The 123,019-nt window shown below is 35.8% G+C and overlaps 16 protein-coding genes, 1 long non-coding RNA gene and 1 pseudogene across 25 annotated transcripts; 3 read left to right on the forward strand and 15 right to left on the reverse strand.

The window, feature by feature from the left end:
• Positions 1–7,446: 7,446 nt before the first annotated feature.
• On the reverse strand, positions 7,447–10,021 carry LOC125190559 (EEF1A lysine methyltransferase 4). Its single transcript, XM_048087886.1, has 7 exons — positions 9,649–10,021; positions 9,464–9,560; positions 9,223–9,361; positions 8,482–8,564; positions 8,024–8,158; positions 7,827–7,931; positions 7,447–7,713 (listed from the first exon to the last, which is right to left on the reverse strand). The coding sequence occupies exons 1-7, from the start codon at positions 9,720–9,722 to the stop codon at positions 7,591–7,593; spliced, it is 756 nt and encodes a 251-aa protein (XP_047943843.1). The 5' UTR covers positions 9,723–10,021; the 3' UTR covers positions 7,447–7,590.
• A 122-nt stretch (positions 10,022–10,143) lies between these two features.
• On the reverse strand, positions 10,144–14,074 carry LOC125190557 (protein TIC 62, chloroplastic). The gene is made up of 13 exons (XM_048087884.1): positions 13,807–14,074; positions 13,298–13,415; positions 13,137–13,209; positions 13,008–13,053; positions 12,705–12,881; positions 12,295–12,376; positions 12,101–12,173; positions 11,897–12,007; positions 11,566–11,715; positions 11,290–11,444; positions 11,017–11,214; positions 10,600–10,827; positions 10,144–10,484 (listed from the first exon to the last, which is right to left on the reverse strand). Exons 1-13 carry the CDS (start codon positions 13,973–13,975, stop codon positions 10,436–10,438), a joined length of 1,629 nt encoding a protein of 542 aa, XP_047943841.1. The 5' UTR covers positions 13,976–14,074; the 3' UTR covers positions 10,144–10,435.
• A 214-nt stretch (positions 14,075–14,288) lies between these two features.
• Positions 14,289–17,785, reverse strand: LOC125190558 (4-hydroxy-3-methylbut-2-enyl diphosphate reductase, chloroplastic-like). Its single transcript, XM_048087885.1, has 10 exons — positions 17,450–17,785; positions 16,980–17,176; positions 16,366–16,545; positions 16,154–16,285; positions 16,002–16,076; positions 15,828–15,933; positions 15,649–15,743; positions 15,156–15,341; positions 14,987–15,073; positions 14,289–14,786 (listed from the first exon to the last, which is right to left on the reverse strand). Exons 1-10 carry the CDS (start codon positions 17,715–17,717, stop codon positions 14,721–14,723), a joined length of 1,392 nt encoding a protein of 463 aa, XP_047943842.1. The 5' UTR covers positions 17,718–17,785; the 3' UTR covers positions 14,289–14,720.
• Positions 17,786–21,139: 3,354 nt separating this feature from the next.
• Positions 21,140–23,899, reverse strand: LOC125188750 (4-hydroxy-3-methylbut-2-enyl diphosphate reductase, chloroplastic-like). The gene is made up of 10 exons (XM_048085784.1): positions 23,580–23,899; positions 23,138–23,334; positions 22,667–22,846; positions 22,458–22,589; positions 22,302–22,376; positions 22,117–22,222; positions 21,941–22,035; positions 21,622–21,807; positions 21,459–21,545; positions 21,140–21,345 (listed from the first exon to the last, which is right to left on the reverse strand). Exons 1-10 carry the CDS (start codon positions 23,842–23,844, stop codon positions 21,280–21,282), a joined length of 1,389 nt encoding a protein of 462 aa, XP_047941741.1. The 5' UTR covers positions 23,845–23,899; the 3' UTR covers positions 21,140–21,279.
• A 1,394-nt stretch (positions 23,900–25,293) lies between these two features.
• LOC125187814 (protein DETOXIFICATION 33-like) lies at positions 25,294–28,106 on the reverse strand. Of its 2 annotated transcripts, none has more exons than XM_048084457.1 (7): positions 27,774–28,106; positions 27,165–27,706; positions 27,006–27,092; positions 26,356–26,412; positions 26,023–26,261; positions 25,738–25,943; positions 25,294–25,625 (listed from the first exon to the last, which is right to left on the reverse strand). In XM_048084457.1, exons 1-7 carry the CDS (start codon positions 28,077–28,079, stop codon positions 25,518–25,520), a joined length of 1,545 nt encoding a protein of 514 aa, XP_047940414.1. In that variant the 5' UTR covers positions 28,080–28,106; the 3' UTR covers positions 25,294–25,517. The 2 variants fall into 2 exon arrangements, with proteins under 2 accessions (XP_047940414.1, XP_047940415.1); XM_048084458.1 differs by having other exon boundaries at positions 27,165–27,702; positions 27,774–28,105.
• A 3,803-nt stretch (positions 28,107–31,909) lies between these two features.
• On the reverse strand, positions 31,910–33,937 carry LOC125186478 (E3 ubiquitin-protein ligase RMA3-like). Of its 2 annotated transcripts, none has more exons than XM_048082849.1 (2): positions 33,831–33,937; positions 31,910–32,976 (listed from the first exon to the last, which is right to left on the reverse strand). In XM_048082849.1, the coding sequence occupies exon 2, from the start codon at positions 32,951–32,953 to the stop codon at positions 32,285–32,287; it is 669 nt and encodes a 222-aa protein (XP_047938806.1). In that variant the 5' UTR covers positions 32,954–32,976; positions 33,831–33,937; the 3' UTR covers positions 31,910–32,284. The 2 variants fall into 2 exon arrangements, with proteins under 2 accessions (XP_047938806.1, XP_047938805.1); XM_048082848.1 differs by lacking the exon at positions 33,831–33,937 and adding an exon at positions 33,708–33,813.
• Positions 33,938–35,341: 1,404 nt separating this feature from the next.
• On the reverse strand, positions 35,342–47,289 carry LOC125188727 (phospholipase A-2-activating protein). Of its 3 annotated transcripts, XM_048085747.1 has the most exons (24): positions 47,134–47,289; positions 46,917–47,040; positions 46,137–46,468; positions 45,138–45,241; positions 44,713–44,781; positions 43,507–43,567; positions 43,066–43,205; positions 41,124–41,313; positions 40,601–40,662; positions 40,371–40,459; positions 40,102–40,174; positions 39,949–40,008; positions 39,574–39,720; positions 39,446–39,484; positions 39,317–39,357; positions 38,403–38,489; positions 38,020–38,185; positions 37,472–37,549; positions 37,055–37,191; positions 36,539–36,615; positions 36,252–36,321; positions 36,015–36,080; positions 35,635–35,783; positions 35,342–35,503 (listed from the first exon to the last, which is right to left on the reverse strand). In XM_048085747.1, exons 2-23 carry the CDS (start codon positions 46,989–46,991, stop codon positions 35,649–35,651), a joined length of 2,298 nt encoding a protein of 765 aa, XP_047941704.1. In that variant the 5' UTR covers positions 46,992–47,040; positions 47,134–47,289; the 3' UTR covers positions 35,342–35,503; positions 35,635–35,648. The 3 variants fall into 3 exon arrangements, with proteins under 3 accessions (XP_047941704.1, XP_047941705.1, XP_047941703.1); XM_048085748.1 differs by having other exon boundaries at positions 35,342–35,783; positions 37,166–37,191; XM_048085746.1 differs by having other exon boundaries at positions 35,342–35,783.
• A 1,949-nt stretch (positions 47,290–49,238) lies between these two features.
• Positions 49,239–49,958, forward strand: LOC125189354 (UPF0496 protein 1-like). Its single transcript, XM_048086638.1, has one exon. The coding sequence runs from the start codon at positions 49,239–49,241 to the stop codon at positions 49,956–49,958; it is 720 nt and encodes a 239-aa protein (XP_047942595.1).
• A 5,209-nt stretch (positions 49,959–55,167) lies between these two features.
• On the reverse strand, positions 55,168–57,147 carry LOC125186929 (UPF0496 protein At4g34320-like). The gene is made up of 2 exons (XM_048083417.1): positions 56,757–57,147; positions 55,168–56,645 (listed from the first exon to the last, which is right to left on the reverse strand). The coding sequence occupies exon 2, from the start codon at positions 56,426–56,428 to the stop codon at positions 55,316–55,318; it is 1,113 nt and encodes a 370-aa protein (XP_047939374.1). The 5' UTR covers positions 56,429–56,645; positions 56,757–57,147; the 3' UTR covers positions 55,168–55,315.
• A 419-nt stretch (positions 57,148–57,566) lies between these two features.
• LOC125188583 lies at positions 57,567–61,221 on the reverse strand (annotated as a pseudogene).
• Positions 61,222–62,345: 1,124 nt separating this feature from the next.
• LOC125188582 (dolichyl-diphosphooligosaccharide--protein glycosyltransferase 48 kDa subunit-like) lies at positions 62,346–64,038 on the reverse strand. Of its 2 annotated transcripts, XR_007170761.1 has the most exons (4): positions 63,659–64,038; positions 63,324–63,460; positions 63,047–63,172; positions 62,346–62,977 (listed from the first exon to the last, which is right to left on the reverse strand). XR_007170761.1 is itself a non-coding variant. In XM_048085521.1 (3 exons), exons 1-3 carry the CDS (start codon positions 63,930–63,932, stop codon positions 63,119–63,121), a joined length of 465 nt encoding a protein of 154 aa, XP_047941478.1. In that variant the 5' UTR covers positions 63,933–64,038; the 3' UTR covers positions 62,346–63,118. The 2 variants fall into 2 exon arrangements, 1 of the variants encoding a protein (XP_047941478.1); XM_048085521.1 differs by having other exon boundaries at positions 62,346–63,172.
• Positions 64,039–64,618: 580 nt separating this feature from the next.
• LOC125191205 lies at positions 64,619–66,398 on the reverse strand. Its single transcript, XR_007171064.1, has 2 exons — positions 66,218–66,398; positions 64,619–64,841 (listed from the first exon to the last, which is right to left on the reverse strand). It is a non-coding gene; the product is annotated as an uncharacterized LOC125191205 (long non-coding RNA).
• A 3,036-nt stretch (positions 66,399–69,434) lies between these two features.
• On the forward strand, positions 69,435–84,586 carry LOC125187334 (mediator of RNA polymerase II transcription subunit 13). Of its 2 annotated transcripts, none has more exons than XM_048083900.1 (23): positions 69,435–69,603; positions 69,953–70,081; positions 71,196–71,269; positions 72,084–72,223; positions 72,299–72,385; positions 72,523–72,610; positions 72,685–72,768; positions 73,632–73,709; positions 73,843–73,922; positions 74,654–74,732; positions 74,877–75,200; positions 75,820–75,879; positions 75,963–76,221; positions 76,517–76,768; positions 77,201–78,553; positions 79,257–79,530; positions 79,604–79,718; positions 79,870–79,957; positions 80,123–80,201; positions 80,750–81,042; positions 81,521–82,619; positions 82,844–83,212; positions 83,578–84,586. In XM_048083900.1, the coding sequence occupies exons 2-23, from the start codon at positions 70,058–70,060 to the stop codon at positions 84,186–84,188; spliced, it is 5,910 nt and encodes a 1,969-aa protein (XP_047939857.1). In that variant the 5' UTR covers positions 69,435–69,603; positions 69,953–70,057; the 3' UTR covers positions 84,189–84,586. The 2 variants fall into 2 exon arrangements, with proteins under 2 accessions (XP_047939857.1, XP_047939858.1); XM_048083901.1 differs by having other exon boundaries at positions 75,978–76,221.
• Positions 84,587–85,702: 1,116 nt separating this feature from the next.
• On the reverse strand, positions 85,703–89,191 carry LOC125186569 (deSI-like protein At4g17486). Of its 2 annotated transcripts, none has more exons than XM_048082951.1 (4): positions 89,053–89,191; positions 86,770–87,023; positions 86,350–86,637; positions 85,703–86,172 (listed from the first exon to the last, which is right to left on the reverse strand). In XM_048082951.1, exons 2-4 carry the CDS (start codon positions 86,978–86,980, stop codon positions 85,919–85,921), a joined length of 753 nt encoding a protein of 250 aa, XP_047938908.1. In that variant the 5' UTR covers positions 86,981–87,023; positions 89,053–89,191; the 3' UTR covers positions 85,703–85,918. The 2 variants fall into 2 exon arrangements, with proteins under 2 accessions (XP_047938908.1, XP_047938907.1); XM_048082950.1 differs by having other exon boundaries at positions 88,968–89,186.
• A 2,243-nt stretch (positions 89,192–91,434) lies between these two features.
• Positions 91,435–93,914, reverse strand: LOC125190222 (arabinosyltransferase RRA3-like). Its single transcript, XM_048087460.1, has 2 exons — positions 93,580–93,914; positions 91,435–92,809 (listed from the first exon to the last, which is right to left on the reverse strand). The coding sequence occupies exons 1-2, from the start codon at positions 93,760–93,762 to the stop codon at positions 91,685–91,687; spliced, it is 1,308 nt and encodes a 435-aa protein (XP_047943417.1). The 5' UTR covers positions 93,763–93,914; the 3' UTR covers positions 91,435–91,684.
• A 694-nt stretch (positions 93,915–94,608) lies between these two features.
• LOC125187139 (HVA22-like protein k) lies at positions 94,609–97,545 on the reverse strand. The gene is made up of 8 exons (XM_048083670.1): positions 97,301–97,545; positions 96,844–96,902; positions 96,485–96,582; positions 96,138–96,189; positions 95,934–95,997; positions 95,225–95,320; positions 95,069–95,141; positions 94,609–94,928 (listed from the first exon to the last, which is right to left on the reverse strand). The coding sequence occupies exons 1-8, from the start codon at positions 97,331–97,333 to the stop codon at positions 94,801–94,803; spliced, it is 603 nt and encodes a 200-aa protein (XP_047939627.1). The 5' UTR covers positions 97,334–97,545; the 3' UTR covers positions 94,609–94,800.
• Positions 97,546–98,046: 501 nt separating this feature from the next.
• LOC125190257 lies at positions 98,047–105,001 on the reverse strand. 2 transcript variants are annotated; one of them, XM_048087511.1, is made up of 17 exons: positions 104,771–105,001; positions 104,349–104,524; positions 103,250–103,647; positions 102,910–103,135; positions 102,593–102,838; positions 102,391–102,509; positions 101,894–101,992; positions 101,704–101,791; positions 101,217–101,446; positions 100,909–101,093; positions 100,586–100,785; positions 99,830–100,162; positions 99,649–99,750; positions 99,233–99,530; positions 98,945–99,093; positions 98,585–98,869; positions 98,047–98,505 (listed from the first exon to the last, which is right to left on the reverse strand). In XM_048087511.1, the coding sequence occupies exons 3-17, from the start codon at positions 103,546–103,548 to the stop codon at positions 98,293–98,295; spliced, it is 3,072 nt and encodes a 1,023-aa protein (XP_047943468.1). In that variant the 5' UTR covers positions 103,549–103,647; positions 104,349–104,524; positions 104,771–105,001; the 3' UTR covers positions 98,047–98,292. The 2 variants fall into 2 exon arrangements, with proteins under 2 accessions (XP_047943468.1, XP_047943467.1); XM_048087510.1 differs by having other exon boundaries at positions 104,349–105,001.
• Positions 105,002–118,074: 13,073 nt separating this feature from the next.
• LOC125188739 (polyol transporter 5-like) lies at positions 118,075–121,502 on the forward strand. Its single transcript, XM_048085765.1, has 3 exons — positions 118,075–118,294; positions 118,413–118,775; positions 120,192–121,502. The coding sequence occupies exons 1-3, from the start codon at positions 118,156–118,158 to the stop codon at positions 121,247–121,249; spliced, it is 1,560 nt and encodes a 519-aa protein (XP_047941722.1). The 5' UTR covers positions 118,075–118,155; the 3' UTR covers positions 121,250–121,502.
• Positions 121,503–123,019: the final 1,517 nt, after the last annotated feature.

Consider the following 123,019-nt stretch of genomic DNA (forward strand, 5'->3'; position numbering starts at 1 on the left):
TCTGATTAGTGAAATAGTGAATAAACTGATGAATTAGCTGCTCATTTATGATTTAACGGATCAGATATCAAGCTCAATTATTGTAGTAAATGTATATATGTGGTCGCTTTAAAATGAAATCATCTCCTTCTATGCTAACTAAAAGGTGAATCTGGGTCGCTAGAGCTACGACATAGTTGGAAGTCATTAATTTTCAGATGTTAGCGAGAATCAATATGTTGATTCAATTGGAAGGCTATTATTATTACTTATTAGACACAGAATTTTATTCTCTCCCCTAAATCTAGTAAAATCAACTGGTAAAATCTAACATGCTATAGGGATACGTTAAAATGACAGTACCTCTTCAAATAATACCATACCACCAATCAGTGGCGGAGCCAGAACTTTAATGGTGGGAGGCCCAAACTACTACTAAAATTTATTTAGTTTGTTCAGTGCTAACGACGCGGAAACATCAGCCATAACAAAACCGCGCGTGAGAAACGAATGGTGAAAAATTAATTAGTGAATAGATTTTGTAGAGCATAACATATTTTACTAATATTATAATGATATATTTTGATATTCATTAGATCAAAAGGTATTTTCTATTATAAATTTTTTATAGTAAAGAGCGTCACATTAAATTTATTTTTATAATCATATAATATTATTAATTATTTATGAAATCAAAGAATTATTTATTTTCTTAAATTATAAAAATCATTTTTTTTTATAAATTAAAAGTGATATATATACAAAATCACTAGTGAAAGTCAATAAAAGTTACTAATGTGAGAGAATCCATAAAATATAAATGAATATGAAAAAACTAATAAAAATTACAAGAAAAAGCCACACACAATATACATGCATAGCATCAAAATCAAATTTATTATACTTATAATCATAAGTTAAAATTATTTATACAAAATTACTAATATTATTAATAAATAAAGAACAAATGAACCAAACTAGAAGAAACCAACTCAAAAAAATAGAATGTTCTAAGAAGGGATCGAACTCCATAGATCCAATCCAACTGTGCTAGCATTTTCATACAAAATTTTTTGCATACATATATTATATGTAGATATCCAAATGGATGAGGGGCCCAGGGCCCCCCCTGGCCCCACCGTGCCTCCGCCCCTGCCACCAATTCACCATTCCTAGTCAATCATTTGTACACTTGGACAAATAATAAGCTGGCATGTGGTAATAAAAAGAAATACTCAAGTGTAAAAATCTCGGCCAACAATATCCAACACGCTATACAGCAATCTATAGATTGCTGTGTAGCGTTTATAATATTGCTGGATATGTGGTATCACGGTGTCACTTTAAGAGGTGTTGTCATTTTAACACAAATCTAAGTCCTATATGCTGATCCATACTAATTTATATATAAACTATAAAAATACAATTAGCATATTTAGTATTATAAGATCAATCATATATTATAAGCTGAAATCAGTATTTAACACAAACTAAATCAGTATAAAACAAAATAATCGGGAAAGACAATGAACAATGATTTCAATCTAGTCTGTTTCGCAAACATAGTGAAAATTACAAATCATTCTGAGATCGTTGTATATTTTCACGTTTTTGGCGTGATTGTTATATAGATTCATTGTATCCCGATTGACATTGTTAAATGTACAGATTTTGTTCAATACATATATTGATTTTCGTTATTATATAACACAGATTTTGTCTATAAAGATCCAGATCATATTAGTATCATTAGCAAAAGACTATAAATAAATAAAATAAGTAGAGTTCAAGCTACCAAACCCAAATTATGACGTAATCTGTCCAACCCAACTCTAAGTTAGTAGTACTTGTGAAATATCAAGGGTAACTAATAGCAGAGTAGCAGTCTAGCACAAACAAATTTGTTAAAGCTAGTTTATAACCGTAACTAGACTTATAGTTCTACTACTATTTCCCTTTTAACGACCTGACTCTATCTATCAACGAAAAATAATTTCATCTTATCCATTTTGAGATGTCCACGGAAAAGTATTCTCATCCAAAATGGAAAGTTTTTCACAAATTGTTAGCACTATTTTATTCACTTTTCTCATTTAGTCTCATATCTTAATTATTTACTCCTTATCTTTAGTGTTTTACCAATTTTTATTCTCTACTTTTACTTTATCAGTTTTCATTAAAATTTGTGTCTATCATATAAAACTTTGTTCGAAGTATGAGTATGAAGCTGGAGCATTTTCTATAATTCAAAAAGCTCAAACCACCAGAAGTAGCGAGGTAGAATACAACACGATCAAAAGTACACATACTGATAAAATAGAAGCTAAAAACTCAGCAAAGCTAACAACACAACAAATGTAAAACTGACGAAACTAGAAAGACAAAGCGGCCGTAAAAAATATGGCAAGCCACGGACTAACAAAGAAGGTACTCCCTCCGTCCCATTAAATATGAAATATTTGAAAATCGGCGCCAAATTTTATGTAGTATTGTTTTGTGAGTTAATGAAGAGAGAGTAAAGTAAGAGAGATGAAAAAGTAGAGATAGAGTTGTTCTATTTTAGGAAACGTTTCAGTTTTAATGGGACAATCTAAAAAGAAAAAATATTTTATTTTTAATGGGAAAATCCAAGGAGGCTGCAAGCCTGGAACACGTATCTCTGCAAAACTGTTTCTAAGACTTGATTATGTGATATGGCATTATCAAGGAAAAAGTTTCACTTTTTATCTAAAACAGTAACAGAAAAAGAAATAAATAAGACTGAAGATTAAGAGTTATGCGTGTCAATTTAAGGAGGAGGCTGCTGTCATTTTCCTTTCATTAAATCCGACTTCTGACTAATGAAATTTACTTATAAATTACTCCCTAAAACTATATTTAAATCGCAACCAATTCCTAATTAACCTCACAAATTTTATACAGTAAGTACTAAAGTATTAAATAATAGTGGCTTAACTTGATAACTTAATATAACTTAATGGATTATATAAATATAGTTAAAATTATAATTTTAGTAAGATTGAGGTGAATCATTGTCTTACACTAGACTTTAAGTTAAGTTTAAATATGATATCGAATATCCAAATATAATTCACTATTTTAATATAATGATACCAATATCGTACATATAATATCAGTTTACTCATGGCAGTCTCACCAACACACCAATGTCTTGGAACTATAAGAATACAATTATAACACATAGTGAGTGAATCAAAATTTTGTTAAAATTGCAATCAATCCCTAATTAATAACGCAAATTTCACCATTAAATTGTACTGTATTTGATTAGATTAAAGTTGTCAATCATTATTAGTAGTTTTCAGTTGTATATACGTCAATCTATAACATGTAGTGAGTGAGTCAAATTTAAATAATAAATAAAACAATTAAACTATATATATAGGGGGTGTTCGGTTTGCAAGATTATCCGGGATTAAATTTGTAGTGTGTTTGGTTCATTAGATTCAATCTTACAACTCAATCCTAAATAAATAATTATAAAATAATTAGTCTTACTAACCCCTATAACTAAAATAATTTCACGGTTCAATTCTAAATTATATCTTGGTATTATTTTATCTTGGCAACCGAATACCACCGTAATGTATTTTCTTGAAATATTAAAACTTACACGGTTAATCTGATAACAATTCATGTTACGTCACCTTAGTGGGACTAATCAAGTTGGTAATTACACTCAAAATGTTGGTTACATTGTATTTATATTGGCAGGTAAAAGTAAAAGTAATTTAATGTTGAATAAAACTCTTTATTCAAGTAGGGCGGCTTAATTATATTACGTGATTCTTTCAAAGGTACTCTACGTGTATATTTAAGCTCCATGCTTTTTTTTCATGAAAATTCAAACCATTGTAGTGATCTTCACTCAGAGACGGACCCAGGTGGGGTCGGGTGGGGTCGGTCAACCCCATCGCGGGTCCATGAATGCCACTGGAATATACTAGAATTCGTCGGCCGATCCCGCAACAGCGCGCCTCCGATCCCACGGCAAACGCCTCCACGAAAGATAAAACAAAAAAAGTGTTGAAAACTGGGTTTTAGAGTATAGAGAGTAGAGATATACAACTAAATTATTGATATGGATTAAAATTGAGAGGAGAGATCGAAGAAATTTTTTGAGAAAAAGAGAGCTGAACCAAGATAACTCTGCATAGAAATGTGGTGATGAAGATGCATCGTAGTTTGTGTAATATTATTGTGTGGTGAATTAAAATTTTGGTCTTCAAAATGAGATGGGACTTTATTAGCTACTTATTTTAGTAGATACTAGAAGAATTGTAATGCATTTTTTCAAAAATATTAGTAGTATTTAAATATTATCATATTTTTAAAATTATTATTTAAATATTATACTCCTCCATACATTAAGAGCTCACTTGATAAAAAGATGTAATTTAAGAAGATTTGCAAAGTAAGATAAAAAGTGTGGGCTTCGTGTCAAGATAAGTTCATATGAGGCAGAAATGTTATCCGCCTAAATTTGTGAGATACATATTCTTGTATTTTGAGGGAAAAAAAATTGTGGGCTTGGATGAGCCATAGATAATAACACAAGCTCGCATGATATGTTAACTATGATATCAAACACTTGAAAATAGTCATATAAATATCTATATCTAGGCATTACCAACTTATCAAACAGGTCCTAAGTATTCAGTATATTCGACCCCACGAGTTATATATCCTGGGTCCGTCATTGTCTTCACTATACACATGATTGTCCACATTTCATATGATATATTTGTCTTTTATTAGTTTATCTAGTTTGATAGCTACATTATTGAATGATATGAAAATATTCAAGATAGTTACATTATTGAATGATACGAAAATTTAGGAGGAATTATAAATATATTAATATAAAGAAAAATGAAACTCGATATTTAATGAGAAGAAATAAGAGATACTATATGTTATATCAAAATTGATATGAACATCTTAATTGAAACAACTTAAAAAGAAATTCGAGACGATCATAATATATTACTTTCAAAAGATTGGTTAGTATTTGTACTAACAAGATAAAGCAATTAAATATTGAATAAAACATTTACTTTTTTTAAAACATGCTTTAAAATTTTTCAAAATATGTTTATGTTTTATTTTATTTATACAAATCTTAATTATGGTTGGGTGAATATACCGAAAAAACGGTATATCGATCGTATCGAATTGAAAAATATCGAAAAATATCGAATTTTCGGTATACCGAAATTTTCGATACGGTACAATACCGTATCGAAAGTTTTCGGTATGATAACGATATGAATTTTCTTATACCGCGATATACCGTTTTGTATCGAATATACGATATATATCGATATTATCGGTATACCGAAATATATCGAAAATCAATACGTATCGAATTATCGATACATATCGAGAAGATGATGATGATGATGATGATGATGATGATGATGATGATGATGATGATGATGATGATAATAATAATAATAATAATATAATTTATTTTTTTAAGATTAAAAGTTTAAATCATAAATATATCTATTTTAATTATGAAGATGTGGACAATGTTTATTTTATTATGTCAAAATTATATTAATTTTGGTTTTATTTTTCAGTTTTGAAATTATATTTTTTGGTATACAAGTATTCGAAATGGTATAAAATTTCGGTATATCGTACGAAATATCGATATACCGTTCAGAACGGTATACCGAAGTTCGGTACGATATACCGAAATTTTGAAACGGTAACGGTATAGTTTTTTTCCATACCGAAATTCGGTATAATACCGAAACTTTCGAAACAATAAAGATATGAAATTCTTTCATATCGATATTTTCAGTATGATAACGAAACAAAATTTTTGATACGGTATATCGTATCGACCCAGCCCTAATCTTAATCTAGTAGTAGTATTTAATTATGTTCATGTTTAAGCATACACATCCCAAAATTGCAGTAGTTAAATATTTTACATCCTAAAATATGATCAATTTTCATCCTAACATGTATAGGATTGGTCACATGTTAATTTTATCAATAGAAGCCTTATTAGGTATTAGCTCGTTAGGCTAGCCCAAAACCCAAACCTTTAGGGTTAAGGTTAATTATTTATAACCTAATAAAAATCACAACCTGATTAACAATATACATCTAATTAACCCACAATCCGAGTAAGGTTGGCCAAAACCCATTGGACTGACCCAATTTACATCCATATTCCTGGAGGGCTGCCTAATTAGTAATTATACCACGTAATGTTTTCAAAAAAATTATTCTACCTTAAGCTTCACCATTTTTTCATTTAATTGAAACCAGTATAATCCGTAGTAGTCTCTTTAGATTAAATACGTAGATGCAAATATCCATTTATGTACATTAAGGGCATGTTTGATAGACCGGGTAGGATATAACAAGATACGTAACTTGTGATAAGAAACGTGGGCCGGAGTCCAGATTAGGAACAAGATGGATATTTTATATTATTGTTTGATATATAAAATAGAGTAGCTAACAACATTAAGTCATATATAGAAGTGAAAAGACACATTTACCCTTCTTCTCAATTTGTAGATGTTTTAATTAATTCAACCCCTTTGCATTCTAAGGTATCAGTAATAATTTGCTAAACTCTCATCCTAATTAGCAGCATTCTAAGGTAATGATGATTTGTTAAAGATCATCAATAGTGTTAATACGCGACAACCTTATTGATTATAGAGTATTAATTCAAAGCGTGGAGTTTATCATTCTTCATAAAAAAATGCGGCATAATCTTGGAATTCAGATGAACATAGAGCTTAGATATAGAACAGAAATTTATGGATAAGTAGAGGGAGATAGGCGAAGTTGCAGCCGCGCACCCACACCATCGCACAGATTAAAAGAGAGGGACGAAGTTGCAGGGACAGAGAGCGAGCCGGCAGCGGAGCACCGTCGGAAGGCATCCCCTTCTGCGAGAGAGTCACCATGAGTGACAGAGTGAGGGGCGGTGGTAGAAGTACTCAGCAGCGGAGGGGAGGGTGAATTGGTGAGAGGAAGAAGAGGGTATATTGTGGAAAACGAGATTGAACAGTGGCATATCTTATCATTTTGTTAAGATACTAAACTGGATGAAATAGTGGTTTTTTGTCGGGCCTAGATGGGCCAAAGGCATTAATACGGGCCATGAGGTAGAGATAGCTCAGGTACCAAACAGCTGGAAATATATAGATACAGATCATTTTCTTGGCATTTCTATGGTATCAAACGAGCCCTAACCCCAAATTTCTACTGAAATACCTTTATGGCATTTACCAAAAGAATATTTATATATTGCACGAGTAACGTTGGATAGTAGAGTAAAAGAAAGAGAGTATGTAATACTATGTATAACCCCAAATTTCTACGGAAATACAGCCCCTCACATTTTCTACCAAAAAAACAAAACAGAGAGAGCTTTGAAGGTTTCCAGTACTGCTGATAATGGAGATGGAGTGAACTACAAGATTGGAAGTTTCATTTGATGCATGAACTATAAATAATCTGAAGATTCGGAAAATAGAAGGCAATAACAGCAGCAGTCACTATACTTTTATCAATTGTAAGAAGCAAGGTTACGAGGAGTCCAGAATTCTGATTTTACAACTCATCCAGATTCGTACGAAATAGATAGTCTTCACTCTCCAATTCTTCATGGTAAAGAGAGAGGGATGGCACATCAGTCTTTTCAGTACACTCGGTGCCGTCTGATGATCTCTCGCCCTGCAAAATTCTAGCTGTTAGTATCCGCAGCCTCATTTGGCATCACATGAAGAAGTACAAGATGGAATGGCTCTGCATCTAGCTATAAAATGATCCTTCTTAATAGTGCGAACCTTCTTTAATATATAGAAGAAATAATGAAACCCATCGCCAAACGTTTTCCATTCAGTTGACCAAGTAAATGCGGGAGCACTGAAGAAAGGTCGCCTGAAATGCGGCTGAAGAAAAACAACCAAAAATCATACTATTACACAATCACCTCCAGAATTTAGAGAGAAAAGATCATTATTTTTTTTGCTTTTTGTTGTACCTGGCCAAAGGTGATGGAGATGAAGATACCATTGGGTTTCAAAACTCTATGAACACCTTCAAGCATTGCCATAACTTTGCTAACTGTCACAGGTTCTGGATTCCAGGGGTCTCCAGAGTCCACGAATAATACATCCTTCATATTCCAAATTACGATTGTGTAAAAGTCTACCCAGAAAAAAAAAGGTACTCGAAACTTAAAGTGTGCTGGTGACTAGAAACTGCAGACTGCTACAGACCTATATTTGATATATGGATTAACAGAAAAACAAAGATGGGCAGTGAGCAGAAAACTCTGTAGAGATATGAGATAGAAAAGAACGTAGAGGCCAGAGAGATATTGAATCCATTTACTAACTTTAGCATTCAACCCCTCCAGCATATGTGAAAAGTACACCGGCCCACTTTGTGCTAACCCAAAATTACAATATGTTACAAGTTTATGCATCACAATTTTACCATGGTTCCTTTCTCTATGACCACATCAAAACATTCATCTTCAAAAGGCAGCTGTAACATATCAGCTTCCAGCACTTTTATTTCTGATAGCAACAGACACAGAAAATGAAAAATGAGAATAGTCACATCTTAAGTGTTGCATTGCAAATTGCAGGCATAAAAAAGTCCCAAGTAATTGCAATCAATAAACTTAGGCTTCCTTTTCCTCCAGCTGGCTAATGGACATAATATTAGCAGAAGCAGACATAAAATAAACAATTAGAAGCATGCCAATACAGAGGGAAGTGACAAGACAAAGTTAAACTCAGGAGTCCTTGATTTCTACCCAATAACACTTTTCTAGCTAGTGAGTTTTATCATAAACAGAATTGGCTTCTTATGAAGCGGAGGAAGACGTTCTTAAGTACCATATTGGAAGTTTGCTTAACAATGTTCGCACATGAAATTCAAAAGTTAACCCCTGGTTCATGAACACCAACAGTGAGCGCTCCACAAAACATATTAAAGCGTTTAAACAGAAACGGGAATTTATAGTGTCTTTAACAGTATAATTGATCCATAAACTTCAAATATCAAACATAGCATCAAGCCATCAAAAGGTTGGATGACGGGCAGAGGAGGTATGAGAAACTGAAATTTAGCTATTAGGTTCAGCACCATCACACCATTAGGTTCAGCAAACAGCATACACTGCATAAACATGAGCTGACATAATTAAACATAAATTAACAAGTTACCAACCTTTATAGCCCTTGGTTGATAATCGTTGCTTCATCTTCTCAACAGCAACCGATGACAAATCAATGCAGGTAAGATGAGTAATTCCATCTCTATAGAGCTCTTCACACAGCTGAGAATTCCCACATCCTACCTCTAATACCTGTTTGCACACAAAGCCACATACTGAGATGGAGAAAATTCGACACACAGAAAGCAATAAAAGCAGCAAAAGAAGTGATTAACAAAATAAGCAGGGATGTACAGCGGACTTGGGATTAATGTATTCGAGAGTTAGGTGACGAAAGTGAGAGTAGTCTTTGAACCACTCGTAATGCTCTTCTCCATCAAACCTCTTATCCCTGATTCAACAAAGCTCATTAAACAAAAATAAGCATACATTTCTAGATAAACATATGCATGTTACGCAAACGCAGATGCGCAGCTGACCAGTAGTTTGGGTCGAGGTATGCGGTAGCAGTGGCAGGAGCAACATCGCATTTCTGCGCCTCAGATGAGTCCATGATTCGCAGTTTTAGGGATTTATGCCTAAATTTGAGAGATAAACCCTAAATTAAACCCGTCGAACATTCAGGGGTCGTTATTCTTCGTTCTTTTCTTTTTTCTTTTTTTTTTTTTGGACATTTTTGCATTGGGATTTACTTTAATTTAGTGAATAGTGATACTAGTCGAAATAGAATATTTGCAAATTGCAAGTAATTGTATGGTGGTTTTTTCATACATATTGTGGTTAGAATTGGATATCAAATTAATATGGAGAAAAATATTGAATGTATGAAAACCACTATCAATCTTACTATTTGATTTCCTTGGGTATGTTGAGGATTGTTTGGGTGTAGAAAAATAGGCTCGACCTATCGAAATTTTTATGAGAATTGGAAGTTACTAGTACTATTTTTTACTCGGTCATAAACGATGAGATCATAAAGACAATTATAGGCAACAGTTATCATAGTCATAATAAACAAATGTCATCACAATGCGAATTACAGACAATGGCTCGAAATCATTCATGAAGAAAGTGAGAATTACAGATGGCATAATTCACCCCAAAACATAGCCGATGCATCCTCAACTTGCTCAGAATAACATAAATAACTATTTATACAAAGAATGATCCCTCATTCAAATAGTCATAGAGGAGAGAGTGAGTGTGCTGAAAAAAGAATGCAAAACCTGCACCTCTTTACCGAAGCTTTTCACTCACACTCAGAGCTTAGTTTGAATAAGGTGTCGGGGTACTCGGTGGTTTCATCTCCTCATACCTGCTCATCAAGACAAAACGCAAACTATTACGCTGCATTCCTCTATATACTGATTTCCTTAATCACATTTTCTTTTTTCGCTGGGGAATTTTAGTAACAATAGGAATGTGCTTACATTGTGTAGGGTGAAAGGGGTTTGGCCTTTGGTTCAGTATGGCTTTCTGGTTTCTCATCAACTGGCTTTTCAGGTTCGCTGTTTGAAGACAGTGTTGGCAAACTAGGAGAAGGTGAAGTCGGGACATCATTCCCCCCAGTGAGCTGCGGTTCCACTTCTACAGGAGTCTCCTTTTTCGAACTACTAAAAGTTGGAGTTGGCGAGCTGGGTGGTTTTAAGTCTTCGTAACTGCCAAATAAATCAAATGGTTCACAAACACATACTCTTTCTAAGGGACATGAGCGATTAATGTAAAGGGTCAAGTTCCAAGAACTGAAGGTAATTAAGATAAATATGGTGCATTATATCAAGAAAATGCTAATGCAATATTTATGATATATGAAAATTCATCCTACAGCTATGGCCAAATGGACTTACTTTATGTACGGCGAGTAGGCATGTGCTTTCTTTGGTACAGTCTGAGGAATTGCATCTTCTATTGATGTCTCTGAAGAACTGGCTTCAACTGATAAAGGCGGGGAACTTGCTGGAGCTGGCACGATCTCTGGCTTGGTGGCACCAGCACCAGTGCTCGCAATAGGAGTGGGAGATGATGGTGGCTTTAGATCTTCATAGCTATAAGAAGGGATTTTCGATGAAAAATCGCACAAACAAAAAAACAAAATTTGATAGACATTAGTGCAAACTCACGCAGCATAGGGAGACAGAGGTGTTGCTTTAGTTGCCTTAATTTGCTCAGGTTCTTCCTCAGCCGGCTTAGGTTCTTCCACAGCGGGCTTAGGCTCTTCCACAGGGGGGGTGCTGTCTGATATAACAGGCGGCGATTGATCCGATTCATCTTGTTCCTAGCAGCCAGATAAAGTTTCTAAACGTTAATCATTTTCAAAAAAAAATTGAATATGCTAAGTCCTATACAACTAAAATCGTTCAAATACAAGCAGACAAAGGAGCATTGAATAAAGTTACCTTAACACTGTAATCTGGTCTCTGAGATGGTATCCTTTTCAAGAGATCTCCGAAAGGAGTCAAAGGAGCTGTAGTTTCTGCAACTACTTCGACAACTTTACAGTAAGAAAGGCTGCGGTTCTTTGCCATGAACGCCAGTAGTTCTGCTACCTGTTATTTATCATGAGTCGACAAATTCCGGTTTAACATGCATGCAGTTAGTAAGCAACTGAGGGTATAGAAATTTATCGCCGACTATAATACAAGAAGACCAGCCATCGAGACAGAGCATGAAAGCATATTACTGCCGATAGGTATCTTGTGAACTGAAAAAATGTCAAAAGAAAATAACCTGCAGGTTTGACACTAGGCCGCCAAATAAAGTATCCTCCTCTGATAAGGTAACATTATGAGTTTCCTTAAACGAATCAGTAGGCCGCTCCATCCCTCCAGGCCTTACTATCTGCAGCAATTTTGTTCGACGAGCAAGTTAATATGTAAAGAAGTTAACCATCTTTATCTTGCTATGTGCTAAAGGTGCACTGCAGAAACTCACTGTATAAGGAAGACCACTCGCAATGAGTGCTTCTTCTGCTTTTCTTTTCCATATAAGGACTCCCCAGAACAGACTTTGCCATGTAAGGAAAGACGAGAATCAATAAAGGACGGAAGATATAGTTGGAAATTTCTGCTATGCAGCCTATAGAAGAGTATCTGCACTAAGATGTTGAAATGTAGGAAAAGCCTTACTTCAAGATAGCAGCAGGAAATCCAACTTTGTTTGTTCCCAGAGATGTGACCAAAATGAAATGTTCAACTTTTGCAGAGGTTGCTGCATGGAAAACAGGCATCACTATAGCATCTTTATAAATTAATACGACAGATTTCCGACACCACAAGGAAAAGATGCTGAAACTAACAAGTCTTTGATTACCCTAAGGTTAGAACCCTGACTGAGACTGCTACTATACAAGCATACATCAGTAAGAAATCAATAGATTGTGTCCTTAATGAATGATGACAAGAACAAAAGGAAAATCCGCTTTGTTTTGGGCATCATTTTCATATTATTTCTGCGTGTTTAGACAAAGTGGCTTCAAAATTTTATTAATACTAGACTATAGCAATAAGTTTCCGGGTACCATTAGAACTTATTTTACCTGCATCAATCAAATTTTTGGTAGCCTGGTAGTCAATCCGGTAAGGTCCAGTAATATCAAGAACCTCCTTCTCACTAGCACCAATACAGCATATAACAATTGACGAATTGCCTAGTGCTGGCTTTATCCGGTCCAGCTGCTCCAAGTCACACTCCACGAGTTCAAGCTTATCTATAGCTGGGCTAAAGACCAAAGTAACATAAATAATTTCACTACTTGCATATAGTCATGTATAGCATATAAATCATTAAATAACTTTTACGGGAGCAAAATAACTATCTCCCGAGTCATCCACAAGCTTACGTTGAGTGCCTCCTGCAACATCTTCAAGCTTCAAGTTCCGGACACTCTGTTTACAGAGACAATATTTTCATGAATCATAAGTTTGCAAATATTGTGCTGTTAATGAATCTTAATAGATAGAACTCATACTTGCACAAGGGGTTCAGCTCTCTGAACACTCCTAACACCAGCTCGAACGTGTACTCCTAATTTTAAGAGCTCCCTGCAGGAAAACGAAATATTTCAGAAACACGGATCCTTAATAGGCCTACATTGCTGTGGCTTCACATTGAGATAAGCCGAAAGCACACCTCACAGTTCGTGATCCAACTTTGCCAGTAGCCCCTGCGACAAATACAAGATTTCCATCCTTTTGGTCACCATTACTTGGTGTGGTAGATTGTGCCTGTGATCTGATTGTTGTGATTCCTTCACAGAAGAGAATAGAAACAAGGTATATAAGTTGTCAAATGCACCATTCCAACACCTTTCACTTCTACATTTGGCATTGGGATATAACTTAGGAAGAATGGCCATAAAACAAATAGCATAGAAATTCCACAATATGTTATTGCCATAGAATTGGCAATAGTTACTTTTCAACAATTAACTTAAGTAGATATTTTGTGGTAAGAAACTCTAAAATAGGCGACATTGATATTTCCCCACACAACTCTTCTCCTTATTCTATAGGAAAAGAGATTGAGCCCTAAAAACAAAATTCCGATTTTGAGTTCACTCAAAAATAAAAAAATCAAGCAAAAAGGTTTCTCCAAAAATCCCTAAATCATAGAGAGAGTCAGAGAGATAGAGTAACTACCTGATGATCGAGCTCCGAAATCAAGAAATCTAATCCTCCTGGCATGGAGACAGGCCTTCTTACTAGCGGTCAGATTGAGAACAGATTGGCCACATGAAAAGGGCTTCTCAAACGGCAGGCTCCGAGGAATGCTGCTCACTACCGGCGACTGCATGCAGTGAAGCTTCATTGGCGCCAGATAACAGCAAAAAAAAACAATTATCTCTGAATTTAGCTTTTGTTATTTTGTTATGGAGTAGGAAATACGAATGTCATCTTAGACGATCACGTTTCTGCATGTTCGATTGGTCATATTTGAAAGTGAATTGCACACCACATATTTTTGGGCGATGGATTTTAGCTGATTTTATTCAAGAATTGGATTGGAGGATTGGGGCATTTTTACCTGCTGTAAATTGTTTTTCTTTATTTCCTTTTCTTACATGTCTTAGAATAATCACCAAAATATCACTTTATTCAAATATAGTTTGATAAGAGTCAGATGAAAATCATAAAAGAAACGGCTTCGCGAATTCGTATTTCTCATCATCTCATGTCACTCTTAGCATATATTCTTAATTTTTTCTAGTATTCGATAATCGATATCCATATTTCTCCATAACTAGCAGGTTGTTTTATTACAAAAGTACATAATTTTATTGTATCTGAGAACAAAACTACTGCTTCTACAGCCACAGAGCATGCTATCACACTAAAATTTCTTTATCATCAAAGCATAGTATTCGCGCATACTTTCCTTACAGAGAGAGCGCATCCGAGTCGAAAGGAAGGCAGGGAACTTTAGTTTACGCGATATTCAGACAGACATCTACATATGGTTTACACAGAGTAGGGAAACAAGATGCACTACTACTCTGCTTAATCAACAGACGGATTCCAACTGGTCACAGCAATGTTGAACCATGTAGCAGAGTTTAAGCCGATTGCAATAGTTCCGCATTCTTTAACTTGAAAACCTTTTCAAGAACATCTTGAACAACCTAGATACGATAACAGGGAAAAGTAAAGAAGACATATTAGTATCATTGAATGTAGTAAGCGTACTTGTAAGAGTGGCATAATTGTAACGCGTGAAATCAGAGGAGATGCAGATGCCCGGGAATCCCATATCAAGATGGTTATCACGAGTTGCAAATGAGTTTGTGGCTTGGTATGGGAAACAAGAACAGAGTAGACTCACCTTGTCAGGAGTGGATGCACCGGATGTAACACCAATTGTGACAGGACCCTCTGGCAACCAGTTCTCTTTCTCCACCAACTCGCCATGCTATAGTGAGAATCATTTAGAGTTTTAAGACGGATTTTCAGCTTAGAGTGAATCATGAAATAAGATTGATAAGAAGACATACCATCAATTTGTGACTAATTTTGTTTCCAGGGCCTATCCTCTTCTCTGTATCAACCCAATATGATGGAATTCCACGCAATTCTGAAATTTCTTGTAGGTGTGATGTGTTACTTGAGTTCCATCCTCCAACGACTAGGATGAGATCAACCGGATCATCAACCAATTTGTACATTGCATCTTGCCGTTCCTAAATATAGGTACAAAGCAAAATGTGTTGAGCTGAATGATATGTAAACAACAGCTCTGTCTGTCATGTGTTCTATAAATAAACATTTGAGATGGATACACCACAATAAAAGCACATTCAGATAATTCTCTATGGTGCATGCACACACATATACTGACACACACAAGAATAAGCAGTCTTTTGGATCCCAAAACAAGTGAAGGAGTTGCACTGTCATTGAGTCCATAAAAACCGATAGTGCAAAAGAGGCTACACTTGGAGTTATACAAGAGTAGCAAATAACAATTTATTGAGAGAAATAATTTACCTGAGTAGCATCACAAATAGTGTTGAAACTTATGAAGTGTTCGGTAGCATTTTCCACCCCGTACTTGCGCATAATGGTCCTCTCAACTAATTTTCCTGCAGAATAGAAGTATTACTATTAGCAATGCAAGTCACATAGTGCAAAAACTTTAAGCATCATACTGCAGAGTGATCACTGACCAATATCCTCTGTTTCTCCCTTCAACATAGTAGTTTGGTTTGCAATACCAACTTTCTCAAAATCCTTGTCTGGGTCAAATCCCTTGGATATCGCAAATTTAAATTTCTGCAGAAAAAACATGTCACATGAAATCCAAGCATATAAGTAAATAAAGTGCGTTATAATAAGCCTACCTCAAGAAATGCTTCTTTAGTAGAGCTGGATCCATCGAGTCCACCACCCAAGATGTAGTCACATACATATGTTGCCTGCAGTGTGTTGTCATGTCGATTAATATGCTGGTGATCTATATAGAACTTAAAATGAAGCAGAAATTTCAAACTACCTCTTTCATGTTCTTTACAATGACAAATTTCCCGGCAAAAGAAGCAGTGGCCACAGTCTCTTCATGAGAATATTTACCATGGATTATAGAAGTATACTCTCCTTTCTTGTGCTTTTCAACAGTATTCCAAACCTTATAACAGAAACACGTATAAATTAATATAGAAAATAATACTTCAAATAGAAATTAGGGGTAGGAAAGTGGGGAAATACCTTAGACACCCATGGGCAAGTTGTATCAACAATTTGAACATTCTTGTTATTCAGAATCCTCATTTCATCAACAGCAGCTCCGAAAGCAGGCAATACCACCACATCACCCTTGTCAACCACATCAAATTCTTTCTTCCCATCGTGATGAGGGATAATCTTTACATTCATATCTTCAAGCCTCTGGGGTGAAAATTTTAGTTAGTAAATGTCTATTAATTAAAAATTCTGTCTTCCAAACACTAAGTGATATTGACATCAAAGACCCTCAACGGTCAGTGCTTATACACATACCAACTCAAACAAACACAAAATTCAGAAAAATCAACCTGATGATATGACCAGGGCAATCCAAAAGTAGAAGAGGTATTAGAAATTTAGAAGTTCTTATAACTGATCAGATTGCAAGAGGTTGCAGTTGATAGATCCTTATATACAAATGCACAGAGCCGTGAAAATTTGACTGCACGACCTTTGAACCATGAAAAAAGCACAGGGATTGCTACAAGCCAATAACATCTCCACAAAAGATATGCACAGAAGAAGGTCTACCACAACATAAACAAGTTTAAATGGAACCCTCTATATCGAAAAGAAGGTTGAAGTAAACAACAAACCTCATTAACCGTGGGGTTATGGATGACTTCATTAGTCAGCCAGATGTTCTCAGATGGAAACTGTTTTCTAGCTTCATAAGCGATCTGAACCGCGCGCTCGACTCCCCAGCAGAATCCATATGCTTCAGCAAGCTTCACTGTAACATTCCCCCATGTGTATTGGTAACCGTTCTCCTTCAATTTCTTAATAATATCACCTGAAATTATCCAAAAAATAACCGATCACTCACCAAAACATCACGAATCATAACCAAATCAACAAAATAACTTATATCACATACACAAAACATTAATCATAACAACAGGTAGCGTTTTTCCATAAAATCACTAAAAATAGTAGGTGCCCGATCATCAATTCATCAGCACTACCAGACTAAACTTAGATTCCTGAACGGATCAAGCTAAAAAATCAGTTTATGTCCAACAAACAAAAAACAAATGCGAAATTGGAGAAATCTAGGAAGTCATACTCGTAAACTCTTGGCTCATTTGCTCGAGCGTCTCCTCTTTATGGCCGAACCCCTTCCGATTGTAATTCTTACTCCTCGTGAGGTTGTGACGGAAAACCTTGGAGTCAAAATCGGCGGATTCAGCTTCCACGGCGGAGGAGGAGGCGTCGCCACCTCTGGCGGCGGAGCAGCGGAGGAAAGAAGGCCTCCGTGGCTGGGAAAACCTGGCCTTGGGCAAGGGGATTTCAGTTGTCGTCGAGATGCGACAGAATTGCAGAGAGATCGCCATGGGAAGGGGTGGATTGTTGGCGAATTGCAGTGGACTGCGCAATTTATCTGTTGCCTAATAAATTGAATGAACTCGTTTTTGGCGAGTTGCATTTATTTAATGCTGTAAATGCTGACGCATCTTCGCCAACTCAACATAATTAAACGATTATTAGTAATTTTTTATTGGATTTTTTATTTCCCAAATTTTCTTGTATTTGTCGCTCTCCATATATCTGATTCCACGAAACACGATGTTTGACGATGGCAGATTCTTAATTTGACTGGAGAAATTAAATTTTGTTCAATGTGTTAAGTCATAACTCATAAGTGTGACTGCTAGAGTACCTATCATCATGTAGTGGTCAAAATAATTGAACTTTTGTATGAATTTTAATTTTTTTAATCAATTGCCTGAATGTTAGAGCATCCGCAATGGTGCTTAGGCCAGCCATAAGCCAGTCATCCTCTCTCCTGCCACGTCGCCAACACTAAAAAAACCACCTGCCACATCGTGATTTAAGCCAGCCATAGGTAATATGCGCAATAAAAACAATTCAAAATATACTACATTTACGAAATTAAAATTACGATTAAAATACGGAATTAAATTTACGACACATATACGGGAAAATTCATTAATTGCATTTAAAAAAGTTACATAGATAAAAAAAAAAATTAAATGCATAATAAAAAAGAAAAAAAAACTATAAAGCCGTGCAATCCTCCGTGCCCACAACTCTTCAATTATATCCTTTTGGAGTTGAATATGAGCATCCACTTGGCGCATGTTGGCAAATTCCTTGAGTCGGCCGGCTTCATCGAGAGGTCGCATTCTAAAACGCCGCCGGAACATGTTGGCGGGAAACCGGGGTACTCTGCAAAGTAGTCCTCGTCACAGCCGCTGATGTGCAGCCTACGTGATCCCGATCAATCACCGCTCGGTGGTGGACAACTCGTGGAGGGCGAGGTATCGGGCTCTTTGCTTCACCATACGCATGTACAGCTCCATCCCGCGGTTCATGTAAGCTCTCCATAGCTTTCGTTCATCCTCCGTTCGTTAAATCTTTCTCAAAGATCCCCACCAAGAAGACTTTACCAGCTAATTCGCTTACTCATCGCTTTCGATGATGCTCTTGTACTGAGAAAGTTAGAGAGAGAGAAAACTCGTTAAAACAAGTGGTGCAACAAATGAAAATGAAACAAAGAGAAATAAATTTGTGAAACAAATCTAGATTTTTGTTTTTTTTTATTGTAATTTTAATTACGTTATCTTTTTAATTTTTGGCAATTGTCTCACGATTGTCAAAATCAAAACTAATATGACAAAATCAAACATGAAAAACAACGTTGTTTTGAACAAATTAACTTATCATTCTATTTTGAGTGTTAATTAAAACGATGGTGATTGGTCTACAATACTTTATCCGTCTCACGATAATAAAAACTCTTTTATTTTTAATCTGATCCATAAGAATATATATTTTCCAATTTTGAAAAAAAAATTCTCTCTAATGAGGTGGGACTCATTCCTCATTAACAATACTTTAATTATTTTTTTCTTTCTACCCCTCTTTTACTTTATCATATCATATTGTTTTGTCAAATAATTTTGATTTTGATTAGATAAGAGAATAATGCAAAAACTGTATATTGTAATTTTATATTTCAATTTTCAAAAATTATTGGGTCGACTAAAAGTGAATGAAAAATGTAATTTGAATAATAATTACTCTTTTTATTCTTTGTAAGACTAGTAATCAAACACATCCTTTATTAAGCCGGTATATTAGTATATGCATTTTTAATAGCAATCCAACTTTTAATTATTATCTTCTACAGTTATAGCTTAATATATTAAAATGACAAATTAATACATATACTATCATTCATTTAAAATTTATAAGTATTGTATATTGCTAGCAATTATAGCATGCCATTATGAAAAGCTAAAATTAATTTCTTACAACGCCAATTTGAGTGACCAATTGTTGAGATTTGTAATTGAGATAGTGACAAGAATCTTCATTACCTAATCGACGAACCAATCGCACTAATTTCTCCTAAGTTAATATCTAAAAAGTAAAAACATTGTTTTCCTAACTCCATCATATAGCTAATGGACATTTTCGGCAACAAAATTGAAACCCGGACATATATTCAAGAACATGGACTTTAATTCCATAGTAGTACTAATATTTTCACAAATACTCCTATATAGAGATGTGATACATTAGTGCCTCTAGATCACAGTAGACGAGCGGCTGACATTATCACTTTGTTAATGTGTATTAATATTTTAAACACTTTGCTAATTATAGGTGGTGTGTATTAATAGTGTTGCTAAACTCTGTGTTAATGTGTGTGTGCTTATTAATATATCGTCGGTTGATAATATACCGTCACCTGCACTTGCACATGTTCAGTCAATATATGTTTATCATGTATTAACAATATTAAAGAGTCAAGTGGCATGTGGCAACTGGCATGTGCAGGTACAAAAACTAGATTACTAATATATGCATATAAATATTTGACTTCAAAGCACAAAAAACGTTGGTCATGTTTTCTTTCTTTATGTCTAAATTTCCTATTCAAATGTTGCTAGCGTGGCTACTCCGCCAAACATATTTAAATACTCATTTTCAAACGTAGAGAATTAGTGTTCCACCAAACCTAATAAAATAACGCCGCCACTTTAGAATTTAATTTATATAATGAAAAAAATCGGCAGTCTTGATTAATCAACAAGTTTCCAAGTTAATATTAATTTCGTACTTTCTTTGAAACCCATATTCCTTTTTTTGGAAACTAAATGTTTCATTATTATAATTGATGACGGTTATTGGATTTTAAAATTTTAAACTTTAAAATAAATTGTACAAATACTACTGCACTTCTAAATTGAAAGAAACAGATTGATCATTGTTAAATTAAGAATAGATTTTCAAGGAAGAACCAAAAAAGGAAAATATGGCAGAAAGTCAAATTCGTGTGTTTTTTCGACTTTCAATTCCTTGACTAACTAGCCGCCTTTCGTCAATTCCTGCATAACGATATTAAATACTCCTACAATGTACTCTTATACTAGTACTATTTCTTTAAAAAAAATTGTCCGATACAATTGACCGGCTGATGGAGTATAATATTTCGTTCATATTTATTACTACTAATATTTTGAACCATCAATAGTAAATTAATTTTTAGTTGAATAAAAAATATATATATTGAGTAATGAGTTTAATGACTTTTGAACACATTCTCTAATAAACAAAAATGTCAAATAACAGTAGTTGGGTTTAGACAAATGGTGGTCGTTGTAACTTTAAATAATTTTCATAATTTAAAAGGCCCAATAATGGTTTTCAAAGCCCACTTAATATCCTTGTTTTTAACTGAACATCTGTATTTGGTTTTGATGAGATTATTACATACATTCGCATATTATCAAAGCTACCTCCCATTAAAACCATTCACATTCAAAGTTTACAATAACTCTGTATATATATATACAACTAGCAAGGAACTTCCACTCACCTAACTGTGTTGATCTTTTTCGAGCTAATGTGGAATCACGAACCAGTTTACGCCGTTTGCAATACTTCATCGCGCTTCAAGAGAAACACCTTTTTCAGAACATCTTCAACAACCTGGATGATAAAAAAAAAAACTGGATGAGAATATTCACAAGAAAACATTATTGGCAGATGCATAAGTAGCAAGTGCAGTTGCAGCATGATGGGAAACAAGCAAGCAAACTCACTTTGTCAGGAGTTGATGCACCGGATGTAACGCCAATTTTAATAGGACCCTCGGGTAGCCAATTCTCTTTCTCCACCAACTCGCCATGCTGTGTGAAGAATGATTTAGACGACAATCATAAAAAGATCGACATATTCAAAAGAGAAAGATAAAACAAGGCATACCAACAGCTTGTGACTGATTTTGTTTCCAGGACCTATCCTTTTCTCACCGTCAACCCAATACGATGGGATCCCACGAAACTCTGCAATTTCTTGTAGGTGCGAAGTGTTACTTGAGTTAAATCCGCCAACCACTAGCATCAGATCAACCTTATCTTCAACCAATTTATACATTGCATCTTGCCTTTCCTAAATAGACAAAGTATGGCTAAACGTTAGTGATACTAGTCTAGATAGACCCCAATATATGTATATCCCTCTTTACATCAATTTTACAAGAAAAACACACAACTGAGAAATAGCATTCAGGGAGAGATTTTACTTGAGTTGCATCGCAAATGGTGTTGAAACTCATGAAGTGGTCAGTAGTATTTTCGACTCCATACTTGCGCATCATGGTCCTCTCGATTAATTTTCCTACATGATACAGAATTAGCAATGAAGCCACATGGCGAAAACACTTTAAGTAAGAGATGTTTTGGGGTGATGAACACTGACCAATTTCCTCTGTTTCACTTTTTAACATAGTAGTTTGATTTGCAATACCAACTTTTTCAAGATCCTTATCTGGGTCAAATCCCTTGGATACTGCAAACTTAAATTTCTGCACAAGAACCATGCCACATGAAATCCATTCCCAGCATAAACAAGTGACTAACATCAGCAGGCGACAATCATCATACCTCAAGAAATGCCTCTCTAGTAGAGCTAGATCCATCAAGTTCACCACCCAAGATGTAGTCACATACATACGTTGCCTGCACAATCATGTCTACATAAACAACAATGCTCTATTACATCCAGAGATTAAAAGTGATGAAGCGGAAATTCCAACTTACCTCTTTAATGTTCTTCACAATGATATACGTCCGAGCAAAAGAAGCAGTAGCCACAGTCTCTTCATGATTATATTTACCATGGATTACCGATGTATAATCTTTTTTCTTGTGCTTATCAACAGTATTCCAGACCTATCAAATACCAAACATGTTAACATAAAAAAGAATGACTAATTCTTAAAGCTGTTGGGTGGGGAAGAGGGAAGTACCTTAGACACCCATGGACAAGTTGTGTCAACTATTTGAACATTCTTTTCACTCAAAATCCTCATCTCATCGACGGCAGCTCCAAAAGCAGGTAATACCACAACATCACCCTCATTAACAAGTTCAAATTCTTTCTTCCCCTCGTTTACGGGAAGAGTTTGTACTTGCATATCTTCAAGCATCTGCAGATGGAAGTTAGACAACTAACTAATATTAAAATCACAAGCATTTCTTCATCCTAATACAGATTTCTAGCCTAACAAATGTAAGAAATGCATTCTAGTATAAAAGTTCTGTTGAGAACCAAGACCCTCAACATTCAACAACCACAGCTCACACACATATCACATCTATCAATCAATTAAAAAGAGACAACCAACAAAAAGAAGATTTCAGAGAAGTAGCTCAACCAAATAGAAATGGTTCATTCTTCATCAATTATATAGTAGTAGTAGTAGTAGTAAACAACAAACCTTATTAACAGTGGGATTATGGATCATTTCATTAGTGAGCCACATGTTATCAGAGGGGAACTGTCTTCTAGCTTCAAAAGCAATCTGGATCGCACGCTCCACCCCCCAGCAAAATCCATAAGACTCTGCAAGCTTCAATGTAACATTCCCCCAGGTATATTCATTCCCATTCTCCTTCAATTTCTTTATTATGTCACCTGAATTGAATCAAATCACAATAATGGTCACACACACACACACACCAAAACTTCAATAAGTAATCAAAACAACCAATAGCATATGCATACGACCTATGCTTAAAAATACTACTTATAAGGCAAATTATAGTAGAAAAGCTACTAAAAATAGTAGGTATAATAAGTCAAAGCAGGTCAATCAGCATTAACATAATACTCAGATCCATTTCTAAACACAGAAATTGGGGGATTTCAGAACATCATACTTGTAAACTCTTGGCTCATTTGCTGGAGAATCTCCTCTTTAAGCCCAAACCCCTTCCGATTGTAATTCTTACTCCTAGTCAAGTTTCGACGGAAAGCATGGGCGTCAAACTCGGCAGGGTCAGAAGCCACGGCCGACGACGAGGCATCATCTCCGCCGGCGGCGCACCGGAGTGAGGAAGTCCTCCGCCATCGGAACAACCTGGTCCCCGGCACCGGGAGCTCGGTTGGAGTTGAGATGCGGCAAAATTGAAGAGAGATCGCCATCTCTGCTCAATTCCAACTCTGGAATCGGATTTTCTTCGACGGAGTAGATTTGGCGTATGATATGATGATTATGGGAAATTTCATGGCATTGCCAATCACAAACGGGATGACACGTGTCATCCAATTATTTTATTGATATTTTTGAGTGGTTAAGAATTTAGAAAATTACACGTGTGAAAATTTATCATCGCGCAACATTCCGTGAGAAAGTAGCGCCACAAAAAATATGTTATCATTTCTGTAATCGATATTTTGTCATTCTCAAAATAAAACAAAGCCAAAAATGGAATATGAGAAAATATGGGCATCATTTCCAGTCACAATTTTTTTTAAAAAAAAGTTATACTTATAAATTAAATAATTAAATAAAGTAGCTTAAAACTTTTTCCTGGGACAAATAATTGTTTTTCGTCTCAATGGGCCCAATAATAGTTTTTCTTCTCAAGGGAAGCCCACTTCGTTACTATATGTACTATAATTTCCTGATGGGCCTCTTAATTTAAACTAAATCCAAGTTTACATTTTTTTCCTTGATGGGCTTGTAGTCTATTTTTATCAGCACCTAATTTGGTATTCATATTATGCATAATTAGGGTATACTGTACAAAGGTCCTATTCTAGTGCTTATAGCACTCTAATTTAAAATCAAGACTAAATTTTCATCTTTAGATTTTAAAATGAGTGGATGAGATTAAAGTTCACAAAATCTCAATAAATAGTAGACAAAATATCAACAAAAGGGTAATATCGTCATTATGTTATCATATGATAATTTTCGTGAGTGTTTTTTATATCAACATTGTGTATTACAAATATCAACAATATGACATTAGAATATCAACACAAGGACAAGAAAATATCAACACATTTTTATTGAGATTGGACATGCATAATATTGAGATTTTGCATACAATATATTGAGATTTTTTGTTGCATTTGTTGAAAATAGCTGTTTATCAACATACACAAAAATTGAAATATAATTGATCAAATTTCATCACCCGAACATCGTCGGAACATATGCAATTGAGATCTCGTTGGAATCCTTATTTAATTATCTTTAGTTTGATATATTTTTTGCGAAAAAATAATTTAAATTGAGAGAGTTATGTAAATTTAAAGATTTGAGATGATTTTGAGCAGAAAGAAAGTAGTTAGTTATAATTACTACATATAGGATTTGATATTAATACCCTTTTAATTTAATTAATAATTATTTAAATTTAAAATATATTACATTTGGCATTATATTAACCACAAGATCTTCTAGTCTAATGGTTAAAAATTGGTCTCAATTTGAGATTGATAATTAGTTAGCAATTGATTACATCACCTACTATATAATAGAAAAACAGTGTCAATTTGATCATTACAAATAAATAAACATTCATATTTTTATTAAATTAGTAAATTTAATGGGCGGGATAATAATAAACAAAACACTGCGCCTACAAAAATGACTCCATTTTCTTTATTGCCTTCATTAATATGTCCGAATTAATTCGCCACTTAATCGGCTCAATTCTCTCCCCCAGTTACACACCTTGTCAAAATATCACTATACTAGAGAGTAAAATTCCTCACTATAGATTCTAACCTATGCTACAATATTCTCACAATATGGTTAATTAAAATATTATAAATAACCAAAAAATAAATGTTCACATCATTAATTAAGGTTCTTGACTGTGCCTGTGTGTGATCATTCCATTTCCCGCATTCCCATTTTGAGCCAAATTTGAGGTGGCTTGAGACTTAACTCTCTCATCCGCTTGCAAAGCCTGCACTCCAAAAACATTTAACTCATTGTCAATTAGTTCAAAAATTACACAAATAAACATCATACTATTATATTTATGACAATATTTAACCAAAGTGTTTTCTTACACACACCTCTTTAGTCCAATTAGCCCGAAGCACATTTATTGACAATACCACGGTCTGAAGCAAGCAACCGGCTAACATCCCGATCCAAATCCCTTTCACACCAAGGCTGAGTTTATAGCCAAGCAATGCGCCAAATGGAAGGCCGAACACATAGTAGCAAGCTACGTTTATCATAGCAACCGAGACCTGCCACCCGGCCCCAACCGCCACCCCTGCATATCCGAGGAAATAATCGTTGGTTTAATCGTGGTTCAAACACGTGCGCCCACTCACACACGTAGAAAGTCGTACCATGTAAAATTGGCTGGATGCTGTTGAGAAAAATGGTTGCTGCCAAAAAATAGGCCAATTTGGATGTCTCACTTATGACTTCCTTATGGCTAGAAAATAATTTGGGGAAGATGTCTTGGGTTGCAATAACTGCAATTGTGAATATAATGCCAAATATTGTTGATGTAACCACAGCTACTATCACAGCAAATTTTGCAGCTTTCGGATTATTAGCTCCCAGTTCATTTGAAACACGTACGCTATATCAATTAAAATACCCAACATATATGTCAAATTTTGTGACAAAATATCAGTTTGCAATTTCTAAAATTTTGCTAGGTCTACGAATGTTACCTTATTGCAGCATTGAAACCCAGAGTGATCATCAATATCCAAAGCTCCACATTCATGCTGCCATTTTTTGATCAAATCAAGAATGTAAGACGAATAAATGTTACAAATTCTAGTTTTAAAATCTTTGTGATTATGTCACAATGTTTTTTTCAATCAACTAGTAAGTTCTGGGTTTTAGTTTGTGCTATTAGCCTCGTCAGTTTTCCATACCACGAAGGTGTCCACATCATCAATCTAATCGCCAGAAACACTATTAACACTATACGTGAACTATTAATAACAAAATTGACATTTATGTGCAAAGATATTAAAGTAACATCTAAATTGCAAAAAGGAACATAAATCCATGCCACTATTTCTAATACCGTCATTAAATATTATACTTGGCTTTTACTATTTTTAATAAATCAACTAAATTCATTTCACTGTACTAACCTTTTTCCACTAAATCTTCATTAAATTGATGAAAACTTACATTTAATATCTCATTTCATTTTGGTAAATCCTTCATCTATCCATCATCACTTTAGTACTACCACTAGTACTAATTTTAGTAAATCAAACTAACTCATTCAACTATATTTTTTTCCACTAAATTTATGCAAACCTGACATTTAATCCCAAGAAACGGATAAGTAGCATAATCTAACCAGATGGATATAGCATCGACCGCAATCTCCGGATTCTTCAACCACCCAACCATCAGAATCACAATGGTGTAATACCACAATTCCAAGCTGTGCCAAAAGAAATAAATCTCAACACTAACCAAACACATACACATAAAGTGAAGCAATAAATCACATTACCACAACATAACAGCCGAGGCTAGCGACAGCTTAACAAACCCCAGCAGCGCCTTAAACGCGGCCACCGAAAAGCCGGTCCACGACTCCTTAAAACAACCGCACATAACATAAGCAAGCTGCGCCAAGACCACCACCCACCACGTCACATTCTCCGCAATGGCGGCCCCCGCCAGCCCCATCCCCAGCCTGGTGATCAGCACCCAATTGAGCACCCCGTGGAACCCCAGCCCCAACACCGAGATCACCGTCATCACCCATATCTTGCTCTGCGCCTGCAGAAACTTCTGCACCGGGAAATTCACCGCGTACGCGAACAGCTGCGGGATCACCCACCGCGCGAACTTCCCCGCCATCTCCGCAATCTCCTTCTTCTGCCGCAGCACCTTCAAAATCGAGCAAGTGTACACGTAAAGCGGCGACAGGAAGATGGCCGTGACCAGGGTGATGATGCATGACCGCTGCAGGTAGATTCCGAGCATCTCGTATTGGCCCGCGCCCACCGCCTGCCCGCACAGCGTCTCCAGGGCGCTTCCCATTCCTAGCTAATATAATTTTTCAACAATCAAATTTAATTTTACTTAATACTAGTAAAACGGATAGGATAGCAACCATTATGCCGTAGACGAAGCCCTCGAGGACGTTCTGGACGATGGAGACGGCGGCCAGCTCGAGCTCCCCGAGGTGCCCCACGAAGGCCACGGTGACGGCGCCGATGGAGAACTGGGCCACCGTGGCGATGATGGCCGGCGCCGCGATCTCCCACATCTTCTTCGATTCGTCCCATGTTTTGGCTTTCAGGGTGTTCTTGCTTTGGGAATTAGTGTTAGTATTATTTTGGGGAGTTTCTAATTCCATGGCTTTGGGGGCTTTTTTTGGTAGTAATAGTTTGAGCTCTTGGTTTTTTTCATTTTTCATAGTGTATATGAAATATAAACTACTCCACTTGGGATAATTTGTTACTATGTCACGTCTCTATTTTTTCACTAAGGCCCCACTTGAGAGGCTGTGTTTTCAAGAAATGGTTAACTAACTATATATGTACAAACTGATTAGGTGGTGTTGGTTGGCTTAATATATTTAATTTACGATATAGTGGAATATTGGTGTTGGAATATGTTTTGGAGGAGTCGTGAGTGGTGGTGAGCATGAATGATGAGTTCTAAACGATTTTTCCTTGTTTAATTTGGAATTTATTTTTGGAGAAGTTAAATGTCATGTGCCTTTGTATGCAGTGTTAACTTGATAACGAAACACTTGTTAGTTGTTAGAGGCAGGTTTCGTGATAATGTTGACTTTTAACTTATTTAAATATTGTTGTTACACGTCGCCACCCCTTTATCTACCTCCCTCTCTAAAGTCTCTATAATTTGTTGCATGTCTCTTTGCTTGGCTGAAGACATATATCTTTTTGTTTTACAATTTTTGGGGTGAGTAAAATATCCGAAAATCTGAATTTTTGAAATTTGGATTTGCGATCAAGATTAGATCAGATTCTTTCTCCAAAAAAAGTCGGATGTTCGGATTTGATCAAATTGAACAAAAATTTTGATCTGAAATTCGAATACTCACCCCTAATTAACATGTAGTGAGTTTCAATCCTAAAAAAGTTTCAACGAAGGGTTGGTACATGAAATAATTAAAAGAAAAAGATTCTTCTTGTGATATTGAAAAACTAAGCCAACTAGTCCAAGATGACACTTTAATTTATTCTCCGACCAACAAACCACTCTTTTATTACTATAAAACTCAATGACTACGATGCTTAATTTCATGATTGATGAAATTTTTAGGATTATTTATTTGAAGTTCAGTTTCATTCCAGGCAGCGACACAAACAATATTTTACAATGAAGGGCAAACCGCTACAAGAAACAATGCATTCGAATATATATTAATATAACAAAAGACCAAACTTGTCCTTTCTGTACTTACATTAATCACAAAAAATAATTATTGTCACAATAACATACATGCATGATGATATTATATAGTAGTACTAATATATGGTCATGCACTTGGTGCCTGCCCACAAAAGTTCTCATCATACATTCAACTCTTTCACAAGATTACATGCATGCACATGACCAAAAATAGCCCGAGCCCGAAAAATCTATATTGGCCCGTAATAGAAACAGCCCAACCCCCAAAAATTCTAATTTGATTGACCCAAAACCGAAAATAGCATGTACCCTATAAAAGAATACACCCTCCGTCCCATTAAATGCGACACATTTCTTTCGGACACGGGTTTTTGGGTAGTGGTGTTTAGTGGTTTTTAGCAGGAAGAAAGGATAAAGTAAGAGGGAGTTAGAGTGTTGCTTTTTATTCATAAAAGGAAATGTCTCGCTTAGTGGGACGGCCTAAAAAAGCAATACGCCTCACTTATAATGGGACGGTGGGAATGGTACAGTTGACCCGAACCAAAAATAACCTGACCTGGGGTTGACTCGATTGACATCTCTAATTTATTATTTAAGGTCGTTTCTAGTTCCAACTATGAAGATATCATCAAAAACATCCTTGACATAGAGACCTGAAAAATATCATGTAGATAACAAAAGCACTGCATATTGTGCCATCTACATCACGAATGGAATTAAATCAAGATTTTAAGAACATCCACCAAATATGTCATGATTTCTTGATCTATGTATATGTATGTACTATAGTCGCATGCTACCAACTATGTGTCTGCATCTACCAAGACTACTTTTTTTTGGACAGATGGATCTGATGTTGAGAGATGAGCCTCTTGTTGCTGTCTCTCAAGAAACGAAAAATGAAGGGAGAAATACGCCTATCTGCGTGAGGCAAACGTCTCACCTAACTATGATGTCTAAGTTTCTTCATCTTCTCTCTGATATGTATAACCATAATGATGTGTTTTTTTAAACCTATGATTCTAAGGCAGGACTCAAATTTCTACGACGTAGGTCTCCCTCGTTTATGATAGTTTTTGGTTGCTTTGAAGCAGACGAATCAACGAACGTGATCAAGTAGAGTAGGTAATTCATATCCTCAGGAAATTCGCCCTTTGCTACCTCCTATAACCGCTGTTGTTCCATCTTGCAAATCCCAGATCTTTTTATGATGAAAGTTGTGACTATGGTTGCAAGAATCTAGTACTCAACTACTCAAAAGCAGAGAAATTTTGATTGTTTTTTACCTGCGAAGGAGATAGAAAGCTGATACAGGTGGTGAGCATGATACCACCAAAACCAGCATGTAGACTAAGAGTAGGCATACTTGGATCACTACGCATGAGACGAGACGAGATGAGACAAAACAAACAACATGAGATGTAAAAAACAAGAAGAGTGCACTATTTTCTTGAACTTAACGTCGATCACTAGTCACTACCTATAGTTCAACTGTTCAACCTTAATGATGGGGACTTTTGAGTTAGGCCGTCATGACTCTAGCAAATTTTCCTGGTTGATCATAAAGAAACAGAGTATGTATTATCCAGTGTATGAGAAGCCCTGCAAAAAATATACTATGATAGCTTCAGAGTAAATGAGCTTACATTCCTTTAGGCAGAGCTTCTTGTCCCCGTTGATTTGCAGTGGTGCCAAAGCCAAATTAAATGGCCCTCATCACTTGTAGCGTGGACGGATTATGTTTTGGTTATTCACAAGTTACAAACAGATTTGAATACTTCTGAAACATTTGGATCTTCCAGAAATGCAACATCACAATGCAATTCAAGAATGTGGAAGAAAATTATGCCAATAATCTTATAGAAAAGTTTCAAGAATCAAGCATCTGGATTTGCTAAACTGGTAGTAGTATATTCTCAAATAACGACAACTTAATTAATTGTACATCTAAAACATACAATATGTAAAAAAGTTAAATCTCTTAACACTACAAAATATAGATTACTAATCGAGATTGAGACAAAATATATGCTACTACTACTTAATTCATTTTTAATGGTGTTTGGTCTATATATAAGAGTTCTAAATTGATTTCATAGATAATATTCTTTAGTCTTTACAAAGTTATACTTTTATCTTTTATTACTATTTATATAAATCATTATTAATGTTTACTATATGTATTTTTAGTATTCTATCAATTTATCTAGAGCAGACACAAATTATTATTAAAGTACTGTATTAATCTATATGATAATATAAATTTAAATGTGTTTGAGAAATTAATGAGTGTTTGGAACTTAGAACGAATAGTAGAATCTCAATTAATAGGATTTGAGAATATATAATAAAGTTCAAATATGGCTCGCTTTTTAAAATAAGTACTGTAGTAAAATCTCAATTAACTATGTGTTCTGGGGGACAAGTTAAAATAATAAATCGCTTTTCAAAATGCAAGAAAATACTAGTACTATAAAATTTAATTATATAGAATTGCGTAGATTTTGTTTTTCTCAATCAAGCCAATGTATATGTTTTTCTCAACCGGAAATAAAGGGGTAGAATACCACCGATAGATTTTCTTTCTATTTTCTTAACCGAGCAGATAAGACTTTGCTTAAATATACTTATATCCCAGTATGACTAAGAAATGAGGACTATAATAATGAGAGTGGTATACGATTAAATTGGAAGAAAAGTTCAATTGACGTATTAAAATGAATAACATGTGCATACCAAATTAGGCATGTGACATTGCAGATAACTTCAAGAATCAACCAAATCAGATCAGACATTTTGGACCTTTCTTTCTTCTCTAAAATATCCAAAAAACAACTCCAGAACAGATCAACAACACCACCCACAGGAAAAAGAATGTATCCATACTCTCATTTCAACTCTGAAACCACACACACAAACACACATAGTGAAGGAGAAACAGCTAAAAATACATAAGGAGTTACTCCATTAGGTGGCGAGATAATTACAGATCAACCTAGAGATACATAAAAAAATCCGCATTCGATTTTTATTTAAGCAAAGAAAACTGAAGCGGGCGATTGTCGTGGTAGCTACAGGAAAGCATAGTGTCCCTGATCACTAAACTGTTAACTATCATAGGAGTATTATTTAGTCCGTAACACTAACACACACAAGTGGAATATATCCTATGTCAACTATGAATATACAGTTACCATAAATTTGGTTGGTAAGTCTTGAACCAGATTTGAGTATCAACCTTCATGCAAATGTTAGATGCAGGAGTAGGGAAATACCGACGATGACGAATATAGTCTTCCAAATAATTGGTTTCCATTCTATTGGAGCAGTATGATAGTTATGAAAGCCATGAACATAACCTCCATGAAAGGAGCTCGAAAACAGGTATGGGGCTCCAGAGGTGGCTCCATACACTGTGGCGTCGTGGAACCCGTGCACCTGGAGGTTGAAGATGGCCGGTATGACACCAAAGAGGGTAGACAGTGTCAGGTGGCCGAATCTTGCAGCTGACATAGGCACGGCTCTTATGATGGGGTCCAGCTCGTTTGGTTGGACATAGTTCATATCTACACGAGGGGTGGCCGTCTGTGGTCTCTGCCCCATTGGTCGATTTGGGACATGGATTCCCGGGAGTGATCGGGACCTTGGATCACAATTTGATTTTCCCCTTCCGTATATGGGGATTAGTTTCTCCTCCTGTACAATGGCCTTGCAAACAGGGCACTCGTGGCAATGTGAGTGGAGTCGGAGCCACTGGTATAGGCACGGCCAGCAGTAGAGATGGCCGCATAGCGTCACAATTGGTTCTTGCGCTAGTTCAAAACAGATGTTGCATTCGAAATTTCCTGTGTCGTAGACTAAATCAGCTGAAGAGGAGGCGTCCATCAATTCACCAAAACCGCGATCCATATGTACAGCCCGGAGTGTTGAATCTGTTAGGTCGTAACCAATGCCAAAAACAACAATCTAATTTATATCTGTTTATACTTGATGCGAAAATCAAATTAAACAACATATGAATACATGAATTAAGGAGGAAACAAAAGTAATGCCAACAGTCATCAATTCAATAGTTAAATCGATCTTCACATTAAAAAAAGAAAAGCAAGAACAATACATCAAATACCTTACACAAACCCTAAATGAAGAAACTAATGACCTTCTCAACGAATATATAGATCAAGCAATAATCTATCCATTGGGATTCACAAAATCTTACCATGAACAATTCAAACAATTATTCAATTTAGAAAGTATGAAATCGAAATCAGATTTTAACATACAGAACGCATCATACAACCTAACAACAGTAAAATCAGATTCAACCTAACTTCGGATCAATCTCAAATTTCAATCAACAACTGCAGATAATCAGATTATCCGAAAAAAATTAAATTCCAGTCAACTAAACATATTAAAAGATAATCGGAATCATTCAATCGCAGAACTTCAAACATTAAACAAAACCACTGTTCCCTCAATCTAAAACCATCCGAAAAAATCAAGCTACTAAGATATAATTAATCACTCAGTGAATACTAAAATCCAATACATAAAACAAAAATTCACAATTAGAACACTGAAAACACACATTAGATTTTTCCGAAGAAAAAAAAAATTAAAAACCACAGACAAGCATCATCCGGAGAAATTAGATATTCACCAGAAGAAAACATCAAAGCGAGCTGAAATAGATCAAAATTAGAAGGAAGATAATACAGATCAGGTAGAATTTACAATGTACGCATGAATTAAAGCTAAACGAGTGAAAATAGGGAAATCTAACCTCCTGGAGTAGTATAGCAAAATACAACAGGTAGGTGGGATTAGAAAAATAGGCCGTAAATTTATGGAAGTTGTGAGCGTGGAAATGAAAAAATAAAGAGGAAATACGATAATTTAGAGGGACTGATAAGCAAATACGGATTATTCTTAAAATGGATCTTAACCATATCTTCATCATCCCAACAAATGGTCGGTGAATGAGGACCGTTGGATTCCTTGATCAATAAACACAAAATTAAATTAAATAGTACAGAAATTACAAACATTTTATTTAACCCCTTTTGACAAATTAAATGAGCAAATCCTCCTAGAAATTACAAACATTTTAGTCCAAAGCAATATTTCACAATGATATTACAGCATAGACGAAATTGCGGATTAATGTATAAAATTGTTAGAGGGTGGATGTGATGGTGTTTCCAACCAAAACTCTTTTTTTCTTGTTTTATTTGTTGGTAAATACTCCATCCGTCCCGCTTTAGCAGTCTCATTGACTTTTCTGCCATTTTTTTGTAAAAATAATAAAAAATAGTTAAAGTGAAGAAATGGTAAAGTAATAGAGACAATAATGTAGATAAGACTCTTCTCTATATTAATCTTTTTCTTAATTTACTATTTCTCCTCCTTAACTATTTTTTATAATTTTTACAAAAAGAGGGCAGATAGAGACAATAATGTAGATAAGACTCTTCTCTATATTAATCTTTTTCTTAATTTACCATTTCTCCTCCTTAACTATTTTTTATAATTTTTACAAAAAGAGGGCAGAAAAGTTAATGGGACTGCTAAAGCAGGACGGAGGAAGTAATGTTTTACACATGAGTGTCATTTGACGTGTCGCGTCAGCAATATACAGTACTGATAGGGATGTACTATGTATTGAATGGAGTAATAATTTTGCATGTGTTTGCGTAGAAATGTTAAAAAAAATAGGAGTACAACATTTGGGTATAATTGGCAATAAAATCATAGCATGTACTGATAGGGTATGTACTATGTACAACATTTTGGGTATAACATTAATCTTATTTAACGTCTAAAAATACAGACTGCAACTTTTAACAATATCAATTTTTTTATACTCCATTTCTTTAGGGGAAATTGAAACCAACTTGCATCTACAAAAATCCCGATTTCTAGTTTATTAAATGATTCATAAATACATTCCTTCAATGTGACACGACTTACATCTAAGAATATGGCATATTTCGTCATTTTTTATGTACATTGATTGTTGTGGTTTGAATAAAATGTCTTGTTTGAATAAATTACTTTGACGGTAAACAGTTAGACGTTAAATAAGATTAATTTTCAGTTAGTTTTCTCGTCTTTGTTTCAATTTAACTCTACATAGAATCTTTGAGGTTTGCAAGTAGAATGAAAGAGAGGCAGATGTAAAAAATCGTTTTGGTATTTACTTTTAGTTTTATTTCAATTCGTTAATTTTCTCTTTCAGTTAAAACGTTAGTGTAATTTGATTATTATTATACCAATTCAATTAGAATGTATAAATAACAAAGAAAATGGAAAAGTAGATAAACTGTATAGTGTTCAGTTTCTTAGTAGTCAAAAATTACTAATGCTGGTGTTCAAAGATGTTAGAACTGGTGTCGCCTCAGGCCCGGTCGTCTTAGATTATATGTTACAGAGCCAGTAGCGGTGACTTACACAGCCCTGTTGAAGTAAAAGAATCACGCAAATGAAGACACGTCTCGTAACATGGCCTCGCTATTATGTCTATAATTAGAGCCATGAAGCGAAAATTCTGCAACAATGTGCACCAGAGCTGGAAAGGGAATGATTACCAGGTCATCATCAATCAGCTCTGTTTTGCAACCAGTTCGATATCAGCTCCAATTTCAGCAATCTTGGCTTCCTTAGACGACTTTGCTGTTTTGGCAATTGTTAGCACGTCAAAATCCAAAGCAACCCTTCTCACTAGGCCTTCAAGCATCTGTTTTAAAAATTGTGGCATTGGGAGTTACGAAAATGTTAACAGGTTTTGTATTCCAGCTTTTGTATAACCAAATAAGTTCATCCATCACTAGGATAACAAAAGGTATATAGCAGTTGATAATGGCATTAAATATGCGAGACGAAAACAATGAAGCTTGGAAGAGAAATTCAGCAACTTGAAAGTAGAAAGTGGCCACTTTTTCAAATAATGAAGTATAAGAATACATACCAGTGAGCCAATTGCCACCATAGCCCGAAATCTGGAATCAGAATCAATTGTTTCCCCTTCAGCCATCTGGAGATGACAGAAGAATGCAACAATAAAAATATTAGTTACATCCATGAAACTTTAGCTTACTGCTCAAGCTAAACATGCTGTGACTCAAGACTAACTCAAATTCAAGACACCCATCTATTTCAATGTCTTCCATGATGAAATGGACAAAAACCAGCAAAGAAAGGATACCTCTAGTGCTGCCGAAAGAACTTGAGATTGACCTTCCTCATCCTTCTTCTCAATCAAAAGAACAGCATAACTGCAGAAATCAATAGTTATCAACTTCACGAAATTTAGTACAGTACTGATATTGCTATGAAGTTAGCAATTTTACTTGCAAATGATCTTAAATCGCAAGTTCTAAAATGAGATAATAAGTATAGCTCATCATTTTCTCTCAAACAAAATGGAAAGAGCATTTGGCATAGATTTAAGTCAAAGTGAAATTAAGACAATTCACTAACTCTGCCACTTACTTGAGGATCAAAGTTGCGTAGGACAACTGGACATTCTTATTTGAAGATGAACAACAGCATGATAGTGCATCAAGAACCTGCAGGATCAAAATATTAAAACTTTACCATAAATAAGTAAAAGCATGTGCGAGTACCAGATGAGACAAAAAGGACATAGAGACAATTGGGAAATGAAGCAAGTTAGGAAAGAGAAAAGTAGTACATACTCAACAACATATTAGCCACCCAGACACCACCTACCCCTCCCCCACCCTTGTAAGTCTTTTGTGCAAATACACCCATGCAACCCGTCCACCACCCCCATCAGATCTGTATCTCTTTCCTCTCACAATGTCACACAACCACCACCATCATGCAATCGCCCACGCAGCTGATGTTTTCCTGCTGCCCCCCCTCTCTAGTTTCTTTTGTTATTATATTTTTTTCCATTTTGTTTTCATTTGGGGGGGGGGGGGGTAGGTTCCACAACATATGCCACAAGAATGAAGGGTGCTTTCTGCCTAATATCGCTCTTACCTCAGCACGATGATTTAATAACCATTCATGATAGCATGTGTTTTTGAAAAGATTAGTAACTGCACGGAGGCAGGTAAGCAGATTTGCAGGAAGCGGAGGACTCGCAGTCACCTTCTTTATCACCTCAATGACTATATCTGATAAAAACAAATTCAAGAATGAAGCAGTAACAAATGAATAAGAAAAAAACTTAACATAATAAACACAAGACCCAGCCCCCTAGAAACAGCACCCTAAGCACAGTCAAGCTAGTAGCAGCCCCAAAAATTAATATGGAGTAGTTTATAGATCTATATACCATGTGGAAAACAAGTAAGTCAAACATGAAGAGCATTCAACAACAACAGGAACTATTTGGTGAAACAGATGTGAAAAAGAAAGTGAAATGAATAATCACAGAGCTAATCTCATTAGTACCGTCTTGATCCTTGACGTGCTGCATAAGCTTCGCTGCTCCATCCGGGTGCAACACAATCATCCTTACTACATCAATAACTGCAACAATGGCTTCTAGATTAGTAAGAGATGAAAATAAAGTGCGCTGTGTTGGAAAAGTTATTTTTGTCACTGGAAACAGCCATGCATGCAGCTTTCCTTTTTAACATACAAAGGTCTTTCACACACAGTTTTCTCCTTTATCATATCCCACACAGTTTCTAACAAGATGCAAGAAATTGTATGAAACTGAGTCCAACCCTGAGTCAATGTCAAATGAGCAGCTCCAGCTTATTTGATTGTCCATCCAAATCATCCCAATGCTAAAATTCCTCAACACGAACACTAGGATTTTTCCACATTATGAAATTATCAAGAAGCATCTCATTATCACATTACCATATTTCTACAGATAAGTGGTTAAACTAAAAGCATATGCAAATATGCATGTGCACACACACAATTACACAAAACAAGTTGATAGCTTATGTATGTCGATACTATCAAACTATAGATCTAAAGATAGTTACCTGGAAAAAGTAAAGCAACTGGCCATGTTTTCAGAACTTTCAACATCAATGCCACGTCAACATCTGCAAATCTACTGCTATGGTAGTGTGACGTGTCTTTCAAGATCTTAACAATGGCATTAAATCTTGACACATCACTGTCACTCAATGATAAATGTTTCTTTTCCTACAGGAATGCAAAAAACAAGTGTCAGGCAGAAATAGGCTAGCTAAACAGAAACTAATCAGTGCGTGGCAATTAACATTTAAGGTCAGAGGAAGAGGTGGCAGCAAAAATTAGAACTTTCAACAAGTGAAGTAACACGCAGAAAGTAAAACAATGCCATAGCTGACACCATATAACAAGAGGAAACAATAATCAGACTATGAAGGAAACAAATTACCGGGTCAGACAGCAGGGAACTGTTAAACTCAGAAATCTTCTTTAGGATTCCATCAAACTGAGCTGTGTCGAATGCAAGCATCCCTCTCTGCACAATAAAAACAAGTAGTAAGCATACTAGAGAAAGTAACCAGCATAAAGATTTGTTTTGGATTTCATGATCCAACCACTATTATATGGTAACAGGCATTTATTAAAGTATATGTGTAATAACTGCCATTAGTAGAAAAATAATGGAGTACTGCATCTAAACAACATCTGCAGTAATCCTCACTGCTGCAAACATTATAACTCATTTAACCTAACTTTACACTTGGAAATTGATGCAGAAGTAACCCTTGAAAGTTGAACCAATGTCTAAATTGGTGATCTTCAAGTTATGACCAAGGTATCTTCATCATACAATTAGTGAAAGAAGATCCACAATTCTGATATATTATATACCATAGGCATTTATCACTCTTTAAATGACATATCAAAAAACAAGACACTGTTATCTACTGAAAATCAGAAGTGGAACACTTGAAGCATGGAGACAAAGATATTCCATAAAATTTATAATTCTAAGACATTCCTATTTACTTAACTTTTACCAACCTGGAACAAGGACAGTTTCCTAGGTTTAGTTGGTTGTGTTTTCAATGTTAACATGGTTCACCAAACTTCGTAATATTTAACCAAAAAAGTGTCAGCGAGACTAGACTTCCCAGTGTTTTTCCCAACAACTCTCAATTTGTTCTCTCTCAATAACACATCCCACAAACAGTTTCAAACACTTTCTGATGTAAATCATACATGATCTAACCTAACCTAACCAAACCAAACCGAAACATATGAACATGATTTATAACCTACCACAAAGAATTAAGCTCAACAGAGGAAAAACTTAAAATGATTTAAGTTCACAAAATTTACTTTTGGAATGTGCTTGTAAGAAGGCTTTGATGATGATGCATCTGCATTAATACAGGCAACAATTACAACCTCTTCCACTAATAATCGCAGAAAAATGGAGAAAGAGAATACAAATTCAAGGATAACAACCTGGGAATTTTGATGGTGCTCCAGGTACATAAGCATTGGCTGAAGAATTAGAACAGAGAAATAAATGGTAAGGGTGAACAAAACATCAAAAACTTATCCAGATTTACATAACAAACATTGGGCCTTACATCCAGTATAAGGGTCTCGAAATAATGGATCTGGAGTAAAATTCTTTTGTCCTGTGTTTTGCAGAATAAATTCTACAATCTGTTGCCGGTAAGAAAGTGGCAAATTTTCATTGAGTAACCACTTATCAGCGACATCATATGGATTTTCTGTAGCACAGAGGTGTTTACAACATCAAAAGACTGATTTAAGTACACCACAATTGTTCACAGAGAGAGAGAGAGCAGAATAAGAAGGAACAAATAGGGCCACAAGAAGATATTGAACTACAATATTTGGATTGCACCCATAATCACATTACAAGCCGAATTTGATAAGCCAAAGGTACAAGGATTCCTATACATCCCTAAAAAGTTTATGTTCTCAAAAGAGCATACCTGAACGATTGTAGGGAAGTTTTCGTATAGGTTCACCGTCTCCAATGTCAACATCGAATACTGAAGGACATGTCATGCAACTTGTTATTTAGTTGGGGGAGGGGGGGGGAGAAATGATATAAAAGATGATGAGAGTAAAAAAGCAAGCCTAACCATGGTCATACTGAACGCCATTGAGCACAGAGGACTTCATATTATCATCAGGTCCATCAACTACTTCACCAATCTAGATTGGAAATGAGGATGAAGTACATATAAGTCAGTTTGGAAAGCACAACCAGATAATTAAGCAAAACGATAATTTCAGAAACTGATTAGGGTTTAGGGATCAACAAAATTGAAGGGCAATTCATGGCAAGGTAGTCGTCTTGACTCTTGAGGAATGTGAAATAGCCTAGTGCTGGACCACAAAATGCAATTACCTTATCCCACTTCTGTTCTCTCATATTCCAAGCATAGGCCACACCATTATCTCCTTCTCGAACTACCTTTGTCTGTCCATCACTACTTCCTGATCATTTACAATTGAACATTTTTGCATGTATAAATATAGTAGAAGCTCATGGGTGATTCAAGACAGACCCAATATTACACATTCGGAGGATCATAAACTCTAAATAGGTGCAGTAGAAAATAATGATGTCAAACATACCTGGAGTCTTTAATGAATCTAGACCTGGTAACTCTTCCAATTTCAGGCCTCCAACTCTTTTCCTAAAGCATGCAATCAACCACAGAAAATGCACAGAAGATGTTTCAGAATGACTCTACAGCTACTCTCTAGGTTACATACAGTCTACCAAATTGAAACACAAAGCTTCAAACTTTAAATAATGTCGTTCTTCTGAATCCACAAAACTACTTTCATCTTCAATCTCTCCATACATAATGAAACAATACTTCAACATCTTGAAAACTCTGCCCTTTTTTTCTCCAAACAAACAAACAGAGTGCATAGTGTATACATAGGCTTTCTGCCTGAACTTGGTATCACTATACTCATAACCACACATAATGATCCCCTGAGCACATCTAGAAAACACATCCAATAGGAGTTATTTAGATGTGAATGTTTAAATATTAATATGTATATAATTCAGCTTAAAGCCTTAAACAATACAATGAGCACCTTAATTTGTCAATTTCTTGACCAAGTGACAATAGGGCATGGATACCTGCTGAGTTTGTATTGAGAAATTTGAGAAGCAAATGAGTCAAGCTCTACAGTGTCAGCAGTCCTTTCATGATCTACGGTCCAGATGCGCACGATGCCATCAGAGCAAGCAGTCACAATATCACCATTTTCCAAGAATTTAGCATCCCAGACGCAACCAGGATGCTCTATGCTCTGCACACAAATTCCATCTGCAATAGAAACGTTATTTTTCAAGCTAGATAAAGAATTGTGAATCATGTCATTACATGCACACTGCAACAATGATACAATATATAGAGGTTGCACTAGGATAAACCATCCCATTAGTGCACAACTAAGAACTAAATAATTCATTGAATCACAAAATAGATTGTCTGGATTCTGTTTCCCGAATATCAGTATAAAAATCGCGCATATCTGGGATAATAAAGGAAACGGTAATATTTGTACAGTTAATGTAAAGCTAACCACTTTCTCTCTCCCAAATAAATCTCAAAACTTTGAACTTCCACATAACTCTCTCGATTTAAATTATTACTCCCCCCATCCCATGCTGCTCGTACTTTCCATTTTAGGCAGTAAATTACAGATTGAATAATTAGTGCAATTAAATTAGTATCTTTAGTATAATAAAAATAAAAAAAAATACTTAATAAAGGAACACTTTATTACCTCTAATTCTTAATAAAATACAATAATTCTTACTTAAAATAGAAATAGTGCAAGTAGTTTGGAGCGGGCCCGAACAGAAAAGTACAAGTAGCATGGGACGGAGGGAGTATCAAATTTAAAAGGAAACTTGATGAGAATTATAGCGACATCCTAATGGCACATGTTTTAGATGAAGAAACTTGATAACATTTTTTTTTGCATGTTCCTATGTTTATGTGTTGAGTTTTATACTGATATTGATATTCCATGAACGTTTGTGTTGATATTGATAGGCTTCAATTCATCTTTACACAGTACATCAATTTATATATATCAGTATATCCTTCTGGCAATGTCTGCAGTATGATCTATATCACTATATCGCTTGCCTTATATCTATATGGTAAATAAAAAAGATCATTATGAGAAAATTTCGACCCATAACTACTTAGCACTAACATTTTAAATGCATCATCCTAATGTGAAGAATATATGTACATGCAACATATCAAAATATGCATATTAGTACAAGAAAGATACGCATTTGATTATGGAAATGTGGAGTAACATTAGGATATACTATAAGTACCTTAGTTTTAATGGACCATCATACTCTTTTCTATTTATATTAATTACAAAATATTGCTACTTGACATGCGTTGATACCATTAATCAATAAACCGAATGAATATTATTGGTTCTTAATATAATTTTAATTGTGGATTTCTTTAATACAGCCCTATACATACATAATCAACCAACCAAAATTGGACAAGTTGATATCATCTCCGACTATCGACTCTAAAGAAATAGAGGATGTTGAGGAAAATTTTCAGCAAATAGGCATTGATCTAATTTTAAGTAAAGAAGGACCATCACGTGGACTATATAAATTTGATTGAATATTCTATATGTCACATATTACTACCCAACAACTAATTGGAAGACAATCTGAAGGAACAATTCATAGACAAATTTAAGCAGGACCAAACATCGAAAGTAGATAAATATATTTGCTGATCACATCCATGATCCATGGCAGACACAACCATCATAAATGCATAAAAAATAATTAGGACAGTCAAATCCAAAGAAGTTCACATGTACCCGGTAGTTAACCAACAACCAAAGTAACAAAGAGCTGATTGTTCGCACATTGTCCATAGAAAGGCAAATTAATCCACGGGACTCATCAAATCTTGGCCAAATCAAGTATGCATTAAAAACGGAGAGAAAATAGTTTTTAAAAAAGAGTTAAATTAATTTGTGGCAACTGGCAACAGAGGAAAAGGAAGAAAAAACAGAATCACCTTTCCATATCTTTGCTGAACAATCCTCGCTAGCACTGACTATAAGGCCAGATGCATGAGCATCTACAGAATAAACAATGGATGTATGACCAACCATCTCCATTAGAAGCTCCCCACTAAGGGCCCATAGCCTGATTGTACTGCCATATAGAAAGTAAATAACGATCAGGAGTGATCAGAATGAAAGACAAAAACAGAGGGTAAAAGAAAAGAAAATTTATTCATAATCTTCACTCGCCAAAATTAAATAAGAAGTTGCTGTACAATACAATGTAACAATATCAGTATCGAACTATGAATTCAGTTTAAAATATGGTAACACTAATAACAATGAGAGTATCCAGCCACCGGGTAAAGTAGATATCAAGTCAATTATAGATATAAACCCTCTTTCATTGTTATATATCTCCCATTAGCATGTCTACTCAGGAAACATCTTACCCATCATGAGATGCGGAAAGAATTCCTAAGTTTGGCATAATAGCCACTCCTCGAACAGTATCTGCCAAATATGAAGCGCAGCAAATCAGAATTCGTTAGAGAAGGAAGTAATTAAAAGATTAAATTAATGTCTTCCGCATTTCAGTTAAATCATTACCAAAAATTAAGATCAATTTAAAATCAACCTTCATTAAGCTTAATAGATCCTTTCTGTGATGCTCAAGAATTAGCATGTCCAGGAGTGTAAATGCACAAACTACATCATGATTCATGAACTACTCTAGGATTTTAAATTTATTAAAAAAACAAAAATAAATAAATAAATAAAACTCAAAGTAAGCCAAAATTAATTGGGGCCAACTTAAGCTTCTGGAGTAGCTTGCAAGCTCAAATATACCACTCTCGATAGGCCCGCAAACTGTAGGTTATTCGTTAAGTAATTGAGCCCCATTTAAGCTAAAGATGTTAAAGCTCAGTGAAAGATCAAGCTTTACAGTTTTTAGTCAAGAAATCAAGATCGACCTTAATCACACCCCTAGGCATGGAAAACCATCGCCTCAACTGGTTTGCATATAACATAACTAAGTTCTAGGTCCATGAAGTGGTCTCCTGTCTTGTTGCTGACAACCCAAATATAAAGATGCACAATTGACTATTGCATATGCCACAAGATAGGTAAAACCAAATTACAGCACATGATTGTCTTTTCGTAAGAGCTTCAGGTTTTAAAGTGCACACTTTTATATAATGAAATTGAACAAACATGCTGCATCACGCATATTTAATAACAGTAAGAACATAAGAGTACCATCTATAACTAAGAAGCCACAATTGTCACACAGGAATATCCAAGACGAAGACCAATATGTAGATTACATTTGAATATGCTATATCAGATTGCATATTTGCATGACATTTTAAGAGCAACAAAAACAGTAGAATTAAAATAAATAAATAAAAAGGGAGGCTGGAGGAAGGAGAACCTCCAAAGAACATTAATAGCATTATTTACCACCTAAAGCCACAGTAATACTCAAGAGGAACACTAATATATAAATTACATTTTAGGAAGCTTAAGCTTGTATTAGTTTTGAATCAAAATGAAAAATTGAAAAGCAATAAAAATATTGGCAATTTGGCATCACCAGAAACTTGATAAATTACAGGGACAAAAAAAAAGTGGAAGAGTGGGTGTGATAAAATAACCTGTATGTCCTTGAAAAGTATGGATACAAGACTTCCCTTTCCAAAGCTTCAAAGTCATGTCACTGGAACCTGTATTAACCATTAAAACATATTGTAATTGAATGTTGAAATAAATATCTACCTTGCAAGATCATCAATCTCAAGCTACACAAACATTTTAGCTCCACTAGAAATTTAAGATGTTAAATTTTTTGGCCACTGAAAATACTTTTATATGGAATAAAACCAAAAGTAGCTAGATATAAGTTTACAATTGGATTGCAATTTTTTCCATAAAAATATTATCAGGATAAAAATTTCACTAATAACCTGCACACTGAACCATACTTGATGCGTGGAAAGCAATCAAGATAATATAATATAATAAAGTAACTAAAACCAAAAGACAGCTGGTGAAGTAATAAAAGAAGGGATAAAGTCATTGCCTGTAACAAGCTCGCCAGAGGGCAACTTAATAACTGCTTGAATTGCTGCCTTGTGAGCTTCCCACTCCTCAACTTGTTGACTTCCTCTCCACCGTCTCAATGTACTAAAAAAAAGCAACCGCATCAATCCAGTTAGAAGTGTAGCAAACAAAAAAAGTCACTTAACATACTTGGGGGGGGTCTAAGTATAAGCTCTCGTAAAATGTTTTAGAGTGCTGTGAATTATAAGAAGCAAGCTAATAAGCTCCCAAATATGTGAAGGAACGTATAAGCTTACCCTCAGGGTGGGGAGGAGAAAGATGTACGCTTTTAAGATCTCAACAAAACTCCTTTATTCTAATTAAAGCATCTGGATTATCATTATCATAATCAAATACAAGCTGGTGATTTTTTATTCAAAACCTCAATGACTCATTTTTTGAACAGATTTCTTATTTATAAGCTCTAGCCTTGACACAGGATCTTTCTATCTATAAATAAGCTTAGGCACACCCTTTTAAGCCAAAAACATATATATATGAATATATAGTTCTATGTCACAAAACAGTGCACCACATAAAATTAGCCAAGTGACCAGTTGCATTACTAATTCATCTAAATTGAAGAGAGACCAGTCACATCAATTGAAGAGAGAGCAGTCGCATCAGAATACTTCGGCATTGGAATCACCGCAAAACAAGAACACTCTGCTTGTCTTTCTGTAAATGCCATATCTACAAGTCTGAGTAAATCTATGTATATGCATACCAAAAGTGACTGCCTAAGGCCAAGGATGTGCAGTTGTGCACCCTCAACAAGTGGTTAGTTGGGTTCCTACAGCTTTATCTACAAAAAATATGACTAATAACTACCACAGCAGGGATTAGATATCTAGGAATGAACTTAATCGTGTTTGACTGTTTGTTACTTTAGTTAATCCCAACTAAAACAACTGCCACAGCTGGGATCATAATCAATAATCATGAAAAACATTATCATCATTCAAAAAACATAGCATACCAGTCCACGGATGATGACACGACATCTGAACCATCCAATGCAATGCCAGTGACTTGCAATTTATGACCCTTCAGCGTATGCACTTTCTCTCCCGTCATCAGGTTCCAGACGAGAAGCAAAGTGTCCATCCCACCAGACATAATTCCTCCCTCTGGAAAATCTTCATTTGGAGGAATCCAAGCCAATGGACCCACAAAACTAGTATGGCCCAATAATATCTTTGACATTGTATAATCGCGCTTTTGTGATTCATCCAATGTCCAGAATCTAACTGTTCTGTCTCTTGAAGAAGTTGCTATGCCAGCATTCCCGCATATGCATATACCTCGAGCCTAAAGATGTCAAAGTCCACAAAGCACATTAATAAGCACATTGAGTTCAGTTGCACTCATTATGAAGACAACCAGATAAGGTCGATCAAAACTATTTTAAACATCAAAATATGCCAGAAATGCGTACTCATACAGCATTAGTATTTCAATCCAGTTCATTTGGCCGCAGATAGTTTGAAACAAGCACCGAACAGAAAAAAACTTAATTCTGTTTCAAAACTTTACACCGGTATATAAAAAACAGCACATACTCGAATCATTGGACTGATCAATCAAATTAAGAATAACTAACTTGAAGTATGTCCGGATAAACATAGATTTCACAGTCAACTGTTCGTGATTGAATGAAATGCACCCGATCACATTGTGACTCGATAATAATACATCAAAACAGCACGCATCTACTATTAAAAAAACTAAACACACTACAAAAATTGAGAGATCATACATCATCCTCGTGGCCTCGAAGTTGGCACCTCAGTTGATACTCCTTGAAATCAATATCCATAGAATTCGAAGCCATTCCTCAATTCGCGGCACGAGAACTGTAGGGTTTAATAGAGGTTCCTTTGCTGACAAAAATGAAAATTTGAAAACATATTAAGCTGAAAATTAGGCAAATTGCCAACGGAGAAATTGAAAAATAGGCGCAAATGATGACTTACATCAGAATTGTAATGAGAAATTTGGGAACAGAAGTTGCTTTGCAGTATGTTGTTTAGCGCAATGAAACTATTCGAGCCGTAAAATTATGAGAATCGGGAATAGGTTGCTACGCAAGTTAGTGAAGACGAGTACTCTCTCTCTCGAATTTCTGTTGAATTCTTGGTCTGGGCTAATTGCTAATGGGTTTGGTATCGGGCCTACGCTCTCTTGAGCCCAATCATCATAGCCCTAAGGTTGCGCCTTGTATTTCGATCTATCTGGTCACTGTTTTAGGAATTTTAACACGATTTCACACTTTTTGTTTGAATTCATCCAGATGACGATTATATAGAGATTTGACGAAAATCAGAGAAAATATACTACTCCACATATCTTTTTGTCACACTTAAAAAGTAGTAATATTTAGTTAATTATAAATATTTAATTTTGCTAAAATGATACTATGACCCAGTTACCTCAGGCGTCCCAAAAAGAGTACGTATTATATTTAATTATATTATCATATTTATAATGTGTTATGGAATTATTTTCGTACAACTTTCATCCAAATCAAAAAATTCAAATATGTAATTAGTGGATGGTACGAGTTTTTGTACAGAATTTATGAAGGAAAAGAGATATAGAGTAAACAATTGGAGTGGAAAGTGTGCCTCAGCAAAACAAATATTACCAAAATAGAAATAACTGATATTTGTGAACGGAGCAAAATGACAAAATAACACTATTGGTAGCGGACGGAGAGAGTAATATGTTGATTCCTCCACAAACAATAGTCATGTACTCCCTCCGTCCCCGAATACTTGACACAGTTTGTCATTTCGGTCCGTCCCGAATACTTGACACAGTTCACTTTTTCCATTTTTGGTAGTGGACCCCATATTCCACTAACTCATTCCTACTCACATTTATTATAAAACTAATACTTTAAAAGTAGGACACACATCCCACCAACTTTTTCAACACACTTTCCATTACATTTTAAAACCCGTGCCGGGTCAAACCGTGTCAAGTATTCGGGGACGGAGGGAGTAGTATACTAACTGTGTTTTAATAAAGAGAAACTACATTTGTTAGTCCCTGGCAATGCACTGTATCATTTGCATTCTCTATTATTTAAAAGTATTACCAAACGTTTTTGGACATTAATATAATATCGTTGTAATGACTTTTGTTAGTCCCTGACAATGCACTGTATCATTTGCATTCTCTATTGTTAAAAAGTATTACCAAACGTTTTTGGACATTGATATAATATCGTTGTAATGACTTTTGCAGTTCAAAGTTTTGAGACATTGTTTTAGAGAAAAAATAGTTAGCCATAACTAATGAGTTGGTATAATACCCTTAATTGATGTTTTATTTTCCCAATATTGATACGATCTAGACTCTTGATCTTCTTGTACCTTAGTTTGATGATCCAACGACTACTCCTACTATTTAGTTATAATTACTTAGCATTTTAAGGTTAGTTAACATTTCAATAACATCATATGCACAATATTTTTAGGATGCTATTACATTCGGTGCAACACAAAAACTATACTCATATGTTATCAAGTGAAATAATGGGAGGTTATGAAGAGGGATTTGGTAGGTGAATCTAAGTTTATAAAGTATAACTATTTTATAATATATAGATATAGATTAATAAACCAAACATCCCTTTCTTCATAAATGAGTAGCCGGTCAAAATAACCGAATCAACCAGAAAGAGTCAAATTCTACGCTCGATACGTACATTCACATTCTCTACTTTTAATATGGCATACTAATATTAGTCTTGAGCAAATACCAGGCTCTTTCCACTTCTAGTCTTCATCAATACTACTAACGGAGCCGAAATTTTAAGTACACAAAAATTCAACATGCACTTACTAGTAGTATTAACAGTACAAGTCTTCTCCACATTTCCCTTTTTCATGTGGTATTGACATCTCGTCATGACATTTCAACCTTGTCCTAATTGCATCTGGCGTCATGACATTTCCAAATTCCACCTTTTTAAAAGGGCACACTTGTTTCTCTTTCTCACCTCCACCGTACGTATCATCACTTTCTTCCCCATTTCCCCCACCAAATTCATTGTCGGGGACTCGGGGTGGGCATGAGCACCGCCGATGCTAGTAGCTTGACGACATCGCCGCTCCAAAACGAACAACTTGTTTCGGCCATTCTTGACGTGCACAAGGACGCTACCAATACCGAAAAATTATTGGAGTTCGCCCGCAGCCACTATGTGAGCAGGCTCGAGACGCCCGAGTTTTCGCTTGCTCCGTCCATCCTTCACAACTTCTTCCATGATCTATCGCATCTTTACACGGAGCATGTGATGACGGGGGAGATGCTCCGGTCCCTGGACAAGGCCTTCGCTCAGAAGCTCCATCGCATCGCTGCCTACAAGAAGGTGTCCGCTGTTTTCTTCACAGCGGCGGCCGTGATCTGCGTTTGGGCCGCGGCAGCCAATGCGGATTCCAACAGGCCAGCTGCTGCGGCTGCTGCGGCCGCGTCCGTCCTGTTTGGTGCGCTCGGGACGTGGATCCAGTCGCTTCTGAAGAAGCGTGAGAGGGCGGTCGAGAGCCGCAAGGAGACACTCGGCGTTATGATTATTGGCGCTAAAATCGCTGTCAAAGATCTCAGCAGCGTTCACGTGGTGGCTCGCAGGTTGCAGTTCGAGGCCGAATCTTTGTCGGAAACCGTTGATGATCATGGGGAAAAAGTGGCGGCGCTGGAAAAGTGCTTTGAAGAATTACTAGGCAAAGTTGACGACTACCGTGGTGATATGAAGTGGGTTAAACGAGTTGTGATTCAAAGCAGTATCTCCTAGATAGTGTTGTCCAGTTTGCAAGATTAAGTGTCTCTCGTTCATAAGATTGAATCTCCCAATTTAATTTTAGATGTATCTATCCCCTTATAAATAAGAATACGTATCATAGATAAGTAGTACTAGTATTTTCATTTCCACAACAACAGAAGCGAGTAATGAGGGTTCAAGATTGGCAGACATTGAATATTTCATCTTACAAAAAGGTTGAAACTTCAACTGTAACGACCCGCCCTCCTAGGGTACAATAAATTCGGCGGTCGTTACCTAGACGAACATAAATGCAACAAGAACAAGGCTAGGGTTTCATTTAAAGAGATTTGACCTAGGCATTTAACGAGCTATTGAAGCAATAAGACAACAGTTTAATCAAGAAAATCAATGAAGAGTGGATAACATAAATGACGATCAAAGTCAAGGGTTTAACAAGAAAGTCAAAGGAGAAAAGATATCATAAACTACGATTCAAAAGCAGGGGTTTGACATATGCTCAACAAAATCCACGACATGTCTCAATCGTCTAAGCCAAAGGAGAAAATAAGTTCAAAATGACTAAGTGATACTCTCTCCGTCTCACTTTAGGAGTCCCGGTTGAGTTGGGTGGGGGTTTTAAGAAAATGTTGGAGTTTGTAGAAAATGGGGGTGATAGTGGACTTTGGGACCCACTTTTTGGCCATTTTTAATTCAAATTTTATCCACTTATAATGAAGTGCCAATTCTACCCTTAGATGATTTAAATAAACTTTTTATCTATATTTACTCCCCCAAAAACTGCCGTAACATACCCTCTGGATTCAAAATTTTGTTATTCTCTTTTTGTTATTCAAAAACTGACGGGTTGGGGCTCAAATTTTTGGATTCAAAAACTGACGGGGTGGGGCTCACCGAATCAGATACCACCAAGCAATTTCGGCACAAATCGGCACCGATCGACTCGAAAGTGGAGTCAATTGAAAGATCGGCTGACGGTGGGAGAGTGGGTGGAGGTGACGGAGTGGGGCTCGCCGAATCAGGCACCACCAAGCAATTCCAGCACAAATCGGTGCCGATCGACTCGAAATTGGAGTCAAATGAAAGATCGGCCGACGGTGAGAGAGTAGGGCTCACCGAGAACTGAGTTTCAGGGACAACGGTGGAGAAGGTGTCCGTCTCCGTTTGGTGGCGGCGGCATTTGGTGGAGAAGGTGTCCCTCTCCGTTTGATGGTGGCGGTGTTTGGTGGTGGGAGACATGACAAAGCGGTGGTGGTGATGGCGGCGGCGAGATGAATAATGGCTTCGTAGAGAAGGGAGCAGTGGTAGAATTAGAGATCGAAGAGAGTGGGTAGAGGCGTAGAGCAGAAGTGATGTAAGAAATGGGTGGGGGAGTTAACGGGAGGTGGGGGGGGGTTAATCAAATGTATTTTTTATTTTTGTTTAATGGCATTGCTGGTAATTAATTGGAAATTGTAGGGTAATTGTTATGTACAAAAATAGAATGTCCAACCGGGACTCTTAAAGTGGGACATCCCAAAGTAGTAAACCGGGACTCCTAAAGTGAGACGGAGGGAGTAATAAAAATGAGTTTCAAAATTTAGCGGAAGCATCTAAGAGAAAGTGAAGCCATGTATGGAGACACGACTACACTCGAAGTTCAAAATATCCATCTTAATAATTAAGTTTGCTCAACACCCGCCAACGCTCGTCGCCATTCAACCTGCACATAAGGAAAACACATGCAGGGCTGAGTATTTTGAAATACCCAGTGAACTCGTTGCCAAAATATTTTATTAGAGAAGTTATGCCACTCTTACCATAGTGAACTCGAGTTTTAAGCAGTTATAAAAGAATATCACGAGTATCACAAAAATATTTCTTAGACTGGCCAGTCAAATATCTCCCCCGCTTTTCTCATCAATTATCACAATCTCAATCTTTCCATAGTGCGACGAAAGTGTGGCCACACTTTTCGCCCACGAGACCGGCCGACTAGCAAGGACGGCTCCCGATCCCACCGTGTACACGGCCTGGTAGGGTTTGCGGCCCGTACTCAGACCCGAATTCGTTTATACATATCCATAGCCACTGTAGCCTAATGGAGCGTACTCACAAGTTAGGCATCAGGCACACATTATCATCGAAACAATCACAGGCATGGCATAACGTTTCAAACCACCCTTATAACACCAATCAATATTTTTGCAAGAAATAAGAGAGTTTAGGAGAAAAGCTCACCTCGACTGCTTAGATTTCAAGTATGTTCTTTCCCTTTGTTATCCTGCTTTGCAACCGAGGTTTCACCTTTTTGGAGAAAAACGAACGGTAGAAACAAAGTAGAGACTTGGTTCTTCAAAAATCTTGAGGCTCAAACTCTAATTCTTCTCAAAGGATGAAGGATTATTGAAGAAAAGTAGAAGAAACTTGAGAGTGAGGGAAAAGAGGGAGGGGGCGTATATAATGGGTGGGGGGCGAAAATTTTAGGGTTAGGTTTAGGAGTTCTCCTATTTATAGGGTTCAATAAAATCTTTAGGTAATTAAATAGAATATTTGAAAAGATCTTATTCTCCACAATTTATTAAAACAAATATTATGGAGTAGAGAAGAAGGAATACCAAAAATAAGCTCTAGGGCTCAAGCATGAAAATTTTGAAAAATATGGCTTTTAAATAGCCAAGATTTTGTTTTGGTATATTTTACGGAGTAGATTAAAATATCACGGAGCAAAATAAAATAAAAATTTTCCCCATTGGTATAGAAATAGGCGTGTAGTCCAGGGTTTAAATAAGGGATGGATTTTGAATATTAACTAAAATAGAATATGGCAAGATCTTCTTGAGGTAAGGTAAGATTTGATAGAATATTTGATTTTAGGTATGAAAGGAAATCAATAAGGTATCAATTAAACAAGTAAAATAATATCTGCTTCCCAACATAGGTGATTTTCGAAAATCACCAAGAAATTGGGGGGGGTCGATTTTTCTTCCATTAAAATAAGGAACAATTGGGTTTTGGATTTAATTTGGATAAATATCCCAAGAATTAAATTAAATCCGGAAAAATAGGATTTTTCTCCAATAAAATGAGGGGTTTTCAAAAATTCAAGAGAATAAGGTTATGGAAAAATATCCTAATAATCTCACTCACCCCCAAACACATAATTCATCACATAATTTCTCAAATTCAAATATTCGCATGCCACGTCATATAATCAACAAGTTTGACTTTTCAAACTTCCAACGCAAACCCTAAACTCGACTCGGTCATAATTTCGTTCCTCAATTAATTCTCGTCTCCTAAGTCATAAATTAGGGAATTGAATTTTTGGCTCTAAAATTAGGGTTCGAAAAAGCGAGGTGTTACATCAACCCTAAGGGCCCCCCACATCCCGGTCCGACAGTATCGTGAGGGGTGTTAAATCAGGGTACACTGTGACTCGCTAAGGGAGAGAGCCTAACCCACTGCTTGCCAGAAGCCCACCTCCCCAAGGCCTCACACTTGTGCCTGAGAGGTGTTGCAACTATACGACAGTAGTGGAACTTGATCCTTGGCCAATCATACAAATCTGCCCCTCTGGAATCAACTGTGCTGCCCCTGCGGACACTGAATATTCAGTTTTACATCCGAGATCCTAAATTTTTTCTATTGACACATGTAAATCCTTTATACGGAGTAAATAATAGATTATCTAAATTGCACCAGACACAAGGGAATGAATCGTAGCCAAGCCACCTAAGCTTTGTTGCATGGGGTGTGGATGCATGTATAAGTTTTTCTCCACATGAATATTTAACTGTACTATTTCATTTTGTGTTAATTTTGGTGTTTAATCGTCTTGGGTGTTCTTTGATACAGAAAAGCTTACTATCATTGTATTAGTTATTCAGTCTAATTTATTAGTGTTCTTATTCGGAAAATTACAGTACAATCAAAGTGTTTTGATTAATACAGAGTATAACTAAACGACGATTGGTGATGAACCATTTGGAGCAATAGGTGCTGAAAATTGTGAGCTAAAGCTCTTTTGATCATCAAAGTTTCAGTCCACAATCGCCTTGAAGTTTGAATGTCTAAATATGAAGGAAATAAGTCTTCAGTTAGGATCGAGTAAAGACATGCAAAGTGTGTAAGCATCGACAAAAAAAAGGTCAAAAAAATTTCTCCCGGCGGTCTCATTAATTGTTCCATTTTAGTATCATTTTCTTCTAGTCTTTAATTGTCTTATTTTTACTATTTTAATTTGATAAGTGGACTTCATATTTTACTAACTCATTTCACGCATAATTATTATAAAATTAATAATCACTCCATCCACAAAAATAAACTAATTTTATCATTTTGAACTGTCCAGCAAAATTAGACTAATTCTAAATAAGGAATGTTTTAAGCATCTATAGACCTCACAATACACGAATACTACTTCCACCTTATTTTTCTTCTCCTCTTTTACTTTATCAATTACACATTAAATTTTGTGTCATTTACAAATTGATCTATTTTTTGTGGACACGAGGAGTATATAAAAATATGATTCATATTCCACATTAACTTTTTCCACTTATTTTTCTTAACAAACTTAAACGATTTTTTACAACCTGCACCAATAAAAAATGGAACAATTAATGAGGACAAGAGGAGTAGCATAGAGAAGACAATAGACCATCTGAAAAACTTAGCCATTAAGCCATGACAGAGCTATAACAAAACACATTTACGTACCAGTCACCTTATTCACAATTGACTTGTACACAACGCTAGTTGGTAAAAGCAACCTAATTTACCTTGTTTGAATTTAAAAGATGTCTTATGTACTTCGATATTTTTGTAAAACAAATCCAATGTGCATAAATTTTTGTAGTACTACAAGATTGTAGACGGCAAAAACGACAGATCAACAACAATCTTTTTAATTCAAACATGAAAAATATACCGTGACATGAAGTTGAAATCTTATTAGTATTTCTCCAGTAATACTAGTAGTAGTAGCATTTTAGATTGAGGCCTATACATATATGATGAGATTATATTTATGATGATTAAATACTTTTCATTAGAATCTAGTATTTGAACACATGATATACTAATTCCATTCTACTAAGTACATTACAAGCAGATAAAAGTTAAAGTATGATCACTATCTCCATTACACTTATTATATACTAGTAATATAGCAACTATTCCACAAAAAGTGAAATGCCAATAATCACATCACAGATGAAGAATCAAAAAAATTAGAAGATGAGGAAAAAGACTGAACTTTGAACCAACATAAAGCCATAGTCTTAGCAACAGAAACTATTATAACGAATGCAATTAGTCAGGCTAACATCCAAATATTCCTTGTCTAAATATCAATAAATCAAATGATCCAACATTTTTCACATTGTTCAATTGTTAGGATGTCTGATAATCCGTTGCAGAATCACAGTTCTAGCCCTTCGAATGTCCCTGCTACACTTATCAGCCTGCACTTCCAATTCCTCAATATTCTTTGTAAACACCACCAATTTCTTCCTCATCTCCTCCACACAAATCTTCACAGCATCTTCATTCATGGCGAAATCCGCCATTTTCAAGAGTGATTCAATCTCAATCTCCAACCTATCAACCAACACTCGAATATTATCCAAATCCTTAATAGCAATGTAGGTGCCAACATTCATACAGTTGACGATCTCCTTCTGCCCCCTCAAAGCATTCTGATAGTTCTTGAGCAGAGAATCCATCCATCTTCCCATTGAACCCAACGGGATAGAGGCGGCCGCTGCTAGGGCAGCTGCCACAGGCGGGGCAGCCATGGCAGCAGCCACCACCGAGCAGATCAGCACAGCAGCAAATGTAGCTGCAAAGATCACCGTGGACACCTTCCTCCATGCGTGGACGGACTTGAGCTTCTTGTCGAGCTTGTTCTTCCTCGACTGCAGCCTCTCCAGCATCACCATCTGCTGCCTGTAGACAGACTCGAAGATCGTGAAGAACTCCTCCGTGAATGGATCCCCTGCTTCCTTGAAGTTCCTCAACTCGAGCAGCGTCTTCGTATACCTCCCCTCCTCCTCCTCTTCCTCGAACTGCTGGAGGGCAATGTGGATAAGCAGCTGCCTGTCTCTTGCGGACTTGAGGCACTTCTCTAAAGCCGTGCAGAAATCAAGGATCTTGAGGCTGTTCTCAAAGTATTCCTCGACGAACTCGAACAGCTCCTGATTCTTCCAAATGTCCTTCTTACAGTCCAAGATCACCTTCACCACTTCTTGATTCATGTCGAGGAGGCAGGCTGTGACCTCTCGGAGGGAATCAAACGACATCGCTCTGACCTCAACTCCGGCAGCTAGGGCACTGATCGCGTTGTTTGTTCGACAATGGAGGGCAGCATCGAAGGCTTGTACATCAGCATCGATCTTGCACGCGGCCTCGTATGAATTCAGCTCCGTTGCGAAATGCAGATTGTTGATGTCGTTTGCAGCAGAGGTTTCTCCCTGGCTCTTGCTCATGTGGCTCCCCATTTTTCTCAAGAACCCTAATCTAGAACGGACAAGAACCGAACTTTGCTGGAAAACACACACACACTTAACACGCACAAACAGTAGACAGATTGCAGAATTCTTTGCTTCAATTCTTTGCTTCAATTCTTTGACTTAACTATTGGGGATCGGGTTGGATTAATCGATGCAAGAGCTTCTTCAGGGGCAATTTATCAAACAGGTATGAGTCAATCAATATCTGAGAAGAGAGGATCAAACAAGCTTGAACCAAAAAGGGATAAACTCGTGGAAACTACACACTAACCAAAAGTAGAAAGATTCAAATTATTAAGCAAAGTACATAACACACCTGATAGATCTCTTGACAATTGAGCTAGAAAAAAAAAAGCGCGGTTTCAAACCCTTGAAATTGAAAGCAAGTCCAGTTACAGAAATTAGAGAGATGTATTCTAAATCCAATGGTTAGGGCTTAGCGTTTGTCTGGAGAAATCGATCTGATCTAATGTAATGCGGCAGATGAAGAAGCCTAAAAGAGGAATAAATGAAGAGAGTTAAGAGCAAAATGGAGAGTATAGCTTGCACGCATAAGACAATGTACGCAGAAATCGTAAAGAGATACGCGGGAAGCAATGAGAGACTTTTTCCCAAAGTAAAAAGAGGTGGAAGAAGCGCCATTCATTTTGCTGATGCATATAATAATAATATAAACTGGAGAGAGAGACGAGTGTTGCATTGCTGAACCGCGTAAAGGAACACGACTTTGTGAAGTTACGCCATAGCTGAAGATTTCGAACCACGACTGTGAGACTTTCTTTGCAAGTGAACGGAATATACAACCCAAACATACAAGGGAAAGTGACGTCACTGTCTAATTTGCAACTCAGTTTTTTTTTTGTATAGTTAATAGTTAATTTTATCGATCTTGAATAATTCCACCAAAAATAATCTCATATTTCCATTTACCAAATTACTCTCAACTAAAATGAAAAGTCACGCTTAATTTATTATACTTGGTCCACGCTTCAACTTCTTATTAAAACATGTACTCATATCTAGTTCTAGATGTTTTTTGTGATGACAGCCAATTTCTTCTTGATTGATGGAGAAACCAGCACCCATTGGTATAGCAATAGGAACAGGGAGGGAACATTTAAAGAAATGAAGAAGAACCAAAATCTCAAAGATTACAAAAACAAGTCTACAAGCGGAGTGGTGTGAAGAAGAAAATGTTGACAGTCTCAGCGGTTATAAGCTTCGTTTGCTCCAAATGTTTCAAGCACGACTCACACATATCTACTACCAATACCGCAGCTATCTGATAGTACTCCTTCATTTCAGTTGCAAAATCGAGCCTCGAATGCATAATCTCATCTCTTGCCATCAGCCAAATCATGCCACTTTGTGTACAGATATACCAAGGTGAAGACGAAGAAATCCGACATCTGTATAATTTATCATGAGAAAGATGGAATTTACCAAAAGAATGTTTTAATAATATAGGGAATAAAGGGGGACAGGGGAAATTGAAAATAAGAATTCATAACTTTTTTAGGTAAAAAAGACCTCAATTTTGAAAAAAAAAGAAGAGAAATTTGAATTATTATTCCTTGAAGCATGAGGGAAGATTTCCCAGAATTTTAAGATTTTGAAAACATGAATAACCAAAGAACGTAAGAGTTGTGCTGCAAGCAGTCAATGGGGGAATTTGGCATCAACAAGCAGATAGATGCAGAAAGAAAGAGAGGAAGATACCATCGAAAAAGATGCTCCATAGGTATGAATCTTTCGTACTCATTATGTCTGAAAGGTCGAACTGGAATCTGAATATTTTAACATAATAGTAAATGATTCAGAGAACTAGATATTACAAATAAGAAATTGATTGTTGATTAAATACTAGACATATAACATGAAAGAGGTGCTTGATATTTAAAATCAAGCCAGTTAGTTATATTCAAGAACAAACAAGAGAAAATTAGCACCAAACATAACGGGATAAAATGGACATGCTGGAAAACTATTAATCAAATGGCTATATTAGATAAATGGACATGCTGGAAAACTCTGTACAGAATATCAGAAAGAAAAATAGATGCGTGGTTTTGGTTACGTTGTTTTGGAAGTCCAACAGCATTTACATTTAATGGTGAATATGTGTGTTCAGAGAAAGTACCCAATAAATTTCCAAATGCTTTACAAAACCTTGCTCAAAAGTAACCAGTGCAGCTATCTAGAGATATCCGCATGTTCTTTCATCATATACAAGAGTCAAAGCATTCACCATATCCTACTTTGCATGTGGAAAGGCCAGAAGAAAATTTATAATTCACAATAGAGCCTGAGATTTGTATTGTAAATCTCGCCAGTGATGTTAGACTACAATTAACACAAATAAATTCACAGGAATGAGAAAAAACTCTTAATTAGAACAACTCATTGTGGAATGCATATTAACTCATGGATGTGATCTACAAAAAGGGAACTACCTGCTTCGATAGACTTAAGGCGGTATACCCAAGTCTCTGGTACTCAACTTAGAACTGGAAAACACCATAAACATCGGGAACCTTAAAAGATGTATAATAGAGGGCCTGTAGAAAATAACAATTGATTACATGTTGCAAAGAAACACATCATGACCAAGTTTTACACGCTGCACTAAACAAAATATCACCTTCTCATTGCTTGACAGGGTTTTCAGAACATATGGGCTCATCATGTAAAACTGAACCTGCATATCACCAGCCACATATGGTTCCCAACTACTGCCAGACCACTCATATACTTCCACAGAGTATTCCTTCAACAATTAAAGAGTCACTAACTGAACCATGTCACTTCAATTTATACATTCTCGTATGCACTAAATCCAGTAAAAGACTATTACCAGGTCATCTTTGATTCTGTATATTGAAGGTTCATCAGTCTCACCAACTTTATTATGTCTTACATTCACAGCCTGAAAATATGAGAATCCTCAATATCAAAGTAAAGAAAAAATATATAACACAATACTACTGGGTATTAACATGAAACTGTATGACCAAACAGGCTAGCTAATCCAGAGAAAGAGCAAACCTTCAGATGACCTCTTTCATGGAACACCCATTTGCTAAGTTCAACAAAAAATTGCTCATTCCCACATTTCTCATGTCTGTCGCAGGAGAAATAGAACAGTCATTTTATCTTCAGATAATAATAAGTAAATAAATAATTACATTCTTCAAGGAAGAGGACCTTACTAACTGTCTCAAAACAAAAATTATATTTCTCGATATATATCAGTACGGACAGCATACACTCCCACTTCCCCACACATGCCCCCCTCCCCTCCCCCCATCAGCCCCTCTTATGAGATTGCAAAATCACTTGCCACTATAGAGATCTGATCTCTTAATGCAACCGCTTATAAAAAGACTCATATAATCACAATCTACCAATTTACTGAAACCAAAATCCTACAAGATCAAATCAAAGATTAAAACATGCCAACTTCATATACAAGATTGCATTCACTTACTTGGTAGTGCTTCCAGCTTTATGTACTCCAGAGCGGAAGAGCCTGAACAAAAGATAATTTTTTATAAACTGTGTTACGACATGTTAAAGTGACCCATGTTACTACTAACCTGTCACTGAACACAGTAAGTGAACCCGATATCATAATCCGAGCATTGTTTCTTGTCCGATAAGGGATACATATTAATTTTTCATACGAAAATCAATATCTCGAGGTGTCTACAAATGATAATCCAAATTCACAAACCAGAAAATGAACCAAACATTTCATTGCGCACAACGTATTTATTTTTGTTCTTTTCCCAATTGGGTACATATTCAAAGATGGTTTATGCACTGGCATTGAAGGACCACTTCACTAGGAAGTTTGGTTTTAAACCTTGCCATAGGGTATACACACTGGTTAAATGCAACCACTTTGGGCCTCTTCCTAAAGAGTGTAGGACAGAGAAAAACCAACTAGAGTTCAGAAAATTTACATTGGTACTTTTGATTTAAAGCGCACTTGTTGACTTTACCAAGTTAGGACATAACAAAGATAAGCTAAGCAATAAATATGTAATCACGACTTTCCTTCGGTCAAAACTTGACTTTGTTCATATTTATCTACCACAGTATTCAGAAGTTAAACAACAATTTCATGGTCAATAGGTTGGTCATGAGAATAATGCAAGACAGTTAATAAAGCAGCAATTTGCTTCAAAGGGCTTTATAAGGTAACAACAATACTCTTGCTGACCAGTGAGGAAACAAGTGCGTCAAATATCAAAGAAGCATATGTACTACCAGCAAAATTGGCACAGTGTAGTACAAGTGAAATTCACTGACTAGTTTTTTCCTGAATGGTGGTTGGATGTGCTAAGGTGCACAACAAACAGTATGCTATAAGGGTGGGATGTTGGTTTCTTCAGTTAAAATTAATTTTCAGTTAGAAGAAAATTTGAAATCACTTTCTAGGTAACTAATCCCAAACCCATGTATGGGAACATTTGACAAATTATCAATCAGGAAATTGGTAAAATGATATACCTGGACTACAGAAACCAAAGAGATGCTAAACCAATCAAAGTGGGAGGACTTGATAACTTGGATTTTGGATTCGCCGAGTATGCTGCTGGTGAAGCAGAGAAAACTTTTGTCATCTGTAAAATATAGCAACTATGGAACTATGTATGATATATCAAATTGGATATATCTATATTATGTAAACATAGCTCTTATGCTTTACCAAAGTAGAAATCTTACCAAGCTGCTTGAAGGATTTATAGAGTGGCCAATTCCCTTGAACAGAACAGGAGCCTGCAGTAAAATCAGGGCACATAAAAAAACAAGTAATACTTCATAGGAGTTGGTAGAATATAAAAAACAAGTAATGCTTCATATGTCAGATGAAATTTGTGGTGGTCTGAAGAGCCTATAGAGTGATGCGGTTTGTGTTCTCACTCGATCTAACAGGTCCAGAGGATTCGACTAGACTTCAGGCTAGAAGATCATGAAACTATCAGACAGAGGACGTTGGATGCATTCTATTTCTTCAAAACCTCAACCCACTATACTACAACTAGCACAGGGAAGTAAAGGATCGATCCCACGAGGACGAATGTGTTACGAAACTGCATTTGAGGATGTTTTGGGAAAAAGGGGTTGGCTGCTGCCACGCAATTTTATGGGTCGAGAACTTAAAACTATTGGGTCTGAGAGATAGGAAAAACTTTACTCTACCTACTGGGTCTAAGAAATGAGAACGTACGGAACATGCATGACTTAGAGAAACGAGATATTTTAAAGTTCTAAGACAACTGGAGTTAACTTAACTAGACGGACTTTCCTAATTTGGACAGACAAGTATAAAGCGAAAAGTGAGGACAAGTTTCCTTAAACTACCAGGGTCTAGAAAAGTACGCAGAAAAGTAAAAAGACAATGCAGATAGTACTGACAGGATCTGGAGCGTTAGGTTTGGTATACCAAACCCCAACATGGAGAACATGCAGAAAAAGCAAAGTACATGTGCAGAAAGTACTGACAAAAGCAAATCTGGTTCTAACTACCTACAACTTCATCTTCTTCGGGAATCAAACGAGAATAGCAGATAAAACAGAGTATTAAACACCTTGAAAACAGAGCAAACTTCAGATCTAAACTTGAAATGAGAAATTAAAGCCTAAACTAACAGATCTACGCTACTGGACCTAAAGGATGCAGAAACAGAAAGTAAATAGCCATAATCATGCAAACGTAAACAGAAAACATCAGATCTACGAAACTCCAACTCAAATCCACCACAATTCAACAAATCCAAACATCTCCATACGTAAATCCACAACCTCCAACAACGAACCAACAAATCTCAGCTCCAAACATCCAACAATAAATAAGACCGACAATAACAAGCAAGAATTAAACGTCAACTCAGCGATATCCAACAGAAACCAACATAAACTTCCATAATAACGAGAAATAGGTTCGAATCCAGCAGATCAAAGTCAGAAACTAGAGTTACGAAACTTAAAAACCAACAAGTACTCGAATCCGAAAGCAAACTAAACAAATCAAAGTAAATATTGTTTCTTCGTCTTCACAAGGCGGTGTTACACAGCAGCAAAACAACGATGAGAACCACGGTAGCCAGGATCACTCCATCTCCAAATGCGCAGCAAGTGAAATGAGAAATTTGAAGTGTGGAACTAAGGAATGGAACAAGAGCTTGAACTAAAAGTGTGTGTAGAAGTGGTTGTCTTGTTCTTCAAGGTTGAGCTCTTTATATATGTGAGACTCTGATCCCTAGGGTATCCCTCTGGTAGTTAGATGCTTTTGCTCTTGAATAAGACTCTTTAAAATAATCTGCTCTTGCTCCATTCTGCTCCTGTCGCCAACTTTTAATTCTCCTAGGTCCAAAGGACGACTTCTGATTTTTACTTCAATTCCATCTCTTTTGCATCTGCCAGGTCAGGTAACAGCAACTCCTAGGTCCGGCAGATTTACTACGCACTTGAACTCAGAAACACAGATTAGCGCCCCAAATGCACAGAATTTTAACCCAAAACCAATGCCTGAAACGAGCCTTATCATGGTCAATAATTTTTGGAATATATTTTTATGATATCTGGAAGAAGATGTACCTCTATTTTCCTGCTCCCCAAGATAACCTCGGAATTAATAAAGTTATCACTGGCAATCAATGTATGATGCCCTTATGTCTCTGAAACTGCATGATTTGTGTGGTCAATTACCATAGCTGTTGGGTCCTAGCATTCAAACACAAAATTTCATACATTTCCCGGATGATAAATGTAAACGAATAATGCATCAATTTTCACATTAATTATCTAAAATAAACAGAAAAAATCGAAGATAAAGAGTGTGCTAGAGAAGCCGAATGACAAAAATAACTCTCACCTCATCGAAATCAACCCCGCATTCCACAACTATCTCTCTAATCAAGTCTGAAGCCGATGTATCCGCAGCCAGAATTAAATAATGACCGGAATCAACAAATTCTAGCAATGACGCAACATCAACGGACCCGCCAAACCCTGATTTTGCACCAAGCAATAATATTAATAACAAAGACAAATCAATAAAAGCAAGAAACAGATATCTTACCCCTAATTGGAGTGTCCATCACATACAACAGTAACTCGTGAATTTTCGGTTTTATCACAAGAAATCCATAAATACAAGCAATTTCAAAAGGACATCCACATTTGCAATAGTGCAATTTGCTCACTCACGGTCAATTGTTGGGGCGAAGAGAACAACGGCGTCATACGAATACTGTCCATATCTCTGCAGGGCGAGCTTGGAATCATCCGCTAGCTTGAAATGAAGATCAAATCCTCTGGTCTCCAACGACTTGAAGAAGATGGAATGAGGCGACTTAATCGCGAAGTCGTCGAGTAGGACCAGAACGCGACGATCCGTGGGTCTGTCTTCAGAGAATACGGAGCATATGATCGCGAAAAACGGAACAGAAACCAAGAATAAACAGAGAGATATCTTGATCATGGCGTTTGATCTCGAAAATGAGGGGGTTTAGCTATGGAGTTTCAGCAAACCACACTTGTTGTGTGAGACTTGAGAGTTTGTTTGCAGTCCGATCCCAGATCTTTTTTTTATTTTCTACTCGATTTTACTAGTTTCTAAATAAATGAAAATCGTGGTTTCTATTTTCTGTAGTTCTAAACAAATGGAAATCGTGTTTTCTAAATTTTCTGCAGTTCTAAATAAATGGAAATCGTGTTGGTAATCATATCATGAGATGGCACGGGATAGAAGTCCATGGATTCGGGTATGTCAGATAATCTGCCCGGGCAATAATGTGGTCAATTAAAATTGGTACGTCTAACTAAATGTATATATTAATCTTATATACGTGTTTTTATTGTATTCTTTGTGTTAGTGGAATATAAAACACACTCCTTTGTACTATAATATTAATTTTATAATATACTGTGACTAAAATAAGTTAGTAGATTGTAATAGAATTTACTAAATATAGTACTATTACAATAAAATGGGACAAAATTTAGAGATACTCAAATTGAAAAATGGAGCAAACTTTAAATTTAAAAGATCGAGAAAATATTAAATTGTGACGTAGCTTTTACATGTTATATTTATAAGTAATAGTGATATAGGCTTGATTTGTTGTTTTAACTTATGTTTAAATATGGTAATGCAGAATGTATATATATCAGAATCACAAAATAGTTATGAATGATGTTTGACAAAAACTTATACATGTGACTTGTACAATGCGCATCTCAGGTGCATATCTCACATTCCCCATCTTCCCTTGTCATTCTTATCCCTCATGTGCACCTCTTTTTAGCTATCGTCATCTCTTCTTCATCGTCACCGACGTCTTCTCCTTCCCCTCCTTGCCATTGTCTTCTTCTCTCTCATCTTCCTAAACTGTCACACCACATTCGGTTAATTCTTGCATATATAGTTGAAAATGATATATATTTGCATATATAGTTGGAAATGATATAGATATTTAACAAATTGAAAGGAGGAATTTGACTTAGGTTGGAGACAGAGTCCAACTTTAATTTTCATATTTGAATCGGATCGAATCAATGATCTGCACGCTGACAATAGTGTTTTTCATAATGTATTAGCAAGTTTAATTAATAATAATATAATAACTAATATGGATATAATATTCTCCGATTCAATTTTTTAAAAAAAATCAAACCAACATAACTTGGTATGGTTTGACTATGAAGATCATCTTTATAGGTTTATTGTTTTTGTACGGTTTTAGTTGCTTTGACATGCCGTTCCATGTTAATATTCAATAGAGTCATTTTTCTATTGTGGAAAGTTTCAAATTAGTTGAGTAATTTCTAATTTTTTGCAAAAAAAACAATTCACCTTTTTACTTTATTCTCTCTTACCTTTTGCATCATCCATTTAATACATTATTATCATACTCTGTGCCGAAAATAAATATCTCTATTAATAAGGAACGGAGGGAGTATCATATTTATTCATATATTGCCAAATTTGGAGTTTTCTCAATAATGAATGATCCAACACTCATATTCGTATGTTTTACATTATGTATTAGTGTGTGCCTATGAGCTCTATTTGCTAAGTTATTTATAGTTAAATTTTACTTTGTACTTTTTCAAAGTCAATTAAAGTAATCGAATAAAAGTACTTCAAAGATCCACTACTAATTAAAGTGAGCAAGACGTCATTGTTGTGGTGAAACGAGAAATCTACGTCCGCAGCAAAAATATACTCCACTTGTGTAATATTTCGAGAATTCGAAAAGGAGCGTGTAACACTCTCATGTTTTAAAACTACTAATTAAACTAGTATACCTTATCAACTCAATTTCCTCTTAATCTTGACCATTTTACCAAAATAATATCTCATCTCTAATCATCACTACATAACTCCATTCTTAAACATCAAATAAATCACATAATGCTCTTCTCATATTTTCTAAAAGCTACATAACCCCAACTTGGACGGAAGTAATATAAGAACCCCAAAACTATGATTCTAACTTTTAAGTTTCACCGCTTCTAATATCACAACATAAAATTCTTTTGTTTGTTTTAGTCTAAAGCTCCACTCCTAAGTTTATATATCAACAATAACATAGTGCTAGTTTCTAGTTTTAGGAGTTTTCTTACTACGAAATCTCCATTATAGCTTTATAATTCAATAGCCTCAGTTACGCATCGATTCCAAAATAGACAAAAACCATATACTATTCTACTCAATACATTATTAATTTTGGGCCATAAAATAAGCCAAAGTCAGAGTACTACCTTCATTTAGCAGAGAATACACAATTGGCTAATCAAGCCACCTAAAAAGTGGTTACCGATTGAAGAACATAATTGGAGAATTTTACAGAGAGAAATGACGAATTACTTTGAGAAATTGGGGAAGAAGCAAAAGATTATTGATGTCAAAACCCCCTCTCCCTAAAATAAAGTGGTAACATCACATATATGTTTTCCTTTCCCTAATTTAATATTCAATATATGGCTAAATATTGTGACAAATGGCATCCTATAAAAAATACTACAAGTGAAACTTATCTCTAGATTATTCTCCACATTATAAGTATATTTGTTGGAGATAAAATATATCTATTGGACTCTCCACATTTCTCGACACTTCTAGATATTAGGGAATTGTTCTTATTTCCAACAATAAATGTCATTATATCATAATAGCACATATTATATTTATTTCAAATTAATTTTCATTAATATTTATTTTATTTTCTATATATATATTTTTTTCCATAATAACTATTAATAAGTCACAATCAGATAACTTTCCTATCGAATTAGAAATTTTGCTAAAGCCTTTTTTGAGGATATTACAGAGCGTTTAGTTAGTAGACCAAAATACAAAATATTTATAATAGCTTTGCTCTAAATATGTCAATGGCGTAAATGTACAACCATGTATCTATTGTAATAAAACAAAGCAGCTCTTAAATGAATCGACAACATAATTGTTTAGTTGTTGCGCGATTACAAATACAACATTATGAAGATAACTACATACCGTATAATAAAGTGCAACTTTATCAGTAAACTGTTTCTTGATTTTCACATCATTTCAAGCACATTAAGTGTTGAATGTGAGATTAACTCACATTTCAAGCACATATAATAAATCATCGAATTGAAGTTTTAGCTATAAGCAAATCGGGAAAGTGAATGAACTCATAGTAAAAAATCAAAAGTATTTCCAACAACTAAAAGAAGAAGAAAAAAACACTTAAACTATTATAAATAATGAATAAAAAAGGTGTAGTATAAATTAAATTCAATGCACTCAAATGAGTCAAACCTATGAAATTTTAACTTATGTTGAGTACCTGGTAGATATTGGTAAATATGTGATTTAGGGCTAATGAAACACACCAATCTAGTACACAATTAATATTTGTTATATTTCTAGCACTTGATGATGGAGATATGATTGTTCCTAAGTCTACGACTTAAGAAAAAGAGAAATATGTATGACCTAAAGGTATGATTATAAAGATAATGAGAATAAATGTGTACTGAGTTTTTAAAGATGGGTTTTAATGTATAGATTTCGCATTATCTTATCTTTGGTTTCTTTTAGGGGGTGAGGTCTTCACAAAAGCAAAGGGTTTGCATAGACAAAGAATATTTATAATATTTCCTTCACTTTACGACGTTCATGAAGAAGTTGTCATTAAATGATACCCCCTCCGTCCTAAGATAAGTGACTTGTATTCCATTTTGGGGTGTCCCATTATAAGTGACTTATTTTCATTTTTAGCAAAAAGTCATCTCTCTTACTTTATTCTCCATATACTTTATTCTCTCTTCTCTCCTCTACTTTTCCCTCTCTCATACTTTACTCTCTCCACTTTAACTTATTTAAATACCATTTCTTAAATCCCGTGCCCAAAAGAAGTAGGTCACTTATCTTGGAACGGAGGGAGTATATCTCTTTAATCATTCATCACCTAAATCAGCGAATAAGAAAATAGGAAAAATCCACAAGAATCAACCCTAATCACGATGCCTAAAACCCCACATCGAAACCCAAATCCTATCAATAATAAGGGCGTGTTCACCTTTCAAGTTATAGCCAGATATGGGCTCATTTCTAATCAATTTAGAGTGTTCACCTTCCCTTTATTAATTCTTGTTGGCCCTAGAGACAAACCCGGCCCGCACTGTTCCTTGAAGAATTAGCCACTTTTCAATTCATAACAAAAGGGTGCTAATTGTTTCTGCATTGATCTTTGGGTCAAGAATTGAGTTTGAAATTCCTTCATTACCCTTGCACTTTGGATTCCCCCACTTTCCCCTGTCGTCTTCTTCATCAGTTCATAAGCTGATACATGAAAGAGAAAAGCTGCACCGGTGATGCTGTCGTCTCCGGCGAGCAGCGGGAGCCACCAGTCACCGCCATTCTCTCCACTATTCTCTCTAACTCCTCCTTGTTGATTTCCCCTCCTTCCCTATTCTCAATTCCTGTTTAAATTGTTGCCAAATTCAAAGAAACAAACGAAGGTCACCACCCCAAGGCCACCTCTGCCCGGCACGGCTCCAGTCGTTGGCCACACACGTTCAGACCACCGCCGTATTCTGCTCGGTCCAGCCGCTACCTGGAGTTGCTCGCGCCTGCAGTCGACGCTCTCTTCTTCATTGATTTACTTTGTTTTTTTTACCATAGTTGCACAAATCTCAAATTAACCAAAAATACTAGACAATTGAAGCTTATTAGGTTATATATGCTCTAGAACACTCCGTCAGTGGACTATTCTTGCTGTGATAATTGCGATTTTTAGTTGCAATTTTGTGTTTTAGAGAGGGAGACGAAATACTGAACAAGGGGCATTATTGGCCAACAAAATTCGAAGGAAAAAAATAAATGCAAAATTAAATTCCATAATATCAAAACAGGGGCTATTTTTAGGACACTGAACGTTGGGTTATTTGTTTAATTATGTGGGCCACCCAGCCACATTTCTCATCAAGTTTCATTTCTAGACAAAAGAAAACAAAGAGGGTGAACACGCCCTAAAGACTAGTCTATCTTAATTGTAAAGAATAATAGAGATAATTTATTGAGATAAATTCTTCGAACCATTGCAATCCCGAAAAAATGACGAAAATAGAGGATTTTCGAAGATTTAGGGTTAGGGTTTAGCAAAATATAAAAGGAGATTTCTAGCGAAACAACGTCGGATCAAACACCCTTTTATTTTGTATTTAATGGGACAAAGTCGGGCCAAACGGTTTGTTTTTTTCCACATCAATTTTGCGTCTGCACATCACACAACTATCTCAACTTAGCACTAGTGATCAATCGAATACAGGATATAAAGTGTGGTGATTGATCTAGTTCATTTTTAATTTAGTCAAAATTGAAAGTATGCTAATTTGACCAAAATTTATGACTTTTATCTTATGACATAAAATAAAATTATAAAAACTCACGCGATGAAGAATAAGAATGGAATCTGAATTTACGGGCATTACAAAATCGAAGAAAGGCGCTCGATTGCTCTGTTGCCCTCTCGCAAGTTAAATTCAGACCGTCACTTCCAACACCTTCCATTCTTCGCGCACTCAAACTCCTCGGCGACAATCCATTTCCCCCTATTTCCGCGGCCGATTCTGCTAATTTCCGCCGCCGAAGTACAACGGTACTGATTCCACCTCCTATCTACGTATGCGATTAGTTAGAAATCTAGTTAATTCTCCCTTTTACTATTTTTTGGGTTTTAATTCAGTTGCCCTTTTCCGAATTAATTTTTTTTGCTGGAAGATTTGAGCATTTGCATGTGCTGTTACGATGAGAGTTTCTCTGGGTTCTTATAATTTTTAATTAAATTCTCGATAGATCGGGTCGGTTCACTGTGTTCAATTTCAATAGCTTTTATGGATTGAATTAGAAGAGCTTAAGGTGAAGTTTATGTGGTTTAGTGTTTATCTTCAGCTGATAATAGCTGAAAATTGGGTTACTAACGCAGTCACTGATGTTTTTATGTTCAGTTTTTAAATGACTTTCATGTGCGGAGGAGGTGTCTGTATGCGGTGTTGAAGCCTGTTAACTTTGGTGGACGCTGAGGAGAAGCCTGATCAGGAGGCAAATCACGGATGTGGACGAATATATTCAAAATCGTAAGTTTGTAGGGCTTATAATTCACTGCAGTATCCAGTGAAGTCGAATCTTATTATTTTAGTTTATTTTGATTGCACAATACCAGGCTTAATGGTTCTAGGCATATGTGAGCTATTTAATTGCACAGTAGTCCCGCCCTACTCAATTCTGTTGTTTGAATTTCACTTGTCATTATATTCTCAAATGTGGATATAATGATATTTTCTGATCATAGTGAGGCGTAGAATATATAACTCTGAGTTGTGTAAGCCAATCGGTCAAAAGTCTGATTCTTAATAGCTATCCTTTCGCTATATGTTGCACATATATTAATGACTGTAGACCTAGCTAGATAACAAATTCAGTTTGATACTCTCAATAATAGCATCTTAATTTATGTCGGTAAAAGTGTAGGGTCTTGTTTAATTTTATTTTGAAATAGTGATAAATTGATAAGTGATACATAGTATGGCTTAAAATGAACATATATCTAGTTGAAGACTACCATTTCTGAAAACAGTTTGCTTAAGGGATTGAGGAATCACCTTTTATCAAGCACCCAGTTAATCATGCTCCTTATGCTGATATAAGATTTCATTTCATTATTTATAGGTATGGCGGAATTATAAGAAACCTATTTGTTTTCCAGTATATTTATTTTTTCACATGTGGAAAGTTAATATTCACTATAATTTGGTATCCCATTATGCAATTCAGTACTGCCATATGTATATAGTTTCAAAACATAACTGCTTTATTGCCCTCTATTCTTCAACATTTTGGATTGAATAAACCGTTAAATGTTTTGGCACACTTGGTATCAGGACATGCTCAAGTCTGAACTTTCCTGAACTTGGCAATATTTCCATTATCTGGAAACTTTGCTTCTGATCTTAGACATGCCACATGAGAAAAAAATTGCTTTCCTTTGAGAACGAATGAGTCTTCCCCTTGTTCATCAATACATGCATCTGCGGAACTATGTCCGAAGAATTTATCATCTTGTGTCCCTATTTTTAATTTTCTTTTATGATTGCATATCTTTTCATTCTTTGAAATTATGCTTTATTGTAACTTTTTAAATCCTTTTATTACTATATGTAAGTGTTTGATTCCCTCCAACCTTTTTCCCAGGGAGGTTTGCATCGGATATCATGGTTTCAGTTTCTTCCCAATGAATTTGATTTCAGCGCTCTACCTGATAAGAGGTGTGGTTTTGGTCTATCCTTTGCCTTTACTGTTGAATTAATTCTAAGAGATATCGCCGTCAGTGTAAATAAGTGAACTTGACTAATCAAAGTGCTCGTTTCATTGTTTGAGATTTTTACATGCATCTAGTAGTTTAAGGAAGATTTTTCAAATTCTTACATGTATTATTTTTATTAGAGATTAGTTTAACAGATTTGGGAAAGATTTTTCAAAATCACTTGTATTCTTGGTGAGTTGGCCAAGCGGTAGATATGTTAATGCATGAGGCCAAAGGTCTCAAGTTCAAGTCCTTCGTGGCGCGGCCTTTGAATTTAATTCATTAACCCATAAAAAAAAGAGACCTAGAGACGGGAGTAATGTGCTGTAGTATGTAGTACTATTTTTCTTCAGGGTCCCCTTGGCTTATTTTAGTTTCTTATGTTGATAGTAAAGATACTTTGTTTCTATTAGAAAAGAAGTGCTTGTGTCTCATGATTTGGTTCTTAGTATGTAGTCTGCAATAGTGCTGGCAGAAATTAATCTGTACTTATTACACGAAACAGCATACCCTATGGCTCAGACTCAGATATGGACATGATATCTCTTGTATAAGGAAACATTGATTTAGATATGAATTTCTAATTTTTTATTCATTATTTTCTGGAAAAATTGATTTAGGCACTCATTAGGTTCATCTTCTGTATAATCGTGTTAATCATGTGGTTTCTCCCATGACTTATCTGGAAAATCAATTGGTCACTACACATACGCGCACAAACTCTTATGGGTTGGATTTAGATGTGTGCTGATCACTGCCCTTTTATTACGCTAAAGTGTGAAGGTGGACCCGAAAGATGCAGCGATGTCGGCAGTGCTCTCAGCACATCTGCAGCTGCAGAAGGAAGGGTTTCTCAGCGCATGGACTAACTCTTTCGTTGGACCCTGGGATCCTTCTCAGGGTCTGCATAATCCTGGTAAAGAATTATATAAATTGATTAGTAAGAAATAACAATGTGTTCCTCATTCCTGGTACTCATCTTATTGATCAGATGAGAAGATTAAGCTTTGGCTTTTTCTCCCTGGTCAACACTCCTCTATCAATGAGAAGGCACAACATGCTGTTGCCAAATTGAGAGGTATGGTTCCTATTTAGTAATTTTGTATGAAGTTAATTACCTCTTCACCTTACCCATACTGCTATTACATTTATTCACTCCTCAGAGATAATGGTGGATATATTTTGGTAAATTAAGATATAAATATTTTTTTCCAGTGCTCGCATCTGGATTTTGGGTGTCTCCTGGAGATTCTGAAGAAGTTGCTTCTGCCATATCACAGGCTTTAAGAAACCGTATAGAAAGGTTGTTCCATGTCTCTCTTTTGCTTGATTGACAAGCATAAACAGTAGTTAACAATGCTTTTTTCCCTTTGACAGAGCACTTAGAGGGTTTTCATATATACGATTTGGGGATGTGTTCTCCAAGTATCAGCCATTTACTCAGAATGAAGAACTATTCAGGTTCATTCATGTTATTAGTGCTCTTTCTTTTAAAATTTGGTATTTCATTGAATATTTGTAGGTGTGGGCTTCACTAGCATAAGAATTTAACGTAGTAGATCTGGATGCTCTTCTATTTTATGTTTGCTGTTTAGTGAAGCATTTAGATTTTATAAATCTTGGTTATAATACCCAGAACTGGCTTTTCCACATTTATATTCTTGGCTTAAATATAATTTTAGGTCTGTACCGTTTATTGCTTTCATGTTAATGATTTTGTCCATCAGCAGGAAGAGATTAGTGATGTTGGGGCAAACCACTGAAAAGGACATTTGTACTTTAGCTCTGATTTTTCCAGCTCATTATTGTTTGGTTTTATAGCCTGTTGCCCCCACAAATACACACACACACACACACACACACACACACACACACACAAAGGGCGTTGTACTGTGCTGCTTTGGCTTGTTATGGTGCTATCCTCAATGACCGCTGGAAAACTTGAATAGGTTGCTGGCGATTCATATCAAATATAGGGCAGTGAGCATGCTCCAAAAAATAAAGTCCCTATTTCAATATTAAACATAGATTGCGTGAGATTGGACTTGTATTTGTGGTTAAGACTGCTAGGTTGGCTTCACCTTTGGGGACATCTCATCCTGTTTCATTACCTAGTTTTTGGATTTCTAATATTGGTTCAATGAGTGGTACTGTAACCAGTATCAATCAACTATGGTGGATTAACTGAAACTGCCCCCCTTTTGAATTTCTTATTTTCATTTTTCTACAATATTGTATGTGTCTTAGGGTTTTGTTCCTACTCAAGCCATGATGACAGTTCTGGCATAAAATCCACCTCCTGAATTCGTATTTGTGTTTTGTAGGAGGGGTCAACCTGTCGCTGAGTTCATCTTTGCTGCAACAGAAGAAACAATATTTGTTCATGTTATTATATCTGCTAAGTTAGTATCTTGCATCTTGGTCTTTTAATTTATCTGTATTTGCCAATAGCTTTATCACTGGTAGTCTTTACATTGGGTGTGGACCTGATCCCTTAATATTCTTATGAGCATGAATTTTCTGGCACACTTTTAGGCATGTCAGAGCTCTTTCAAATGGCGACATTGAACCTTTCCTCAGCAGCTCTAGCCGGCATACCAATGACCAAATTTCAGGTGTGTCTTTGGTCTAATAGTCTGCTTTCCTCATCGCATTTGACTTGCCCCTGTGACATCTTCTCTCCTTGTCCTTTTTGTTAATGAATTGGCAAATTTGAAACAGAATGAAAAGCTGAGTTCTGAGATGTCTTGAAATATGTGTTAGACTTTGTCTACTGCTATATACTCTTGCTACTTTGATAATCTAACAATCTTTTGCTTAACATGGTTAAGGTGTTAAAGTTTTGATATAAAATTTGGTTATATTTTGTTCCATTCCCTATATATATATATAGGGATGTGATCATATCATAACCCATATTTATGGTGATAACCTAATAACCCTCATTTTATGGATGAAAAATATCATTTTACGGAACAGAATATCATTTTATGGAATAAAAGTATCATTTTATGCATGCTGAAAAAATATCATTTTATCGTGTATAAATATCATTTTTAGTAAAAATGATACTTTTGACCCATAAAATGATAGGGTTATTAGGTTATCACATAAATATGAGTTATGATATGATCGCACCCCTATATATATATATAAATGTATGTGTGTACATGCTGGACTATATATAAACCCTTGAAAGTATTTAAGATACCATGATAGATGAACTTGTGAAAACCATTTCTTTTATTTTTTTTGTTCACTGTCAAATATCTCAAGCTATCATGAATTTCACAGCCTGTGACTGATCTACGTAGACCCTCATACTAGCACCCTTGTATTTTTGCAGTTGTTGTTTCTCCTCATGGAATGCGTGGGAAGCTCACGGGATGTTGTCCTGGTGATCTTGTCAAGCAAGTGTTTTTGAGGTTGTTATAATTACTTCTCTATGTGTATCTGAATTTTATTTATATTTACCTTTTCAGTTGCTTCCTCCTTTAACAATTGAACTTATGGTCCTCTATTGTTTAATTTCTTTCTGGAAATTTGTTTCATGTGTCATAAATGTACAGCTCCGGAAAGTTTAGAGATCCAAATGGAACTTCAGGTCTTCCTTTCAAAGTTGCTCGAGGATCTGGACTGCCAACTCAACAAAGGGGACAAAACTGCTTTGTTGAAGTGACCCTTGGTTGTCAAGAAAAGCTGGTGCGGGATAGTGCGAACTTGCACAGTAACTCTTCTCAGCCTCATGGCACTGAGTCTCCAGCTTCTAAAATATGTAATCAGAGGTGGCCTTTAGACAAGCTTCCAATTTGTGAAAAAAAGTTTGTCTATCCAACAGAGGCTGTTCTTGTTCCAGTTATGCAGACATCTTTTGCAAGATCATCTTTGAAAAGGTATTACTATGATCAATGAAGTATGGAAATTTCTGATCTAAATAGTCTTCTGTGGAGGGTTGGATCTTTTGGTAATTTATTGACTTAGAAACAATTGGGATCTCATTAGTACGTAGCTCATGATCCGGTTTGGGGTGGTTATTCTTCTCTCATCAATTATTCTTTGTAGGCCAATAATACATTTTTATTATCAAAATTAAATTGTCTGATTGCATTACAATAGAATAATTTTTAATAGACGAAGAAGAGTACTAATGTAAATCAATTATGAAGTTGAAATTGGAGCATCAAGAATAAGAGACAAGGTCTATATCTTTAATATTCTTTTTTACCTATTGTGTGATTATTTATTCACCACAAGGAAGATAGAAGCATCATTTATGGCATCATCATGATCATAGGCAATACATCAAGATATTTTCCTAAATATTTCAGGCTTGACGGGATAGCCTAAAAACTGAAGGTTTAAAGTTACAACCATATTATTATCGCTTGAAATCTAGGACAATTGTCCCGGACCTGTCACCCGTCAGGCCAAATGGGTCCACTCGAATTGACATCCCTAACCCTAGACAGTACATGCAAATGCATTTACTCACACTGTTTTTGTACTTTTCAGATTCTGGCTACAAAATTGGGCTGGACCGTCTTTGTCAGCTTCATCACTTGTTATGCATTGGTTAGCCCTAAAGTTTCTCTATTTATCATCTGATTTCCATATCTTTTATTGTAGGCCATCCCTGAAGTTGTGCTTTTAATCAGTTTTGATTTTGGCAGTGATGACAAAGTTGATTCAATGGATGGATCTTCTCTTGAACCAAGTGGAACTCGTTCTTACCATGGTTATCGTAGTAGTAGTAATAGTAATAGTAGTAGCTATGGCAGCATGAGTAGTTCCTCCAGTGACAGTGATCGCAAGGTCCTGGGAACTCGTGATCTGGAGGCAGATGCAGATTCTTTAATGTCCAGACAGTCTGGTTTATCTTCCTTGGGTCAGATGCAGAATGATGTCCTTCAATTGGTAACTTTATTTTTCCCTTATAATAGTTGACTAGAAAACGCAAGGATCTTTATTTTCTTTTTAAAACTCTATTATCTTGTAGTTTCATGTTCTTTAGCTTTGTCATATACTGACCAAAATTTGCTTGTTTCCTATGAGAACTGAGTTTGTTTAGTTATTTATATTTGAAATTTTAGTATATATATTTTCACTTCCTGATTTAGTAATTTTTCTTTGATGTGACTTTTTTAACTTTATAGATTGAAAAGCTTTGCATTTGAAGCATCTCATTTTTTCATTTCCATTTCCTGCTCAGGGTTCTAAAAGGCCACGAAGTGGGACTTCAGAGTCATTTGGTCAAGCAGGCATGGTTTTGAATCCTTCCATGACTGATTATGGTACCATGGAAGCCAATATATCTATTAATGGGGCTGCAAATGAAAATGTTGGATCTCAGTGGGGATGGGACGATGATGATAGAGGCATGGGGATGGATATTCAAGCACTACTATCAGAGTTTGGTGATTTTGGTGACTTTTTTGAGAATGATGCTTTGCCACTCGGGGAGGTAATTCTATATCTTTTATATGCTCTCTTGGATATAGTAATACCAGACGACCTATTTGGCTGGCTGGGAAATGCTGATTTCTAGAGCTAGGAAGCGAACCAGGCCTTGCATTTCATTTATTAATCTTGAGTGATTGAGGTCTTTATTGGTGTCCAGTTCTGGGTTGATTATAGATTGTTTGTGTATATTTAGTCATTTAGTGTCATTCATTATCATCTTAATTCTGAAGTTCAGCAAAAAGCAATCAATTTTTTTATTTGGCCGTGTGGTAGAAAACATTAGGTGATCTTTACATTGTGTGTTCTTTTTTGAGGTACGATGTGAACTTGAATTATCCTTTACAAACTTTCTTGACAGTTGCGTCGCTTTTTCAGCAAGTAAGCTTAACCTTTTCAATAACAAAAGCTGTGTTTCCTTTTTTATACAATGAAGCCTCCAGGGACTGCTGAGTCTCAAGTTCTCATGTTTCCTGCGCCTGATGGTGGTGAGTTGTGTAGCAGCCCCAGCACCTCAGTGATGGATGTGCCAGATCGAATGCTTGTATCGACAGGTTTTCCAACCTTTGATAACTTCAACCAACTAAATGCTCCTGATTCTGTGGAAGATTCAGTCATCAAAAACCAAGAAACCACAAAGAGTTCTGCTCCCAGTCAAGTTACTTGTATGCTGCCATCTTCCAATATTGAGTTTGATCACGTCGTAAAGGCTGAAGCACTGATGTCATTTGCCCCAGAATATGGGGGTGTGGAAGCCCCTAACAGTGAGATCTCCTCTGTTATTTTCCGAAGCCCCTACATTCCTAGATCTTGCAAAGTGGATTCTGCATCAAGCTCAAGTCATTATGTATACTCTGCAACACCTCCTTCCCCTTGCTGTAATGGATCTCATGAGAAGTCCACCTTGCCAAGTGAGAAAGCTTGTACAGAAAAGAAAGAACTGTGTTCTGCATTTAAATCAAAAAAATACTACACACATGTTGAAAGAGGAAAGCAGCAAACTGGTGCAAGTCATAATAGTCTTAGCAAAAGTGAAGTTGGAGGTTCATCAGCACAGTTTTTTGGTTTGAGCCAAGCAGATGTCAAACCTATCTCAGCTAAAGCAAGTGACAGCTCACAAAAAGGAGATAATTGTCTCCCATCCGCTAGGACTGTCCTTGCAACAGAGACTGAATGCTTAGTGTGCCAGGTTTCCATGTGTAGGCTGCGACATACATTGCTTTCTTCCAGCAACATTTCATCTTCTAGTCTGAGTGGATTATCTTGTAGCAGCACTCAAAATCTAGGTCATAATGATTCAAGCACCATGGTGGACAATATGTCATGCAAATCTGAGTTGAAAAAGAAAGAATCAATTCCTGTTAGGATAGCTGGTGATGTAGATGGTGGAATGCTAGATGGATCTTTGACTGCACCAGTTGGGGTCTGGCGTTCTGTTGGAATTCCTAAAGTTGCTAAGACAGGTTCATCAAATATGGAGGTCTGCCCTTCCATTCCACATAATTCATTCATGGAAGAAAGTATGCTTTCATACGGACTACGGCAGCCACTCCAGGAACTTCTTGATGGTATCGCATTCCTTGTTCAGCAAGCTACTTCATTTGTTGATGTGGCTCTGGATGCTGATTGTGGTGATGGTCCATATGGGTGGCTTGCACTTCAAGAGCAGAGGAGGCGTGGATTTTCATGTGGACCCTCTATGGTACATGCTGGCTGTGGGGGTCTTTTGGCTTCTTCCCATTCCCTGGACATTGCTGGAATGGAGCTTGTTGATCCACTCTCAGTTGATGTGAGATATGGTTATTTGTTTCAATTCATGCTGATTTTTTATTATTGAGAAGTTCTATTCATCCAGACAAGAAAGGCCGCCATTCTCTTTCCTGCTGGCCCTTTTACCTTTACTATATTTCATTCGTTAGTTTTCCTGAACGGTTGGCTCTTTTGAAATGTGTACTTCCTACTCTGTGTGATGCACATGCATGAGTGGGTGCACTCCTTTCTTGTTTAATTAGATGGGGAACACAGAATATTGTGGTTCTTATGTGTTAACCTTTATTTCCTAGAGCTCTAATTTTCGTTGCTGAGTAAGTACATTTACTGTATTGTGGGTAGGTCATTGCTGATGAAAGTAACGTACCTCAGCACTGGTTTTCCTTTGAGCACCTTTAATAAATGGATCAGCAGAACTACGTGTATTGTACCCTTTATGATCACAAAGACCTTAAGATTTCAATGAATTTTCTATTCAATAGTATGCTGCTACTCTGCACATCTGGTCATTATTGGGCTTGTTCTGACTGTTGAAAGATGGGCTTTATGCATGTAGTAGATAGCTTCTGTATAGTATTGTAATTTTATTTGGTGTAATGTCAGTGAACTCAGCATCATGAAAGTACATATTCTTTTTTATCATTTGTATGCTTTTCATTAGTATGTCGCGGGAGCTTCTCAGACTATACACGACTCTTATGAAAATCTATTGTCATGTTCAGGTCCAGGCATCTTTAACAATTGGTTTGCTTCAGTCTGACATAAAAGAAGCGTTGAAATCTGCTTTTAGCAATGCAGATGGCCCTCTTTCTGTTATGGATTGGTGTAGGGGCCGTAACCCATCCAATGAATCGGCGATGACTTATGATGGACACTCTGCGGAGTCTATTGCTAGTGCAAGTGAATGCCGAGATTCTTCTAGTACAGTAACTTTATCTGTTGGAGATCCCATGAGCCCATCTCTGACCTCTGCTGGTGGAGCATCTGGGCTCAAAGGTATTATGCTTATAGTTCAATGATTCTTTCACCTTATTTTACATTTTGAATAGTAATTCAGTTGCCATTATAGGTGATGGAACCAGAGGGGATGATGGAGGTACTTCTCTGATGGAGTCAGATCAGCAACACTGCTCACGGATACGGCCTACACTATCTGTTGTTCCATTTCCATCAATACTTGTTGGGTATGCATGATATCCTTGTATATTTGGTATATGTTTAAGCCAGTAGCTTAACATTTTAATCCACATGCCACCAGAGTTTGGGCTTTAGGATGCATATTGTACCTTCTTTTTTTGTTACATAGAATATGTGATGATTTCATTATATGCATAGGTACCAAGATGATTGGCTCAAAACCTCAGCCGGTTCCTTGCAACTCTGGGAAAAGGCTCCTCTGGAACCTTATGCAACTGTGAAACATGTAAGACTGGTTAATCTGTTTGTTTATAAACTTTGATGGTCCTGTGCTCTTTCTTCTTTTTGTTTCATTCTCTGGTGTTAACAAGGCCTGGAAACTGCCTTTTTGACTTTTGATTTTCAGTTTGATACTATAACTGATTTACATATTTCCTTGTCTCTCTTGTAGATGAGCTACTACGTAGTATGCCCAAATATTGATCCACTTACAACAGCTGCTACTGATTTTTTTCTTCAGCTTGGAACTGGTTAGTATCATTTGTGTTCAGTATTCAGCCAAAATATTCTTCATGCGCTTACAATGAGTTTTAGATATATAATCTTGAGAAGTATCTAATATGATACTCTGATATTTTGCCAACAATTTATATATTATCATAATATGACATCTGTCTGTCATAAATCAAACAAAGAAAGTAATGGCAGATTTTGCAATCTTGAGCTAAAACTTTTATATGCTCCTCAATATTGCTTGTTCAACATTCTGAAGAACTTAGCCACTTTATTATTTCAGTTGGTTATGAAAATAAGCTGTTTTATTACTTTTTATGTGAACCTAGTTGCTTTCTGTAACTGTAGGTTCTTTATTTGAGGTTTTATTTTTGCTGGCTCTAGTTCTTTAATGCACATACATTAGCTGTAATTTGGTTTCACTATAAGATTTGTTCCTTCACATGAGCTAACTCCTATATTTTTCTCTCGCTAGCTTAAAAAGTCCTATCCTACTTGTGTTTTCTGGGTCAGATATCTAAAATTCCCAATCTCTCCCTCTCCCCTCTCTCTCTCTCAATTTCAGTTTATGAAACCTGCAAGCTGGGAACACATGCACCCCAAAGTCTGGGAAATGAGATGGATATAGATTCCAAGAAAATATCACCTGGTTTTGCTCTTCTTGATTGCCCTCAATCAATGAAGATAGATACCAACAATGCATCTATGTTGGGATCAATCAGTGATTATTTCCTTTTCCTATCAAATGGCTGGGACCTGACTAGTTATTTAAAGACTCTTTCTAAGGTTCTTAAGACCTTGAAATTTGGTTCGTCTGTGCCAGTGAATTCCAAGGAAGGAAATGGTGGACCATGCACTGTAAGTTCTGAACTCTGCAAATTTTTATGCTACTTACATCCTCTTTATACAGCACCTTTGCATTTGCAATCCGACCCTGTATTTCATCTTAGTACGAATGTGTTCTGTTTGCTACTGCAAATCAAGGCATATAGTGGTTCAATACATCTTTAATGTCCAGATGAATAGGAAAGATGCATAACTTTTTGGGGCTGTCACCACTCGTCATTTCAGTCTTGTTAGATTTACCATTTGATTTTCTTTTCTGTATATGCTGCATGATATTCTTAAGGATTGCAAAAGATTGGCTCTTTTAACAATTTTACTTAAATGCAGAGTTGAGATGTTCCATGATATGAGTATTCTCTTCATTTTTGAAGTATATTGTTATTTTGATTATTAGTGTTCTCCTTTGCCCTTCTTCCTCACATTATAAATTCATGGAGTGGATAGGCATTTCAATAATGGTTTGGAGTTTCATTCACGTTCATTGAATCAGGTTGTTTATGTGGTCTGCCCCTTCCCAGAGCCTCTTGCAGTCCTACAGACTGTGGTTGAAGCTTCGATTGCTATTGGATCAGTGATTCGATCTTCTGATAAAGAAAGGAGATCCATGATGCACAATCAAGTTGCAAAAGCTTTGAGTTACCCAGCTTCTGTAGATGAATCATTTTCAAATGTTTTAACTCTTACAGGATTTAGCATCCCAAAGATTGTATTGCAGATTGTGACTGTAGATGCCATATTTAGGGTTACTAGCCCCAAGCTAAATGAGCTGATCATTCTAAAGGAAATTGCTTTCACTGTTTACAATAAGGCTCGACGAATTTCACGGGGAGCATCTGGTGAGACAATGTCATCATTATCTGTGCCAGGGGCTTCTCATTCAGTCTTGATGCAAATGTCTCCGTCAGTTCCTGGTATGTGGAAGGATTGTGTTGGTTCTCGAATTGGAGGACCTCCTCTTCAGAGAGAGAGTGAACTTGATACAAGCATGAGACAGGGTGCTTGGGACAACTCTTGGCAGACAGTAAGGAGTGGGGGGATTGGAGCAGATCCCAGCAGAACTGGAGATATCTTTCCTCTGGATGATATTCGTTGTTTGTTTGAACCACTTTTTATTCTTGCAGAACCTGGATCCATTGAGCGTGGGCTTTCACCCTTTTTTGGTAATTCGGCAGATTCATTAAAGCTGTCAGATGATTGCACAAGTACTAGCTTTGTGCAAAATTCTACTTCTGCAGTAACTGGGGATAATGGTCCTGTTTCTCAGCATGATTCCTTGGATTCAGATGGTTTGACATCTGGCCACCAAAAATCAATCCCAAGTCTGCATTGTTGTTATGGGTGGACTGAGGATTGGCGCTGGATGGTGTGCATATGGACAGATTCAAGGGGAGAATTGCTTGACAGTTGTGTTTACCCCTTCGGAGGAATCAGTAGTCGGCAAGACACAAAGGGTCTGCAGTCCCTTTTTGTCCAAATACTACAACAAGGATGCCAGATTCTTCAAGCTTGTTCTCCTGATGCTGGTGTAGCTAAGCCTAGAGATCTCGTGATTACACGTATTGGATGCTTTTTTGAGCTCGAGTGCCAGGGTACTGAATTAACTTTACATTTGCTAAACCAACTTATTAGCAGTTTTCCTGTACTGAGCTCTTCGATTATTATGTTTATTTCTGCATCAGAATTGTTGGATAACGTTTAGAGTAAGACACTATGTTTCTGGTTTTCGTAGTATCCTAGTTGATTAAGATTTTGAAAGAAATTTTGAACGATTGTTTGAGTGGTTTTCACCTCAAAAAGTGCCTTCTTTTTGCAGAGTGGCAGAAAGCTTTATATTCAGCTGGGGGTTCTGAGGTGAAAAAGTGGTCTCTGCAGCTCCGTCGTTCCCTTCCTGATGGAATGCCAGCTGGCAGCAACGGAAATTCTTTACAACAGCAGGAGATGAGTTTAATGCAAGAGCGGGCACTGCCTTCTTCACCAAGTACATTGTACAGTCCTCATTCTAAATCTTCCTCATTCATGAAAGGTGGCATCGCACAACCTTCCTCGAGGAAGCAGCTAATGGGTGGGCATGCAGTGTTAGACAATTCAAAAGGCTTATTGCAATGGGTACAGAGCATCAGTTTTGTCTCAGTCTCGATTGATCATTCATTACAACTTGTGTTACAAGCAGATTCATCTCCTGGTACTTATCAGTTCACTTTGACTCTTTGCTTTAGATTTGTATCTCAATGAGATTCATCAATGTTTTAAGTGCCCATTTAATGTCTGTGTTTCTACTTTCTAGCATGCTAAGTCCTGGAATGTGAAGTGTCTTAAAATCTCTCTGGACTTTGACGGTTGTCAGGACTTGAATTTCTAGGCTTGTGCTTGTGTCTGACTCCAAAAAGTTTGGTGATTGAAATATGGGTTTTTCTCGTTCTTACATTTGTTGGCGTGTGAATGATCTTTTATCTATGTTAATCCTATTTCAACCTACAAGCTATATACTCCTGTTGGAAGTTTCTTCAGCCAAGCTGTATTTTTTCCTAATAATCCACGTTGTTGCAGGGTCAAGTCAAGGTAGTGCTACTTCAGGTCTGTCAGGCTATCTTGAAGGATACACACCTGTGAAGTCCCTTGGGTCTACATCAGCTTCCTACCTTTTAGTCCCTTCACCGAGCATGCGATTTCTGCCTCCTTCTGTTCTTCAGCTCCCTACATGTCTCACTGCAGATTCCCCGCCTCTCGCCCATCTTCTACATAGCAAAGGATCTGCAATTCCCCTGTCCACGGGTTTTGTCGTTTCAAAAGCAGTACCTTCAATGAGGAGAGATGCCAGGAGTTTATCAAAAGAAGAATGGCCTTCAGTTCTCTCTGTTAGTTTAATTGATTATTGTGGAGGTAACGTTGTCAGCCAAGAGAAGTCAGGGAAGGGTGCCAATAAGCCTGTGGGGCGAGGTGTGAGCTCTGAATCCAAAGATATCGAGGTGGAAACGCACATCATACTAGATACAATAGCAGCAGAACTCCATGCTTTGTCCTGGATGACTGCTAGCCCAGCATACTTGGAGAGAAGATCTGCTTTGCCTTTCCATTGTGACATGGTTCTGAGACTCAGAAGGCTTCTCCATTTCGCAGATAAGGAACGCTCCCGGCTTCCAGAGAAGGCTCCGACATGACATAGAGGTATTGTTCGTTCGACCTTTCATAATGTACAATGTACATAATTCAATCTCAGCTTGTGTGTAATGAGGCGGTGTGCAGCCATCACTTGTAGACTTGTAGTTACAAGGATCGATAAGCATCTAGATAGGATCGCCCCTTTTGTCGTTCCATCAGCATAGTCTTGACTTGTAGAGATCGAAACTAATGTTAGTGGAATCACATAGTGAGATGCGTAAATAGTTTATAGAGATGCAGATTAAACATTTTTGGCATTCAATTATGTACTATATTTCCATGGTGGAGCATAATGAATGTAAGTTGGTAACACCCACCACCATTGATTGACTGTGGAAACGAATGATGGAACTTGTGCTTTTGTTTCATGGTGTAACATCTAGAACTTTGATTTTCAGTTATTATTGTTGATTTATTTTTATTATTTTGTGTCATTAATATTATTATTTCAATTGTTTGAGTTAATGATAATTCTAAATTTATGCAATAATATATTATTAGTAATGACTAGTGTATACATTCTCTGTCGCGAGTCCGGACAAGGTTGCTTTCCCTGGTTTTGTTTGTTTCCTTGGATATTATGTGGTTATTCGAGTTTAAGGCTAGTTGGCTAAAAACTTAATCATTGAAAAATCACTAATTAGTTCTTAAAGATATATTCTTACATGGAGAAATGCTAAAACCATTTATGGGTTTGTGTTAAAATGACAACACCTCTTAAAGTGACATTGTGACACCATGTATTTAGCAATATTATAAACGCTACACAAGAATAGTATAAATCTATAGCATATTGGATATTGCTGGCCGAGAAAAATTACTGTCTAGCGTATTGGATATTGCTGGTCGAAAAAATTTATTCTTGAACTTTTTTATGATTGTCTTATAGTAGCTGATTATTTGTCCACGTGTACAAATAATTGGCTAGGAATAGTGGTATGATATTACTTTAAGAAGAGATGTTGTCATTTTAACGCACCCCACCATTTATATTCAGAAGCATTTCGTTTTCCTATTTTGGGGGTTATTTATGCTATTAAGAAATAACAATCCCCATGTGATTTCTCTATCCTAAAAGTTAAATGCACTTTAGTTTGGTTTTGCCATCAATCCCCATGTGTTTTGGTCTTATCAATCATACTACTACAACAATTGGAGTGACCGAATAATTCCAAATCCTCCTCATTCCACATGTTATTTTTCGCTGGATATTAATGTTCATCTATTTTAGTGGGTAGAATGTGCTACAAATTTCAAGCTTCATTTAATTATTTTTGTTAAGCTTCAAAATTGACTGTAGAAATACTAGCAAACTGGTTGAAGTCTTTGGACACAACCAATATTTAATGATGGTGGTGATGATATTAAATGTTTAGAAAACAAGCATATAAATATAATATTAGAAGTGTTAATATATGACAATGTAAACTTATGTAAGTTAAGTCATTTTTGTAAAGATAATGGATATAAAAATATAACTTGTCAATAGAGATTTGTAAAGTGCGAATGCCTATTTGGGAAAAAATTTCGATTTCATCAAGAAAGTACATGAAGAAAGATGAGAACAAAATACACACATTACAGAATAGAGGAAAAACAGCAACTGTTTTACCCTCAAACCTCATTGAGATAACTACATTCAATGTGGTGGTACTTGTAACCCAAAAATTAAAACAATCTAAGAATCCACAAAAATAGAAAAGAAAAAAGAAAAACAAATTCCTATTCTCTAACCTTCTTTCACAGATTTAGTACTTCTTGATTTCTTTAAATCCCAAGGAGGCAGACAGCCTTTATAGTGTGATTGTAAGACCAACGATGATATCGATACATCTTTCTCCTTTTGGTGCATAGAAATAGAAGAGAAGCAGCTGAAAGAGCTTCTCAGACTCTTCTTCTCACTCTCTGAATCTTGACAGTTTGTATCATGTGGTCCCTTGCTCGTTTTTAGAGCCTCCGGGAGTATGCAGTTGCAGTATGAGCCTATAAAAAAACCTCTTAGAAGGAAGTTCCAATAAATCAGCATGAAGTTTTCTATGACTGACAATTAACCACATTTATTCAGATAAAATGCATTTTTGGACTCCTCTAAAAGTTAGTTATGATGCATCAAAATGAGATTAATAATGATCAGGGGCAAGATATATGGAGATAAGATACCTATCCTTGCCAGACGATTCACCCATTTTGGTATCCGTTTTCCAGTCAGCTTGTAGCATATATCCTCACAGAAATGGTTGCAGTTTTTGACAACCAAGTGATATGTATCACCACAGTAGTTTGTGGCCTGCTTCTCCATGAAATCTCTAACTTGGTGAGGATTCAAATGTGTCGTGCCAATAAAAATTGACCTGCGAAACCTGAATCCAGGGCATTGCCGGGGCTCAACTTCAAATACACCACTAGTAGGAAAGTCGTGGGCTCCAAAAGCATATTCAATGTCATACACTGCAAAAACATAATTCCAATGCACTCAGTGAATGAACGTCAAGTATCAAACGAGGAGATAACAACGAAAGTATATAGGAAGAAAGGCAATACAAATCAAAAAGACATTATAAAGTAAGAGAATCTCTCTACCTTCAACCCCAGAGTGAAAGACACCAAGTCCAGCCCAGTAAACATAGCCGTTGACAGGTGTTAAATCATAAACATTGAGGTAAACAGGAGTGTTTCCTTGGCTAAAGCTAGCTGATTTAACCTTAGGAAACACGCAGAACCTTGTCGTTGATTCTCCCTGCGTCTGCAGAGGCACAATTGATCTCCAACTACTTTTGAATTTTGATTTCATGTTCAAGGGTGAAACCAGGAATGGCTTAATACCCAGTTTCAGCCTGTAATATTATTTTAGATGTCAATAACTCAGCATCAGATTTATTTCTCTCAAATGTACATACACAAATGTGAACATCCAGTACGTGGAAGTTGGTAGGAACAGATCCCGAGTAATTAAGAAAATATGAATTCAAGATTATCCAACTTTGATTACAAAATACTACATCTTATGAAAGCATCGCCTACTTCAATTCAAGGTTGGACATAATATCCTGTTTACTTATGCAGTTTTAACACCATTCGCATATGAGTGTGTTAGGAGTTCATGCTTCGGGAATGTAAAGAACATTATATAACCCTGATTGGAAGGTTCAAGAAACCAAGGTATTCAAAATAAAAAATGAACTCCAACATTTTTCACATGAAAAGAAAGCCAGTACTCTTAATTGATCGAATTATATTTGCCTATGAAATTCTGTGTCATTTCACGTGAATGAAATCGACCTTGTGACTGAACGATGAATTCAGAAGGCAGACCTTCAACTGAAAACATTCAAATGTATCATTCCCCCAAGTGCAGTATAGATCTCAACTATCAGTAACTTCATTAAAGAAAGTATCCTTTGCTGGAACTATTAACAACTGCTGCCTTTTGTCTTTTAGAAGTTCTCAAGAATTAGCTTTTAACTACAGGAGCATAGAAAATCTTATCATACAAGATTTGGCTTTTTTTTCCTTTTCTTTTACAATCAAAAGGAAGATTAAAGAACCAATAATTGAGTGCAATCAACACTCATCAATTATCTTCAAACGTCCAAGATTGAAAACAACAGCCATTCTTAATAGAGGAGGCATACACAGTAGTAAATCATTGACTCGACTTTAGATGCATGGATATAGACAAAAGTTCTGAGGGCCATGGGCAATGTGTAAATGGGATTCCTATGAAGCGTGTAAGAATAGAGAAATTGACACCATACTGTTTCTCGTCAAACAGTAACACATGGCAATATGCAAGAGAAGGACGTAGCAAATGAAGTAGACCCTCAAGACGAAGATGCAGATGATTTGTTTTGGAGACAATAATTCTTCGGAAGATATGGATCAAATGAGTAAACATAAACATTATCTACACTAATTTTCCCATTTGCCAAAATCAAACACAGTTGATATTAAGGTGCTCTTCCTTAGCTTAAATTTCTGAAAAAAAGTAGTATGAAGATATGAAAACTAAACTAGCAGGAAAATGTGGACTTCTGAAATTATCTGCTCCAACCATATATTACACACACAGATACATATACACCTACACATGTATAGTAGCCCATCTCCATATTTCGAGAAAGGTTAAAATATAGCTACAGCAATAAAATGGAGGAAATAATTTAAGGCAGAATAGCAACATTTTTAAGGTACATTGTCATTTTTTGACGTGGTGGGCTGAATGATGACAACTTTAGGTCGATACACCAACAAAAGCCAACTTTCTAATGAGATAATTAAGATCAATCATCATGTTTCCTAAGATCTCTCAACATATTCACCACAACCTCATTCACCTAGGAAGACCAATCAAATCCAGGAAGAAACTAACTACTCAGAAAGTGGTGATGATTAAGTAAATACAGAAAAAGTTGACCAAAAAATCCAACGCAAGAATCCCATCTGCCACAGACCCAAGAACCATGAAAGAACGAGGGACAAAAGATTGGATCTAAAATCTAAACCCAGAGCAAAAAATTGAATCTTTTAAGGTTCAGCCATAGATTTCCAGAAAACCAAGAAATCCATAAAGGAAAAAGGGGGTTCGAAGAGACCTTCCAATGCAAGGAAATCACACTCACTAAAGAAACCAACATAGAAAGGAACCGAAGCAATGCAGGCGGTGAAAGAAAAAGGGAAATTTTGAAGCATAATACGAAATACAGTTAGAGGGAAATTGTTACAGTTGCAGTTCAAGAAACAGAAAGAAAAGGGAAACCCAATTCGATTCAATTATTTACCTTAACACAAGAGGGCACTCATTGTCAAGAAATGTTTCCTCCTCAACTGCAGAAAAAGCAACCGCTTTCACAGCAGAAAACTCACCTGAAAGAGGAGTGTATGTGACTGAACAATGGGCATTATTTTCTCTTTGGTAGCAGATTCTGATGCAGAGAGAGAAATAGAGAGAGAGAGAGAGTCAGACTTCACAGCTGTCTGTCTCTTTTGAAGATTCAAAGCCTAGTTGAAAGGAAAAGAAAACAAAATAGAGGGAAAAAAGTTGACCTGTATAAAATGCCAACTTGATTCTATATTCAAAATATTCAGATTATAGTGACAAATTCAAGTATTTTTTCTCAAGAATTTGCTGATAAATTATCTGAATCTGAACATATTTCTATATTTAAAGATATGCGTGGATCCGTGAATAAAATGCGAAGTCCTACTGAAATTTGAACATTTTGACTTAACTTTTGTTGTTTGCGCCCTCGAATAATTCGAATCGATTCATAAATTTTACTAGCAATAATTCGGATGAATTGATGATTTGTTAATTCTCCATTGTAGAAACAATTATTTCATTTTTCAAATTGAGAAATAAAGGACGGTCCAATTATAGAGCATTGAGTTGGTAAATTAATTTAAATGGAAATTCCTTAAGCCGTGTGACATAAATAATCGGTCGTCAACGTGTTGCCAACTAGTATTATGCAAATTGCAATTTAAAGAGACGCTGAAAAAGTAGGAGGAAGAGATGGGAATATATAAATAAATAAAGAGAAAAATAAAATTTAGAAAGTCTCTGTACTCCATTACAGTTGGCCGGGCCAAGCCACAAAGTGTGGCCAGGCCACAAAATCGTGGCGGGCTCACCAATGCCAATGTTTCCCACTATAATGGACATGGCCAAACCACCAAAAAATTTATTTTTTTCATTTTGTTTATATTTTAATTTAAAAAAATCGGAAATAGGGGGAGCCGCGGCTCGTGGCCAATGCAATAGGAGGGTCGCCCAAGCGCCGCGGCCAGGCCACGATCGTGGCGCTCCCGTGTCCCCCCGCGCCGCGCCGCGGCTCTCCCGAGACCCGGCCGCGGCTCCCCTATAGTGGATGCTCTTAGGGTGTCACACCTATTAAAATAATATCATACCATCATTTCTAGTCAATTATTTTGTACACGTGGACGAATAATAAGCCGCCAAATGCCAAAAAAAGACGGCCAACAATATATTGTACACTATACAACAATTTTTCTTGGCTAGCAATACCCAACACGCTACACAACAATATTGTTGTGTAGCGTTTATAATATTGTTGTATAAATAGTGTCGCGGTGTCACTTCAAGAGGGATTGTCATTTTAACACAAAACTTGTACTCCATGTATGTATCATGTAATTAAAAACTGGAGTAGTAAATTATATGGGTCGTTATTACAAAATCAGTTTAATAAAATATGTTTTTTTATTAAAGAACATCAATAATCGTTCTTTATTTACTACAAACATTCCATTTTTTAATTGGACGGTATCTGATCAACTAAAGATTGTACGAGTGAATTCGAGAGGAAAAAATTGTTATAGTTTTTAGTGAAAAAACTTTTTTTATAATTAGTAGTAGTATAATACAACACCGAGCAATCCCGAATTGCTAATTCTGAATTATAAAAGTAAATTGTTTAATTGTTTTTTAAGAGATATATGGTGCACAAAAGAAAAAAAATAGCCATGAATACCAAATGAAATTGAATGCCCTTAGTGACTTAGTCTAAAATCTGAATTACACTGAAGGCAGAACTAACTTAAATTCTCAAACAAATTTAAGTTCCGAATTAGGATCAAACTTTTGTTTTGAAGTATTTTGTCAAATATACTTTTGCTCTTAGTTTCTGAGTATTTTGTCAAATATTGTTGTTCTATATAATGACTGATGCGGCACCAAATCAACATTTACAAAGAATTCAATTAAAAAATTTGATCGTTAATAAATTGAATATTATGTTCATTGGGAGTGTTTTATTTTTTTTGTTTCCTCTGTTCCCCCTTTCCCTTGTTTTTAATCCATATATAGACTGAACTACATGGATTATTGATCATTGTTCTACCTCAATAGAGTAAACTCCAAAACTGTTAAATATTAGATCACATGCATGTGTTTGGAGAGATGTAATGCGGGATAAACTTTACTGGAGTTTATGTAGGATTAAATTCGTCATAGGAGTGGAAGTGAAATGAATAAACATGAGATATAATGTAATTTTGACATTATGGAGACAGATCAAACTTTAGAAGAAGACAATCGTTATAGAAGATTAGAATGACTTTTAGTCATGGCAACGAACGACCCCTAAAAATCAAATTACCACCGATAAACATTTTCAAGAACTCATCACATTCAGATTTCATTATCAAGTTGTCCTGTGACAAGGAAGTTGGAATGTCGAATGCTAGAAGAGAGTAAATATTACATTCCACACCAGAATAGATAGGTTGCTGAAACACTAACTGTAAAATAAATTAGTAAAACCATTTCTTATACAAATTCTCGGTCCAACGAATCCAGATGACAATGCTCAACACAGACTCAGAAATGGAGAAATGCCAAAAGAGTTTTTATAGTTAAGCAGATGCTGAGGGGTTCTTATTCGTGACATACCAAACGAAAAAAGATCTCGTGGCAGTTTACCTGTATAGTGAAGCGATTGCTATGACACACTAGTAGAAACGTTTTGAGTTTCTACTAAGATGAACCATCAGGGAAGGGATCCAAAGCATCTTGCTTCCCGTTCACGTAGTAATCCACAACTGCCTTCATTCGCCACAGCTTATCAGGGTGATAATTTACATGGATTACGACTGGCTTCAGCTTGCGCAGCTGTGAGTCTTTCCTGACGGTTTTGAAGAGAACTTTACTGTTCATGAACAAGTAATGATCCATAGTTCTTCTTGATGCATGAAGCCCCTCATAACCAGGATGTGATGGGTAGAACAGCTCCTCGTTGAAGACTGCTTGGTCCCAAGCATTCTCTCGAGCCAGCCTACCAGCCACACGATCCAAGAGCTCGATAGAGGGGACTGTGGGTCTAATATAGAAGAATCCAGAGTTGTAAACCCATATCCTCATTGTATGAGCGTACCTAGCCCAACCCATTTCAGGTTCATCGAAAACATCATTGTATCCGTAAGCTGTCATGTTATTGTGACCATCAGTCATGGACTCCACGTCCGAATCCCTGTAGAGATGCTCAAATGGATTTTGCAAGTAGACTATGTCAACATCTGAGAGCAAAACACTATATCCCATCTGCAAGAACTCCCTCAAGATCCGAAACTTCAATCCTGAGACAGCGTGATTTCCTCCAGTTCTAGCAATTGATTCAAAGTTCTTATCTTCGTTTATCTCCTCTACATCTTTTTTATATACTGGAACACCATTTGCTAGGCACAAATTGTAAATTTCCTCATCCAACGCAAAGACCAAGTAATTCGGTATCCCTACTCTTTTGATATTTGTGAACCACACCTCCAACATATCCTTAACATTTGAATTGGCAAGTGTGACAATGATTTCATGATTCACAGCAACTTTCTCCAGTAGCTTGGCCAATTTCGGGTTGACAAATTCATCAGGTACAACTGCAGGGTTGGTTCGCAATGCCTTAACTGTGCCAAAAGGCCCCGCCTTTTGCTGTTTGCCTAACATCATCACCTGTTTCTGGGCACTATCCTTCCCTTGCTCCGCAAACCGAAGTTTCTCCGTCAACTCCTTAACTTGCCTTTTCAACTCTGCATTTTTCTCTGAAGCAGCGACAAACTCTGATTTTAACAAGTTGCGTTCTGATGATTCACATGAAGAGGTAATAACCTGGCAGATAGATCATTCAAGGGAAAAATGAAGTTCAACACTGTTCGAGAAAATAGTTCCTCAAAGGTCAGCTGGTAACCAATCATGGGAAAAAGAAGAGCAACCCGAAATATAGACAACCAATAACCAACTGATATACATATAAACAAAAGATACATTGATAAACTCCCTAAAGGATTACCATCCTCATCTCCCTAGATATGATTCATGCAAACATACCAACCTTCACACACAGATACACACACAAAAGATGCACTATACATGTTTAAACTACAAAAATCTTTGTTAGACATTCAAAAATCATAAATCAAAACCATAACCATAACCAAAAATAATTGCATAGTTCTAGGATACTAAAATGCACATACATAACAACATAATAGAAGCCACTCATATTGTTCACTTTTTCTTTCTCTGTGGTTGGCAAAACCTAACAGCCTACAAACTACTAGTACAAAGGAAGCTCAGCAAGAATGCAGTTTCTCGATTTTTCAGAAAAAAAGAGCTTAATTTCACAGTTACTCCTAGTATAGTCTGATCACCATCAAGTTACTAAAAACAACGATACTTTTTTCTTTCAAATTCCATCACTTCATTAACTAAGTGACCGGGCTGCAGTAACTTCAATTCAATCATCATACCAAAATATAGCAATAAAATTCAAACATCGCCGATCCAATTCCAAATCAAACACTCAATTTCTAGTCAACGCTTGTTAAAATCTCATAAAATAGCTCGAGTTCGAACAGATGAGCAGTAAAAAAAAGTACCTCCTGATCGGAGGCCGCGACGCGGCGGCGACTTAGCGGCGTCGACGATAAAACGAAGAATCCGTCGGGATAGAAGAAGGCGAAGACGCAACCGATTAATATTCCGACGAAGATGGCGGCGCCGATTCTGGATTTTCCGCCGTCCTTCTTCATCAACGCGGTGTCTCTACGACCACCAAGCATCACTTTCTCACGGCGGAATAGCAATACGCGATTGCTACAGCAAGCATTATTCAACACCAACTCAGCAGTGCCACTACTTAACAACTCATAAATTAAACCAAATAATCCTCCTAATCTGCATTATTTCTCTACACCCAACTCACAGGAGTAGACTTTTATCCTGCGCTTTTCTGCATTGACTATATCTACTAATCCTATTTACTACTCCGCGTTTCATTTTACTAAAAAAATTATTCGTTTCCTTCTACCTAATTGCTCAACTTCACTCAATTTTAATTTTACAGCCATAGTAACAATAATTATTTTATCAAAATGCACGTGTTCTCCAATTATGAAAAACATTTTAGATATGAATATTATTCATAAACTATGTAAAAATAACTTGGTCTAACACTCTCAAAATTTGGTATTTGAATATTGAAAAAAATCTAGTGTACAACTTATTTGGACACTAGGAGCTTTTGCATCTCATTTGTATTCAAACTTGGAAGCAGGGGGAGTCCATTTTGATTTCAGCGAACATTGACATAAAAGCTTCGTTTACAAAAAATATTTATTGCCAAACCATATATAGTGTGACAAAAAGATAAACAATTAATGAGCACAGTCCACAGATAATGTTGGTCGTCTTAAATGAGAAATGAATATGCAATTTATTGAAGACACATACCATCACAAGCTAGACCAAGCAAGCACTAATTTGCAAACATAAGAAACTGAAAATACATATCAATAATGTGACAAAGTACTTTTACTGTAATTAATACAGCAACGGCACATAATCTTAATTCCTATTCACACAAATAAATAAGAATGTGCCATCACTGATAGATAGATAGATAGATATAGATATATCATATATATATATACAACCATGTGAAGAGTGGTTCAATATAGCAAAAATTCCACAAACACTAGCTAAATGTTAGACATCGATACTCGAGACTAGGCTAAATACTAAAACAAAGTAGGAGCTCATATTCTAAAAGCGATTGAAGTTATAGGCTAAACAAACTGCTACAAACTGCAACTTATTTGTCAGCCCTCAACTTCAGAATCCGAATCCGAATCCAAATCTACATCTGGAGTCTCCCCACGTTGGCTAGGAGTAGGACCTCCGATTTGCCTTTGCGTAGGGTGCAGTATTTCTTTAACCATTTGATTAGCTATAAAATAAGAGACTCAGTTAATAAGATATAGTGTTTAGAACATCACATGCTAATCAAGATCATGCTTTTGATAGATAAAAAAAAAAAAAGTAACAAAAGTAGTTTCTGCTTGTCCAGTTGTAACAGAAAACAAGCACCTGACAACAAAATCTTTGTGAGGATTGACCTCGTAACCTGAATTTCCGCTTCATGTTTACTCGCAAATTTCACCTGAAGGAACATATTAACATAATACGTATTAATACCCAAGCTCAATATCTTTTCTGCTAGAAGTTGCTGGAGAAGGCCGTTACCATTTCACTACGAAAGAAAATCACAATTTGATCAAGCCTGGCCTGATGTTTCTGGAGGAAAGCCCGCAGATAATTCGTATACAACACACGTGCCCCCTACCATAATAGGACATTAGAGCATATAAACATTCATAAATTATCACCAAGATGCATCATCCTAGGCTCTAGCATCTAGGTACCTAAAATGAACTTAATTAGATAGTGTATATGAAGAGGTTGATATTTTATCACATTATCAGTTTTTTTTCCAAATTTGTATATACCAAACAAAGTTTGATGTTGTTCAATTGGTCATCAGTAATTTATAAAAACCATCACCAAAAGCAACAAAATGCAGATAAAGATCCGCTACCGTTGCTATTGAAACATAGATGTACATAAGAAGGATATGATATTGACCAAAAACTAAACCGCCTATGACAACAGCACTGTATAATGAAAGTTTCAATGCCCACTGCAGAAAACAATCCAGTCTGAAACATCATTAGAAGGCAAACATAATTAGTCAGTTTTGCTTATCCATAGGCAAACTGAAGCTTCTCTTCACCAGATAAAAAATTTGATACTAGACACATGCATCAAACACAAAAACTGCAAGTGATATATATCAAAAATAAAATAAGTCATTTACGAAAAACAAAAACACTTCAAGATATAGAAAAACCTTAACAAAACCAAACAGAACTGGATTTATTTTGCTCAACCCTACCTCAACAGATGGCAGTTGAAGCCAGACAAGAAATGCAAACTTTAAATGGTAGTAGAAAGGACACCTGATAAAACAACACAAAAACCAATACCGCTGGTGTTATTAAAAGCTACTACAAATCAACCCTGAAAAACCAGCAGACAGTAAATTGAATTTTTTGTCTCTTCTGGGGAGGTGGGAAGGAGATTTTCTTCAAAATAGTACCAATAGAGAAGCTTATCAGTGAAGGTCTCAGCAACAGTGAAGGATCCATATGCTGCAACCATTTACCACTATCAGAATGAAATAAAAGTAACAGTGAACTCTAACAGACTGAAATTTCCTGTAACTTCGCAGAAGTAACAAACGCATACAGAAAGCATTCTTTAGATTCCATTTTATCGGGTACCATCAATAAAAGCACAAGAGAAAGTTATGTCAAATTAAAAGGTCATTCAATTAACGGCCACTAGTATGCATATTAAAAAGATCACAGTTTAACATATTGGAGAACAAAAGTTTTCGACCATAATAGACATTAAGAATCAAGTTAGCCATATCGCCTCACTTACCAGCCCAGTATACAAGCCATTTATGTTGGTCATCTTGATCCTTCGACTCAATGGCCTTGAATGTAGAATAAACAGGTAAGACAACCCCCACAGAGCAGCTGAAAGAAACATGCAGATTGTCAGCAAGCTATCGGCATTCATATTCTATTCATGGACGACATGACTCAAAAGTGAAAATGCTGCAATATTTATTAGCTTCAGTGATGGTTATATGCAGAAGATACAGAATCTCCTTCAAATATACAACAGCTGTGTTAGAAACTGCCAGAAGTTAAAACCCTCTGGTTAAGTAATACAAATCTCATTATGCCTATTGGCACATAATCGATACTCATTTGAGAATATAATTCAAAACTCACCATGCTGTACGAACTACAATATTGGAACCAAGGGGACAGAGAAGTAATCGCAGCCCCACCTGCATTAGTACGAAGCAAATAAGTATATTATTTCCATAAGCTCAAATGCAGGTTTTAGCTAACAAATAACAATGCAGCATACAAACACATGCGCATGGAGATAAATCCTACCCGTATTTACTTTGCCTAGATTCCATGAATGACCATGTCGATGTAATAATCAATCATCGTTACCACAATCGCATAAAATAAACAGAAATCGACAGATTTACATGATTCAAACAAGCAGAGAATAAAATAAACAGAAATCGACAGATTTACATCTAGGAATTCCTCGCTAAGTATAAGCTCTTCAAAATTTGGATAATGGATAATGATTCATGACCTAAAAACTCAATAAAATAAATTCCGATTCCGAATAAAAGGCGAAGGTCAACAGATATGAAGAGAATTATACGTCGGAGGAGATGCTGGATCCAAGGAAATTCATCCTTAATTCTTCACAAAATTCCTATTAGTCAATCTCCGCAGGAAACACACAGCGATACAAACTAGCGTGCTCACGCAATTTCAATACCCAGCTCTGACAGGGAACCTCTCTCGTTTGCAATTTGCAATTTGAAATTTGAAATTATTCAAATAATAATCTGAAAGAAAAATGATCAGAATGCAAGGGCGTGAGAGAAGGGAGGCAGGGTTATGGTCTATGGACTTTTGATTGACTACCTCTAGCCGGTAAGGGCATATAAGTCTTTTTGCTCATGTTGCTGGAAATAGATAGCTCTAATTTTGATGCAATTTTATTTATTTTTGAGGTCGAAGAAATGCGGTGAGGATTGAATTGAATCCTTCTCTCGATTAGAGTTTAATTAGTACTGATTTCATTGGAGTATATGACATATTTGTACATTATCGAAGTTCACTTATTCGATCATTGATGTAAATATTTATGCGTAAGAGATGAATTTTACGAAAAATTAGTTGTGGTGTGAATTTTTGTGCAAAATAATTTTTTTTTGCAGTATTAAATAAATAAACCCATCAAACTATAATAGTATGCAAAAATAAACTATTATTGCTCGAAGAGTTGGTTACAATCTTTTACAAGCTGATGTATTATGTACAAACACGAGAATACTTTTTGAGTTGGAAATTTTTTGATCCAAGAAACATGAAAGTATTGAAACAAAATATGTAATCTTGTGTTGCAAAAATAACTAGATAGTTGAAATAGATTTAGTTAATCGTAAAACTGTACATGCAAATGCAGCAACTAGATCTGCATATTACAGCATGGGGTTAATCATCGCATATTCACTGCGTTTTAGAACTACTCATCTCCTTCATCTATACCTTGATTTCACTTCTTCCTTTTTACTTCTTTTTATACCACTACTACAGCTTTCTGAATTCCATAGCAAAACTTACATTAGTGTTACAAAACAATGATCAATGAGATACTGATCCATTAACTGCCTCAAATTCGGGTTTTATTGTTTGTTCAACAACAAAATGATCGACGATCTTTACAGTGTTGACAGGATCGTGCTGAGAAGAACGCGATCTCCATTTGCTGGGAAATTTCCTTTGGTGGTGACTAAGGTCAGGTTGTTGTTTCGATTCACCTTCCCAACTAGGATCCAGCTTCCACTCTTTCGGCACCTTCAAATTACACATATGGGGTCAACCTTAGCACACAACGATGGCAACGAAAGAAGAAAAATGGACCATTGTTTCTCACCTTATCCACAGCAAGTGTGAAAACTTCAAGATCGCCTTTTAAGTTAATATGGAACCGAGTAAATGACTTGTAGTTAGCAATGCGGAGTGAAGAGAAAGCCTCGTCAAAGTGTATGTGAAGCCAATTGATGCAGATATATAGGTAGCTTCCAAAAATCAATGAAACGATGGGAGTTGAGAAGACCCAGTAGTAAAGGAAAACTGAAGCATAATATATTGCGGCCCCTCCTCGAGAAAATGACTCCATCCCGTTCTTGCAGATATTGTTTCTGGTGACAGCCATCACCTGAATAACAATATTTAAACTAAGATGGAAGGGAAAGGCTCATAAGATGAAGAAAGTTGTATACTGTATATTCACCTCAGGGATATCAAATGCCGACATCAGATATTTAATGCATGCTGGATAAAGGCCGAGTGTCCATTGTTCAATACGTGGTCGTAGGCCAGATGGGTCGGGAAAATGCTCGCTTTCCACATATCGATACCATTCATACAGAGTATGGTATCCTGAAATGAAAATTTAAGACATAAACCGAGAAAACATCAGTTATTTCTTGTGGGACTAACTAAAAAGGAAAAAAGTGCATATTCTTATGGGATGGATGGAGTACTAAATATATAGTATCCCACCCAACAGGGCATTCACCTGAAGTTGCCAACAATTTATGCCTAATGCAAGTCTCAATACCCAGTTCCAAAAGCAGCATGAGAATCAAGGCGGCAGAAAGGTGTGCAGAAAAATGGAGAATGCCTACTGTGAATTTTCTCTTGCGGGACAACTTTGAAGGCACAAAGGTGACAGCAGTAACCAACAAAAAGAAAGCACCAGCCAAAGATACATACGAGTGTCCAAGCATATAGATGAAAGCATCCCATACTGATCCGAAGAAGCTCTTCAAGTGACCAGAAAACGTATCATCCTGTAAGATGTGATCCAGCTTACACTAGAAAAGGGGGAAGGCAATCAGTCATCTTACTGTCAATTGTAAAGTTTGAACTTGATGCTCGCTTCTTGACTACTGAATCAAGGTATTCAGTGGCAATAACCAGGAAAATATTTACCTGTGGAAACATGGAAAAGGCTAGTAGAAAGTATATAATACCGCCTATGAAGTCAAACTGCCAATTTTTCTTCCGAAACTTTAATATGTTTCCTAGAGCAATCTGCACCAAGATTATAAACATATAATTAGAAAATTAGCATCTGAGAAGTTGATGCATCAATCATAAAATTGCAGATTACCCTGCTTGAGTCTTCAAAAGATGGATAAGCTGCCTTGCTTTCGTAAGAAGCTTCATATAAATTATCAAAATTACTGAAAACATGAGTCGGGTGCAAAAATGCTCCACCGCAACCATTAACAAGTAAATGATGTACATATGCGGGCTCCTCTGAGGGAACATGAGAATGGCGCATGTAATGATGCAAGTCCCCGGCCACTCGTAGTTTGCACCTCCCTTTTAAATGGTCTCGTATCAAGTGTGAAACATTCTTCCCAGTGACATCATCCCAGTACCAATCGAGTAACCAGTTAGGCTCATGAGTCATGATGATAACTGAATCACAATCCCCCACCTGTGAACAAATACTTACAATTAAAACATCAAGTCTAACAATAAAATAAAACACAAGGTAAAAAAAGAGCTAAAAGGAGTAACTAACTATGAGAAGATGAGATTAGCAAACCAAAGTAAAGGTTTGTAAAAATAAAATAATTGTGTTTGTCGATCTCCAACCACAACCACGAGTTAACATGTATGATCATGTCAGTAAATGAGCTTTCTGCCTTTCTCCCTACTGTTTGCTAGTATGTTCAACATCGAGCCTCTGTATCTTCTGTTAACTATCAGATATTATTCCTAATTATAAGTGAATATAAATATCTAACAGACCCCTAGCTTACATGAGAAAGCACTATCACAAATATAAAAAAATACAAGAGGAATAAACATTATAACAGCAGCACTTGCCACAAAAGCCGATGTTAAGAAATAATACCTTTTTTTTAATCAGTTCCGAAAAGAACTTGAATTGGTAGACATCAATATCAGAATGGAGAGCAAGGTCAAGGCCAAAGACCCACCATCGTTTTGGAAGCTGAAGGGCAAAATAGCTTTTCTTTTGGGGCATAAACCATCCACCTAACCAACTTTTATGACAAATATACCGCATAAATGTTTGAAGCCCATCAAACCAATCTGTAAATGAGAAGAAGACACCATGCCAAATCTATATTAACCAGTAAAAAGATCAAAACTGAAATAAAGAAGCCAAAGTAGCACTTAGTTCAAATCTGGGCAACCAACAGAAACTAAACCAACCATGATTTCCAGGTATAACAAAGCACTGAGGGCCATCATACTCCTTCAATAATGACATCCCACAAGGCAATTCTGGTTTATTTGCAGCTATATGCTCCTCCTTATACCACAGAGGAGGCTGAAGAGCATCTTCAAAGGGACGAAAAAGGCGTCTCTCATACGTAAATGCAGATGGATTAGGATACCTGAAATCCAGATTTGACATCCTGCTCAGTATTTAACCCTACAATATACAGAACTTTCTGTAGTCCCAGTCTTAACTAGAGTCCTAGAAAATAAATAGCAGAAAGAGAACTCGTTGATCTTACGCAAGATCACCCCCAATAAGGAGCAAGTTACTTCTTGGCAAAGTAATCGAGGAACCATTATTTTGAACCCTGAGAGAAGGCTGAGCAATAAGCCGTGCCACACTATATGAAGAATTGCCACCGTCGCCAGTATCGGCCATAAAATCAAACCACAACTCATTGTGTTCACTGAATTGGTTGTACAAAAGATCATCTTGCTTAGCTGCATCTTCAACCTTGCTCATTGCAGCCTAATATTTGAAAATTGCAGAGTATGAAATCACACGCTAAAATCAAATAGCATATTGCAGATTTCATGATAATATACGGTAGTGACACAAGTATGACAATTAAAAGCAAGTACCTTACAAGGATGGAGCATGAGAAACAAAAATTTGAAAAATACATGAAAAAGCTTGAAACATGTGTGAAGGAGAAATTTCATAAATTAGATATTTGAAAAGTAGCGGGGACTAAAAAAAAAAGGAAATTATAATGGTTAATATACCTGCATCATACGCATGTCAAAACGCCCAACAAACACAGCAACAGATACCAGCAGATCAAAAACTGTCTTAAATAAATCAGCAGACGTCCTAAACCATATCAGAAGAAAGATTAAAATGATTGGATGTTCCACCAAATAATATAAGCATCCATGTGGATTGTGGAACCATGAGAGAGTCTAAAAACTGTACCCTGAGTACCAAGGAACCATATCCAGAAAATCAGGCTTCATTTGCTTCTTCTTCAACTTCTCGGATTCTTTTTGTGATACAGGGTGAGTAAGAGCCCAACTGTTGGAGTAAATTAGCATCACCAATTAGAATAAGACTAAAAAATGAGGATGACAACATCAGAAAATGCACCCACTTTTCTCAATGTCTGAGGGACATGTAACCTAAAGATTCACTTAAATTGTGAGAAATGACTAAACAAAATAACTAATGGCCAGATTATCAATAATCAAAGACTATTCCACACTCATTGTTTGCCCAATCAATGTTGCAGTCCAACTTAGCTAAGTGGAAGAAACAGAGTTATGTAATTATTTTAACCAACACACAACGTGATTTGTTCGGTAAACACAACACTGACATAAGCTTAAATGGAGGCAAAATGCATTACTTATAGGAGCCAAACGAAAAAAAAAAAAAATCTGAAGTACAGCAGATGGTGTCTTGTTAACCCTCACCCCGTTGATCTCTCCACAACATAATTTGCAATATAAAGACCTATAAAAGTGGCCCACAATGAATATATAGGTGAAATTTCAGCTGATGATTCTGCACACGAGCCACCGCTACAAGTCAGCTGAAAAATGTGCAACAAAAGCATAAGATAATTTGACATGTCGATGTAAAACAGTGGCTGATGGCAGCAGATAGAGAACATACCTCTCCATAAATGACCCATTTTGACAAAAATGGATAATCATTGGCGGAACCAACTGGAGCAAACCATGATTTACAAACTTGATCTTTAAACTCATTCATGCGAACAAATTTTGTAAGCCATGAATTCCTTTGTTCCTTGTTCCACAATGTAAACCAGCCAGAATTCCTTCTTTCAAATGTCTTTTCTTTAATGTTAGCTCGGTTGCCACAGTGGCTATAAAATACACAACATGCTACACTTATAACCTACACAACAATAATGGCAGCAATAAGTAACAAGGAAGTTTGACCTTTTCCAGTATACTATCAGAACTTACAGCACAATTTTGAAGGATTGTCAGAATTGCAGGTCTTCTTCCAGCCACCCGAGCAACAAGGCCAATATACCAGAGGCCAATGAATACAATGTGAAATACAAGAAGAAATAAAATGGAAGATATGTAGATGGTTAAAAACAAAGAGAGATTCATCCTCATATCAACTCCCATTGATTGAAAACTAGGAAGATGATATAAAGCAGCCACCAGTATCCATGCTATGTACCTGAAACGTGAAAGACTCAATTACTGAACCCACTATTCTAATCTCATGACCTTTTTTTCTGAGTTAGTATATAGAAATAAAAATTGATGAAATCAATTGAGATTGGAAACATACCAGCGGCTGAAGTTTGAATAACTTGGTTTGATTGTTTTTCCTATAAATGGGGAAGAAAAGAAATAGAAGAACCCCAGCAAGCACGCATACATAGACCACCACTTAAAATTGCTGTCTAACTTCTGAACAAGAGTGTGCATGTTATCTGATGATATGAAAAATAGGCAACCTATAAAAACAGCAATGACAGCATGCCGTGAATGTTCATGCGGATACGGATACGTGTGAGTGAATATAGTCCTAACTGTCTCCATCTTTAGAGTCTCCAATAAACCAGGGTTTTGTTTATCAGAGCCCATGATTCTCTCTTTGTATATTTGTCACTTGTTCAAGTATTTCAGGGTCTTCTCTTGCAAGATAGAAGATACTAGTGCACAACCAAAACTAGCAAGTGGATCCTGAAATATTTCCAAAAAAAACACAAGTAAAACAAGCATGCACTTTTGCTTTAACAAACATTATATCATGCTTTATCTTTTTCAACTGGTCCAAATAGTGACTAATCATCAGAACTTAGAATTATCTAAATTGAGTATCAGCTTTGCAATGCACATAGGCTAAAGGGACCAATTAGGTATGGAGAGCCTATTTCAAGCCATAAACATCAATCTATTTGATGCTATTATTGCGATCCTATAGGTAAAAAACTTCATCACAGAATTCTATGTTCAAGTCAAAACAAGTTACTAGTACAGAGTGTGAGATGATAGGGGTTTCTTCTCTAGTTACTAATTTCTTCTCTGATCATTAATTCGGCGATGGGATTCATTTTAGATCTCATAACATTTCCGTTTCTAATTTTGTTCTTCTGTAAGTCATTCCAAGCCATACAAGAAGAGACTACTGGAGATTCAGTTTGACAATCAGCCACGCATTGGCTCCTAACCCAAACACTACCGTACAGAGAAAACACCACGAGCACTATCTCAAAAAACCGCAATCCAAAGCAACCACCACATAATTCACCAGTTGAAACTCCAAACTAGGGCTATCAATATCCGCTTACAACAACAAATCATATGACCAAAACCGAAAACAAAGCCTACTCGCATTAGGCTGAATTCTGACTAATCGCATTAGGCTGGATTCCTAGACTCACCGCCGTTCTCCGCTGATATCACAAAGGTCCGAAACCAAAAGCAATTCAGAATCAACCAGCATTCAGCTATCGCGTCGTCCACGCGGTCTCCGATGCCGAAATGGTGGTTGCTCTCCTCTCTTTCCCAGCAACCAATCTCCAATGTGATAGGCAACCGAAACTTTCAAAATTCCGCGCTAAAATTGAAAATGTTAAGGATTTCCGAGATTAAGGAAGTTGAATATTGAAAGAACGAACGGAGAATCGATAAATTTGGTTAGAGATTGGTATTCCGTTGTCTAATATGAAGACGTAATGGTATTTTGAAGTGATTAAGAAAAAGAAAAAGTCTAATGGAAGCATTTTTGGCATATTCCTTGTTCATCACCGCCCTACATGTCTAAAATGATGACGTGTCCATTTCTCAATCGCATGTAGGATACCTCCGTCGTCGGGAAGCTTGGCGCCGCCGCGTGATTGTACGGTGTTTTATCGTCTCCGGCGAGCTCTGTTTGGACGCTTGTGCTTCGCCGGTGTATTCTCGGTGCCGATAACTGGTCGTCGGAAGAGGAGGTTATTATTTGATTTGGGAATTGATGATCGATTTGGGGGGAAATTTGGGGAAGAGGCACAAACGACGTCGCATAGTAACCTCTTTCCTTTTTCTTTTGTCTTTTGTTTTTGTAGATTTTAGAGCATTTAACTACTTATATATGTGTAGTTAGTTATGTGGAGTACTTATTTCACATATTTATATATAGTATTTTTGTGTGTGATAATAATTTAATCAAAACGAATGAAGAATTGTGGTACTCAAATCATCGTCGACCTTAAAGTATATATCACAAATAAAATCGCTTAAAGAAAATACAATGCAATTATTAAGAATCAAATATTTTTTGACTTGATAAGTTATAATCCTAGTATTTCACAGATGTCATAAGAAAAGAATCTTAACATAAATAAGTCGATACAAAATCTCATGGCTACTAATTACTACTCCAACTAAACATTATTCACACAAAATATATTATGAGAGATAAAAAAAGAATAATTCATTATTATAAAATGTGGAATTGCGTTAATGCGTGCTGAATTATTTAGGTTGATTAGATGACTAAGTCTTAATTACGGTGATTAATTGTTAATTAGAATATTAAATGTATATTGATTGATGCAGTTGTGACAGGTATTTTTTTTGGGATAAAATAACAACTGAGAGCTCAGAGATGGAAAAGGTCGAAAGTTAGGAGGCCAAGCCTTTTTTCCAGAGTTAAGGGCCTAAGGCCCGAAATTTATTTGGTTTTTACATCATCTATAAGACTAACAATAAAAAAAATACAAATCGTACTATAAATTATGCATGTCGTCCCATTTTGATCTATTCTTTTGTCTAATATTATAATGTATGAGTAATATTATTAAAGGCATGTTATCGAAAAAACACAAAGTTTGGTCAATTTATGTTTAAAAGAATTGCTAAGTATAACTTTAACAAATTTCTCGATTGTTTCGTGATCTCATATTTGAGAGAAATTATGTATGATGTAACAGATAAAAAAAAAATACTATACAAACAAAATGTTCAGCTATTTAAACAGCATCGTTTAATATAATAGTCAGCCACATTTTTTTTTTTAAACATGCATGCACCACATTAATAAATTCAGACGCGTGACACGCCAAATATTTTCGTCACATGGTAATTGAAAAAAATATCGAATTTATGATATAATCACTTATTTTTTTAAAGTTATGGGGTCAACAAAATTGATTAAATTTGATTTTTTTCGACAATTTATTCTATTATTAAAAAAAAATAAAAATTGAAATACATGTCATCGGTGTACGTAAACAAATGGCTATGTCATTTATATATACATAAATGTACTGATTTAATTATTTAAAGCTAAGGGTCATTCAAGCTGATGCGTATTTTAGAGTATCTGATTCAGTTTATACAAGATATCAAGTTTAATTAATTAACTCTAATAATACTACTATACTGCAAGATTACAGCGTCGTTAGTAGTATTTCAAGTGTCGATCCACAGAGAGGTAGAAAATTGTTTAAAACTTAAAAACTTAAAAAGATGTAGCATAAAAATTTGATTTTTGGTTTTGAAAGATGTTGACAAAATAAAGCTACAAGTTAACTAAAGAAAGACTATTCAAAAGAGAAAATACGCCACTCCAAGTTGCTCACTAAGCTTGTATTGTTCTACACCTATATAACGAAACATATGAAGGGATTAAAACATCAACCTAATCACATACACTGAACATGTACACGATGAGTAGTTCACAATTAGCTGAACACATAACTATGAACCAATTTTCAATGTTTATAAACTCTTGCGGAAGCGCCGGAGAAATAAACATCTACTATGATCACCTACTTAATCCACTATCAAAGTATCCTCTGAACAATTCTAATTCAATAGCATACCAACAATCAAACATTCATAAACTATATTAAAGAGACAATAGCAAAGGAAAGAACAACACTACATTATTAGCCAAAAACATAGTGTATAAACATTAAGCACATTGTTGGTAACAAACACATGAGTTCAAAGGTGTAGAAACATCCATACAAAACCTAGATTACAACTTGGAGCAACATAGAGAGTTTAGCCTAAACACATGATGGAATTTGCAATAAAAAGCATAGGAATCATGCTCTCGATGAGTGGAATTGGGATGTGGAGACGGATCGTCGGAATGTTGGCCGAAATTTCTTCCTTCTCTTCTTCCTCCTCTCTTTCTCTCTTTTCCTCTCTCTTTTCTCGTCCAAGAATGTCTGATCTCCCTCTCAAAACCGCCTCCAAACTATATGAAAATTGAATTTGGAGGTTAATTCGTCTTCGTACCCGGCCGGGTGGATTATTGGGCATTAAATTCACCCGGTCGGGTGGCCAATTTTGAGGGCTTTCTGGAATTTTCGTGTTCTGAACATCGTATCCGGCCGGGTGTAATTATTAGGCATAAAATTCACCCGGCCGGGTGCCTCATTTTGAGAGGTTTCTGAACTCATGACGCAGACTGGGCAGTCTGTCAACTTGGGCAATCTGTCAACTTGGGCATTTTGCACGACTTTTTCAATGACATCCAAGCTTCATTCCATGTTTCGTTTCACCATTAATTCCTTTTCCTACACCATAAAATATACTTTTGCAAGCATCAAACTATATAAATCATGTAGAGTTATGGGAATAAAAATGTACAATTTGATTCGCATGCAAACCCTAATAACTTCAATTGTTTAACATTAAAATCAAATACTAAAAGCTTATCGTTCTCTGAAAAAAAAATCAAAAAATGTACACTGATTAGAAGTACATCGATCTTATACAATTGTGCACTCCTACAAATTTGATATGAATATTGTAATATTTTATTTATTTGTAATTTAAAAGTAGAATCAAATTAAAAGTTTAAATAACTACATATATAGTACATTATTTTGGGCGTGCATGGCATGTTCGATTAATTTAATAACAAATGGTGTGATTTTATAAATCATTGACTCCAGAGTCAACTTTTGAAATAATATGATTCGGAAGATTTGAATGGAGCCATATAACATAGACTTCCGCTGTCTGTCTGTAAATATATGGCTCTTTTGCTCAAATTTATTACGCTAATATAATTGGAGTTTTGTGCATTGATTACTTTTATTGAAATAAATTCAAATCGGCAAAAGCAATGTCTCGCTAATTGTGCGTATTGCTAAAATTAAATAAATTAATATAATCTTGCGTATATATTATATAAATATTTTATTCAAAAAGTTTAGATATTAAAACTAAATATTATGTATTGCTTATCCTGAAATTAATTCAATCTTTCTCCAAAATATGATTACAGTATAAAATTGCTAAAGATGAAAATTTTACTGCCTCCATCCTAGAGTCGCATTTGATGTGGGAACAAGGGCTAAAAAATATAAAGAATAGTGGATTGGAAAAACTAGTGTAATATAAGACTCACTTTTTATATTGTTTCTAAATGTGAATAAAGTGAGTCAGTGGAATATGAGACCAACTTACCATTTATGGTAAGACCATCCGCATTCTTGTCTCTTATCCGTCTCTTAACTGTCTCATCTCTTCACTATTCATGACCCCACTGTACTTTCCACCCCATCTCTTAACTAAGAGACAACACCTGCATCCCTCCATCTCTTAACCATCTCATCCCTTAACTATTCATTCAATTTCATTTTTTATTTTTAATTCCAACAAATTCAATTAATAAAAGCACACTTCATTAAATAAAATAAAAATTACAATTTAAAGGCCTAAAAATTAAAAATACATAATTAAAAAAATACATAATTAAAAAATACTATAATTAAATAAAATAAAAATTACAAGTTAAAGGCCTAAAAAATTAAAAAAAAAATACATAATAAAAATACATAATTAAAAATTATAATTTTTTTTGAATTTTCAATTTTTTTAAAAAAATAAATAAATTTATGACGTCATAATTCCGACGCCCACTCGCGGGCCGGCGAGTGGGCGTCACGCCATCCGCCAGCGCGCGCCACGTGGCCCCCGCGCGTGGCTCGCCAGCTCGAGACCGGCCTCTTCCTCGCGCGAAACGCGACGAGATGGCTCGTCTCGTCGAGACGAGACGCATCCCGCATCGCCGTCTCGATGGGGTCTCGTCTCTCCGAGACGAGATAGAGCCCGCATCGAGACGTGGTGCGGATGCCCTAAAAGTGAAATAAAACTTTTATTGTAAGACGATCAAAATGACAAAATGTGACTTTTAATGTGGGATATGAGGTAGCAATTCATTAAGGTTTGTTTTGGCGCATTATTACAGTAATTAAATAAATAATTATGTTCTGAATATTCGTTTTATGCTTTAAAATTTAGCAAACTGATAAGATGGATGGAGTGTAGATTCTGGTTTGATTGTGATGGACTCGCACTCATGACTTTATGAACTAATTTTGGTGACTTTGTGACCGTAGAATTGAGAGTTTGAGGTATTATAAATTATAGTAGTAAGTAGTTTACAATTCCAACTTTACTATTTGTATTATACTAATATAGTATTTAAATTTGGGATTGAATTGTGATTTCATTCATTCACAATATTACAATTTAAATTTTATTGTCAAAATAAAATATTTAAAAGTATAAATAATTACTTAAATTTGGGAAACTCTCAATAACACACAATACTCTACATACACACATACATTCCCCACAATCCAAAAATACATAGAAAAAATAAACTAGAGTATATAAAAAAAATATACTAGTATGTAATATAAATTTCATATTCAATTTAGGATAGTTTTCGATTTAGGAAACAAAGAGCTTGACATTTCTTTTGAAAATAGAGAGCACGCCTCTTCTCAATAATTTGCTTCCAGTTGTTGATCTTTCGTGAGTTTGCGTGAGGAGGGATACCATTACCAAGATATGTAAAAGGTAGCTTGGAGATTTTGATTTGTCCCACCCAACTTTGCTCGCAATGCATTGAAATTAGAGCTGATTTTTGGTAATTAACATTCAACCTCGACATCAAAACATCTCAAGAACTTCTTATAATCACGAAGGATCTTGGTATTCAAAGGGGGAAATGACTATTTCGTTAGCAAAGTGGAGATAAGTGATCGGGCTCACTCCAATTATAATCCTCTTGAATATGTCTAGCTATTTACCTAATAACTAATAACATTAACTTATTTTCAAACCTCTTTTTTCAAATAAACACTTCAGTAGCAGTTCGAAAATGATGACCCCATTTAATTTGAAAGAAAAAGTCCTCCAAAATGAAGTACTCTTCCTGAATGATCTATTTTCACTTTTGGATTGTCTTCATAATAATGAGATTTCCTACACAATTCTATGAAATTATTTTTAAATTTTCAGACATAGCATCGTGTCAAACTCTTTTCCGCAAGTATTTTGGAATTGAAACGTCAAAAATGATAGGCCCATAAATCAGATTGGGACACCCAATTTTGTGGACTCATTTGTGTTCAATAATTGGGGTGTAGTCAAGCTGTTGCTATCCAATGTATTCACAATTCACATGTTACTATTACACTTTGAAAAATCAAACCCGCGTGGAATTGACTCCGAGACTAAACCAAGCACCGTTTGATAACTACTTATCAATATTTGGTATGGTATTTAAAATGTATAGTGATAATTAATTGAATTTATTCAACTATTTTTGGTAGCAGTTGTAGCTTACTAACCTGAGACCTAGTGTTTCATTGAGACGAATTTATTTCGTCAATAGGTTATTAATCCTACCATCCTCAAAATTAAGATTTTGTACATGATATATATTTTAATACTGAGTTAATAAAATACTTAAAAGAGAGAGAGAAAAAAAAAATACTTGAAGTATATATTATTGGATAATGGGATCAACAATATCACAAACCGAATAATGATTCGTGAAAAAAAATAAAAATAGAAGTTGATGATTTTTGTCTCTCTCTTTAAAAATATTATTTCATTCGTCTAAAAAAATAGTCATTTTTTTCTATTTTGGTACATCTCATAAAATTACTCAACTTTCATCTTCGGCAAGTTTTTCTCTTTTAAAGGGTGAACTTCATTCTCTACTAACAATATTTCAATCACTTTTTTTTTCTAATCTCTCTCTTATTTTATCAATTTCGTATTAAAACTCACGTCATTCCCAAAATCTTAATTTCCTCCATCAATATATTGCTTCCCTTTTTTAGTTAGATTTTTTACTTTTTGGCTTCAGCATTTCGTTTAATTGGAAATTAATTATATCAGTAGTATTGCCCTCCGATAAAAAGTATTCACGATTTCATTAATTACTTTAATTTAATGAATACTCCATATTTTACTTTTTTCCGGTATAATACTCACGCGCCTTATTTTCATGGCACATTGATAACAATTAAATCATCTCATATACTAACATGCTATGTTTTCTTTTTAACAACTTTGAATAATATATTTCTCATGGAGTACTAATTTAAATTACTTTTAAAACTTTTTTCAATACTAGTACTCAAAATAAATGTGTTGTAAACAATGCAACGTAAGGAGTGACTTATAAGTTTTTAATGTGTTAAATTTTTAATATTATGAGTATCTGAGTAAGCTTATACAAGTCAAAAGAAAATTAAGACTGGAAACATATTTATGTGACTGAAAACGATATTTTATTTGTCAAGCAGCATAAATTTGTCATGTTTTGCTAGTTGCATATTTGTACTTTCGTAGTCAAATTGTAGTTCAAATATATCAAGCAGGAATTTTACTACTACAATATACAAAATGAAAAAAGCAAAGGAGAGCCTCTGGGGAGGACTATTTATAAGGCTGCAATTGATATATTACTCTTTTATCTTGTTTGAGTTAATGTCATTTTTTGATAGAACTACAGTTTGCTTGGTTATTACAATTTGCATCACACTTTTGAATTTTGATATATATTGATATAATAATATCCAAAGAATATCATTGTCACGTTGTTATTAGAAAATCAGCATGGAATTAGCATTCAAATTAATACTTTTTTTTCTTAATTTTATGTTGATTATAAATTACATTATTTAGCTTAATTTCACGCCGTTTTCAGCACTAAACTCAACCATTTCCCCAATGGTTTAGTTTTTCATACGTTATTATTATGTCTAAAATTACAGAAAAAAACATATGATTAAAAATCAATCAAAGTGCAAATTTATCATGTGAGTGCCAAAATACATCATTATTCTTTTTTAGTTAGTTGTCAATTTGTTTGGCAGACACGCATAAATATGAATATTTGTATAAAAATCTAAACTTTAATCCCAATAAAAGTTAAGGTTACGAAAAGAGAAAAAATATATTCTCATAATGGATTTATTAAAATACTAACTAATTTAAATTGGTCAGGCCGATCTACTGCAATGGGAAACATATACCTAAAATTAATTATTACATCGTATATGTTTGGATAGACATATATCACACTCTAATAAAGTACATAATCTATTTTGCTACGTAGGAAAAAGAAAAAGGAATGAAGAAAAAGATTGATCTAATTGTTCGTTAACATTTTCATGTAGTTGAGGTATTAGGTGACAATAACTAGCTACTGAAATACGTGGACAAATTCGAGTTTTATTTCCCTTTTCTTTGTCCTAAATATGGAGTATTATACGCATCAATGAAACGTCATATAAGTTAAGAAGTAGTACTACTATGTTTTTTGCAATTCATATAAAATAGTAGTATAAAAAATTGAATAAGGTTTTGAATCAACAAATTAGCTACACTTTAAGCCCTCATGATTAACGTCATATGTGTTTGCCCGTGATTTAGGTTGTTAATTATCAATATAAATCTTAAAAATTCACGCATTTCATTTTTCATTCATTTTTCATTGTTTCTACAGAGTAACTAATTAATGAAGGTACACTAAAACAATTTTCAATGTTTTAAAACCGGACCGACTGGCGAACCGGCGTCGTCACTGGTTTACTGATTCAACCGGTTCACTGGTAGAACCATTGGTAGAAACGGAATATTATTATAAACATATATAATTATATATAGTATATAAAATATATATTAAATAATGAATGATAAATGTAATTAATAATTTATCACTAAAACACATTTAAACATTATGTATACTTATATAAAAATATATTACACAAAGAATAGTACTCCCTCCGTCCCAAGATAAGTGACCTACTTCTTTTGGCCACGAGATTTAAGGAATGATATTTAAATAAGTTAAAGTGGAGAGAGTAAAGTATGAGAGAGGGAAAAATAGAGGAGGGGAGAGATAATAAAGTAGGTGGAGAATAAAGTAAGAGAGATGACTTTTTGCTAAAAATGGAAATATGTCACTTATAGTGGGACACCGAAAAAGGAATACAAGTCACTTATCTTGGGACGGAGGGAGTAGTAAAATATATTGAATATTAAATTTATGCTAATTTTTTATAAAAAAATATATTTTAAATATACTGAAGTTTTGTTGATATTTTATGATAAAAACAAATAAAGTTCATTTTTTTTTCAGAATATGTTTTGTTTGAAGCAATAATATAACATATATATATATATAATGTAAATGCATACTATATACATTAAGATTCAATAAATAACAAAATGCAATTAATAATATATAAAAATATTAAACCTTATATATAACTGATTATATATAAATAATAATAAAATTTAGTGAGTGCTAAATATAGTTATAGATAATATAATTAATAATTATTTATTAAATTTGGATTATAAGTTAGTGTAAATAAAAATTTATCATGTTTAATATATAAATTTAGTTAATGTTCATGTCATATCACTCTAAGTATTGTGGCAGCGTGGTATAGGTGGTGTTACTAATTTGAAAAGAGGTCTTGGGTTCAAACCTCCTAGACAACAAAGTTTTTAAGCATTTTTTTGAAAACCGGTTTCCAGTTCGCGCAGTGGCGGAACCAGAAATTTAAGTAAGCCGGGGCTGAATTTTTTTATAAAAATAATACTCCCTCCATCCCTAAATATACTCCAGATAACATTTGAAAGAGCACTTGTTTTAGTGCAAAATTAATAAAGTAATATAGAGATAAAAAAAAGGTGATTGAAAAATTGTTACTGGAGAATTGGACCCATCTCATTAGAGAGGAAAAAAATTCATTAAATAGAATTGATCTATTTTTAAAGACATCCCAAGACAATAAATGTGAACTTTTATAAAAGATGGAGAGAGTAATATTTAATTTTTTATGTAATGTGTTTACAGGTTTATATCCCAATTCTCAAATTCACACAATTATACATCACAAAACTCAACCAAATTCCTAGCTATCTCATTTCAAAATCTGCAAATCACTACCATAATATATGTGCAATTCTAATTGAATATATAAATATAGAGCCTAGGCTAAATATTAAAAAAACTAGATTTAACTGGAAATTAGCAAGATTTATTAAACTTTACCGTCTCTAAACTATTGATCATCTCATTAATTTTAAAAAGTGCAGATTTAAACATATTTAATTATATATTTTAACACATTAGATTGATAAATAGGAGTACAAGCAAATATATGTTCCAAACTAATAAATTTCTTGATTTCAGTGTTTTAATTATATGAAATTCTAAGCATTAAGTTGTCAAATTTGATCAACATTTTATGAATTAGACTAATTTTTCAATTTGTTGCACTCGTAATTTAATTGTTTGATCACCCTTTTTTATATATATTCGGGTACAAAATTTCTAAATTCTTTTAGAAGAAGTAAATAGCTATAAACATAGAAAAACGTGCTATGCTCTAGAAAGGATGAGGGAGTACCTTTTCTAGGTGTCTATTTTTATAGCCTTAATCATTATTCCCTAGTTTACATTTTAAAACTCGATTCATTATCCCTGTCTTCTCTCACCAGGGACAGAGCCAGGAAATTGTAGTAGGAGGTGCAAAAATATTTACATATAAATATAAAAATATAATAATAAGAGAAAAAATTTGGGTGTTGGGAGAGGGCCTCTGTCATTGCGGCTGTATTCAAAAGGAACACAAGTAGTTATTTTTTTAAAAGAAAATTTCTGGGGCTTACATTTATAATACTTATATTTTTATTTGGGCCTTAGGTCTCCCCTATTTTCTAGTGCAAGCGGTGTTTAGGTGAGGGGCAAGTAAATCTTTATTTTATTAAATGAAGGGGGGCAAATTATGTGAATATGTGAGTATTAGATTATTTTAATTTATATGTGTGTGTATATATTGGAGATTGAGGTGGGGCATTTGCACCATCTAAATATACATTAGATCCGTCCCTGTCTCCCACGACGTATAGTTCTCCAGAAATCAGACTCAAACTTTCTGAGCGGGGTGGGGCGGCCACGGCGAGGTTATAGGATCCGGCGCCGGCAAGCCCCCGCCTGGCCTATGCTGGTTCCGCCGCTGAGTTCGCGGTTCATCCGGTCCAACCGGCCGATTTCACTGGTTCAAGGCGGCTCAATGTAGAGACAGTTTATATGAGCAAATCGGACCGAACTACTTACCGGTTCGCGGTCCAACCGATCGAACCGATCGATCCGATCTAATTTTTAAAACACTGACAATTTTAAAATAGAAAAGAATCTCAAAACATGATAGACATTCGATTATTAGTTGATATACTATCCTAGAGTGATAGCTAATTTATTTTTCAAAATAAAACTCCTAAAAATACATCACGTGTACAAACCTTAGGGGTTAAGTACAAATAGTTACTCCCATCGTTCCATAAGAGTATGCACTTTTGATCGGATACATGTTTTAATCCATAATTAATAAAGTAAGAGACAAATGAAAAGAAAAATTAATTATAATATTGTTAGTGAAGAATGAGTCTCACTTTATTATAGAGAAAATAATTTTTAAAATCGGAAAATGCATACTCACGTAAGACTGACGACTAAAAAGGAAAGAGTGAGTTGTCTTATGGAACGGAGGGACTAGTTTTTGTTCTCTAGTTTCTTATAGCACACATCTTAATTTGTAGTGTTAACATCACAATGAACCTTTAATTTCTTTTCATTAACTTATCTAATACTAGTAATAATTGTTTATAGTTTATTGGTAACAATATATATTAGCATTGATCTTAATTTTCATGATCAGAGACTCAGAGTTCATTTTTACATTTTTGCTCATTATACAGGCTCGAGTGCATTCTAATAAGATCTTATCTTTGAGTTTGAGTATAATTTTATAAGTAATAGAATTATATTTTTAAACTTTAATTATATTCCAAAAAAATGGTAGAACGGCCTCTGTACGGTTTTGTACTTTTGTTTGCTTACACTTTTTGCCGCGTCATTTTTTCATTAATTACTACATTGAGTTATAATCTTCTTGCAGTGATCTTTTACTCACTGAGGGGTGGCGAAATGGGTTATCCGCGGGTACCTGCACCCAACAAATCAGATATCCATACTCGATTTCTGCAAAATTTGTTGTCCCAATACCCGCCCCACAACATATCGGGATTACTCGATACCCGTGTCGAGTACCCCGTACCCGACATTGCGGGTACCCGTATCCAATCCGAAACCCGGATGTTGAGTATGACCCCCTTCAATCGTGAAAAAAGTTCTTCAAACCAAAGGTTGAGTTCATGAAACCAATTACTCCCTCCGTCCCGGATAATTCGGGTCACTTTGACCGGGCACAGGTTTTAAGAATTGTAATGAAAACTAGGTTGAAAAAGGTAGTGGAATGTGAGTCATATCTTTATATATTAGTTTTATATTAAAATGTGAGTAGGAATGAGTTAATGGAATATGAGATCCACTACCTAAAATGATAAAAGTGAAATGAGACAAATTATATGGGACGGACCAAAATGGAAAACTGGGACGAATTATCCAGGACGGAGGGAGTAATATTTATGCTTTGAGTTTTTTTTAATAGTAATGAATTTTGAGATTGTTGTCTGTGAATTCAAATTTTTGTTTTTTAATTTGTTCTTCAATCTTCATGCAAAAATTCCAACTATCAACTATGCACAAATATGGTGATTTCTAGTCTCGTACTTACTGAAAATAATCAAAATATGATGGCAGTATATATGTACTCATATTTGTATATTTTAATATATAATTGCACATTTCTAAATTCCAAATTCAAAACTAAATGCAAACCAAAATTTATTGTATCAATTTTGATTGTATGCTTTGAATAGATTGAAAATAAAAGTGAGGGAACACTCTATAACTAGTTCTGGTGAGTTTTTAAATGTGTGTTTGCTGAAATATAAAAACATTTTTGAAAAACTCTTAGAACTTTTAGATTCCATAAAGTATTAAAAGATTGTATATAGCTAATACTAATAATATCGGGTATTATCGGGACTAACGGATATATCCGCGCGGGTAGCGGGTATACCCGTATCCGCAAAACTCTAAAACACAGAAGTCTGAAAGTAAAGAACTCTCCTAGCTGCACATTCATCGTATAGAATAGTATGCCACACTGTCCTTTCCTGTTGACGGTGAGTGAAAAAGATGAATCCTATACATCTCATGCCATGGTTGTTGTGAAAGAATAAAGAAATGCCTTCTTAGCAATTGCTCTTACTGCTCGAGTAGACTGGTGAGTGAATCATCTTCATCCTATAATAAGAGGAAATGCAAGAGGGATTCCCACAGTGAGGGAGATTGGTCCTAGCTACTTCTTTCATACCAGGAAAAAAAGATTGCCAAATCAATAGGAAAACTTCTATTATGCCATTGGATGTGATCGGAAGAGTAATCCAAGCACACCCAATTCACTTTTTTTTGTCACAGTCTGCACAATTTGATAATAAGATGCATATTTCAATTAATCTAAAAAACTAGAAGTTTCACTGTGAAGATGAACTATAAACTACTACATTTATAATAAATGACAAAGTGAATTGAAGAATACAGCTCCAAAGTTCATCTTATTCAAAATCACATTATGTAACATCCCAAATAAAGTCACTGCAAATGTAGTCGACTGGTCGAAGTCAATATATTAATGTACGCAATCGACACAAAATTAATAAAAAAAATTATTTAAAAAAAACATGTCTAACAAGTCCAAGAAAGAGTCTCGTCTAAATCTCATTAAGGATTGATAGATGACGTGAACAATCGGCTATAATGATCTTTGACCTTGTGCCATAACTGAGCTCAAATAGTTAAAAAAACTTAAAAGTTTGATTTAATTAATTGTTATTTTGCCCACTCTCTCTCTTCTATATAAATCCATCCCACATGCACCACTCACACCAAAGCCTCTTATCCTAACCACCAAAATTCCAATTTCAAGTACCCCATCTAACACCGCCACTCTCATGGCTGAAAAGAGGCCGGAGAATAACGGTGCCGCCGCCATCGAATCCCAACTTCCCACACCCATAAAACCAAAGAGAAACAAATATGCTTTGGCTTGTGCTTTCTTGGCCTCCATGACCTCCATCTTACTTGGATATGGTACATCAATTTCCTTTACAAAAATTCTCTTCATTAATTAGTTGCAGTATCTACTACAATACTTAATTTTTTGCTTTTTTCACAAACAAAATTAATAAAAATATTTTGCTACATGCAGATATAGGAGTAATGAGTGGAGCCATAATCTACATAAAGAAAGAAATACCTATGAATGACGTACAAAAAGAGGTGATCATGGGAATTCTCAATGTCTACTCGCTGCTCGGCTCCGCCGCCGCGGGCCGGACCTCCGACTGGCTGGGCCGCCGCTACACAATCGTCTTTGCCGGAGCTATTTTCTTCGTGGGCGCGCTGCTCATGGGATTCGCCACCAACTACGGCTTCCTCATGGTGGGCCGCTTCGTTGCCGGCATAGGCGTCGGCTATGCTCTCATGATAGCGCCCGTCTACACGGCGGAGGTCGCTCCGGCCTCCGCCCGCGGCTTCCTCTCTTCCTTCCCGGAGGTCTTCATCAATTTTGGTAACTCTTTCATTTACTTTTTTTTGCTAATTGTTTTAGTACTATTTTGGGGTTTAATTTGAGTACACTAGCGAAATTTTCAACGTGACAAAGTAAATAAGGTTTTGGGTTTGGTCTATTTATTAGTACTACTCTTAGTTAATATGCTAATAGAGAAAAGTATACAACTCTTTTAGGAAAGACGAGCTTAAAAAGATTTTTGATTTACTTCTAACGGAAAAAATATCCATCAGTCATTTGAAAAATATACTATTCCATACAAACGAATTTTGAAAGGTTACAGAACTAAAGATTAGTTTATTTCATATTGGTTTCTAAATATGAACGTTAAATTTCTTTTTTTAGAAAATATTTAATATTCAATTTCTAAATATACGTATTGGTTTTGTTGTGAGTACGGACAATGTTAAACAGTTTTTTTATAATAAAATAGTTGCCGAAGCACAATTTAATTATTAATAGTGGATTCAATTTATATATATGTTTAAAATAGTTGGTATATCTTGTCTATGATGAGTACTATGTAATACATATACTTTTGTTGATATTTATACAATTTTAGGAACAATCATACGTGTATATTTATGTTTATGACAAGTTTCAATGAGTTGAGATTATTTTATTTTAGTTCCGGTTATTTCACGGAAGAATATTCAACGAATCAAGGTAGGAGTACGATTTGTTTGATTTTCTACAATTGTTTTAGGCTTTTAGAAAGATTTTGTAAACCTAATTTATTCAGCCTGTCGATGACTAAACTAGATGACAAGATTGCATATTTCTCAATGCATTAAATAATTTAAATACACTAAAAATGATTCATTGTCGAAAAAAATATCACAAAAGATTCCAATTTTGAGTCAATTAAATCCGGAAAAGGAGGCATATTTTCTAGCCTCATATTTTAAATCGAAGAAAATTCTGCATTTCAAGGGTCCAATTAATCATCTACCCACATCTTGCAAAGACACGCGTGCACGTCTTCATGTATACCTTAGTAGTCATTACCAATGGAAACTTTTATTACTAACTCTTATCTTTCAATTATTCAAATCTCATTTTAATTTGATGTGAATTTTAAGACTTACAAAAGAAATTCGATTTAAAATATTCGTAAAATGTAGGTCTTATTTTTATGTACTAATTACGTATCAAGATACTTATACATTGTTCTACTCCCTCCGTCCACAAAAAATAGAGTAATTTGTGTATGCCACGGGTTTTTATGTAGAATTGGTAAAGTAAAAGAGAAGAGAAAAAAGTAAGAGAGAAGAAGAAAAAGTAAGTGAGAATAATGTTAGTGGAATGATGTGTAGGGTTATTATTTGTTGAAAACTTTCCATGAATAATTGTGCTCTATTTTTTGTGGACGGAGGGAGTTTTTCGGATTGTAAAACTACCAATTTTCCACAACAGGCATATTACTCGGCTATGTTTCAAACTACGGCTTCTCAAAGCTCCCCACCCACATAGGATGGCGACTCATGCTTGGAATCGGTTGCATCCCGGCCGTATTCATCGCCATCGGGGTCCTCGCAATGCCGGAGTCCCCTCGCTGGCTTGTGATGCAGGGCCGCCTCGGTGACGCAAAGCGCGTCCTCGACAAAACTTCCGACTCCCTCGCGGAGTCCAAGCAGCGCCTCGCCGAGATCAAGGAAGCCGCCGGTATCCCCGAGCACTGCACCGATGACGTTGTGGCCGTCTCCAAAAAGAGCCACGGCAGCGGCGTCTGGCGCGAGCTCCTCCTCCACCCCACCCCCGCCGTCCGCCACATCCTCATCTGCGGCGCCGGCATCCACTTCTTCCAGCAGGCCAGCGGCATCGACTCCATCGTCCTCTACGGCCCGGACATCTTCAAGAAGGCCGGGCTTAAATCCGACACCGACCAGCTGCTCGCCACCATGGCCGTCGGATTCACCAAGACGATCTTTATCTTGGTCGCAACCTTCTATTTGGATAAGGTCGGGAGGCGGCCGCTGCTTTTGTCCAGCGTGGCAGGGATGATCGTGTCCAGCATGGCGCTCGGGATCGGGCTGACCGTTGTTGACCACTCGGATCGGAAGGTGGTGTGGGCCCTGGCGCTCTCCATAGCAATGGTTTTAACCTACGTGGCGTTCTTCTCCATCGGGATGGGGCCCATCACGTGGGTCTACACCTCGGAGATATTCCCTCTGAGGCTGCGGGCACAGGGTGCGAGCATAGCGGTCGCAGTGAATCGCGTCACCAGCGGAGTGATTTCGATGACGTTTATATCCCTGCATAACGCGATTACGTTTGGAGGGGCGTTTTTCCTCTACGGTGGGGTTGCGGTGGTGGCATTTTTGTTTTTTTACACTTTGTACCCTGAGACGCAGGGGAAGACGCTCGAGGAGATGGAGGGCTTGTTTGGGACGTTTTTTAAATGGAGGACTACGCTTAAGGAATTTGATGAGAAGAAGAGTGAAAATGAAGGGCAAATCCAAATGCGGAATTAAAGTGGTGGTGTGTAAATATAGGGCTCTGGCGAGGGCAAATCTGTCATTTTACTTGAGTGTTTTGTTTTTGCCTTCTTATTTCGAGTAGGGGTTTTAGCCCTTGGGTTTGCTCAATTTATGGGGCTTTATGCCATACATGAATATCATAGTAGTACTAATAATCTTCTAAAATGTGTAACAGTGAGGTAGTGAAAACATATACGCCATATACATTTTGTTGATCCAAGAATATTCAAAAGTGTCTATTATTGAATTGACTCGAGTTCCTAGAATGATTGAGGTAAAATTGCAAAAAGCAGCTCTGTGACCTACTGAGAATGCGCGAGATGAGCTGCTTTCAACCAAAACGTACTTCACTCTCGGGTCCAATTCCCATTCATCAAGGTAACTCTTATATTTGACGTCCATATCTACATAGAATCAAATAAATCCCACAGTTAGCAGCAATTACATCTGGCACAGATGAAGATGCACTCGAATTTAACACACTAAATCAGTAGACAAATTCCTAGAAATTTTCAAATTAAGCTCCAATAATTATTTCTCCCTCCGTCCCACTTTAGGAGTTCTGGTTGAGTTCGGCACGGGTATTAAGAAATGTAAAGGAAAGTTGGTGAAAAAAGATAGTGGAATGTGTGTCCTACCTTTTTATATTAGTTTTATAATAAAATGTATGTGGAAAAATGTTAGTGGAATGTGGGGCCTAATACCATTTATGGAATATTTAACTGGAATTCCTAAAGTGGGACACCTAAAAATGGTAAACCGGGACTCTTAAAATGGGACGGGGGGAGTACTAAATGCAAATGAAAATATAAGAAAGGGAAACCAGTCGCAAAATAAATACGGTGAAACCTAAATTCATGGCATTAAGGGGCGATCGAGCGCGATGCCGTTTTGGAGCACGTTTCCTCTGACGAGTTCATCGACCATAACTGCAAAGCTTCGAATGGTTGAGTGGTGGGGATTGTATGAATTTGCAGAAGATCAAAAATGAGGAGCGGAGGAAGGAGAGAGTGGGAAAGGGAGAGTGATTTAGAAAATGAAGCAAAGTTCGCATGATTTCTTTTATCACTTTTTGGCTTCAACATTTTGTTTAATTGGAAATATATCATCAGTATTACCCTCTAATAAAAAGTACTACTCTTTGTTCCAACTAAGTTGAGTTGTATTTTTTTTGGAATGTTCTAACTAAATTGAGTCATTTTCTTTTCTGACAAAACACCAAATATGCAATCATTCACTTTATTTCATGACCTACTTTATCCTCATGTTAGGCACTTAAAGCTCATTTTTATCTTAAAGCACGTCTTACTCTAATTAATTATCTTGTGTTATCTTATTATGCTTACTAAGCATGCATATAATCCCATATAACATGCTATGTTTTCTTTTTTAACAACTTTGAATAATATATTTCTCATACTCATTTAAATTATTTTTAGAGTGAACTGCACCAGAGGGCCCTAACTTTCCTACTTGTTTCACCAGATACCCCTAACAAAAAAAAAAAATCAAACCACATGTATCTAACAAAATATATAATCACAAACCTTATTTTTTCGGACCATAACACCCTTAGGGCTTGAAAGGGCAAACTGGACATTTTATGACGCCGCCCCTGCATCTCTCACTTGCTGCATGTACTGTAGATGACGCGAATCCGGATGTGACAGACACATCAAATCCTTTGTCCTCTCTGTTCCACAGAATGCAGACGGACGCCACCCTAAACCTCCATTGATATTTGAAAAATAAATTATAACACTT

Source organism: Salvia hispanica, chromosome 5 (genome assembly GCF_023119035.1).
Source record: "Salvia hispanica cultivar TCC Black 2014 chromosome 5, UniMelb_Shisp_WGS_1.0, whole genome shotgun sequence".
Classification (NCBI taxonomy): Eukaryota; Viridiplantae; Streptophyta; class Magnoliopsida; order Lamiales; family Lamiaceae; genus Salvia; species Salvia hispanica.

Bases quoted from the DNA above. Each gene is read 5' to 3' on its own strand.
- LOC125190257 (XM_048087511.1), bottom strand. From the start codon at position 103,548: ATGGGCTCTGATAAACAAAACCCTGGTTTATTGGAGACTCTAAAGATG. The intron at 103,136-103,249 runs GTATGTTTCCAA...TTCACGTTTCAG, and splicing joins TATTCAAACTTCAGCCGCTG to GTACATAGCATGGATACTGG. The intron at 101,792-101,893 runs GTACAGTTTTTA...GATATGGTTTAG, and splicing joins ATGGTTCCTTGGTACTCAGG to GACGTCTGCTGATTTATTTA.
- LOC125190557 (XM_048087884.1), bottom strand. From the start codon at position 13,975: ATGAAGCTTCACTGCATGCAGTCGCCGGTAGTGAGCAGCATTCCTCGG. The intron at 10,828-11,016 runs GTAAGTCCATTT...TTTATTTGGCAG, and splicing joins GCCTACTCGCCGTACATAAA to TTACGAAGACTTAAAACCAC. The intron at 10,485-10,599 runs GTAAGCACATTC...CTTGATGAGCAG, and splicing joins CCCCTTTCACCCTACACAAT to GTATGAGGAGATGAAACCAC.
- LOC125188739 (XM_048085765.1), top strand. From the start codon at position 118,156: ATGGCTGAAAAGAGGCCGGAGAATAACGGTGCCGCCGCCATCGAATCC. The intron at 118,295-118,412 runs GTACATCAATTT...TGCTACATGCAG, and splicing joins CTCCATCTTACTTGGATATG to ATATAGGAGTAATGAGTGGA. The intron at 118,776-120,191 runs GTAACTCTTTCA...TTTCCACAACAG, and splicing joins GGAGGTCTTCATCAATTTTG to GCATATTACTCGGCTATGTT.
- LOC125188750 (XM_048085784.1), bottom strand. From the start codon at position 23,844: ATGGCGATCTCTCTTCAATTTTGCCGCATCTCAACTCCAACCGAGCTC. The intron at 22,377-22,457 runs GTAAGTTGGAAT...ATGATTGTGCAG, and splicing joins TTGTGAAGAACATTAAAGAG to GCAACGTATGTATGTGACTA. The intron at 22,036-22,116 runs GTCAGTGTTCAT...TGTATCATGTAG, and splicing joins AAGTGAAACAGAGGAAATTG to GAAAATTAATCGAGAGGACC.
- LOC125186569 (XM_048082951.1), bottom strand. From the start codon at position 86,980: ATGAAATCAAAATTCAAAAGTAGTTGGAGATCAATTGTGCCTCTGCAG. The intron at 86,638-86,769 runs GTAGAGAGATTC...ATGTTTTTGCAG, and splicing joins CTTTCACTCTGGGGTTGAAG to TGTATGACATTGAATATGCT. The intron at 86,173-86,349 runs GTATCTTATCTC...GTTTTTTTATAG, and splicing joins GAATCGTCTGGCAAGGATAG to GCTCATACTGCAACTGCATA.
- LOC125190558 (XM_048087885.1), bottom strand. From the start codon at position 17,717: ATGGCGATCTCTCTGCAATTCTGTCGCATCTCGACGACAACTGAAATC. The intron at 17,177-17,449 runs GTATGACTTCCT...GGATAATTTCAG, and splicing joins AATGAGCCAAGAGTTTACGA to GTGATATTATTAAGAAATTG. The intron at 14,787-14,986 runs GTGAGTCTACTC...TATCGTATCTAG, and splicing joins GTGCATCCACTCCTGACAAG to GTTGTTCAAGATGTTCTTGA.
- LOC125187139 (XM_048083670.1), bottom strand. From the start codon at position 97,333: ATGAATTTCCTTGGATCCAGCATCTCCTCCGAC. The intron at 96,190-96,484 runs GTAAGTGAGGCG...AAATGGTTGCAG, and splicing joins ATGGCTTGTATACTGGGCTG to CATATGGATCCTTCACTGTT. The intron at 95,142-95,224 runs GTAACGGCCTTC...ATGTTCCTTCAG, and splicing joins TTTTCTTTCGTAGTGAAATG to GTGAAATTTGCGAGTAAACA.
- LOC125187814 (XM_048084457.1), bottom strand. From the start codon at position 28,079: ATGAAAAATGAAAAAAACCAAGAGCTCAAACTATTACTACCAAAAAAA. The intron at 27,707-27,773 runs GTTGCTATCCTA...AAATTATATTAG, and splicing joins GCTTCGTCTACGGCATAATG to CTAGGAATGGGAAGCGCCCT. The intron at 27,093-27,164 runs GTAATGTGATTT...CTTTTGGCACAG, and splicing joins GCCTCGGCTGTTATGTTGTG to CTTGGAATTGTGGTATTACA.
- LOC125188727 (XM_048085747.1), bottom strand. From the start codon at position 46,991: ATGGCTTCGAATTCTATGGATATTGATTTCAAGGAGTATCAACTGAGG. The intron at 37,192-37,471 runs GTACTAATGAGA...TGTTTTTATCAG, and splicing joins GCACGTCAAGGATCAAGACG to ATATAGTCATTGAGGTGATA. The intron at 35,784-36,014 runs GTATGTATTCTT...TTTTTAAAACAG, and splicing joins TGGTGGCAATTGGCTCACTG to ATGCTTGAAGGCCTAGTGAG.
- LOC125188582 (XM_048085521.1), bottom strand. From the start codon at position 63,932: ATGATCAAGATATCTCTCTGTTTATTCTTGGTTTCTGTTCCGTTTTTC. The intron at 63,461-63,658 runs GTGAGTGAGCAA...GTGCAAAATCAG, and splicing joins CTTCGCCCCAACAATTGACC to GGTTTGGCGGGTCCGTTGAT. The intron at 63,173-63,323 runs GTGAGAGTTATT...TTTGAATGCTAG, and splicing joins GCGGGGTTGATTTCGATGAG to GACCCAACAGCTATGGTAAT.
- LOC125189354 (XM_048086638.1), top strand. From the start codon at position 49,239: ATGAGCACCGCCGATGCTAGTAGCTTGACGACATCGCCGCTCCAAAAC.
- LOC125190559 (XM_048087886.1), bottom strand. From the start codon at position 9,722: ATGGACTCATCTGAGGCGCAGAAATGCGATGTTGCTCCTGCCACTGCT. The intron at 9,561-9,648 runs GTCAGCTGCGCA...TTGTTGAATCAG, and splicing joins TACCTCGACCCAAACTACTG to GGATAAGAGGTTTGATGGAG. The intron at 7,932-8,023 runs GTACAACAAAAA...GTTTTTCTTCAG, and splicing joins TCTCCATCACCTTTGGCCAG to CCGCATTTCAGGCGACCTTT.
- LOC125187334 (XM_048083900.1), top strand. From the start codon at position 70,058: ATGTGGACGAATATATTCAAAATC. The intron at 73,923-74,653 runs GTGTGTCTTTGG...GTATTTTTGCAG, and splicing joins TACCAATGACCAAATTTCAG to TTGTTGTTTCTCCTCATGGA. The intron at 75,201-75,819 runs GTATTACTATGA...TGTACTTTTCAG, and splicing joins GCAAGATCATCTTTGAAAAG to ATTCTGGCTACAAAATTGGG.
- LOC125190222 (XM_048087460.1), bottom strand. From the start codon at position 93,762: ATGCTTGGTGGTCGTAGAGACACCGCGTTGATGAAGAAGGACGGCGGA. The intron at 92,810-93,579 runs GTACTTTTTTTT...TCTATCTGCCAG, and splicing joins TCGCGGCCTCCGATCAGGAG to GTTATTACCTCTTCATGTGA.
- LOC125186929 (XM_048083417.1), bottom strand. From the start codon at position 56,428: ATGGGGAGCCACATGAGCAAGAGCCAGGGAGAAACCTCTGCTGCAAAC.